Source organism: Malaclemys terrapin, chromosome 10, assembly GCF_027887155.1.
Source record: "Malaclemys terrapin pileata isolate rMalTer1 chromosome 10, rMalTer1.hap1, whole genome shotgun sequence".
NCBI lineage: Eukaryota > Metazoa > Chordata > Testudines > Emydidae > Malaclemys > Malaclemys terrapin.
Genome location: NC_071514.1, coordinates 25,253,124 through 25,397,302, shown reverse-complemented (window position 1 = coordinate 25,397,302; position 144,179 = coordinate 25,253,124). Strand labels below are relative to the sequence as shown.

At 41.8% G+C, this 144,179-nt stretch overlaps 1 protein-coding gene across 1 annotated transcript; it reads left to right on the top strand.

Moving 5' to 3' along the window:
- The first annotated feature begins 24,910 nt into the window (after window positions 1–24,910).
- PRTG (protogenin) lies at window positions 24,911–142,192 on the top strand. The gene is made up of 20 exons (XM_054043103.1): window positions 24,911–24,982; window positions 27,388–27,690; window positions 77,007–77,151; window positions 78,600–78,733; window positions 79,128–79,265; window positions 80,433–80,591; window positions 81,199–81,358; window positions 82,146–82,393; window positions 87,433–87,597; window positions 94,956–95,261; window positions 98,222–98,410; window positions 129,739–129,834; window positions 130,379–130,565; window positions 132,485–132,612; window positions 133,472–133,642; window positions 136,878–137,060; window positions 138,260–138,380; window positions 139,433–139,598; window positions 140,562–140,666; window positions 141,806–142,192. Exons 1-20 carry the CDS (start codon window positions 24,928–24,930, stop codon window positions 142,190–142,192), a joined length of 3,546 nt encoding a protein of 1,181 aa, XP_053899078.1. The 5' UTR covers window positions 24,911–24,927.
- Window positions 142,193–144,179: the final 1,987 nt, after the last annotated feature.

Genomic DNA, 144,179 nt, shown 5'->3' with positions numbered 1-144,179 from the left:
TAGTGCAGGGGGAGAAAGGCTGAAAATATCTGCAGAATAACCCCTTCCCCTCCCCAAAACACCCAAAATACACATTTCTTGTTTATAAAAAATCTGGTTTGGCTTTTGGAGTCTGGGTAAAGTCTGTACATGGACTTTGAGAGAGATACAGAAAAAAGGCAAAGTTATTAGTATTTTATTAGTTATTTGATATGGTTATATACAAATCTTCACTATTCACTTGGCTGGCACACTGGAAAACACCAGGGATCTGGGGGCAATAAGCGTATTTTATTTGTATTAATTTTATTTTGTCATTGTACTTTTTACATTTGGGTATTTTAGAAATTGCTCTCCTAATTGCTTTTTTGAGGAGCGTCTCTGAGCCAGAGCTAGCGGTGATCAGGAAAAGTGGCTTTAGTAGATTTCATAGCCTCAAAGGTACCGGCCTTTGTCATGTGACTTGCTTCTGCTTTCCAAGCCAACTTCAGTTCCTTAATGTTGAAAAGTTGCTAGGTCCCCTATGACAGTACCCATCTGGCTTCAAAGTGGATCACTGCAGTCTCTACACTAGGCAGGAGCAAAAGTAAAATTTCAATCAGTAAACTCCCATGAAGTGACAGTTGGGCCAGGTTTGTCCAAAGAGTCACTAAATATTGGGAACCTTGTGATGAGACTGTGGAGTCTCAAGCAAATTAGGACAATTTATAACTTGAATGGGTAAGGGTAGGGTGGGGCCCTATTGCCTTTACTCAGAGGGAGTTATATCTTACTCCACAAGTAGCCTAACTGACTTTGGGCATGGCTACACTTGCGAGTTAGAGAGCATTAAAGCAGCCTCGTGCGCTCTAACTCACGACGCGTCCACACTGGCAAGGCACGTACAGCACTCTGACTCTGCGGCTAGAGCGCTCCTGGTACTCCACCTTGGCGAGTAGAATAACGTTTGATGCGCCCCCGCTGGAGTGCCACAGCACCAGTGTGGATGCCCTTGTCTGTTAATGCACTCTGATCAGCCTCCAGAAGTGTCCCACAATGCCTGTTCTAGCCACTCTGGTCATCACTTTGAACTCTACTGCCCTGCCCTCAGGTGACCAACCATCAGACCCGCCCTTTAAATTCTCTGGGAATTTTGAAAATCCACTTCCTGTTTGCCCAGCCAGGCATGGAGTGCTCTCAGCGAATCTTTCCAGGTGATCATGCCTCCATGCGCCAGGCGATCCCCAGTATGGAGCAATGACTCATCAGTGTTTGGGGGGGAGGAAGCTGTCCAGTCCCAGCTGTGCTCCAGCCGTAGGAATTACGATACCTTCGGGCAGATATCAAGGGACATGATGGAAAGGGGCCATGACCGGGACGCACTGCAGTGCAAGGTTAAAGTGAAGGAGCTGCGGAATGCCTACTGTAAAGCCCATGAGGCAAACTGCTCCAGTGCTGCCCCCGCAACCTGCCGTTACAAAGAGCTGGATGCAATACTTGGGGGCGACCCCACCTCCCCTCCAAGGACCACCATGGACACTTCAGAGTCCAGTTCAACAAGGCAGGAGGAGGAGGAGAAAAGTGGGAGCGAGGGTGCCAAGGAGCAGGAAGACATGCCGGAATCCCTAGATGCATGCAGCCAGGAGCTGGTCTCAAGCCAGGAGGAAGGTAGCCAGTCGCAGCACCCGGTGCTTCGGGAAGGACAAACACCAGAGGAGGATCCCAGTAAATGGCTTTATTTTGGGAAGGAAGTTATTCTGTGTGGGCTCTTGGGACGAGGAGGGTTAGGGCTGCATGCATGCCTAGATGTGGAATAGGGCGTAGGTGTGCTCTCTCACATTGCAGTAATCAGCCTCAGTGATCTCTTCAAAGGTCTCATCCAGAACTTGGGCAATGCGCTTGTGCAGGTTTCTTGGGAGAGTCACTGTGGTCCTTGTCCCAGTCAGGCTAACATGTCCATGCCACTGTGCCGTGATGGGCGCGGAGACCATTGCTGCACACAGGCAAGCTGCATATGGGCCAGGGCAGAAGCCACATTGTGGTAGAAGACCCTCCCTTGCTTCCCAGGTCATCCTCAGCAGCGAGATATCTTCTAGGACAAACTCCTGTGGAAAACGTGGGGACAGAGTTCAGTATAGGGGCCCCCCTTCAGTTGTTGTCTCTCCCCAAGGCACAGAAACCCAGAGGATAGTACAGCCGTGAAACAATCAGTCCCCCTTGACCCTGTGCTTAATCACCATTTTGGGGCTCCCATTGGTTATGTGCACTTGCTTTGGGACGGGCAAATTATGCTATTGTGTAGACTGTGTTTGCCCCTAAGTATGGGGGAATCATTGCTCTGTCTGGTGTGAACAGTGCTGCCTCTGTTAAGTGTTGCATTTTGCCTTTACAGATGCAACCTTGAGATCTCAGCAGTCCATCTTATCACCAGCCGAAAGACTCCAAAGAATTAGGAAGAGGCCACATAGAAGCAAAGAAGACATGCTGCATGAAGTAATGCAGCAGTCCCTTAACGAGAATCTAAAAGCACAGGAGTGGAGAGAGTGAAAGGAGGAGCTGCCAGCAGAATGAGGAGCACAGGCACAAAAGCGCGGACTCCAGCAGCAAAGCACGGAGCGGCTGATAAGCATCATGGAGTGCCAAGTGGACTTGATCCAGGTGCTCGTAGCCATGCAGGTGGAGCACGACCGTGCCCGCCCCCCTCTGCAGCCCTTGTCCCAAAACTCTTTCCTTTGTGCCCCCATGTCACCGCCAACCCACTGCCCTCAACATCCGGGTTCTTATTGCCACCAGCTGCCTCCAACACCTGTAGCTTCAGCACCCAGCCTTGAAAACTACGAACCTTACCCACTGCACTCAACTCCCATCACCATGCATTATAGCCACCCTGAAGTGCAGCACTCATTGCACAACACTCCAGACAGGAAGGCTGAGTATGATAACAGGACATATGCAAATCTGTGATTTTACCATTCTTCACCCCACCCCCTTGCCCTTTCTGTTTCCCAAGCAGTTGTGTTTCTTTTCAATAAATGAATTTTCTTTTCAATAAATGGATTTTTTGGCTTTGAAAACATTCTTTATTATTGCATAAAGTAAAAGATACCTTAGCCCAGGAAAGCAACAGGCACTGCAAGTCAGCGTAGCAAACACAGATTCCTACTAACATTGGAACCACTGCACTTCACTCCCATGCAGGGCACCAGACGTTACTGATGGCTTTCAGCCTCAAATTGCTCCCTCAAGGCATCCCTAATCCTTGCAGCCCTGCGCTGGGCCCCTCTAATAGCCCTGCTCTCTGGCTGTTCAAATTCAGCCTCCAGGTGTTGAACCTCTGAGTTCCATGCCTCAGTGAATCTTTCACCCTTCCCTTCACAAATGTTATGGAGGGTACAGCACATGGATATAACTGCAGGGATGTTGACATTGCCCAGGTCCAACTTCCCATACAGAGAGCGCCAGCGGCCCTTTAAATGGCCAAAAGCACAATCCGCAGTCATTCTGCACCAGCTCAAACTGTTGTTGAACTGCTCCTTGCTGCTGTCAAGGCTCCCTGTGTAGAGTTTCATGAGCCAGGGCATTAAAGGGTAAGCGGGGTTTCTAAGGATCACAATGGGCATTTTGCCTTCCCCTATGGTGATCTTCTCGTCTTGGAAAAAAGTCCTGGCTTGCAGCTTCCTGAACAGGCCAGTGTTCCAAAAGATGCGTGCGTCATTCACTTTTCTGGGCCAGCCTCTGTTAATGTCAATGAAACCTGGAGAACCATAGAGAAATACCTGTTCCGATTAACGTACTCGGAGGCTAGGTGGGCTGGTGTCCCCTCCTCAGTTAGGGAAACCCTTTTGTGCATAGCCAGCCACAATGTCATGCACGTTACCCAGAGTTGGTTCTTCTGAGTAGAATGCGATTAATGGCCCTGCAAACTTGCATCAACACGATTCCAATGGTCGACTTTCTCCCTCCAAACTGTTTAGCGACCGATCGGTAGCTGTCTGGAGTTGCCAGCTTTCAGATTGCAATAGCCACCTGCTTCTCCACTGTCAGCGCAGCTCTCAATCTAGTGTCCTTGCGCTGCAGGAGGGGGGTGAGCTCCTCACACAGTCTCATGAAAGTGGCTTTTCTCATCCAAAAGTTCTGCAGCCACTGCTTGTCATTCCAGACTTGCAGGACGATGTGATCCCACCACTCAGTGCTTGTTTCCCGAGCCCAAAAGCAGCATTCCATGGTGGTGAGCATGTCCGTGAATGCCACAAGCAATCTCGTGTCGTATGTGTTACTTGAGTCAATATCATCATCGGAGTCCTCACTGTCAGTTTGGATCTTAAGGAGTAACTTGACTGCCAAACATGACGTGGTGGCGAGACTCGTCAACATATTCCTCAGCAGTTCAGGCTCTATTCCCGCAGACCGAAAGGGAAGACAGAGTGCACAGTACAAAAAATGTTGAAAGATGGCGCCAACAGAAGCACAGGGATTGCTGGGATTCGAACCGATGCATCACGGGGCATTGGGACAGGACCCAGAATGCCCCACACCTCCTCCCCCTTCCCACAAGCCACAGCGCCAGAATGGGAAGAGGTGCTTTGTGGGATAACTGCCCATAATGCACCGCTCCCAATGCCGCTGCAAGTGCCGCAAATGTGGCCACACCAGTGCGCTTGCAGCTGTCAACGTGGACAGACTGCAGCGCTTTTCCTACTGCGATCTACGAAGGCTGCTTTAAAGCGCTCTACATTTGCAAGTGTAACCAGGCCCTTAGGGTATGCAAGGCTATAAAATTGCAATATAGATGTTGGGGTTTGGGCTGGAGTCTGGGCTCTGGGACCCTCCCCCCTTAAAGGGGCCTGGACCCCAGGTGCCAGCCAGAGCCTGAATCTCTACACTGCAATTTTATAGCCCCACAAGCCTGAGCCACAGTAACCTGACACAGGCCGGCTGTGGGTGTTTTATTGCAGTGTAGACCTACCCCAAGGGGCATTAATGGCCATTTAATGTAGCCCCCAGCATGAGATGTACCAGCCACTTATGGGAGTGGTGCGGAGCAAGGGCGGACAGGAAGCCGCCTTAGTCCCACTGTGCTGCTGGTGCTGGCGGCAGCGGCCGGGGGCCCCCGGGCCCTTTTAAATCACCTGGGGGCGGCAGGCGGGGCCGGGGAGACACTCTGGGGGAGGCATGCAGGGATGGCAGGTGGAGCCGGGGGAGAGACCCAGCCCTGAATATTCCTGGAGCACGGGCACTACGGGCCCATATCACTCGCCGCCCTTGAGTGGGAAATAATGTGTAATATTGTGGAGAAAGCTAACAATGTATCTTCTAGACTAATATTCTCAACTTATTTGGGCTCAGGACCTACTTACAAATCTTGATGGCCTGTCATGACACAGGGACCCCAGACCTGATGTCCTTTCGACAGCTCTCTTCCATGGGGAGCAGCAAACAAACAAACCCAGGAGCCTCTAACTTCTGCTAACTCATCATACAAAAGCATGCCGTGCTGCCAGCTCTCGCAATTTTATTGGTTGAGCTCCTGTGGGCGGTTTATGTATCATAGTTGTGGGGCTTAAACGTACCATTAATTAACTTGACAATTTAACAGCTAAATCGATGTTTTGTATAGATATTATGGGTGGGATTTTCAAAAGTATTCAGTGTTGGTCTAACTCTGCTCCAATTGAAGTTCATGTGAGTTTTCCCATTGACTTAAATGGGAACAGAATTAGGACAAAACGGAGTGTTTTTGAAAATCACACCATGCATCATTCTAGAGCCACACTGTTATTTTGCTAATTAAAAAAAATATACGTGAACACTTCTGACTTGATTTATCCTGAATACACAAGTTCTGGGCTTGATGCTTCATTGCAATAGCTTGGGGGATGAAGAGGAGGAGTTCTGTAATGTACTATACTAGGGGTTCTCAAACTGGGGGTTGGGACCCCTCAGGGGGTTGCGAGATTATTACATGGGAGGTTGCGAGCTGTCAGCCTCCATCCCAAACCCCCTTTGCCTCCAGCATTTATAATGGTGTTAAATATATAAAAAAATGTTACTAATTTATTGGGGGGGGTCGCACTCAGAGGCTTGCTATGTGAAATGGGTCAGCAGTACAAAAGTTTGAGAGCCACTGGACTATACCAAGGGGTAATGTTTTGGGTGTTTGAAGATGGTTGCCACGGTGTGCTGGGGATGCCCTGAAGCATCATTCAAATAAAATGAGCTGGAAGAGTCAGACCTGGAAGCAAAGACACAGATAAACTCATTCAATAGATATGCTTAGGTTGAGGGTGCGGATATTTTCCTAAAACAATCTGCTCAGTGGAATTATTTATTTTAATACCAGCGACAAACCCCTACGCCCAGTGAATAGAAATTGAGCACAGAAATTAGGAATGAAAATAGCCCCCTCCTTAAATAGTTCTTGTGCCTAGTTATTTCAAAGGAACAGAGCAAAGTACGCAAGTCTTCGCAACAGTCACAGGAAACGTGAACTGTGAAATGCAGAATTAATAAGCACGTTCTACTTCCACTTACTCGCATTGTTCTGCCACAGTCTCAGGGCTTCCACAGCAGTTAATGATACTAAGCGCCAGGGCTAAGATTTTTCAAAAATAGGAGTCAAAATCTCAAAACCATTTTTGGGCACCTTAATCAGTGGCCTGATTTTCAAAAATGGTGAGCAGCCTCCAATTTCCCATGAAGTCAGTGAGTTCAGGTCTCTTATTTAAGAACCTATAGATGGATTTAGGTGCCCAATTTTAGGGCTTGTCTACTTTTGAAACACCACATCAGCCCAGTTGCAGCACTGCAGCTGTGCTGTTCTAGTACTTCAGTGTAGACAATACCAACTCCACCGGGATGGGTTCTTCAGTCAGCGGTAGCTAGTTCTATGGATGGGTTCTTCCGTCAACCTAGCGCTGTCTACATGGGGACTTAGATCGGCTTACCCATGTTGCTCAGGCCTGTAGATTTTTCACCCCCTTAAGCAACGTAGCTGGATTCTAGTGTTGACCAGCTCTTAGCCTCTCACTTTGAAAATCTTGGCCCACTTGTGTTTTAGGCTGAAGTGTGCGCATTAGGGCCCCGATCCTGAGAAATGCTGATGAGAAGTTGCAGGTCATCAACTCTGAAGATCAAACCCAAACTTTATATTCCACAGACTGTTGTCCATTTGTGCAATAATCTCTGGATTATTAAGAAACTGATTTTTGTTTTTCTATAAATATAGTTTAAAAAAAAGTCTTTCACCAAAAGTTTGAAATTCCCATTTTATTAAAAAAACACTGCAACAGGCATAATAATTTACAACTGGCTGCATAATTGTGATTTAGGCATAATATTCACCCAGTAGCATATAGTATTCTAGTATGCATATTATGTATATTTGATATGCATATTATTTACCCAGTGAGGGGGAACTTTTACTGTCCATCATATAAGAACAAATTCTGCTGTGTCACAAAATTGATTTCAGTGGAGTTACTCCAGATTTACACCAGCATAGCTGAGAGCAGAACTGACCCATATTCGTTAGCACTTATTGATTGTAGTGGGTTGTAAGGAGCCATCGAAGCTCATTAAGTAAATCTTTTTTAACCTGCTGTTCACAGATTATGATCCATTACTATTAACTTTGCTGCTGTGCATGTATATTAAGTCTGTGTGATAAAAATCGCACATGGCAGAAAGGCAAGAATCGATTTGCCCGATGATGAATATACATACCAGCTCCATTCCCATCTATGGGGGTTGTGTGTACACACTCATTAGCTGGAGTGTTAGCTGCTCAGCATGCATTGTGCTGAAATCGGTATCTATTAGGGTGAAATTCATGTAATGCACATAAAGCCTGCATAGGCAGGGAGGAGAGGGTTATGTGGGTAAAGTGCAATGGCAGGGGGTAATTGGAGAGATTAAATCAACCATCCCAAACCCAGGCTGGAGTCCGGTGCGAGCACAGTCCTCCTCCTTCCCACTGTATGCTTCTTCAGCCTTTGGTCTTAAGTATTGGCTGTTGGGACACTTGTACAACTGTAGCAAGGCCATAGAATCTGCATAAATAGCTGAGCTTTCCTGTGACCCCAGCCTCCCCCCAGGACAGTCCCCACACCAGCCTACGTATGTCCCCTACAGAAAATTCTGTTAACAGCAAGTAAGAGGTACAGTGGACCCACCCCTCCGCACATCCCTCTGCCAGCACCCCGTGCGTGCAGCCCTAAAGGGAAGCTTGAGTGTTGTGCTCCCCCTCCATCTCATTTGTGAATTTCATTCTAAACCATAAACTGTTAATCCGCAAAATGTTAGTTCTAAAGACAGACCTTTGGATATGGGGACACAATACAGCGTATTAATTTCCCCCTTCAGAAATGGTAAAACTTGTTTAATTTAATTAAGCAATGAAACATTCCTGCTCATCCTTTTCACTAATTTATGTAAAACCATCAAGCCACCCCTCTCCCCATCCCCACTAGCCCATCCCCCAAAAACCAAACAAACAAAAACCACACCCTGGAAGTGCAAACATAGAGCCACAGACAGAGCTTCTAAAACACCCCATGCACTCATGTACAGTAGGCCCAGCCCGGTGAGTGAAGGATGTGATGGATATATTATAATTCAAATACAGCAGCACTATGGAAGAACGCTCTGTATTTGGCTGTAGTTCGCCATGAGGCAGACAGCTCTATCTTGCAAGAGCAACAGCCTCTTAAAAAAATTTGAACCTTTTCCCTTCCCCCTCCACACATGAATCTAGCAGCCCAGCTGAGATAAGATTCCAACAACTGTTGCTAATGTAGGTGGCAATTCCACCACTGAAGGAAAACTGTTTGAGCCCTGCTGCTTTTGTCTCTCTCCATGTTTGGCCTCCCCTTTTTTTGACTGGTTGCACTTGGGTGTTGCCTTTAACAGCTAGGCCTGAATTATTGTTTGTGAGGCTCTTCTATGTGATGGGCATTTAACAGCATACAAGAGTCTTTCAAAAATCTCCATGTCCATCCTTAAAGTCTTGTTTTATCCAAGGGAGTTACCAGGATGAATCTGTGTATGTGTGTGAGGGGGAGGAGGTGCTGGGAACATGCCTTGAAGGCTTCAAATCTGTTTATCTTCACACTCCTGAGAGGTAATCACTCTCTCTGTGACAACAGAGTGTACTGTAGTGAGGTACATTCAGGGAGCAAGGAGGTGAGGTTAAGATAAACTTAAAGGGGACAGGCTTGTTGGGCCAAGTGGCCTTTCCTTGACCAGCAATTCTTTATGTCATGGGATAAGACCAGCAGGAAGCCTACTCCAATCCTTCTTTTTAATAGTTCTTCTGAAGAAATTGTAGATAAAGGAAAAGACTGCATTGTTAGAAAGCTGAGAGATCAGCAGGGACAGAAAAAACCTGCAATCTCTCACCATAGAAACAAATATCTATTTTCATTGCTATGGTCTGATAAGCAGCTTGTCCTGCACATTTCCAGTCTTTAAAACATTTGTGGGTAGCTGTTGTTTTGAATGTATTTTTATTTTCAGTACTTATGATCAGAAAATAATCAGCATATAAGAAACAAACGGAATAAATTAGTATATACCCATTGTAACAGTAGAACAGAGCTATGAATAACATTTATACAGAACTGATAAATATAACTAATATCCATTGCTAGACAGTGACTTAAAATTTAAAAAAAAAAATGTATATCAGAAGCAGGAAGCCTGCCAAACAATCACTGGGGTTGATGATCGAGGTGCCAAAAGAGTACTCAAGGAAGACAAGGCCATTGCAGAGAAGCTAAATGAGTTCTTTGCATTGGTCTTCACTTCAGAGGGTGTGAAGGGGAGATTCCCACACCTAAGCTATTCTTTTTAGATGATATATCTGAGGAACTGTCCTACACTGAGGTGTCAATAGACAATAGAAGGTTTTGGAACAAATTGATTAATTGAATAGTAATAAGTCATCAGCACCAGATGGTATTCACCCAAGATTTCTGAAGGAATTCAGATATGAAATTGCAGGACAATGAACTAGTATGTAATCTATTGCTTAACTTAGCCTCTGTACTAGATGACCAGTGTTAGCTAATAATGTATTATGCCAATTTTAAAAAAAGGTTTGAGTGATGATCCTGGTAATTACAGGCTGATAAGCCTAACTTTGGTATCAGGCAAATTGGTTGAAACTATAGTAAAGAACAGAATTAGCAGACACATAGAAAAACACGATGTGTTGGAGAAGAGTAAATACTGCTTTTGTAAAAGGAAATCATGCCTCACCAATCTATTAGAATTCTTTGAGGGAGGGTCAAACGTGTGAACCCTGGTGATCCAGTGGATATAGTGTAGTTGGACTTTCAGAAAGCCTTTGTCAAGGTCCCTTCCCAAAGACCCATATGCAAAGTAAGCAGTCATGGGATAAGAGGGAAGATCCTCTCATGGATCAGTAACTGGTTAAAAGATAGGAAACAAGGGGTAGGAATAAATGGTCAGATTTCACAGTGGAAAGTGGTAAATAGCAGAATCTGTATGGGGACCAGTGCTCTTCAACATATTCATAAATGATCTCGGAAAACGGGTAAACAGTGAGGTGGCAAAGTTTGCAGATAACACAAAATTACTCAAAATAGTTAAGTCCAAAGCTGATTGTGAAGGGTTACAAAGGAATCTCACAAAACTGGGCAACTGGCAATAAAATGGTAGATGAAATTCAGTGTTGATAAATGCAAAGTAATACACGTTGGAAAACATAAGCCCAACTAGACCTACAAAATGATGGGTTCTAAATTAGCAGTTACCCTTCAAAAAAGAGATCTTGGAGTGAATAGTTCTCTGAAAACATCCACTCAATGTGCAGTGACAGTCAAAAAAGCTAACAGAATGTTATGAACCATTAGGAAAGGCATAGATAATAAGACAGAAAATAACATAATGCCACTGTATAAATCCATGGTATGCCCACACCTTGAATACTGCATGCAATTCTGGACACCGCATCTCAAAAAATTTATGTTAGAATTGGAAAAGGTACAGAGAAGGGCAACAAAAATGATTAGGGGTATGAAACAGCTTCCAAATGAGGAGAGATTAAAAAGACCGGCACCGTTCATCTTAGAAAAGAGATTGATAGAGGTCTAGAAAATCATGAATGGTGTGGAGAAAGTGAATAGGGAAGCATTATTTATCCCTTCACATAACACATGAAGCAGGGGTCATCCAATGAAATTAATAGGCATCAGGTTTAAAACAAAGGTATTTCTTCACACAATGCACAGTCAACCTGTGGAACTCATTGCCAGATGATGCTATAAAGGCTAAAAGTATAACTAGGTTCAAACAAGAATTAGATAAGTTCATGGAAGATAGGTCCATCAATGGCTACTAGCCAACATGGTCAGGGATGCAAGCCCATGCTCTGGGTGTCACTATACCTCTGACTGCTAGAAGCTGGCACTGGATGACGGGGCATAGATCACTCAATAAATTGCCATTTTCTGTTCACTTCTTCTAAAGCATCTGGCACCAGCCTCTGTTGGAAGACAGGATACTGGGCTAGATGGACCAATGGTCTGACTCGGTATCGTCATTCTTATGTTCTTAAAATTGTAGCTACAGAGTGTTGTGTTAACTTGACAATATGACATAAAAGACATTAACAAAAATAGACATTTAGCTGGCTGATTTAATAGATTACTTAGAAGAATCAAATAAATTAATACATGGTGACCAGGTGGTAAATTATTGCATATTTTTATTTTGTTTCTAGTCAGTTTCTCTTGGGCTAGATTGTCTCATATTTTATTGACCCAATATCTTGACACCTTGATTTACAGACAATAATATGAAAGCATAGTGCTGCAGAATTTTTTTATTTGGGGGAAGGAAAAATGTTGAGCCAATAAAAATATCTCACCATGTAATCAAATGAAGCATCTCTTCAACTGTCATCAGTTACTGTTCACGTTGTGTAACTTGTGTGTATCCATCAACACTTAATGAAGTTATTCCATGCATTTCCTTGGCATCTAGGCATATCTACCCTTCAGCAATACATTTATACATTTTACAGCCACTTAGGTCCCAGTTCAGCAAAGCACTTAAGCTTGTGCTTAAGTCCATCCCTATTCAGCAAAGCACTTGGGACTTGATCCTGTGATGTGTTGAGCATCTCCATCTCCCATTGAAGTCAATGGGAGTTGAGAGTGCTCAATACAGTGCAGGATCAAGCTATTAGGATCACATTTGAAAAGATATGTAGGTGTCTAAAGGTGCAGGTAGGCAGCTAAATAACCCCAAAAATCTGGCCCTTGGTGTTTGAGCCAAAGCCAATTGAAGTCAACAGAGGACTCTCATTTACTGTGGATTTTGAATCATGCCTTTTAAGCATGTGCCTAAATCCCAGCATATGCTAAAGTGCTTTGCTGATCTCGACCATAGTGCCACTATATGTACCAGAAGGATCGGAGTGGGGGGAGATATTGTTTGGAATAATGTACATTTGCTGGGCTATTTGCAATTTCTTGCCGCAATAGCCATGTGATTAGACAGAAATATCAACAGGACCTGATGATTTGCAGCCAAGAATCCTAAAGGAAGTATCAGGAAACAGCAGAGCCAGTGGCTATACTTTTTTGTTTTTAAACACAAATCACTAAGAGCAGCAGCAAAGCAAGGGAGAAAAGCAACTATACTTGCAAGCCTCCAAAAAGCAAGTCCCAAGAACTAATCACCAATTAATTTCAACATGGGAAACTTTAAAGTTTTCGCAATCTGGGACCTCAACTTTCTCCCATTGAAATCAATGGCACAGCTCCTATTCATTTAGTGGGAGCAGGAGCCAGCCCATATTCTGTAATTTAGAGGATAGCTTGGTGAGCAACATGAGACTGAACATTACTAAATGCACAAATTAGAGACTTGAATTCATGGGAGAACATCATGCAGGATACCAAATGGGGGAATGCTTTTGTGACAAAGAATTGTAGCTATTCCCTGAGTTAAACATTTCTGTGGGTTTATAGCCATATGAAATCTGTGCTACTGTCCTTTTGTAAAGGAATTGTGGCTTTACTGTACAGGAAGACTCCCTGGGGAGAGAGTTAATTAGCATGCTAAAGGGCCTGGCTCTAACTTGTGTTTGCCCAAATACCCGTGGAAGGAGAGAAGATCCTTTGAAAAGGTAACAAAGATGGTAACTGTATGCAGGTTCAAAGGAGCTATTTGAAATGGAACAAATGTTCTTTGAAATGACCAAACATGCAGAAGGAAAGTAAAAGTCCTTTTATATGTATATGGGGTCATAATGGAGTTAGTCAAATATTCTGTAAATCTGGGAATACAATTGCAACTGTGCAATGAGTTTGCATGAAAAACAAGATAATGGCTAAATATGCTTATGATGCTTCAATATCTTAAATCACTCAAAATAAGAACTATAAAGAAGTCCCTGAGAAAAAGGGTCAGTGATACCCAACCAGGAGCAAGAGGAATGTAAGATAGCTTCCATGAGAAGCATGTGTAGATTTCAAGAACTCTAGGGACTGTGTTGGCAGAGCCTCAGCTGATGTAAATTGCCATAATTCCACTGAAGTTAAGAGTTAAGACAATTTATACTAGCTGAGAATCGGCCCCAAGAAAATAAGAGCCCGCTCTGTACACTTAAAGTCTGAAGCTTTTAGACTATAACATTGCATGGCACTTAATCGCTCAGGATTAGAGAGAGCAAGTTTAATGCTTTTTGTGTGTGTTTTCTTATCTATTAGCTTATAGTATTTTGCTGAAAGGCTACCTCAGCTGGATTTGACTGTTTTGGGGTATGAACACTGACCAAAGAAACCAGGAGACAAACAAGTCTGATTCTTCATGAAAGAAAAACAAAACAGGTGGGTTTAATTGACATAGAGCTATACAAAGAGGCTAAGGAAAGGCTGTAGTCTCTGTCATTAGATGTTCTATAGCTGGTAGATAGTGGTCTGTCCTGATATGGATGGAGGGAGATCTAGCCCTTGGGGTGCCAGAATGTGGTTAGGGGACAGTAGTGCCAAGGCTGACCTGGTAGTGGTAGTAGATTATTTAAACAGGATTGTTCAGTGTGATACTGTTGTAATAAAAATAAATGTCCTTCTGGGGAGCATACAGTAGGGCATTACTGGGACAAGGCTAGAGAGGTACTAGTTCTTTAAATATAACTTCTTCAACCTCATCTGTTAACTTCTGGGTATTTTGGTACAGAAGGACGCTCACAAACTAGAGGGCTCAAATCTGATAAAATGATTAGTAGGCACATCGGTTAAGGAGAGAGTACGGGAAGTGGAATTGTACTGTTCTGAAAACAGAACAGGAGTACTTGTGACACCTTAGTCTCTAAGTGCCACAAGTACTCCTATTCTTTTTGCAGATACAGACTAACACGGCTGCTACTCTGAAACCTGAGTTCTGAAAATAGGCATCAAGAAGATGTACCAGCTGTCTATTAACAGATGTTATAATAAATTATAGGCTTTTCAGAGTGTGTTCAGGATTTAACTGGCATGATGCCTGTTTATTGTAAATCGTCTTTTGTATTATTTTTTTTTTGTTCAGGTGTCCACAGGCTTTAGTCATGTTAATGAAAGGTTGCTGTTGGTATCTCTGCTGTATTTGCTCTAAAAGGGTGAGACCCTAATACAGACATATAGTGTGCTAAAGTTGTCTCACTCTTAGTTTCTAAACCATTCATAATTTACATTACATTTAACCTCCCTAGTGAAAACTTCACATTGACAATAACACAGTTTCCAGAACAATAACAAAGTATTTATTATCAGCTGGGCAAAACCTTGTTATGCGTTGAATTATAACCCCATTGAAACTGGAAGATGTGAACTCACCCTTCAATTTAACTTAACTGTAATCATAAGCCCCACTTAAGACAAAAAATGGTGTGTGTGAACCCAGCCAGGAGTTTTTCGGCTAACTATTTTTTGGGGTAGGGGTATGTGTGAGGGAAGGTAAATCTTACGGAAAGCAAGGTCCGACAAGAACAGACTGAGGACATGTCTACACTACAAAATTAAGCCGACTTAAGTTAGGTTGACCTACAGCCACCGCAGTCACTAAATTGGCTCTTTGTGTTCACACTATGCTTCTTCTGTTGGTGGTACACATCCTCACCAGGAGTGCTTGCACCGACTTAAGTGGGGCACTGGGGGGGAGGCTGACAGCCAGAGCCCTGGAGCTGACAGTCCCATGCAGGGTGGTGGGGCTCAGGCTGTCAAAGGCAGCAACAGGCGATGTAAGCAACACAGTGTCTATACAGACACTGCATTGGCCAGGAGCAGAGAGTTATATGGGCCAATGGTGCCCGTGCTCCTTCAAATTCAGGGCCCGGGGGCCTGGCTCCACCACTGTTTGGGGCCAGGTCTCTCCCCCGGCCCTGCTTGCCGCCCCATGTGCCTCCCCTGGAGTGTCCCTGCCTTCGCCCTGGGCGGCGGGCGGATGCCCTGCTGCTCCGCGCTACGGTCTCTTGCTGGCCACTGCCAGCTACAAAAGGGAGTGGTGCTGGTGGCAGACTGAGGTGGTGGCACAGCTTCTGCCTGCAGAGGGAGGAGGGGAGGAGGTGTACACGTGATGGCAGCCCTCCCCCTGGCACGCACCACAGGGGAGGCGAGGGGGCTTCCTGGGCCTGAGAGGGGCCCGGACCCAGGAGCACATGCAGTGATGGTGTCAGGTGAGTGTGCTGCTGGGGGGAAGGAAGGGGCCTCTCCCCTGAAGCTCGCTGCTGCTAGCACGGAGAGAGCCGGGAGGACTGTGGAGTCCTCTCTGGCCCCAGCCCTGGGGCAGACTGCCTGCACCCCAAACTCCTCATCCCCAGCCCTGCCCCACCCCAAAGCCTGCACCCCCAGCCAGAGCCCTCACCCCTCCCTGCATGCCAACCGTCTGCCCCAGCCCTGAGCCCCCTCCTGCACTGTGAACCCCTCATCCCTGGCTCCACCCCACAGCCCTCAACCCCACACCCCAACCCTCTGCCTAGCCCTGAGCCCCCTCCCACCTCCCAAACCCCTCATCCCAGCCCCACCCCAGAGCCCTCAGCCCCAGCCTGAGCCCGCATCCCCCCACCCCCACATTGTGCAATATAGGGAAACTGTTAAACACTTACTGTTTCCAGTCCGTTTTTACAGTATTTAAAAATATATCTATATCGGCTTACAAGGCGGGGGGGGGGGGGGCAGGAATTGGACCCGTTCTGGGTACCACCAAAAATTATACAAACCTGCCGCCCCTGGCATTGGCCTAACTACATCGAACTAAGTGCTATGGCTCTTGTGGAGGTGACATAGGTTGGCATAGCCGGTGAATTAAATCAGCGAGAGGAACATTGTAGTGTAGACGCTTACATAGTTAGATTGGCATAAGCTGCCTTATATCGACCTAACTCTGTAGTGTAGACAAGGTCTTTTCTGAGTGAGAGAGGCAGCCTGAAGGAGCAGGAAAAAGCATGTCACTGACCCTGGAATTAATCTGGGGAGAGGTTTTTGGGTCAGGGGAGCAGACTGAAAAGTCTGTTCTTGGTGCTGTGAGCAAAATAAGTTGTTTCCTGCTATTTTATTCCCTCAGTGTACAGAGACACAGGATTTTGTACATTTTTGTAAATAAACAAAACAGCATCAAATAAATACCTGATTATCATCAATTTAACACTCATTGGACACCAAACTTTGACCAGCTACTCAGGTCAAAAAGGGGCAATAGTACAGTAGTAAGAACAGATGACCCAGTTTATGAGAAACCAGCCCACTGGAAGAGCTCAAACACTCCTTTCTTATCTATCCTTTAGGAGATTCCCTCCTCCTCCCCCCCCCCCCCCCGATTGATTTTTATGCCTTAGCCCATTAGTGTGTAATTTCTGGTTTCAGGGATTTAATTAATTAGGCAATCAAGAGACATCCCTCACCAGATGGGTTTGATGGAAGGACACACTACAGGGGACACAGTTGCTCAACTGTCATTTGAAAGTGGATGGTTAGTATTCTGTGGCCTGACCCAATGCCCATATAAGACAATGGGAATCTTTCCATTGACTTCAGTGGGATCTGGATTGGGCCCCTAGTTAGTGAAACCCAGGACTGAACTTATTGTTGTTATTATTTGTTTATATTGCGTTATTGTGTAGGAGCCCTAGTCATGAAGGGTCTGTGCTACATAGTGTACACGGAATAAAAAAAACAGTCTTCATCCCAAAGAGTTTACAGTTGAACTGGGCAGGAAATTGGCTAAAATATAGTTCTACAATTTTTTTCCATTATCTAAAGCTTTTGATCAAAGAATGCTGTACAGAAAAGTCACTGAAGGTACTTGAGGTAGCTATCATTCAGCACATGCTACATTAATGATGGGACTGAGGGAAACAATCAATAAATAGTGAGAAAAATGTGTTGGTGACAGAAGAATTTGTGGTAGATCAAACTATAGTGCTAAGGTACTTGTGAAACTTGTAACATGTGGATTTCCTCTATATCAGTTACTAATGGAGTACTTACAAGCTTTTCTTTAAAAGGTCTGTGTGTGAATGCTGGTAAGATATATTCAAAATTGGAGTAACTGCTTGTTCATAGGTTTCCACAAATGTATTCTAAATGATAGCTTGTGAGGGGCTTCTCCAAGACCCTGAAATGAAAATGGTAACAGATGGAATCATCTCTTTGAAGGGGGCTTATCCCATAAATACAGAAATCTTCCAAACAAGAAAACTTTGGAAGACCTACTCTGAGTACACGAGAATATGGACACCCTCAGATTCATGTGAGAAATCTACAAAGGGTGGCCATGGCCAACCTTCCTCTACATTAAAAATTATAAAGTGAAACAACCTCTAAAGCAGGGGTTCTCAACCTTTTTCTTTCTGAGCTTCCCCTCCCCCCCCACACACTATGCTATAAAAACTCCATGGCCCACCTGTGTCACAGTAACAGATTTTCTGCATATAAAAGCCAGGGCTGGCGTTGGGGTCTAGCAAGCAGGGCAACTGCCTGCGGCCTCATGCCACAGGAGCCCCTGCAAAGCTACATTGCTCAGGCTTCGGCTGTAGCCTTTGGTGGCGAGACTCAGGGCCTGGGCTTCAATCCCATGTGGTAGAGCTTCAGCTTTCTGCCCTGGGCCCCAGTGAGTCTAATGCTGGCTCTGCATGGCGGCCCCCCTGAAACCTGCTTGTGGCCCCCCCAGGGGGCCTCGGACCCCTGGTTGAGAACCATTGCTCTAAATCTAAGGGATGTGGAAAGGCAATCACTGTAAGCAATCTGAACTCCTGGAAAGGGGTCAACCCTCCCCTTAAGGCAAGCTGAAGTCTTTGAAGAGTTAACATTCCCCCATCTTTGAGGTGACTGCACGCACAAGTTGACTGATTTCAGGTAGAAACAGTGAATAAGGTCTATAGGCCTAATCTAACGTGTTTAATAGCATGGAATAAAATAAAAGGGTGCCTATATGGAACCAAACCTTAGAAGCTCATCGCCCCCAACTCCTTCTGATTCCTGAAGAATAAACAGTGGGTGACTGTGTTTTTATTTTTTATTATGTTGCCATTAAAAAAAAAAAATCCAATAGAGCATCAGATTATAATAACTCAAGATTCTTTCTCATTATATGGTCATAATCAGAAACCCATGACAAAATACAGCCAGATAGATAATAATAGGAATAGTTTATTAGACAGTTACACTTCTTATCAGTCTTGTTCACTGGGCAAATACTAGGTGCTTCTAGCCTTGTAATTATTTAATAACTTCTAGTTGCAATAATGTAATTAGACTGTAGTGGACTTGGGTGGATCTAAATTTCTCTGCTTCCATCACTCTGCCATGCCAACATTTTACTTCTCAAAGAAGCAGCAGGAAGTGGTTACCAATGATCCAAAGATGAAGTGTCCCATAGGTTTAAAGAATGGACATATTTTTTATTCAAAAACCTGAGAGACATTTTCCTGATTTCTTTTTGTAATATTATTACTTTAACATATCATATAAAAATGACTAACAAAAAGAATTTAAATTGAGTTCTGTAAATGATTTCACAACTGAATACCTCAAGGCAGAACACAAATTTTGCATGTGCTTAATATGTATTTCTCTGAGGCTTTGCATGACCTAACATTTGCAAAAATATTAAATTATAAAAAATTGTTCACATTCTAACTATTTGGATGCGTTTGTTCTGCACAGTTGCTCTGCAAAACTTCTATCACTCTGCTTTCATCTTATCAGGTCCAAAGCATTCCTGCTGCACTGCCACATGCAAAAGAGGATGAAGAGGGGTCAATAACTACTAATGAGAAAGGAGGGGGGGAAAATTCAAATACAAATTATAACCCCCAAATATTTATATTTCAAGCATGTGTCCATACGTGTATACACACACTTTGAAACATTAGTTGTCGAAGGAAAATTAATCATTGGGGACAAAAAAGATTTAGGAATCTAAATCAGTAGCCTGATTTTTCAAAAGTACTAAGCACACAGCAGCCTCCACTGAAGTCACGCTCAGGGTTGAGAGTGGAGTAGAGTGACACATTCACGACACCTGTGTTGCTAAATAGACAAGCTGCTGCATTTTGTATGAGCTAGAATTTTCTTGTGTTTTTTTTTTTTTGTTCCTAGATGTGGTGAGTTCCAATAATAATGCTTGGAAATCACATACACATGGCTCACCCTGCCCAGATCAAAGTCTAATAGGATTGATGCAGTTTTCTGGGCAGGCCTTCTCTGGGTTTGCAGAGAGGCATAGCTATTTGAAATGTAGTAAACAATATTGTTGATGATGCAGCACAAGGAACATAGCCCAGCTCATGCTCTCTTGCCTGTGTCAGCTGTGCAGTGCTAGCAGGAACAAAAAGCAGTTAAAACTTGCTTGTCACTAAAGTCAGCAGCTATGACAGTGAATACAAACGCAGGGCAGATCTGCTGAGTAAGAAGATGCCTTTTTTACATAGTAACTTTTGAGAATAGAACTGTGCAAAACTCCCATTGAAAACAATAGGGGCCACATTTTTCAAAGTCTGTGTTCACTTCTAAGCATGCACAGATCCTGATTTGTGTGTTTTTGTACTTGTGTGTACAAAGCAGGGACTGGACATATGTGTCCCTTGGAATTTGCAGGCATACAAACTGGGAATGTTTTAAAGTATGTGCATCAGTGACACCAATTAGGAGGGGTTGGGGTGCACGTGCCAAACCTACCCACCAAGATTTTAGCACTTGCTCAAAGTTCCAAAGGCTCTGGAGTGGGGCGCATGTCCTGACCACTTTTAATCAGGGGTTCCATACTAAATCAGTATGGCTGCTGACGGAGTGTTGTTCTGGCTGTGTGGTGGCAATGGCACTGAAATTTGACAGATGGAGGAGCAACTGGGCCAAATATGAGTGAGAGGTGTTGCAGACTGGCACACGAGGTTGCAACATCACTCAAATTTGGCCTGGCTGCCCCTTTGTCCAGATAGAAGGGTGGCTGGCCTAAATGATGGTGTGACCTGATACATGGGTAGTCTATTCCTGTACTGCATAGCACAGGGGAGTCCCCTGAGAAAGCAACTGCTGGCAGCACCAGCTCATGCACTGTCTGGGTAAGAGATAGGGGAGACTTCCTGGTCAAGGGAGACCCTGTGTCCCTATGGGGGGTGGGTGGGGGAAGAGAGGGATCCAGAATTCTCTCTGACCATGGCAAAGAAATGTCTGAATTGGTGCCACCGGTGTGTATACTTTGATTTATCATGCACTCTTTTGCAAATTTTGTACTGAGGGTTTAGCCTGAGCAAAGACTTCAGATCACATGCATGGATAGAAATTACAAGTCAAGAGGAATTAAAAACCTCCAGTGATAAATACAGATAACTTTATAACATCTTTTATACAAACTGCCAGTCAAGTACAGCCATGGTAACAAGATTCCCAAATTATATGTTCAGATTGCACTTAAAGAAGTCAGAGTCCCACTCACATAGGGTTACCATATTTTGTGCCTCCAAATGGAGGACACTCCATGGGGTCCCGGCCCCGCCCCCAGCCCCGCCCCTTCCCCAAAGTCTCCGCCCCCTCCCCTGCTTCCCGTGAACATTTGATTCGCGGGAAGCCTGAAGCAGGTAAGGAGGGTGTGGGGGGAGGAGGCACGGCCCAGGCTGGCCCCCCGGCGGCTCCAGCCTGGGTCGGCTCGGGCCCTGGGGTGCCGGCCCCGGGCCCGAGCACCCCCGGCCCGCCCAGCACTGCCGGCCCCCGGGCTCCCGGCCAAGCACCCCCGGCCCGGCCCCCGGGCCCCCGGCCGAGCATCCCCGGCCCACCCAGCACCGCCGGCCCCCGGCGGCCCGGCGCACCCCCCCGGCGGCCCAGCGCACCGCCGGCCCCCGGTGCCCCCGGCCGCCCGGCACGGCCCCCGGCCGCCCGGCGCACCGCCCGGCACTGCCGGTCCCTGGCCGCCTGGCGCACCCCCCGGCCGCCCGGCACACCGCCCGGCACTGCCGGTCCCCGGCGGCCCAGCGCACCCCCCTGGCAGCCCGGCGCGCCGCCGGCCCCCAGCGGCCCAGCACCGCCGGCCCCCCGGCGGCCTGGCGCACCGCCCGGCACTGCCGGTCCCCGGCGGCCCGGCGCACCCCCTGGCCACCCGGCACCGCCGGCCCGGCGCACCCCCCGGCCGCCCAGCACCGCCGGCCCCGGGCTAGCCCCAGGCCCAGCGGCGCCGGATTTTCCCGGACATGTTCGGCTTTTTGGGATTTCCCCCCGGACGGGGATTTGAGTCCCAAAAAGCCGGACATGTCTGGGAAAATCCGGACATATGGTAACCCTACACTCACATATCAACCACAAGCTTACTTCTGCCCCAATGGAGACAACACATTGGAAAACTCATACCTGAAGGGGAAAAATCATTCTGTTACATTAAATGGTCATCAGACAGTGGTTTTGATACTACCCTTGGAATTAGGCTATCATAAACCTTCCTTCTAATTGCACTCTGTTGCAGACTCACTTTCCAGTACTCACTCAAAATACACTCTGTCCCCATGCACATGGGGAAAAACAATTTTCAAAATGAACACAACATTCATTTCTCTATCAAGAGATAGCAATTCACTAGGAGTACATCTATACTTACACAGCATATAGAGTACAGACATTGCATGCCCAGCTAGTACGGATATAAATAGCACTTTGGAGGGTGAGGCGCTGCTTACACAAGTACAGTAGAGTAGGGTTCCCTACACGTCTGAACCTTATGGTAAATACCCTATGCATCTATCTACACAGCCAAGCAGTGCCTCCCACACCTATATAGCTATTTTTAGCAGTGCAGTGTCCTGCTACTTGCTGCCAGAGCCTTTCCCCGCTGACTCCCCACTGATGGAGCCTGTCACTACAAGCACAGATGCAGCGTGCCTTTCACTGCAGCATGTAGTTTCACATACCCTATATATCACTGCAAGTGTAGACAAGGTGTAGAATACTCATCAGGGCTCCCAACTTCCTTGTGGCCACTGGCTGAGCACATCCTTGCACATTCATGAGTCTGAGTAGGCTCTTTGAGGCCTCTTGCATCTACCCCCATGCCCAGAAGGTTCATTATCCCTACTCCCAGCTCTGAGATTTAGGAGGGTCCTCCAACAGCCTTATTAGGCTCCTGAGCCCCTGAGTGATCAGAATAGTCTTAGCCGCTGAGGTACTAAAATAGGCTTCTCAGGCCCCCACTCTGATAATCCAAAATAGACTTGGATGGGGCAAACAAGCCCTGAAAGGCTTGTGGGGATGGGATGGTCCTCAATGAGCTACCTAAGGCACAGAAGCAATATTGGGTCACCAGTAAACCTCAAGTTTGTGTGTGTGTGGGGGGGAGGTCAAGGTGGCCCCTAATGAGCCTCCTAAAGCATGTATTTGTGTTGGTTCCTCAATGACCCTAAGGCTTGTAGGGCTTTATTGGTTGCCTCTGATGCACCTCCTAAAGTTCTGGGGGTTCCCAATGAAACTTCTAAGGTTGTAGGAAGGTATGGAGCTGGCCTCAAAGGAGTCTAATGCTCACGGAGTCTGTGTGTGACGGCAGGAGGGTGCAGCAGCAAAAGGCATCCTCAGGCTAGGGCATGAAGTGGGGGCAAGTCCACCTTCTATGGTGTGCTAGACATTTCTCCCTCCTGCTGGCTTTAGGAAAGGGGGGTCTGGGTGAGATGTGGGGACATTGTCCTCTTACTGGATCTCCTGAAGGTCCCAGCCTCCTGGAAGCCTTAGGGGGCTCAACAGGTTTGTCACACCCTCCCGTCCCCACAAACCTTCTGGTGGAAAAAAAATCTCCTTTTCCCATGGACAGGCCTTGTTGGCAATTGGTTCCATTTTGACATTTATCTATGAAAGAAAAAGGGTTTGGAGACTTACTGTTTTGTTTGTTTTTAATGAAGGGTTGATCTCCAGCAGCTATTTCATGCCCTGTACTAAGTTTGCCAGGCCCAATTATCCTCAGAGACATTCCAAATTCAGAAATTAATAACATGGAAAATTGCACTTTTATTAGCTCATCACCACTTTGCTAGGAGAGTCCGGTAAACTAGATGTTATCTCTTTCTTTTCTGTTCCCCACTCCCACCCCTCCTTAAGCTGTGGCAATAATAAAAACATCTTTGATTCTGATGAGTACCTAAATTTTTAGTGTGCCGTAATTCAGGAACCCCATATCTGATTGTCTTCAAGTTTTGCAGAAAAAATTGTACTTTAGACGTAGGCCTAACCTACTAGTTTTGAGGATATGATATGACATTTTTATGGATTTTAAAAGGGAGGGAATAACACTGGTCTTATAATAGTTATTATGTAGTGCTTTTCATCTGATCTCAAAGTGTTTTACAAAGGTGGGAAGCATCATTATGCCCATTTTACAAGTAACGCACCCAGTTGAAACCTAAACTGTGGAATGGCTACTGCCACCCAGAAAGCTAGATTCAATGTAAAGATAACATGGTTCAAACTAGTTTAAAAACTGTTGTTCATAGTGTTTCCTTTCCTTGCTTGATAATGATGAGAACCTCAAAGCTGGTTAATCGCATTATTAAGGAAAAATGGCATGAGGTAAAACTTGTTTCCTCATTTGTTTTTAAACAAGCCCTTCAAACAACTGTTTAGGACCAACCTGCTCTCTCTCCACGGGGGCAAACGGTGTTCAAATGAAGAAGGGAGAATTCAGATCAGGGTGAGTGAGGTGAGGTGAGGTTCGGCCCCCCTCCCCCTCCCCCTCCCTGGTTTTTGAAACGGACACATGGTAATAAAAGAAAAATCCATCATCACTAGAAGGGGAGAGAGACTTTAAAGGCTGCCTTCAAAACTAACCCGGAGATGAGGGAGAGCCATGGGGTCAGCTCTGGCTCGGACGCCCTGGAGATTTACAGCTTGAAACCCCTCTGTGAGCGGGGGACGGGCCGGAAAGAAAAACCCTGAGCTCGCGCCCCGCCTTCCCCACAAAAGCAGCCCGCAGGGGCCCTGGCATCACCCACCGCACCAGGGCTAAGGTGCCCCTGGCAGGAGAGGAGTCGGCGCAGGTTTCCTCGGCTGCCCACTGACTGCAGCAGCCCGCGAGCCACTAGCTCTGAGCGCAGCCGCCAGGGCAACTTGCAAGCCTGGCTCCAGGTGCATTGTCCAGCGCCAGAGAGCCCCAGGGTCCCTCCACCGCACGCCTTCCCTCAGGGTCCCTCTTTCCCCTCCTCCCCACGGCCCTGCCCCTCGCCCCTCTCCCAGGCCAATGGAGACTAGATGCAGAAAGTAGAGCCGGGACAGCCGCGCACTCAGGGAGGCTCTGTCCATCCCCTTTCTCCTCCCCTTGTCCATTGATCAGGGGCTCTCTCGCCTCTTGCACTGTGTCCGTGCGCCGGGGCTCGGCCACAGGGAAAGAGTCCCCGGGAGTGGGAATCCGCGGCCGAGGGACGGCTCCGGCTCAGAGCGAGGAGAGGCGAAGACGTTGGGGGCACGAGGGGGGAGCATGCCAGGGAGAGCCCACTAAATGGCGCCTGTTCCCCATCGGATGCTGCTCTGGGCGCTGATCCTCCCCATCCCAGGTGAGTCCAGGCGGGGGCGGGCTGCTTCGGCCACAAACTTTGCAGCGCTAGCCCGGCCTCCGGCTCGTGCATCTCCGCGGCGGGCGGGGAGCCAGCGCCGCCCTGGGGGACCTACCCGCCGGCCGCGGAGCCTGGGCAGCCCCCGGGCGCTGGTGCGGAGAGCAGGGACGGGACCCCGCTCCTCTTTCCCCACCCGGCAGCTGCTCTTAATGGCCGCGCCGCTGCTGTCCAGCCTCCCCCTCCCGTCCATTGTCCCCTGTGGCCGCCGGCAGGGAGCCGCCTGCACACCAGGGGTTCCTCGCTGGCCACGAGCCCGAGGGAGAGGAGGGGGCGGCTGCTGCACGGACCTTCCGCAGCCCGGGCATCCCGCGTGGGCAGCGCTCCCAGGGAGCGGGGGGTGGCTGCTCTCCCCGCTCCCCATCTCCATTGTCCCCTCTCCGGCCCCGTGCAGGGCGAGGGGGAGCGATGGAGATGGGGAGCGGGGGCTGCTACTGTCCAGTGCTCCCTGGGCCAGGGGGGTATCCCGCGTGGGGGAGGAGGATTTCTCCGGCTCGGCTCTCTGTGCAGCTAGGAGAGCGGGGGCTGGGGCTGCAGCCGCACGTGGTTTTATTTATATTGTTCCATCGTGGCTGTGCCGGAGTCCGGCTCTGCCCCGCTTCCAGCCGGCCGGCCGCCGGGAAAGTTACTGCGCCGGCCGGCGGGGGAGAGCCGGGGCAGCTGCCGTTTGCTCCCGTGCAGCCAGTTACCTGCAGCGTGAAGAGGGGCCCAGGCCCGAGAGGGGCAGGGGGTGGGGGATGACTTTCAGCAGCCAAACAGAGCGGTAGAGGTGTCTTTGGGGAAGGCTGGGAGTGAATTCGGGAAGATACAGTGCCGGGGAAGCCGCCAATTGAATCCTTGCACTGGCTGGCCAGGGGCATTTTCATTCACCGCATCTGGGTTAGAGACCGTCCTGCACCTTCTTTTTTAATTGCCAGTGTCTGGCTTTCACTTTCCCAGCTCAGATCTTTGTTAGCATGAGAAAGGGATCAAAGGCGGACCCTTGGATTCCCTTTGGAGTCACAACAGGAGAGGAGGGTGCAGGCGTAATCTGCATAGCCCGGGAGCTGCTATGAAAAGGAGCAGGCAGGAGCTCTCAGATGTGTGCGGACCCTGGGCAAATTGCATGATTGGAGGGTTCCTGGACGTTTATTGATCAGGACCCGAGAAATCAATTGCCAAGGAGTTTCTGTCCTAATCAAGAGCTGCCCATTCAGTGACCCTCCTCCCCAGTCTCTTAGCAGAGAGAACAGATTTTTTTTTATAAAGTCCCCACGCCTTTATCAGTGGAGGGGAAGCGGGATGGTGTACGGGGACTCTTCGCTACTTATCAACTTTATCTCGATTTAGGCGTGTGTTGGGGCGGGGTAAGGCTTGGAAAACCTGGTTTCCTTTGCGAAGCGGTTCTTCTAAAGAAATGTGTATTGGTTAATTAAACCACCCCCATTAGACAGTAAGCGATCAATTAGTCACGGGTTTCTGGAACAGTTGGCCATACACACAAGTTGAAATAAAGGTTTGCTAATTCCTGCCTTTCCTCCCCCGCTGGGTACCAGCGGCAAGAATTACCAACTCTGAAAAGTTGTATTGTTTGTATTCTAAATATCTCTGCTGAACTGCAGAAATGAAGCAAACTGGTCAGGTTCTCTGGCAGCAGAGTTGAAATTTTGTTGCCTCCTAACCACAAGACTCCAAAAAACCACCCCCATAAGTGTCTCCCACTGAAATAGGTGCAGAGGGTCCAGACACTTCTGGGGACATGGGCAGGAACCCTCTACCTTCCAAAGACAGGGTTTTGCTAATTATTTCTTGTAAAATTAGACTTTTATGACTTACCCTGTTCAAGATCTTTTTGACAAGCTTGTAAAATTAGCAAACAGCTTGTGCTCCCTGATTCCCCTGAAGATGATGCTAATACTTTACCAACAAAAGGTCCACATCTGTATCAGGATTATTTTATTACTGTTTGCAAAAACATCAGATGATGTCCTTAGTGCCTAGATTGGTGGGAATCAGGGAAAGGAGAGATTGATGGGAAAGATAAGTTTGTTTGAATATTCAGATTCCAATTTTTTATGCTGAATCTTGGTTATGATAACATAAATATTTAAAACTCTATTCCTGCTTTCTCATTAACATAATTGCATACATTTGAAAACAAGGAAGCAAATATTTGTGTAGTTAATTTGGGGCCTGATCCTTTTACTTCCTCTGAAGTAAAATCTCTGTGTTCTGGGGGAGTAGAACCTGGTACTCCTAGGACACAGATATAATTATCACACCAGTACAATTGTGATATGTTTTGCAAGACTGCTTTATGATGCTTGCATACCTGTACTTACAGACAAAAACGGTTTTCTTTCTCTCAGGAGTATGGTGCTTTAGTGAGCTGTTTTTTGTAAAAGAGCCACAGGATATAACCGTCACAAGGAAGGACCCAGTGATTTTAGATTGCGAGGCCCATGGCGAAGTTCCCATTACGATCACATGGCTGAAAAATGGAGCAAAAGTTTCTGAAAATGAACGGATCTACACATTATCCAATGGCTCTTTATATATCAGTGAGGTGGAAGGAAAAAGAGGAGAACCATCTGATGAAGGATTTTACCAGTGTTTAGCACTGAACAAATATGGGGCCATTCTCAGTCAAAAAGGTCACCTTACACTAGCAAGTAAGTTCTAGCACTTGAATCTCTTGTTTATCACGGATACATGTAGCTACCAATTTATTAATCTGTTTCCATATTTGTGGCTTCACTACCCTTAAGACAGCAAAACCCTATATTGTTCTACATACAAGAGAGGTTAAACAGATATTACCAAATATAAAACAAATGGATTTGTTAACATCTTTATTTTTTATAACATGTGTGAGATTATAGCCAGATCCTTCCCTGTAACTCCACTGAAGCCAGGAGTTAATTTGACCCTCTATTTGTGGCATTCACTTTGGTACTCTTGTTTTGGCTTGATCTTCTCTTGAGGAGGGTTGACATTCTGTAAAATACACTGGTGATATAAAGTTACCATGTTCTGTTTCAAACTGTTCTAAAGAATTGTTTTACAAACACTACAGTTGTAAGGTTAGAAGTGTTGCCTACAAGTAAGTGAAATGATAAAAAAAAAATTAAGACAGGCTTTCAGTTGTTGACCAGTTCTTAAGATATCACAAGCCAGAGGAGAACCATAATGTGTGTAAGGTGGGTTTCTAGGGTCTGAGGAGTCCTGAGGGTTGAACTATTGAGGTGAGGCCACACTCAGACACACTCTTATAGCCAGGGAGAACTGGACTGGGTTCCTTCTGGAATTGGTTGATGCTACTCTTTAACTGTCCCAGAGGTCACTGTTGAGTACCGCTAGGAACTACTACTAGGGTCTGAGGGCCAGATTATTGAATGTAGTTAGACTAGGCATCTATCTGCCTCTTTCGATTCCTAAATATCCTTAAAAATCTGCCCCTGAGTGTTCTGTCTTTGCAGTATTCCTAGCCTCTGCTGGTTTGGGGAACAAGAAACACAGACTAGGAACTGAACTCGGGTCTTCTGCATGACAATAAAGAGGTCTGCCACTAAGTTATCTGGTTGCTTCCACATTATATATATATATATAATGTGTGTGTGTGTGTATATATATACTATAACCATACAAGTTATATGTACTTTCAAACAGCATAGAAGAAAGTACATATAAACTTGTATGATTATAGTAAAACCTCCGTTTTTTTTCTGTGAAGATAGTCTTAATTTCTCCAGCAGGGTCTTTCTTTGCTCATTTCCACCATGACTTCTGTGTTACTGAAACATCTGTGGCAGCTTCAGATAAATACAGAACCACACAGTGCTACCTAATTTGAAACTAATTAATACAATCAGTGCAGTACTCCTAGATTAATATTATTAATTTTAATATTTTTTTTCAGAATATTAAGTATTCAGTTTATTTATACACCCACAAATTCACTGTGCTCTATAATTGTTTTTTAGAAGAGTCAGGAGAAGTGAAGGTTTGTATTAGTTTAATCAGGCCTTTAGGTATTGAAGTGATGATTTTTTTTGGGTGTGGGGGGTATTTTGACACTAGGGAAGGAATCCTCTTGAGAGGGATTGAACTCCTAGTTCTTTACCCTTGAAAGCAATATCTGTTGTTCCCCACTTCAAACTTCTATTTAAATAAAAAAATGGATAGATAAGACATTAGCTGGATATTTCTGATAAAATGGTCAGAAGTGAAATAGTGACAGAGTTGAAACTTAAATTTGGTTTTAGCATTTTTATGCATCATTGAGATGAATTGAGACAGTTTGCTTCTCTTAGAGTTATTGTTTCAGGCTGTATTGGCAGATACAGGAAGACCGTGTTGCATTGGTTCACATCTGGAAGTTTGTTTTGTTTTCTTAACAACCAGAGGGAGTAAGACCTAACTTTAATAAAGCTTAGATTAATCAGGCAGTGGTAGATCCTGTATCTAGAACTGTAGACTCACAGAAAATCCAGGGCGTTGTTTAATACAGGGCACTTCAAGAAGAGTAGTGTGGCATCATTCACCCTGAAAGATATTAGTATAAGATTTCTGGAGTTTCTTGTTGGAGTATGTATTAAGAGAGTATTGAACTTTTGTAAGAAATAGTGGTACTAAATCCCAATGAAACATTACTTCTTCAGAAAGGTAATTTTGTTTGTGATAAATCTTTATTCAAGACTTTAACAAGTGAAAAGTTGTGACTAACTGATTTGAGTTGTGGAATGGCATTCTTGTTTTATTGGTTGTGCTTTCCTCTTTTCTTTGTACTAAAAAAAAATTAAGATTCTTCCCTTGAAAAAAAGTGTTTTGACTAGTTTGTTTAAAGCTTTCCTATTCATTGACAAAACTGGAAGAGATACTGGATTTCATGATGAACGTTTTTTTTTTTAAAGGCAACTGGGTACAGTGATTGTAATAGGTGTTAGTTGCATATAGATGATTATTTTAAATAATAGTTAAACATGAGGTAATCTTGTGTTGAAATCTGTTCCCTTTGTAGTGCAGTCTTAACACTTGAAATGTCAGTCTGTTATTAGCCCATGAAATAAGGTGATAACTGATATAGTTATATTTTGAAACCCATATAATATGGATGCAAAACTGGTTTAAAGCCCCCTTTTCATAAGGATTCTATCTACTAACATGATCTGAATGAATTGCCAGCATTTTGAACTTATGAAAATAAAGTTTTGTGGGGTGTGTGTAGTTTTTCAAATTGTATTTCAGAGGAGTTGTCAGTTGATGTAAAAGCAAATGACTTTATCTTGTGATCAGGGTAAAAAAGGAACTATACATATTAAACAGGTGGAGAATAGGCATTAAATGTGCATTCTTTCTTTGGAGGAAAAAAAAGAAAATGCTGTCTTAGCTACTGGTAGCAGCAGGGTGCAAGGATGTTCTTTTACTTTGCATGGTCATAGCTTTCACCAGCAAGCTTATCTTTTGCTTCAGAAGTGTAATGCTTCGTGTTGCATTTGGAAACCTAAAACTTTAATCTGTCCAAGAGTTTAAGATCTGAACACACAAGGAGATCAGGTCTTGGTTTCTAAAGTTAGGAACTGGAAGCTGAAGGTTGCACTCTAGGCAAGAATTCCATTATTCATGTGCAAATTAAGAATTCACAGGGTTAAAAGGTTAGAAACTGGCCAGGATGAGGTTTACCCTTGTGATAAAGAGCAGATGACCCTCATTCATTGGCCAAAGCTTTCATGTAGCTCCTCTGCAAAGTTAGTGATTGCCATGAATTGTTCTTGAGGAATGCAGAAATTCAAATGTGAGCAGGCCTTTCCTTAAGTGTCACTATGGAGCCTTATCTCATGAGCACATCAGAGCAGGTCTGCAGGGACAAGGTTCCTCCCATAGAGGCCCCAAGGCTTTGCTTTCCTGTTGTTCATCCATGCACAAAAGAATTTGACTAATTTAGTTTTTTCCATAAGATCCCCCTACACACTCTCTCTCTCTCTCTCTCTCTCTCTTTTTTTAAGGATACTCTTGAGTTAAGGTATCAGTTAGGTAAAAATAAATATTATTTTTGGTTGATGTTTGTAGCTACTTCCAGTTTAAGGGTAATTGAAGTGTGGGGGAAGGGGAGGAGGAGGTTCCTTCTGCAGCACAATTCTTTGTGAGGCACCATGTGTGGATAAAATGCTAATACCTGAAGATTTGAATAGTTTATTCAAAGTTCAGCCCATCGGTGCTATTCCTAGCAGGATTCCCACTTGCCAAAATACCAAAGCAGTATTATATGGATAACTTCTCAAAACTATTTTTGGTACAGCGAGAACCAGTCAAAAGTAACACAGACCTAGACTGTGTATACTTGCAACGTTAAAATGGGAATAAAATTTCACAGTACAGAGTTGTATGATCTGTCTGAAAATACATCTGTGGCAACAAAGTTAGGCGTGAGATAACGTAGCATTAGGAAAAAGTGGAGGAGGAGGATTGTGTTCTGAAGTCAGTAAAGCTGGCTGTTAAGTAGTGATTGGACAGGATGCTAATTGTTTATTTCCTTTCCACAAAAGGTGGAAATTGAAGTCTTAAGATGGATGGCAGGGGCACATACAGCTGCCTGGAACATTCCGAGATAACCCCTTTTTCTCAGCTTGTAGTCTTCACTGAATTGATCTTAAATACCCGATTTTAAATTAAAGGGAAACAAACACAATTTTCCCACAGTTAATATGTTTGTTTCTATGTTACATGAAAATGAAAGGTTACACAAGCAATAGTTTGACTCAATATTAAACATGTCTTAACATTATGATTTAATTCCTGTGAGCACAACAGTGATCTCATGTTGACTTGGAGCTCATGGGATGCAGATTCTTTTGAACTTATCAGGCTAAACTTTGCGTCAGTGACATAAGTTTAAAAGTTTGATTGCCTACTACAAACAGTGAGGTGGCTGTAACCTCTTATTTACTTGTAGTCACATTACAGTGGGATTAGGTAATGCTGTTTGCCAGTGTTTTTAATGCAACCTTTAGCTTTCAGTTTTTAAATATTTTGACTACTTAAAAGAGCAGTGAGCTGAATTGGTGAATGTGTATCCACACTGAAAACATTTCCCCTGTTGTATAAATTTTGTTTTTATGTGGATTTAGAAAATACTTTTATAAAGGCATTTATGGCAATGTAATTTCATTTTGTGTATCACTTTACATTCAAACTACCTTCAAAATGTTTGCACAGTTTATTAATATCCTACAAATAGTAGTAACAAATCACAAGGAGAAACACATAATGAGGTAGAAGTATAGAAGAAAAGAGATGGTTTTCAACTGAGGTTGTTATAACTGCAGATGGCAGGAGCTCTAGGACAGAACGCTCCTGTTATAAGAGTAGTATGAAGGTACTAATCCTGAAACATATTTAGGATTACAGATGGTTTGGCTGAATGTTGTTTTCTTTTTAATTCCACTGTTGCAGACATATTGGTTAGTAGGTTTTCTCAGCATGCATTGCTAGGAGAATACACCTCACTAGAAACAAAAGTGGGTGGTCAGCCCTTAAGATGGTCTGATTTTGATATTTGTGGAGGGAGGAGGAAGTAGAGTTGTCCCAGTGTTTTGCCTCCTGCTAGTGAATTTGGCCATGTGACAATGGTAAATAATTACAAAGGAGTTTGTTCCTAATAAAAGTTCCTTGATCAGTGTTAGATGAATGAGAACAGTATTATTCCTAAAGCTATACTGTCTCTGACCCTCCCACCCGGCTTCACTGTAGAGTTTCATTTTGGAACCTTTCCCAGCCACCTTTCGGAAGCTTTTTTTCCCCGCTGCAACCATTTTAAAGAAATGGTACATCCATTCCTTCAAGTTGAGACATCAGACGAGCACTAATTAGCCTTGTGCACTAGGAAACTTCTTACCCTTTTTTCAGCAATGATTTAGCTGCACTGGTCTTACCAACCACATATGTTCTAGTGTGAACTGAATGCTGGCATTTTTATCAGTGTCCTTGCCAAAAACAGGCAAGGCAATGCCTATTGTAGATGCACTCTTACAGTGTCTTTTTCTTCTGCATCCCCATTGGAGAAGCATGGGTGGTATAGTTGTGTGCATAACTGTCTTCCAAGCAGTTGACCTGGGTTCATTTCCTGGCCAATGCAGTAGTATACCCCCATTGGAAAAATATGGTTTTGGTGAGTTTTCACAACAGTTGAATTTTAATTTTGTGTTAAAATGCTTCAGTTTGGCATTTCTGACTGTCCTTGCTCTCCTTTTCAGCTAGTAAATTCAAGGCTATGTTGTTATGTATTATACATTTAAGGTGATAAAAGTAGTAAATAGTTTTACAGGTTCCTTTTTTAAAGGAGCACTCACTTTTATTGGCAGCTTGCCTAGAAGCTAATAAAATCTTCATGTACCTGAGAAATGTAGCCCAGTACCACTCTTTCCTTGTGCAGTTGCTCAGAGCTATGACTAGAGGGATTCTGTCACTTGCATAAGTTCCATGTGTGACGATTGCTCTAAACTGGAAGACTTTTTATTGCAAAGCAATGCACTGAAGCAAGGGATGGTGCTCTACTTACAATTCCCCCCCTTTGCTTCTTGTAGGAATTGTTGAAAGGGCATTCAGCATGGCTCCCTTTTGTCAGCCAGTTCTGATTATTCTAAAGAAAAGGGTCTCTGAGCAGTTGTTTGCCTAGATACTTGTTGTCACGTCTTCACAATTTAACAGCTGGGCCTATTGATGGAGTGCAGAACAATTTAAAACAATGACAAAAGAGAATCTTCAGGAAAGAGTTTAATTTATTAAAACAACAAGGAGTCTGGTGGCACCTTAAAGACTAACAGATTTATTTGGGCATAAGCTTTCGTGAGTAAAAACCTCACTTCTTCGGATGCATCTTTAATTTATTAAGTATTTTAATACAGAAACATGGTGATTTCTCTTGTTGGGAATTTCCTTTTTTTAAAAGTATATGTGGAATGCCTTCATCTACTACATCTTATCTCTAGAATTTTGGAGATTAATCTTTTGTTTCAGTTTTGTATTGTTTTTGTTATTCCTTCAATAGGCCCAGCTGTTAAATTGGGATTGATTACTTCCAGTCTTTATAACTGGTAATTGCCACCTAAGTGAAAAAGTAATCAACAATGTCAACTCTTAGCATTTTGTTGAGCAAGTGTGGGTTGTCTGGTCAGCATTACTTACCAGAGTCAGCCTTTAGTAAGCTCTAAAGGAGCAGCATATCTCAATCATTAAATCTGATCGTCTCTACAACAAAGTTAGGGGAGGGGAAAAAACGGTATTATGTCTGACTGCTTAAAAACCAGCTGATATTTGGAGTCTCTGGGTAGACCTAATAACCTGAACTCAAACTGGAACAACTTCTTGTTTTGCATTACTCATTGCACTCATAATATTCTCACATAATTATACATAACACATGTTTTTTACAAAAGATAAACAGCTGATACATGGAGGAGATGGAGTTGAAACTGCAGCACAACAGGGGGACAATACTTGATTAAAATGATTAGTTTCATCATTCCAACCCTTGCTAATTTATTGTCATTGTGCTTTGTGTCATGTTCGAGAGAAGAAAGCAAACATTTCTAGTGAAGGCTCAGCACTCGTATGAAGTATTTCCGTTACTACTTAAATAGCTTTTATATGTATTGTCTCTTAGTTCTCAACAGTCTTTAAAGACCAAATTCTTAATATCTTATCTAGTGGGGGCAAATTTAAAATAAAAAGTTTTTTTTTTTTTTTCTTCTTTTCTTCTTCTGGAAGGTTTACCCATTACCCTCTGTGGTTTTTTACGACATGAACATTTGCAAAGGGAAGATAAATGAAGTGACATCTGGATAATACCATCATTGTGCAGGGTCCTATTTTAAAATGCTTATTCCTCAACTGCCTGACTTTGTTGGGCCTGCTGGGAAGGTATTTTTGACACATTGGTGCAATTGTAACATGGAAGAATCAAATGTGAAAAAAAAATTTTTTTGAATGCACATAAGATCTGCCTTGTACTTATTAAGATTATGTAGATTATTCTTGCTATAGCAATCTAAAAATGTTAGAATCTGAAATCTTAGTGTTAATGGGAAACAATTCCAAGGTGACTTTTAGTCTTTTTAGGTCAGTAGTGAAAAACATTCTTGTCCTGCACAACATTTAAAAACTCCTGCCTAGTAGTCCTCCTCCTATCTCCGGTACATTTATTCTCCAATCTTATTTGGTAGAACATAAATAATATGAAACAACATACCTTTTAGAATTAATTCATTCATTTTGGGAACAATTAACAATTGCAGAGTCACACTGATTTTGATCTTTTTTGGTGGGGTGAGTGGGAAAGATGTGGCACTGTAAGTTTAGAACGTTCTATAAAAAATGGAATAGGCAAAACCACTCTTTGAGAGTCCATCTATGCAGGTCAGATTGCAGGTTCGGGACCTAAACTGGTAGGAACATAGAGAATGTTTTGCTAGACCAGTGGCCTCCAATCTTTTTACGCACAAGATCACTTTTTGAATTTAAGTGCAACGCAGGAACTACCCTGCTCCTTCCCCGAGGTCCCGATGCTCACTCCATCCTCCATCCCTCTGTCACTCGCTATCCCCCACCCTCACTCACTCTCACGAGGCTGGGGCAGGGAGTTGGAGTACGGGAGGGGGTGCGGGCTCTGGGTTGGGGCCGAGGGGTTCAGAGAGTGGAAGGGGGCTGTGGACTGAGCGTAGGGCAGGAAGTTGAGCTGCTGGAGGGGGCTTGAGGCTGGGGCAGGGGCTTGAAGTGCAGGAAGGGATTCAGGGTGCAGGAAAGGGTATGGTGAGCTGGCTCTGGGAGAGAGCTCAGGGCTGAGATTTGGGTGTGGGCTCCCGCCGGTCGGTGGCACAGCGGGGCCGAGGCAGGCTCCCTGCCTGCCCCAGCCCCACACCGCTCCCGGAAGTGGCCAGCATGCCCCTGTGGTTCCTGGGTGGGAGCATGTGGCTCTGGACGCTGCTCCTGCCTGCAAGCACCACCTCCGCAACTCCGATTGGCCGTAGTTCCCCATTCCCGGCCAATGGAAGCTCCAGGGGCAGTGCTTGCAGGCAGGATCAGCGCATGGAGACCCCTGCACCCCCACCCCTGGGGCTGCGGGAGCGTGCTGGCTGCTTCCGGGAGTGGCATGGGTCTGGGACAGGGAGTCTGCCTTAGCCCTGCTGTGCCGCTGGATTTTTAACGGCTGGAGATCGTGATTGACTGGCAGAGGCTCCAGGATCGACCAGTCGATCACGATCTATGGGTTGGTGACCACTGTGCTAAGCATCTAAGGTCTGTTTTTTCAAATGTGCTGCTTCCTCCATGCTACCAACTTCAAATTTGACTGTATGCTCCAGGGTGCATGTGGAATAAAATTTAAATCTGTGATCTATTTATTACTTAAATAGATATTTTTGTGTGTTGAGTTTTCAAATATGCATTTTTTCCCCCTGTTCAATCCACAGTAGCACATTTTGTTTTGAACTGGCATGGTTCAGGACACTACAGATTCTTTGGAGTCTCTATATTCTAGTTATGTAGTAAGGAGGAAAGTTTCGAGTATTAAAAATACATCTTTCCCTATATTTCTAACACACATACAAATAGTAATCCACCTGTAACTTTGGTGGGTGCGTGGCAGCTGAGATGGAGAGGTTGAAGGATAATACAGGTCTGAGTCTATAAGACGGAGAATGTCTTTTTGTAGATAGTAGAACCATCAGGGAGTTAGCGGTTACATACATCCTTCCACCTTATGCTAATATTAGCAGTGGCACTAAAGGCCCTCTTGATTACTAGATGTCAAGATGGCAGAAGGGTGCATGGAGAGATGGGGCATCAAAAGTTAGTATATTCTAAAATGAATGGAAAAGAAGAGACTAGATCTTGTAATGAATGCTGAACATTACATTTAATCTGTTCTAAAATATTGACAGTAATAATCTGAAACCCACAAACATGCAATTTGACAATCCTTCGAAGGTTTGCTGCATGTGAATAACTTTCTTTATGATAAATTTCAGTGAGAAAAGATATAATTTTCTTATGCTGCCGTCTCTGCTGCTCACTTCAGCCAATAAGAATTAGGAAACCTTTTCTATAGATCTACTGACTAAAAATGTACCTTAGAAAAACCTTTCCTTCAAAAAACAAAACTGTAAAACAGGGGTAGGCAACGTTCAGCACGTGGCTCGCCAGGGTAAGCACCCTGGCGGGCTGGGCCAGTTTTATTTACCTGCTGACATGGCAGGTTCGGCCGATTGCGGCCCCCACTGGCCGCGGTTCACCGTCCCGGGCCAGCACATCGCTCGCCCGCGGCGCTTCTCGCCGCCCCCATTGGCCCGGGACGGCAAACCGCGGCGAGTGGGGGCAGCGATGGGCCGAACCTGCCACGTCAGCAGGTAAATAAAACTGGCCCGGCCCGCCAGGGTGCTTACCCTGGCGAGCCGCGTGCCGAACGTTGCTGACCCCTGCTGTAGAACTTTGCAGTTATGCTTTAATTGTTATGGTAATCAATTGCTAGGCACATTCCTTGTTCACAGTGGGATCAAGACCATGTTAGCTACAGCTATGTTTAAATATGATTGTCCCTAGTAGGGTTCTGGTATAATTTCTCTGAGCAATGTGGAGCAGGATTGTGTTGGTGGTGAAATCTGGTGAAAAGGATGCACTACACTAGCAGGGAAGGTGTCTTTGCTGTGACTTGGCTGCTTACCACAATTGTTGGGGGACGGGGGGGAAATCCCTGTTCATATTGGGCATTGAAACTAGGTTAGAACACTGAATTCAAGCCTGGTTGTAGCAAGGTTCTGATCTCAGTGTGGATATGACCATAGAAAGACCATTATCATTTCTCTGACTCTTTTTTAGGTCAAGAACCTCTGCACCAAGACTCTAATTCAGGAAAGCCCTGAAGCACATGCTTAAGTCTGTTCCTGTTGAGGACATGTCTTAAAAATAAATAAAAGAATAAACTTTTAAATCGTGTGCTTAACTGCTGTCCCAAATAGGGATGCTTTTCTGAATCTTAGCTTAAATCTGACACTGCTGTTCAGATATTTTATCTACATTTAAAAATCCTGAACAAAGTGTGCCCAGAATGGATAGAGGTGTTTAACTCTAATTACAATTTGTACTAATTGGCATAATGCTGCAAAAACAGAGAATGTTAACCAGTTTGATACAGTTTAAACCACATTTCTGAGTCCAATATACTCACTTCATTGCACTAAGTCAGTGGTCTCCACGCTGTGGGGTGCACCCCCCTAGGGGGGCATGGAGGACCTTGGTTGGGGGGAGCGGTAGCAGCCCCCATGGGGGTTGGGGAAGGAGCGCTGCTCAGCTTCGCTCTGCCCTGAGCCGTGGCCCCACTCCCGGCCCCAACTGCAGTTGCTGGAGGAAGGTGGGGGTGGGTGGGGCGTGGACAGATTCCATTACGGGTAAGGGTGGGCATGATGAAAAAAGTTTGGGGACCACTGTGGTAAGTACTAGAATTGTGATTTTGATATTAATGACAGTAAGACTTTGTGTTGAGAAGATGGTTGTTAATCTGAGGAACTGCAGTGTCATTTTCAAAGTGTGTGAGTGTTTTTCTCTCCCCCCCCCCCCCCCCCATGAAAGACAGTTTTGAAAGAAATAATCAGTCTGATTGGCCAGAGGGAAGGAATATACCAAAGTTATTACAAGCATTGAACATGTCATCTGGTGTCCTTTTAATATATAGCTAGAGGGCAGTTAAACTAATTCATAGGAGACTGTGATATGTATCTTTATACACTCTGATGGGGGAATGTGAAAGCTGAAAGGGATTACATGGATAGAAGCAGCTTTATAACTCCTGATTGATTTTCAGTGTCTTCAGATTAGATTCCTTTGCACATTGATTAATTACATTTGTTTTCATTTCGGGAAAAATAATTCTGTGTGTCAGAACTTTTCTCATGCAAGAATAACACATTTTTGTTAATTTCATTGGCAAATGGATAGAATTATCAGAGATAAATTAGTTGATTTTCTATTAATTCTTTTACTAAGAACCTGGCATCTAGTCTTTTCAGTTCAACAAACAGGGTGCTTCTTAGTAGACACATCACTGAAGAGAGAGCTGCAGCTCATTTACAGCCTTGTGTGACTTCACTATTCAGATCTGCCAAAGATTTTGCTCCTCAGGCAAAGAGAGTTTAGATTTTGATTCCAGGTTCACCTTTGACCATGTGGGACTGAGTAGTACCTGAAGAACTGGGAAGAGAAAAACAACTTGCCTTTATTTCTTAAATCTCCTTAAGCCTCGAGGCAGTATTGAGCAAGTATGAGGTGTGAGTGGTCAGCCCTGTGTTCTCCAGCATTGCCTATATGGGGACTCTCCACCAGTCTATCTGAGAGGGGGTACTATCTGCTCTTCTGTAAAATTGTGGCTTCTGTCACTCATTTCCTATGTGCATTAAAATAACTAAAAGCAGGGAGTCATGTGGTCTAAATTTCCTTCTGATCTGTGTTCCCACCTCAGTTGTTTAACATCCTTCCATCTCTGTTCTCTTTTCTTTTCCGCATCAGTTTTGTTTTTTAAAGTCTCCTCTCCCTCTTCTTTTGCTCTGCTCCTTTATTTCCCTGCCATTTCCTAATTGTCCTGTCTGGTGCACATCAATCCTGCTACAGGCAGTCAGGTTTTTTAAATACTCTACATAGTCTGTACTTCGTTTTTGATTTTTTTCAAACCTGCTTGTGTTTTGCCTCCCTTTCTCCCAATGTGTGTTTCAGCAATTTAAGAAACAGCATTTTCTAATGACTGGGAGGAGGTGCTCTTTTTCTGCAGGCTTATTTGCACAGCTGTGGTAGAGGGGAGGGTCAGGAGACACTTTGAGGTCAAATTTGCCCCCAAATTTAGACTTTGTAAAAACTAAGCATTAGCAAAACCTAAAACTAATAGAAAATTTCATGTTTTTTTAAATTAATGGAAGCATTTTATTTAAGAAATATTCTCTTGCCTAGTACTAGTGTGTGAGAACCTTGCAGTAAAATTAAGCAGTAACTAATTGTAAACTACAGTGAGATTGTTTACATTTTCTAAACTGAGAGATGTGCAGAAAGTGAAAAACAGTGAAAATTTACTTTAATTTTGTAAAAGCTAGTTTCAGCCTTAATAATCTACACTGATGTCATAACATAGGAAAGGACACTTGTTTTTTTAAAATGTATATGATTTTTCACCTGGCAATGCTACTTTCAAGGTTGATGAGCTAACAGTTAGAAACACTTTTACCCCTTGAATCTTTCCCAGCACTGGTCCCTTGCTTAGGTCCAATTCAAGGAAACACTTGAGCATATGCTTAAATCCATTCCTATTCAGGAAAACATGTGTTTTAAAGTTCCATTGACTTCAGTGGAATTTAAACTCAAGCTTAAAGTTTAAGCACATGCTTGAGTATTTCTCTGAATAGGGCTACTTTCCTGAATTGGGGCCTTAAGCTCTGTTCTAATGTTGGAACTTAGTAGGCTTCTGAAAAGACTGGATCCCATGTCTATGGAAGTGTTGCCATTGACTTCATTCTGTGTAATAGCCCCTAAATGAATAACTTTTTGTTACATTTATAAGGCCACTCTTCATATTCCATAGAAACAAGTTCTAGGATGAGGTTTAAATGTTCCCATCTATTGAATTAACCCTGGAAATGTTGGAGAAAACTGCCTATTTCGTTTTTAGACTGCTGTTACCTTCAGGGATTTTAAAGTTTTTGCTGAAGGTTTTGCTAGTAAGTGCCAGTACAACCCAGGGTCATTCAATGGCAGTTAGATCTGTGTTAAGGCTGAAATTCTGCTGTTTTGGTGAGATTTCTCAAAGATGAGTCAGAGGCCCAGATTTTTGTTTGTCATGTTAAGATGATCATTTTTACATCCGATCTTGACTACGATTAAAGAGAAGGCCACTTTGTTCTTTTTATGTATATCTTAAAGAATATCAGATATTACCAAGCGTTGTGTTTTGTGGGATTTCTCTCTTTTCTTTTTATATTTTAAAGTATTTATCATGTTATTTGAAAAGAGAGTAGTTTACACTTTTAATCAAATGTGAAGCTCCTTTTTAAACACGAAAAAGAGTTTTAAAGAACTTTTTGATTCACTTGTGCTTTTGTAGGCTTCAGTATATTGATAAGTGTTCAGGTAATTTATTGGCTGATTTAGTTACTTAACTAGTGTAAATGTTAAATTACCATTTTACTCTCTGCATTGTGGCCTCTGGTAAATCCTTAATAACTGTAACATATGCCTCAGGCAGAGCTGTGCATTATGTATGCTCTTTGTAAATAGAATTCATTGAGTTTATGAAGCCATTGACAGACATTCATCATTTTGTTCATTAAACTTGTCTGTGACATCCGGCAAATTGATGTTAACTGGAAATATTCTTTGAGAGTTCTGGCACAACTCAGTCATTTTGCCCGAGGAGAGAGAAATGTTGTACAAAGCATGTCCCAAATTACAAGGGTGAGACTTCTTTGTTTTAATAAATAAATAAATGAACATGTGACACGTTTTGGTTTTTTTAAATCATGTATGTAAGCAACTGAGTGGCTCAGCTGTCAAACAGATTTATCATTGATCTCCAATAGAAGCTGAAAATAGACACACTCATATTATTTCAACCTATCTGTGCTAGGAAAGCAACTCATCCATTTCACTTTACCGCACTGTTGTAAAAATTGGCATACCCCAAGTACACATACAATGGGTAACTCAACTAGGAAGTAGGAGTTTTTATTGTGAGGAAGTTACATTAAATTGTCTAGTATCCCCTGAAGGCAAACTTAATGTTTTTCTTTTTTAAGAGAAAAGCATATCCAGGCTTTTTGTTGGGAGGGTGCTTTTTTATACAACCAGTTAGTAGAATGAATCTTATTTTGTTTGCAGTTGATTTTAGATGTTGCTTTTATATATCTGAATGTCTGAAGTTATTGGAAGGAGTAGACATTGGTACAATGCTCAGGCAGTTAGCTGTGAGAGTCCTGTTAATGGGAGTTCCATGCCTAATTCCCAGCACATGGCACTGAATATTTACCTCCAACTGTCTATGATAATCTCCTTTATGCTACCTGACATTGCTTATTGCTGGCTGACATAAAAACGATACTGTGCATGACTGAGTGATTTGCTGACAGGCTTCATAGTGTTTGTTGTAGGTGGCCATGCAAATTGCCTCTTAAAATTACTTTAAGCTTGGAATGACAGTATCTCATTCATTTTGGTCCTGGGCTCCCAGTGTGAAAAGACCCTGCTTATAACACCTGCTTGACTGTTTGATTCTTGTGAGTAGCTATCTTGAATGGGCCTACCAGCTAGTGTTCCTCTTATCTTACCTGAATCAGGCTGTATCTGAGACTCAGGTCAAAATTAAAATGATTAATAATTAAAAATATAACTGAATAAAATACGTACTTACCAATTGATCAAAGATGATTGTTTATTTTATATCACCATTAAGAAAAGTGACTATCCAAAATGTCCATAGAAGCAATATGCTTTTTTTTTTTTTAAACTAATAGTAGAGCAGTTGGCCCTTTTAAAATATATTGTATCCCACTGCATAATAGTTCACTGGATTAAATGAATTTATTGATTTCTGCTTCTTTAGTGACACACATTTATGAGCAGTTTCTTTGGCACCATAGCCACATGTCAAAGGTCATAACTTTCCTTCACTGTGGAAGAATAAAAGCTTTCAGATGGCGAATCCCTGACATCCACACGGTGGCCTTTTGCTTTTTTGTTTTTGTGCACAGAATTACTAGGGCAACCTGATTAAAAAAAAAAAAATAAAAATAAAACAAAACTATTGAGCTATTATAAATTAACAGTGGAGAACTTTTTTCCTCTGCGTAACCAAAGGGAATCTAATTTAGTAACAGGTCCCATGATGAGACATATTTTGGTATACTAAATATTGGTCATTTTTATGCAGAAACTAAGCTGCTTTAAGAATAACAGTCCATCTTTTCCATGATTTCATGAGGAATTTCACTGCCAATCTTAGTCACAAATGACTGTTTCAAACACAAGATAGAAATTATTTTCTGGATTAGACATGCTATTTTTTTCTTTTAGCGGCTTGTCAAAGATAGTATATTGCATTTTGTGCACCAGAGGTGACTTTGGAGGTAGATCTCACTGTAAGTATGAAAAATGAACTCTGCAGATTTAGAAAAGCTCCTGTGTCCCTATATTCCAAGGCTGTGCCTTGAGTTTAGCTTAATTTTAAGTAATATTGACCATTGCTTTATTGTCCTTCTTTATCCCTTAGTGAGTGTCTCTTGGTTTTTGGGTCTGGACAAGAGATGAAGCTATATGGAGGGTATCACGATGAAGCTACTTAAAAAGAAACTGCAGTGTAATATAAAGAATTCTAATCACTACAAGTGATTGCAAATAAGAAGAAAACTCATTATTTATAAAAAAAAATTCTTAAAAATAATGGAACAGCTATCCATCTTGTGCTTTAAAATGTATAGAATAGGAAGTAGAAAATGCAAATCTCAATTTGAATACCTGAGAAATCAGAACTTTTGAAAATTATTGTAAGGTAAATTCCATCATTTTTTAACTTAAGAATTGTTTACAATTCATATTTCTAAATTTTAAAATACAACAAAACTAGCTCTACAACAACTCTGAAAATCTCTGATGCCGCAGACACTTCCTGTGTCTCAGCCTACATGCTGCTATCATAATCAAGCTTCATCAATATGTCAGCTCCCTCTGAAGTAAAAACATTTGCACCATTAGCAGGGCCATAATCAGCAGCAGATTTTTATGCTAAACTTCCATTAACTGCATCAGGAGTTGTGCATGCATGATGATGCCCAGAGATTCTGAAACAAACTACAGATTTTTCTAAAAAATGATTGGAGATCTCTGTTCTTATGTAGTAAGCATTTAACCTGCTTGTGTATTTTAACTAATCACTGGTTTAAAAATAATCTTGATGGTTGCCTTCATTTTTTCTTTATCATTATTCATTATTATTAAAGTGAAAGTAATTACTCCTATTATAGGTGGGGCTGGTAATACATCTATCACTAAGGTTGCCCATTTAGAAGCCCCTGTTTTCAGTTGCCTATAACTTTGCCAAACTACAACCATTTGGGCTGAAATTTTCCATGCCAGGAAATTTTCCATTCTCAGGCTGAATTTTGTTGTTGTTCAATCTATTTATCTTACCACAGCGAAGGTTAAGGGGTGACTTGATTACATAGTAAGTATCTATATGGGGAACAAATATTTAATAATGGGCTCATCCATCTAGTAGAGAAAGGTATAGCATGATCCAGTGGCTGGAAGTTGAAGCTAGACACATTCAGACTGGAAATAAGATGTAAATTTTTAACAGTGAGTGTAATTAACCATCGGAACAAGTTACAAAGGTTTGTGGTGGATTCTATATCCCCGGCCATTTTTAAGTCAAGATTGGATGTATTTCTATAAGATACACTCTAGGAATTGTTTTGGGGAAGTTCTATGGTCTGTGTTTTATAGGTCAGATTAGTTGATAACAATGATTCCTTCTGGCTTTGGAATCTATGAATCTTTGAAAATTTCAGCCAAAACGGGTCAGCCATTTCCTAGAACAAGGGTAGGGAAAAATAAGTTGTGTTGTCTATATTCAAAAATTCTGGTGACCTTTTCTTTGAAGCACTCTAGTGCCTCCATGGCTTGGAGCAGGAACTTTACATTTGACATGGGGGGGAACCCATCCTTTGTGTCAGGGATATGCCTTTTGCCACGAAAATCTGCCAGAATTTGGCCAAGTTATAAGCCTTTGAAAAGCAGGTCACGCAAGCACAGAATTTTGTGACTTTACTGGGGCTGAGCAGGACTTTCCTGCAATTGCATCTCTGGGTTCCTGTGTGCCAGGTCTGGGCACCTGAACTGAGAGCAGGGAGCCTCTCCTGGGCACTGAATCCCTGCTGGGGTCAGGCAGTGAGCAGGAGAAAGCTGCCTGATTCAAATAGACAGGACCAGAGACAGACCTGTGGGGAGGAAGGGAGTAGATTGGGACCTGGGGAGACAAAACTGGGACTGGAGGTGAGAGAGGAGGTCTGGAAGAAATACTGGGACTGGGAACTGTGGGCAGAGACTGGGACTGGCTCAGCAAGGGGACTGGGACTGAGGACCCATGGGGCAGGGGAAGGAGGTGACTGGGAACGGGGAGACGGAGTGCGGGGGAGAACTGGGCCTGGCTTGGCAAAGAGACTGAGAAAAAGAACTCAGAGGGGGATGACATTGAGACAGGACAAGAACCCAGGGAGGGAGATTGGGACAGGGTGTCAGATTCATTGGAGATAGGGAATGTGGGTTGGGGGTGGTGGTGATTGGAGACGAGGGTGGCGGAGAGAGACAGTTCCCCTCTCTTGCCTCCTTATCCTAAGACTGGTTGGGCAAGGAGACTTGGACAAGAATGAGAAGCCTGAGGAGTGGAGACTAGACTGGGTAGATGAGGAGCAAGGGGTGGGGAAGAGACAGGACTGTGACAGGAACAAATTGGAGGGGGGACAGAGCAGAAGGGGTCAAGCTCGTGGGGGGGGATGGAGGGGGGACAGAGCAGAAGGGGTCAAGCTCGTGGGAGGGATGGGACAGAAAAATCTGTGGCCACTGGAGCACACTCCCCTCCAGAGCTTGGAGTGGAGCCCAAGATTCCTGAGTCTCAACATTTCTCTGTTGTCACCAAATATCTGTGACATCCATTGGCAAAGTGTACCATCTCCCTCTAGTGCTGGCCCACACTGAGAATGACAATCTGCTACAGGTACTCTGTCAGTTCAAGTGGCAGAGGTCTGTTTGGTGGAAGTAAAGGTTCCAACCTGCTAATGACCTATGTCAGTGGTTCTGAAACTTTTGCATTGGTGACCCCTTTCACACAGCAAACCTCTGAGTGCGACCCCTCTTATAAATTAAAAACACTTTTTAAAATATATATTTAACACTTATAAATGCTGGAGGCGAAGTGTGGCTTGGGAGCAGAGGCTGACGGCTCACGACCCCCCCACATAATAACCCTTGTGACCCCCTGAGGGGACACGACCCCCAGTTTGAGAAACCCTGACCTATATGAATGTCAAAATGTTGCTACTTGATAGAATTCCTGTGTTTATTTTTTCCAGTTTACTTTTTTAAAAACCTAGGAAATTACACCCCTCCCCGTGTGCGCTCTCTCTCTCAACTGTGTTAAGAGAAAATTATTAAGGTTGCAAAGTCAAGCACTCTAAAGATAAGAAATGCCTTTATTAATACCTTAATTGTGTACATATGCATTATGATATAGTATTTAACTACATGATCAGATGATATTTTTTTGACAGGACCCCAGCCTCATTCAGTGCACAAGTTGGAGCTGGTCTGGGGATGAATCAAGGTTATGTAGTGAAGGAGACTGTTGTCTGTAGGATCTGTGGCTCATTTGTTGCGGAAGTTGGAAGCTGTAGTAGTCAATGAGTCAGAGGATTGCAGGAAGAAAAAGGTAGTTTCATGGCTAAGGCAGTTGAATGCCACCTTGGAGAACTGGATTCTATCCTTGCCTCTGCCACAGAATTCCTTTGTGATGTTATGCAGGTCATTTTAACCAAGATTTTCATAGTCGTGTGTTCCTCAATTTCTTGGTACCCAACTTGGTACCTAGGGTATAATTTGCAGAAGTGCTGAGCACACAGCTACAACTGATGTCAATGGGCGCTATGCTTTGAAAATATTAAGTGCTACATAATGCTAAGAACTCTGAAAAAATCAGGTCCTAGGCATTTCAATTTGGGCAGCCAAAAGTAGTGGATACTTTTGACCTTAATCTCTCTCTGTCTCAGTTTCCAGTTTGTAATATTGGGATAATAATATCCCCTCATGTCAGAAGGGAGTTTAAAATAAATTCATTAATATTTGTGAAGTACCCAGATACTAACTACAGTGTTGAATGCCATAGAAAAGCTCCTAGGGAAATTAATAATTTTGTCTCCAGAACAGGATTTGAATTGAGGTCAGTAAATAAGACCTGTGGCCACACATTGAACAATGAGGAGAAAACAAACTATCGAATAGATGTAAAAAGCAACAGAGGGTCCTGTGGCACCTTTAAGACTAACAGAAGTATTGGGAGCATAAGCTTTCGTGGGTAAGAACCTCACTTCTTCAGATGCATCTGAAGAAGTGAGGTTCTTACCCACGAAAGCTTATGCTCCCAATACTTCTGTTAGTCTTAAAGGTGCCACAGGACCCTCTGTTGCTTTTTACAGATTCAGACTAACATGGCTACCCCTCTGATACTATCGAATAGATGCTCATTCAGTGACCACCATCCATTCTGTTTACTGAATGAGGTAGGGATTCTGGTGGAAAAAATAGTATGTGATCATGTGATTGGACTTTATCATAATCCGTATGCACAAGGGGGCTGAATGAAAGTTGCATGGGCAACCTTAATTCTGGCATTTCCTAACTTTTGAGTGCTTGACTTTGTGTTCTTAATGTTTTTAACATAATTTGGTTGGTGTGTGTGTATGACAGACATAGTATAAAAACACACAGAAACTACATTACTGGCAAATTCTTAGGCTAGTCACATTCACCAGAAAATTACCTACTGTTGTATCAAATGTGCAAGAGTGAATTAATTAATTCAACGCATACTTGAACACTAGAGGGAATTCAGGCAAGGAGTCAGAGGAAGGGGGAGGAAATAACAAGATGATGGAGAGATGCTACAAATTGTGAATCAGGTTAAATAAAGGTTTCCGTTTAATCCTCCTGACTGCTTGATTCAAGATAGCATATTCTGAGGTTGACTGGTATTTAATCACGTTTGTACAATGCAATTCAAACAATAGCTAGAGTTGTGTGTTAACATGGTTCTGGCTAGCAAGGTGTAAAACAAAGTTTCTCAGACCAACATATATGGTGTAGAGCCTGTGGTGTATAGCAAGGTTTTATAAACTGGTTTATAGCTCAGTTCATCCCGGAGCTTAGGAAACCCTGTTAGCACCTTGCTCGCAAGAACCATGTTTAAGCACCCTTTTGGCTATGGTTTTAACTTGTGTGTAGTCAGGCCCTAAATGCAGAGCATGTTCTGCTTAAGATTGCAGCCATACATTTCTCTGATGTTTTCTGCTGCTTCATATAGCCATTGCTAGATTTGCAAAATAATCCATATGGGGAGTCAAATTTTACTGATCTAGAGGAAGAGAGCTTCTCTATATGTGTGGAACGGCTGGTTTTCCCTCACTGTACATATATCAAGGAGGACTTCATTACTCCAGTGCAATTGTAGAGTTGTCCAGAGTGTGTATAGGTTCCATGGTTTTGACCCACTCTTTCATGTGTTGGGCTGCGTTCTCCCCACTTCTCTCATATTTAGTTCCCTTCCAGAAATACTGCAGTTCTGTGCAGAGGAGGACACTTAATCTCTTCCAAAACACCCTCCTTCCCTGTTGTAAATGGCACACTTAGGATGGTACCAGTCCGATAACTGAGTGTTTTTGTAGATTATTTCTGACACGCGCTCCCCTATGTTGCAGCACATAGCTAGAGATCCACCCAGTTGTTGTGCCAGCCCAATCCTGCTTTTTTCTAGGACAGCTGATCTTTTGGCTAGAGCACAGAATTCAGGCCTGGGAGTTGGAGGTCTGGGATTTTTTTCTGATTTGCCACATTCCCTGTGTAACCTTGGACCAGTCACTTAACCTCTTGGGGCCCTGTTGCCCCATGTATAAAACGACGATGATGATTATTTGCTGAACTCACTGGAGTGTTGGGAGGCTGAATTCAGTTTGAAGTTCAAAGGATTATTTTATTTATTATGATTATTCCCTTTCTTGCTATTTGGTGACCAGTGAATTCTGCACTGTTTTGTATTTACCTAAATAAAAGTAGCTTGGCCTTTCATGAACTCACAACAGGAAAAGATGCTGACCACCTGAAACAATAATATCTGCAGTAGAATATCTTGAGAACTTGAAATAACCAAGGGGGACTGATTCCAGGGCAGCAAAACTGACCTTTGGGTCCCAGAAGCCAGCTATTCATAGAGGCGAGGCCTTTGTCCTGCTTTGACCAGTGGTCAGTGAACTCTGGCAGGCCTTTCGGTTCACCATCTTGGCCATACACTAGCAGCTGGTGATTGATTCATTTAGCTGTCCAGATTCACATTCTTCTGTCAAGGACTTGTCAGGGGAGAAAAAGATTCTGTGGAGGGCTATTCATTTTACTAAAAGGAAAGGGATGCATTATATGACTGAGTGGATTACTTTTGGGTCAGAAGAGTTCCTGCATTGCTCTGTTTTAATTTGGCCTTCAATCAGAGAGGGATTTAGGTTTTTATCAGCACGATGTGTTGCTCATGAAGAGGACAGATTGTTTCAAATCCAGCAATGCAATAGCTTGTTTTCCAGTGTGACTCTCGTTCCCTGAGCTCAAAGGCTTCTGCCTGTGAGTCTATAGATATTTTTGTTTGTATGTTTGTTTGTTTTTAAGGGCATGCATATTTTTTTCCCTCTGCTTTTTTGGTTAGGTGGTAGCAGAGAGGCTGACAGACATTTGTTAAAATGACATCACAACCAGTTTTTAAAATGCATGCTCTACAAACATTAATCCCCACAACACCTTTTAGATATGACGCTGATGTGTGCCAAAGAAAAACCTAAGGCAAGTAAAAGCAAATGTGTTCATCTCAATTTTAGAGATGGAGAAAACTGAAATGAGAGTAAACAGCTCAGTGTCCAACACAATGACACCTAACAAATAAGCTTCTTTACCTCACGCAATACTTGTAGTCAGTTGCAAAGTTGTGAGTAGAACTCAAAAGCTTCTGGTATCGAGGTCTGTGATGCAGTCGCTAAATCCTGTGTCTTGTGAGGCATTTTAAACCATTTGTGCATACCTAAGCACTTTCTAAAATGTGCATTTTTGTTGTGGACTGCAATCTGGTCCAAAGACTTTTGTCTGATGGTGCTGTCACCTTCTAGTCAAGTACTGTCTTCTTTTTAGACAAAAGGGGCCATACATTTCTATGTTTTACGGGACTTCATTATCATCATCCTTGGAAACTGATTTTAGGTATCAAAGGGGATACCTTTCCCCACCCCCACAGTACTGTTAGCTTCTTTGCTCAGTCTTCCCTTCAGCTGTGTCCTATTTCTTTGAGCAATAAGATTTTTTTTTTTTTTTTTTTGCTGAGGGTCATTATAAACGTCTGAGGAATGAAGCATGTTGCTTGGCTCCTTCCACTGGAAATAATAGGCATTAAAGAGCAGATCCCTCCAGTTAACCTTCTGTCTCTGTTTGAATGAACGTGACAGGCTGCAACAGATGAAATATGACCTACAAGTTTCTTTTACTTAACTCATATAAACTATGTATTGTTTTGATTTGGCTTATTGAATGTATTATGTGGGATTTCTGACTGGCTTTAGGCCAAGATGTTACTCTTAGAAATACAAGTTTATAATTTATAAGAAACTGTATAGTGGGTGTTATTTGGCCTGTTGTGCTTTTCTCTCTCTCTCTCTCTCTCTCTCTCTCTCTCTCCAGGGCAAAGGAGGGTTTTATACTTGAAATAAATGAGTGATATAGCTATCTTCTGAGTGTCAGGGAGGAAGGCACTCTAGGATAACCTCGCCTTGCTGAACTCTTCTCTGTTATGATTTTCTTTTATACGTGTGTCAGGAAATCTGGGCTAAGTATAACAGACTATGCTGCATAGAGCTCCTTTAGCACATTGACAGTCCCCTCATTGAAGCCTGGAAATCTTGTTTTGATCTTCTAATACAGACAATAACAACAATACATTTCCCAAGGCATCTATTCCTTTTGCCTGTACTTGATTCTTTTAGGCAGGAGAATAATGGCCTTCAAGAGCTGATCGTTGGCTCTTCTTGTAGCAGATAACATTACCTAGGAACCTACCCGGTAGCCTCACTTTATGGCCTTGCATTGGAGATACAGAATGAGCTCTTGAAAATCAGGGAGGAGGGGGGGAGAAAGGAGAATGAAAATTCTCCAGTAGGTGTAAATGGCCTGATTTGCTAGAGGTTTAATTGGTTTATGCACATTCCAATGTGTAAAAACATTGCATTTAGTGATTGTATTTATTTTGCATTAAGCATATAAATAATACAGTAATCTGACGTATTAGCTATATAAAACATAGGCCAGGCAAGACCGTGTACTTTGTGGTTGGGCACTCTGGTTTCTGCCATAGGCTCACTGGAAATGGCTATTGCCAGTCCTAACCATTAAAGAAAATTATGCGATGGGTTTAAAAATAATAAATTTGGGGGTCTTTTTATTTGCCTTTTGTTTTTTAAATCTTTCAGGTGCACTAAGGTAACATTCTCAAGCTTATCTCCATACCCATTGGGGCTAGACATATTCTTTTTCTAAAAAAACCCCAAAAGTTGAGATTGCCATGGAATTAAAAGATTCCAGGAATTGCAACTTTCCGAAGAAAATGAAATAATGTGAGACTCTCGATAAAAATCTCAAGAGTTGGCAACACTGGGAACAAATTTCAAATTGGAGGATTCTGTTGAATTAGCAATATGAAGATGTCTAAACCAGTCATTTCAGTATTCCTTATGCTATTGATTTTTGTTATTCCATTTGTGTTTTGTCATTGCTCCCACATATTCAGTCTTCTGCAGGTTTTGTATTAGTAGCACATGACTGAACTGTTGAAGTTGTCACAGAGAAAGCAGTTGGCTCTGGAAGATGGTTAGGGCTGTTGGCAGCCAGGAAGGAAATGGAGACAATTTAGGTTTTGGGTCTGAAGAGGGAATGCATCTCCTCTTTGCTGGTCCCACAACGGGGAGAGAAATGTTGACATTTGGGGTGAGGGCTTGAATTCCTAGTTCCTCCTCCCCAGCAATCTTTCACAGTGACCAACGTCCCCATCCCAAATATCTGCTGTTTTGCAGTGTATGATCTATGATCATAGAAAATTAAGGTTGGAAGAGACTTCAGGAGGCCATTTAGTCCAACCCTCTGCTCAAAGCAGGACCAACCCCAACTAAATCATCCCAGCCAGGGCTTTGTCAAGCTGGGCCTTAAAAACCTCTAAGGATGGAGATTCCACCACCTCCCTCGGTAACCCATTGCAGTGCTTCAATACCCTTCTAGGGAAATAGTTTTTCCTAATATCCAACCTAGATCTCCCCCACTGCAACTTGAGACCATTACTCCTTGTTCTGTCATCTGCCACCACTGAGAACAGCCTAGCTCCATCCTCTTTGGACCCCCCTTCAGGTAGTTGAAGGCTGCTATCAAATCCCCCCTCACTCTTCTCTTCTGCAGACTAAATAAGCCCAGTTCCCTCAGCCTCTCCTCATAAGTCATGTGCTCCAGCCCCCTAATAATTTTTGTTGCCCTCCGCTGGATTCTCTCCAATTTGTTCACATCCTTTCTGTAGTGGGGAGCCCAAAACTGGATGCAGTACTCCGGATGTGGCCTCACCAGTGCCGAATAGAGGGGAATAATCACTTCCCTCGATCTGCTGGCAATGCTCCTACTAATGCAGCCCAATATGCCCTTAGCCTTCTTGGCAACAAGGGCACACTGCTGACTCATCTCCAGCTTCTCGTCCACTGTAATCCCCAGGTCCTTTTCTGCAGAACTTCCACTTAGCCAGTCGGTCCCCAGCCTGTAGCAGTGCATGGGATTCTTCCTTCCTAAGTGCAGGACTCTGCACTTGTCCTTGTAGAACCTTATAAGATTTCTTTTGGCCCAGTCCTCCAATTTGTGTAGGCCACTCTGGACCCTATCCTACTCTCCAGCATATCTACCTCTTCCCCCCAGCTTAGTTTCATCCTGAGGGTGCAATCCATCCCATCATCCAGATTATTAATGAAGATGTTGAACAAAACCGGCCCCAGGACCGACCCCTGGGGCACTCCGCTTGACACCGGCTGCCAACTAGACATCGAGCCATTTGTTACTACCTGTTGAGCCCAACGATCTAGCCTGCTTTCTATCCATGATAGCAGTGAGTAGTGTTCATATCTCTCAGAGGTAATATTTCAGGCAGTTTGAAGGTTCAGGAAGACATCACCACATCAGTTTCATGTGTGAACCAAATATAAAGATTTGCTTTGCGGGTGTAAGGACTGGAAACATTTTTTCCCCCTCTGGGCATGTCTACACTTAAAACGCTACATTGGCGCAGCTGTACCTGTAGCGCTTTAATGAAGACTCTCTAAACCAACTGTTGGCTTATTTAATCTATCTCCCCAAAAGGTGGTAGCGGGAAGCTCTCTCACCGACACAGCACTTTCTATAAAGGGGGTTAGGTCGGTGTAACTACATTGCTCAAGGGTGTGGATTTTTCACACCCCTGAGCGATGTAGTTATAGATATAGATCTATAGTGTAGACCAGACCATAGTGTAGATGGAAACTCAGGATTCAGATGGAAGGGAAGGGTCCTATGGCAGGTTGCATGCCTGTGGAATGCTTAGGGCCCACCTTCTGTCGTACACTGTTCCTAGTATTGCTATGCATTGATTGATGAGCTAGGGTGCAGTGTGGTGTTGAGAGGGCAGTGCAATCTCTTTAACTTAGTTTCATTTTATTTGTGGTCAGCAGCGGCTTGCTTTTCATTTATTTTATTTTATTTATTTTTCAAAGACACACGAGACAGATCAGTAGAGGGCTGATCCTTCTATGATTGGCATCAATGGCAAACCTCTCATTTATTTCAGCGGGAGCAGCATAAGGCCTTTGAGTAATATATTAAGTTCATGCTGCATAGCATTAAAATTGCATCTTCTGCATTACACATACTGACTTTTGTTGTATGGTTTGCTTGCTCTATCCTTGTGAGTTACCCTTCTGAGTAAGGAGAGAATCTCAGTGGAAGAGTTGAAAACTGGCTGCAGTTCTTGTGTTGGGTGATCTGAAATTAGGATAGTAATGAAGTTATATGCATTTTGTTAGATAATTTTGCTTGTGGTCCCATCCTTCTGTTGATGCTCCAAAGTATAAGATTGCACAGAACATTCTTCACACAACAGTCCAGCTATTAAGCCAAATTAATTCTGTATGGAATGACAACAAGTCCAAAGAAAGGCATATTGTAGGATTAAGCATCAGTGCTAGAAGGCATAATCACTTGGCAAACTGCTGAAGGAAAAGCAGCCCTTGCAAAAAGGAAAGCAGTGCATTCTTTTTTTCTCCTGAATGCGTAGCAGCCACACAAGTTGAACGGCTTTGAAGCTGCTTACTGGGCACCTTTTCTATACTAGTTCCTGCATTTCTTGTCTGCAGAGGAGCTGAGGGGAACCTGATAAGTATATTAGCATTTATTGCACACTTCTATGACCATAAACTGTTGTCTGGATGATAGATAAGCTGAGAAGGGAAAAACCCAGCTGGGATGCCTTAAAAAGTGAGAAGATCAAATCTCACTTGTTGGCTTAATGATTCAGTGGAGTATGTTGTCAGCACTAGCAATAAACTGCTGAATGTATGGAGCCAAAAACTTCCACGCCTTCACCCATCCCTTTCTTTAAGGTGACGACATATGCCCAAGTGTATGCTTGATCAGTTGGAAAATGTGTTGGTGGTATACATCTTACTGCATAGTAATATTAAAAGCATGGCATCTCAGTGTGTAGTGATGTGCTAGACATAGTTACTTGAATAATTTACAGGCCAGTTAAAAATGGGGGAGATTATTAGTTAGCAGTAAATTGCTGTCAGTGTTGAGGTGGTATTGAACTCAGCTAGTTTTGATTAGGAAAAACACAGGGGCATTTGTGTGTATTATTTCTGTACTTTACCCATTCCACAGACTGGAATTATTAGTGATAAATCTTGCACCTAAGTATTTATTCAGGATCCTATTCTGAATCTGGACCTAAAAACAGCTGATGTGCAAAAGAGGAAAGAGTAAAAGAAATGTAAAGACTAAAAGAGTTCCTCAAATCTCATGTTATGGATCTTATTTTTTTTATTTCAGGAAATGTTACTAGGACTCTGTTTAAGGGTTCCTTTATTTCTTTATGTACAGTCATCTGGGCTAAGATCCCGTTTATGATGGCGATATGTTAAAATATCACACATTTCAAATAATCTTTATCTTATCCAGTGATTTGAAGAGGCCAACAAACTTTAGAAAATCCTTTGTAAGTATTACAAACTACCTGAAACTGGTAATGTTTGTCAATCTGCCTGTAATTATCTTTGAAGTTGTAATTCAAGTGCTGGTCCCTATGTCGATTCCAAACTGGGGTGCTCATATGCACCATGTGCCGGGGCCGGAACTGTTCATCGTCTGTTGACCCCTGCGCGCTTTGTATGTCAATCACATGATGCGTCCAAGGCTTTGAGAGGGTGTGAGGGTCAACGCCGCTCCAGTTCCCTTTTATCGTCACATGGCCAGAGTTGGAACCCTGTTCCTCCATGCTCTTAGTCATCTAAAAGTATTGCGTTCTACCCTTTTTTTCCACTGTACATAGTTTTCCTTGTTTTTAGTTAGTTAGTTGTCCATTCTTTGTCTGTAGTTAGGTTATTCGTTGGACTTTCCCCTTCAAAGGCTTCTCTCCCTTCCCTGGCCCGGGGATTATGCTCTGTCAAGGCAGTTTTAAAAATTGCGCCTCATGCCCTCACTCCAGTCAGTAACCTTCTCTTTTCTATTATTTCTATTATGATTTTTTTAAAATCAGCCGTAAACTTTAAATATGTAACCCCAGTAAGAAAAACCCTGCTACAAACACTTAAGTTAATTCTTAATTTACATCCAGTATTATACTTTATAAACATTTTCTGTTACTAAGCTGACTTTCTTAATGTCCTGCAAAAATGACACTGAATAGTCCTGCTTCCTGTTTGGGGAAAGGGAGGGAGCACACTCCTCTTGTGGTCAAATGATTGCCTTTGTCTTCTGAACCTGGAAAAAAATGGATCTGTACATTAACCTCCACCTCACAGACACTTATTCCAATTATTTAAGTCCACAGTTTTTTCTAAAAGGGAAAGTGTGTACTGGCAATATTTGTTGTCTTTATTTACATGCTCAGTGTTCGATATGCTGTTCAATCTCTCCGTAAAACACTGCTCAGAGAGGGAAAACTAATGGGACTTAACAACATAGTGGACATGCAGAGAGCAGCCCAGGATACATAAGGACAACAAAGCTTTGGTTTGCCGTCCCAGGCCAATGGGGGCGGCGGGAAGCGGCGCGGGCAAGGGATGTGCTGGCCCAGGACGGTGAACCGCGGCCAGTGGGGGCCGCGATTGGCCGAACCTGCCACGTCAGCAGGTAAATAAACTGGCCCGGCCCACTAGGGTGCTTATCCTGGCAAGCCGCGTGCCAAACGTTGCCAACCCCTGTACTAGTATGTGCAATGGGCATACTAGTTGAGCAGGTGGCAACCAATCCAGAGCCTGGAATTTTTATGCCTAGTCCCTCCCACTGCTACAAGTAGGCAGACTTTTCCCAGTTATTCTCCTGCGTCTCTCTGGAGCAGTTGGAGCTGGTACAGTCTCTATGAACCACCATCTGCATGTCCCTCAGATCCCAGAACCCCCCATGGAGCAAAAGAGAGCCAAAAATTCTTTTATGGAACTGGTGAGGATGAGCAGAAAAAGACCTTCCTGTCCTCCATTGTAGGCCTGTTCTGTTGGGAATGACCTACACCCTCACTAATTCAAGCAGTTCTGCTCCAGTTAAAATGGTGGGAGTGCGTCTAAAAATGGCACTCAACTGGGTGCTTACATCCTGGAGGAATAGATCATACAGGAGATCTGATGGACACAAATTTGGAGGGATGGTCTTAGGCAGGAACTGCTCTTTTTATCCATGGAAACTTGCCACCTGAGAGCCATGATGTGAATCAGCCAGCTGCTTGTGGCCTTCTGGCTTTCTGAATTATGGGATCCTTTCTCCTCCCCTACCAAGAAAGTCCTGGTTGTTGATAGCCTTACTGGCAATCCTGGTGTCCTGTCAGGGTCTGGTCCTCTGGGCTCAGTTCCATGCCTGGACCTTTCAGCATTTGCTTTCTTCTGTCTATTCCACAGAAGTGGAACTGTAGCCTCCTCCCCTGACTGCTATTCCCAGGAAATCCCCATGGTTGGTGATCTTTCTCTCCAGGACTCTCTTTGGATCCATCATCCTGGTCAAGTGAGCAGAAAACCTGGGAAGTGTGCAAGGCTCTCCATGTTTCTGATCAGCACAATCTCCAACCAGATTGCCTAAATCACACTTGCCTTCATTCAGGCACCTTGCTTTAGAAAACAGTCTTCCATGTAGTTTTCAGGATTTGGGCCAGGACCTTCCATCAGTTTGCCTGAACCAGCAATTGAAATGTTCACTAGTACTGCAGCAGATACTGTGACCCCAGGCCCTGGCCTCAGAATGCATTCCTTCTAATCTTCAAGCAGGATTGTAACTCCCTGATCCTCACTGCCTCAGGCTTGCCAAGGTGAATGGGGTTTGCAGACTTCCTTAGCCTCTCCAGAGGGGGAGCAGTTTTTCCCTTCCAGAAAGGATCTCCTGTCTTGAAGGCTCATTCTCCACCCTCATAGTGGGATTTATTAGTGAATCTGCTTGCCTAGACTAGGAATTTCACACACACACTCCTCCTTTCCTGAAAAACGGGGGCCTCTTATATCTCCTGCAGAATTTGTTTGGTCTTTTCCTCCTGGAGTAAAATCTACTGAACCTGGCCAGGAAAGCCAAGATCCTCTTCCATTCTAGAGCTACTCCAGGATGGAGTACTCAGCTAATTCCTTCAGGATCCAGGCTTGTGTCCTCAGTGGATGGGTGTGGAATATCAGTTGAATCTCACCTTCTAGGATCCAGGCTTGTGTCCTCAGTGGATGGGTGTGGAATATCAGTTGAATCTCACCTTCTAGTATCCAGATTATCCAAGATGGTTACTTATCCACCCTTCAAAGCTCTGATCCCTGCCTGGAGTCGAAACTGTCTTCTGAACTACCTCTGTATATACTCCTTTGAGCTTCTTCCTTTCCTTGCCCTTCTGTCCTGGAATGTGGCCATAACATTGGCCTGCACACCAAGTGCTATCTTTGCATGTGACTTTTGTAAGGAGAAAGTTTTCTCTGACTTGGCCTGGTTTCCTTTCCAAGGTGGTCTCTGCTTTCCCTCTTAAGCAGGAAATTTGCCTTCTCAATTTCTGCCCAGTCCCTGAGAAAAACAGGTTTAGGAGTTTTTAGGCCAAGCCATCTTGAAGTTTATGAGGAGCCTAAGTACTTACCAAAAACGTTCAAAACCATGAGTGCCTCTCCTTACTTTTTTCCCCCAAATGCCCAGTCCAGTTTACCTCAGACTTTTTCAGAAAGAGAAGATCATACCGATGAAACTTCAGGTGGATTAATTTAGTTTTGAGAAGCTAGTGGGGATGAGGGTGTGTGGTCAGATTTGGTTTTATTATGAGAAGCTAGCTCCAACCTTAACTATGGTTTAGCATCTCTTCATAATAACCAAAGTCTTCATGTGTCCTCCCCATATGGAGATTTCAGAGTGATCATTTGTCAGCTGCTGAATTAGGAGCCTTCAAGAATGGAACAGGGAGACCTGAAAGTGTTGGAGAAAACAAATGAGATGGCACTTGATATCTCTGGGGTAACCTTTGTTCTAGGGAGCTCAGGTTATTGACCTCTTCTCTTCTGTGTTGCATTTTCTTTGGATTGTAGCATTCTTCGATACCAGAAAAATAGCAGTTAGTTTGAAGAGTCTAGGCAGACCAAAACTTAGTTACTCTGCCTTGACCTCTTGGTTAAGTTATATATTAAGCTCTATGTAAAATCTTTGATTCCTAGAATAGGAAATTTTTAAAAACAGAAAATAATCTTTGGACATTATTTTGCAAATATATTTTTAATGTATAAAAGTTAAATGTTTTGCATTGCTTTCTCAAAGCCTGTTTTTTTCTGACAAGATGATGATTTCTTTTCTGAGCCTCACCTCAGTTTCTTCGAAATTGATGATGAGCTGTCTTCTATCTTCATAATTACCATGTGAATAAGTAATTTTGTGACCATCTCTTGGCAAGATTTCCAGCACAAGAGAGGAAATAGAATGTAGCAGACTTCTCTTTAGGTGCCCAGACTTCAGAAAATGAAAATGTGTGCACATGTAGATGTAAAGAAAAGTTTCCATAGAGCTTATGGGTAAGGTGCTCAAGTTTAGTGATCAATAAGATGTAGCTGCAACTGTCTTTTGACAGTTAGGGCTACTCTTAAAATGCTGCAGCTGCGCTGCTGGAGTGCTTCAGTGTAGACACTGCCTACACTGATGGGAAGGCTTCTCCTGTTGGTGTAGGTAATCCACTTCCTTGCGAGGCAGTAGTTAGGTCAATGGAAGAATCTTCTGTTGATCCAGCACTCGTCCACACCAGGAGTTAGGTCGGCATAGCTACGTCTCTTGAGTGCCTGGATTTTTTACACCCCTGAGAGACATAACTATACTAAAGTAAATTCCTAGTGTAGACCAGGCCTTAGTGAATGTTTGTATCTAAAGCTGACATTAATTAGAAAACAAATCAGTCCAGTTGCAGGAGTTTAGCTATTTCACTTTGCTACCTGTTGCTTTAGTGGCTTATTTGAGTTAACCTATTTTCCATAAGCTTTTTGTGTTTTACTGTGGCTGTAATATTGACCCAAGAGTAATCCTAGGAGAACCTTTAATAGATATCTTTCATTTATTACCTCCATATCTTTAAATCAACCATCTCTCTGTTACACAGGATTTGTCACAGAGCAGTTAATATTTTTGTTTTTTTGGTGCTGTACAAGAGAGACAGTCTCAAATTCAAATCTAAATTGCTTCAGTTTAAAAGACAGTGATCAGGTGAAGATGCATTGGGGCCTCTACAGAATGGAGTTTTTTGAGTCTCTCTCTCTTTCCTCACTTTTTTTAAGTGTATGATGACATTAACTGACTTGGGTTACAAGTTAAATTTCTGTTAGAGTGCCATGGAGTCTCAAACTCAGCAGAGCATGGGGTTTCCCAGATGTGGTTGGTTGACAGTTTATTGGAAGCCAGAACTGCAGTAAGTTCTGTGAAGCAGATCAGCCTTTAGTTTAGTGATCCAGGCCCTGGAGAAGGTTGGTCTAGGGCAAAGGTGATGAACTGAGGATAGCAGAAGGGGCAGATGGCCAGAATCCTTTCTCATTACTATATCTGGAATCCCCCCACTATTTATTGATGAAAGCTTTCTGTGATTACCTCTATAAGTAAGGCAGATTTATATCCCCCAAAATTTTTAAAAAAAACCATGTTGTTGAAAGCAAGGAACATCAGCACTAGGGTTTCCAAAGGAATTGGCTCTTGGGGTAGTCTACCTGCTATTAACTGCTGGATTTTCAAACATGTACTGTATAGCTTCTGAGCTCTGAAGATAATGAAATTATATATAACTTGGAGAAAAATCATGTCTGAGGAATGCACTGCACGTGTGATCAGGATGTTTGTAGTGACAGTGTAAAAGCTCATAATCAAATCTGGCTCATTATGTATATTTAAGCATCTTTCACATTATTGAAACAGGGTTTGTAATTCAGCTATTTATTTATCCAAGTGTTTGGACAACCTATTTTTCACCTTTCTAGCTTATAGGTTTGAATTTTAGGTTGAACTAAGCAATTGGCTAACTTTACATAAATTTTGTTTTGGTTTTTAAAATTTCTTTTTACTGGTATTTGTAAAACCAAATATACACCAGAGCACTCTGACCCCAACACACACGTCGTCTGCTGTAAAAACAGACCAGAGACCTAATATAATCTTAAAGGATCCAGCACCAGTTGACTTCAATGAGTTTTGGATCAGGCTCTAAGAAAGGAAAATGAAAAAAGTCCATTAACTGTTTTAAACTTCTTGGGCTCTACCCTTCCCTTGATCTATTTACACAACTCTCATTTATGCCAAATTTCCTATTGCACATACAGTCCCCAAGTCCACCCATCCCCACTTCAATAAAATCTACAGTCTGGCTTGGAAAAAATGTTGAGGAAGAAGAATGCAGAAATGTAGCTTTTAATATAACTAAATACACAGCTCAGGAAAATAAAACTAGTGCCAGAATTCCCTTCTATAGATACATTCCAAAACCATCAAAATAATAGAAATCAATTCAGACTTTCAATGGTGAGCCTATAATTCTGATTCATCTCCCTTTTAAATAATAAATTGACTGGCTGAGAGTTCAAAATGGGAAACAGGAAAAATCCTTAAAATAAACAGATTAAAAAATACCCCACATCAATTATTGATAATGTCAAATCAATGCAGCAATATCAGTCCTGATTCAGTCTCATTTAACCTCCCTATTAGTTAATTGTAATACTAAGGTAATTGCATGAGACTGGCATTTTTTCCAATACGATCTAGAATAACATCCTTTGAAAACGTGTCTCTTAGGTGTTCCAAATATTGAAGTCCAAACATCTCTTAACACTGGTAAAGTCAGAGAAAATTCATCCTTATCCATCACTCTCATTTTAGGAAGATACAGAATTGTTGTCAGCCTTTATCCTGGCAACTTGTTAAGTCTGAGCAATAGCTGGAAAAATGAGCTATTTCTTATTAACAAATAGCAAACATTCTCTAGTGGTATACTGAATGTTAACATACTCTTTGATATTTCCATTTAACATAGTCAGCTGCTGAGTTTGTTACTGATGCGTGCTCCTAAGTTCCCTCTGGGGGATTTAATAGGAAAGAAGGGGGGTAATTGGAATTCAGAATAAATGCTAAATAAAAGTAATTTTAAAAATGTTCCATCATTGTGACGGGGTAGTCTACCATTGAGGGCAGTAGTGCCCAATGCTCAGCCTACCTCGCCACCGGGCTTGGTTCTTTGAGGGTTTGGCAAAGTCCAGTAGGTGCATATATAGAGACCTACGGTCCTGGGAATGAATGGCGGTTGGGGAAGGAATCTGGAGACCATACCTTTAAGGGCTTGAAACTTTGAAGAGAAGGCAGGGCAAGGCTCCCCTCTCACCCAACCAATTGCTTTCCTGGGGTTGGAAGTGGATTTGGATTCAGTTTAGTCTGAAGAGCAAATGAATATTAAAATTGATTCGACTTGAAAACTAGACTGTCTTGTGTGTGTAAGTAAGGATGAATATACAATTTCCTGTTCTACTGAAATAAATGTGTCCTATTCCTATCCACCTCAAGCACATGAGATACAAAATATAGAGTTATGTTCAGGTGGTTGGAACAGGCTTATAAATTGTTACCCTCCTCCCGCAGGGACTTCAGGAACATTTCCAAGGATTCAAGTGAGCAGAATATCTACTGTAGTAGCTGTGAATAAGCTCAGTGTTTGCAGTGTCCCTATATTTTAACCTCTATGTCCATTTCTGCTGATAATAACAATCGATAAATGAATTGGGGGAAATTCAGGAAATGAATTAAGGGACAGCTATACTTCTCTTTGTTTTTGCTTTGCCATCAACTTCTTTTTGGAATAGCACTCTGAGAAATTAGATGAGTTAATCTACAGTGGCCTATTACATTGCTATGTTTGGAAAACGTTCACCTGCAATAAAATAATGTACATAAATGTTTTATAATCAGGTTTAACCTTCTGGCATCACAGATTAAGAATCTCATCCTACTAGGTGCTGAATGCCCATCAAAAGTGCTTAGGATCTCATAAGAGGTCTCACCCCCTTGTAGGATCTGGTGAGGGGCCTGGTCCACAGTAACCCCCCACTTCGAACTAAGATACGCAATTTCAGCTACGTGAATAACATAGCTGAAGTCGAAGTACCTTAGTTTGAACTTACTGCAGGTCCAGACGCGGCAGGCAGGCTCCCCCGTCGATGCCCCGTACTCCTCTCGTCGAGCAGGAGTACCAGCATTGACGGCGAGCACTTCTGGGATCGATCCCAGAAGATCGATTGCTTACCGCCGGACCCGGCGGTAAGTATAGACCTACCCTTAGTGTCTTCTCAGTACAATATCCACCTCCACCACTAGAGTCAGAAAGACCAAGAACAGTGGAAAAACTAGCAAAATATATATTTCACTGTTCAGCATGAATAGCAAGAACTTCGCCTGTGACTCTTCACACAGCTGAATAAAATGGGTGCCGGTTTTTTTCTGACTGTGTATTTTTATCAGTAATCTCTTTCCGAAGGATAGCCTTTTGTGTATATATAACTCTAACATAAATGGAAAATTAGCTTGTTTGTTTATTCAAGTTCCAGCAATCCCAATGTAACATATTTTATTCCTTTGCAAAAATACCTGATTTCAAAGATCTCAGTGAAAAAGCAAGGATATAGGAAAAGGAAATTTAATCTGTGAACAGAATTTCATTTTATTAAATTTATTATCAAGAAGTTTTGGTTGTAGTAATGTATGCATCTGATATAATTTAAAAGTAGCTGCTTCCAGAGAAAGCCATGCTTTTAATTAACTAAGACATTGCTAAATCTCTTCTAATCTAAGAAGAAAATTCCATAACAGGTAAGTTTCACTTTTTGTTTTTTGAGTTATCTTCTACTATTTGTTCTTCTAGGGCAGTGGTTCTCAACCTTTCTAGACTACTGTACCCCTTTCAGGAGTCTGATTTGTCTTGTGTATCCCCAAGTTTCACCTCATTTAAAAACTACTTGCTTACAAAATCCAATCTAAAAATACAGAAGTGTCACAGCACACGATTACTGAAACATTGCTTACTTTCTCATTTTTACCATAAAATTATAAAATAAATCAATTGTAATATAAATATTGTACTTACATTTCAGTGTATTGTATATAGAGCAGTATAAACAAGTCATTGTCTGTATGAAATTTTAGTTTGTAGTGACTTCGATAGTGCTTTTTATGTAGCCTGTTGTAAAACTAGGCAAATACCTAGCTGATTTGATGTACTTCCTGGAAGGCCTTTGGGTACCCCCAGGGATGTACATGTACCCCTGGTTGAGAACCACTGTTCTGGGGCAGCCTGGCACACTGACCTGCTTCCTCCCTACCATTAGATGGAGACAATCTAAAACAGGCTTTTTAGGGTGATGTCACTTCCTTTTATAGAAGGAGCTTAGCAGTTCACAACTGTTTGTCTCCAGTAGTTAGACAAGCTCTCTTAATGGCTATGCAGAAAAAGAATGAAGATCGGAAGGAAAGATGATGCCTGGGAGGGGCAAGAAGGGTCACTTCCCCCTCCCCAGATGCTTGGGGTGGGGCACATTCAGCAGGGAACCTCAGCAGCGAAGGGAGCAAAATGTGGGTCCACCGGGCGGCCCCGTGCCGGCAGCTCCTCCGATGCAGCTGTACCACTCTCAGCCCAGCCCCCAGCTCTTCCACACAGCTGTGTCTCTGGGGTTTGTACAGCCCCGCCGGAGAACAGGGCTGGGGGGGGGCGGGGTTGGGGGCTGTACTGGCACAGCCATGTGCTGGAGGAGCTGCCGGTGTGGGGTTGACTGGCAGCCCCACATTCTGCTCCTTTCACCACTGTGGTGGTGCTCTCCCTTCCCCCAGTAACATGGGATGGGGAGGGGATAGAGAGAGCGTGGGCCCCCCGGGTTGGGGGTGGGGTAGGGAGGTCACATGCCCCCCTTAAGCTGGTTGCCCCCCTTTGTGTCCCTCCCATGAGTCACCCAACCAGACTTCAGAAACTGCTTCAGAAGAATCTACAGTTTGGCCAAGAAGACCCAGTGAGCCAAATGTGTTGAGTCTAGATATAGATACCTGTGTCAGGTTGCATTTCGGAGAAGGCATCCTGTGCCAAGGTCCAAAGGATCATAAATATCCATTTCCCCTTAGACTTAAAGCATGTCCTTAGTGAAATGACAGAATGGAGAGAGAGTGGGTGCATCAGGTAATCTCCGCCATGATCGCCTCATAAAGCCTCCATGTCCTTGGCATGCTTCAGATTGTGTAGGACATGTTCAGCTTGGTGTAGAGAGTGCCAAGTAATTTTCTCCTGAAAGGCGCATGGTGTTATGGTAGCTTTTCCGTATATCAAGGCAACTCAGCGATGCCCCCATTTTAGTATGACACTGCCACTCTGACTATGGATGAGTGAAAATCACTAGAGAACAATGTGATGTGTTTCTCCTTGCATTCCTTTCACTGAAGCTAAAGTGCTGCCTCCACATTGCAGTGCATTATGGTAGAAATATACCATCTACCTCATTTCCAGGTTGGTTTCCAGATTATATATCATGTTGACTTTACCTGCAAAAGTGTTTTTTCTATTCTAGTGGCCTAATTAATTAATAATCAAAACAGGCCTGCTAGCTAATACATCCACAAACTTTGTTTCGGTTTACCTTTTTGTTTTGTTTTGTTCTTACTGCTTTAAAAGGGACAGGCAGAGTGGGCAGTGAGAGAGAGCTGGCAGGCACTTTGCGGATTTGCTCCACATAAGTGTTGGTGCATTTTAGTACTGTCCCCCAGCACTGTAGCAACTCTAGAAATTTGGTTCTGGGCTTCTGCTGAACAGACGCTGCCCAGTTGTGTTGAATCCCTTGGAGGTTCTGTGTTCCAGGCAAATGTCCACAAGGGACTATAGTAAAATCATCAAATGTATTTGATTTCTGAACAAAGCCAGTTGTGAACAGGACTCTAGAAGGAAAAGACAAGCCTAGTAACCCCCTTCACTAATAAATACAGCCACAAAGCAAAGGATGAGTGGACTACTACAGAAAATAAAAGATAATAAATGGGAAGAGGAAGGAATTATCCCACTCCCTAGTTTATGAATTTTAAATTGTTTCGAGATAAAGTTTCATGTTAAAACATAAAGCAAGTTCTGGATGCGAGAGTTTTTATTGGCCTCTAACATAATTTTACCCTCATTGTTTATTTTTTGTTGCAGGCCTGATGGTACTGAATCCCATCCACTTACCTTCAACTCCCATTGAAGTTAATGTAATATACTCTTACGGGATTATTCTATTAGTTTCAAATACAAAAGCAGAAGGGGTCTGTATGTCCTCTGCCTAGAACACAAATTCTGATTGAAGTCAGGCTGCTGCAGTGTTGTTCAGTAAGCTGAGAGGAATACATCTCCAGCCCTTTGGGTACCACACATTCTATTAGATCACACTCACTGTCCATGTGCTACTGAGTCAATTGATGTGTAAGGGAAGAGCCCTTAGCAGCTTACTGGAAACATGGAATTTTAAATGCCTCAAGAAGCTGTCATCTGCCAGCATCCTGGAACTCATTCTTGAAAAGTGTTTGCAGTCTCCTGGAGAGATTTTTGTTGTAGGGAAGGTCAGCTGGGGACTAGGATATTTATATGCTGGAGTTTTTTATAAACACCATGAACTATATACAGGAACATAATCCATTGCTTTGGTTATAAATTGTTTTATGATTAAAAGGAAACAACATTTAATTTGAAACCATCTTTTTTCTTTGTATCTTTTTTGTTCTTTCTACACAGTTATCAGCTTTCCGAAAAAGCACAGCTGCTTTTACTGCTGGTATATTGATTTAGTCAGATTTCTCTTCTCTGAAATGATTGAGAGGTTTAGGGTCATGCAGTTCAGACATCTGTAAAATAAATTTGGTATCTTGAATTCGGCTATGTTTTTAAATAAGTAGATAGATTAAAAATAGTATTAAATCTTTCCCGAAACCTTATCTATTGTTTTAAAATGCAACAAGGATATCATTCTTTCTGATATAATTGAACAGTTACCAAGACAGCAAAGGGGGAATCTGTGACTCTCTTTCCTACAAGGAATTGTGATTCTCCCCCTCCCCCCTCCCCCCCCCCCCCCGCGCCATTTTAGTTAAATGGGCTAAAGATTTCTATCATCTTGTCGCTTTTTATCTCAAGTAACAGATAAAGTATATTGACTTGCTGTGCTTTGAAAAGAATACAGATATAGCAGAACACCCATAAAACTACCCCTTTCTTCCTGAAGTAAACATATCTGCTTTACAGATGGGAAAAAGTATCTAAATGAGGATTCAAAGATATAGCTCCTGGTTATTTTGGCAGTGTTACGCTTCCTAACTTGTTTTACTGAACTCCTGCAGTCACTGATATTTACATATTCCACTTAGTGCTGCTTCTCTTACTCTTTGTTTCTTACTTAGATATCCTTTCATTTATGCGCTATCCACAGTATCTTATCTACATAGGTTTTAGGGTTTATTGATGCACAGCTTACTGCATTGATAAGACTTCAGACAGAGAAGAATAGCGTAAAAGAAAAGGGAGGGGTGAAGGAGGGAAGGCCAGCTATGCAAAGACTCATCATGCGATAACATAGCTATGGAAGCGTGTAACATAGCTATGGAAGCATACGTGCCCTGATATGTTTGAAAACCCTAGTAGACAGATTCTGAAGATTTCCTGGGGGATAGAATAATTTGCATTGGGAAGGGATCTCTAGTGTGTCATCTACTCCCTGAGATCTGGCAGGATCAATTTTATGATGCTTAAATACTCTCTGATAGATAGGTACCAAGTGTAGCTTGTTCCCTGGCCTAATGGTTCTTATGGCTATAAAGTTTCCCTGCAGTAGTTAACCTAAATTTCCCCTGCTGCTGCTAAAGCCCATTACTACTTGTTCAGTCATCACTGATTAATGAGAATAATTGGTCTCTGTCCTTTCTAATATCTCTTTGTATGTATTTGTAAGACAGTTATGTCTCCCTTCAGCCTCCTTTCCTCTAGACCAATCATTTCCAATTCTTTTAATCGTTTTCCTCATAGGTCTGATTTTTTTAAAACCTCCTATTTTTGTTGCACCACCTTTAAACTCCTCCTAATCGATCTGTCTTTTAAATTGTGACTTAGCCAGAGCTTAGTTAATCTTAAATATTTGCAAGAGAAGGTATAAGAAGCCATGTTGCTCATGGCTAGCAAACAAGTATCTCTCTTCAGGACAAGCACATCCTCATTGGTGTGTCCTGAACAACCCAATCACTCTACCATGCAGCACTGTGTGAAATTTACCTCTGACCAGCACACAGTTAAAAAGCACTAAGGGCCAGTATGGGAGGGGAGGATATATGTAGATATTAAACAAATATCTGCAGCCCTACAATGTCTGATGAAAACAGAGATTGACTGTTCTTTATTTAACTATTGCTATTATTCAGATATAAATTGGCCTCACCCCAAGCCCTGGAAGTGAGCACACCCAACTGCAAAGTTTGAGGAAGTTTGGATTCAAATCCAGACGTTGTGGATCATGCCCATCTCTAAATATAAACTTGCAGAGAATATCTCCTTTAAGTCGCCCTCTAGGAAAGGTGGGGATGGTGCCTTTTTTCTCATTTTCCCTGTAGGCCAATTTACAAAGAATATCATTGACTATGACCCTGTTTCCAGGGTTGCACTTCAGATTACCTTGATTTGATGCAAATTACTGTGAAGCAACTAGGAAACACTGCAATTTCCATTAAATACAGTAACTCCTCACTTGAAGTCGTCCCGGTTAACATTGTTTCATTATTAGGTTGCTGATCCATTAGAGAACATACTCGTTTAAAGTCGCACAGTGTTCTATTACAAGATTGTTTGGCTCGCCCCGCTCTGTCTACCCAGTGTTTCAGCCGGGGAGTGGGCAAGCCTCCAACCCCGCTCCCCAGCAGGAATGCTGGGCGGGCAGAATGGGGCAAGCCCCCACGTCCTGACCTCGCTCCCTGGCTGGAATGCCGGGCGGGCGGAGTGGGGCAAGCCCCCATACCCCAATCCTGCTTCCCCCCTGCCTCAACCAAGCTTCACAATCATCATTGGTGAGTACAGTATTAAATTGTTTGTTTAAAATTATTTAAAACTTATACTGTATATGTATATAACATCTTTTGTCTGGTGAAAATTTTTTCCCTGGAACCTAACCTCCCCTATTTACATTAATTCTTATGGGGAAGTTGGATTCGCTTAACATCATTTCGCTTAAAGTAGCATTTTTCAGGAACATAACTACAACATTAAGTGAGGAGTTACTATACCAGATCAGGGTTCACCTAGTGACATGAAGCTTACATCTGACAGGTTGAAGGGTCTCTAGAAAGCATAGCAGCTAGGTGTTTTGTTTTGGGTGCCAATCACCTAGGTGTTGCTATCTGTGCAGGATTGTTTGACTCTGTCCCCCATTCCCTGATGCTCTGATCAAAGGAGCACAGTTACGTCTTGGCTTTACTCTGTGGTGTATTACAGCCTTCTGTGCCCAGCCATATGTAGAGCTTGAAGACTGGAAGCCCTGGCTCTCAGTGAATGGGGCAGTAATAAAGTCTGACAGTTCTAGGAAGTAACAACTGTGTTTTGGATTGTTTTGATTTGTTAAACGACAAAGTGGATTAACATGTTGATTGAAGGGTTGGTGTCCTGGAGATGAAATCTATTATACAGTTTATTATTGAGCTGCAGGGGAAGAACTGAAATTTTTGGCAGTATTCCAGGCTGTCACCGGAGGGACACATCTACCATGACAGAGATTGGGCATGATTTTTGACTTGAAGGCCATTTGTTATTTAAACTTTACCCTTTTTACCCCCATGGTTTTGGCTACCACTTAGTTTGAACCTGTTCTACAAGTAATACAGTACAAAGATATTGTACAATACAAGCATGCATTATCTTTACTGACCAGTAAATGTTTAGCTTCTGACAAGTGGTGGATCAGTTAGTTAATAATATTTGTTAAGGATTTTGGCATATGTCAGACTCTGTTACTTTTTAATAACCCAGTCTTTTTTTTAATTAAAGGTAAATATTGACCAGATATTTTGTATTTCTCACTTTGACTAAGCAAAAGAGATTCAAACTCTGTATCTTGATGTTTGGGAGAAGGTGTCAGAATATAGAAATCATTTCATGATTTCATATATATAATGGGGACATTTTCAAAACACCTAAAAGATTATTCCTGAGGGAATTATGTGCCAAAAAATTAAAAATTCTGTCCCCCCCCCAATTCTGTGCAAAATATTTTAAAATTCTGCAAATTGTATTTGTCAATAAATAAATGTGGAGACTCCAGCATGGCAGTGGGGAGCGGAGGCCACTGGCTGCACAGAGGTGGGAGATCACCCTGTAGCACGCCACCCTCTTGGGACACGGACTTGGTGGTGAGGCTGTACCCGACCCTGACACAATGCAAGGGCCTGCCTGCCCCAGAAACACCCTGCGGCCCTGCCCCTCCATGCCAGGCACATCAGGTGTGGGCAGGTAGGCTCAGCCAGCCAGGATCCAAGTCTGAAGGGGTGGGGTGACAGGATTCTGTGTGGGACAATCTGGATGCGGGCAGCTCAGTGGGTGGTCCAGGTGTAGGGGGGATCTCGATGCACAGGGGCTTGTTGGGGGTTCTGGGTTTGGGGGAGTGGGACTCCATAGGGGGGTCCAGGTGAAGATGATTGGGAGTGGGGGTCTGGGTGTGGGAGCCTCAGCGGGGGAGTCCTTGTGCTGGAGGACTGGGGCTCATCAGGGTGGGGGTCCAGGTGCAGCTGATTGGGGCTTAGTGTGGTGGGGGTTCAAGTGCTGGGGGGGCTCGTTGGGGCAGTCCAGGTGCATGGGGGTGGGGTTTGTTGGGGTGGGGATTCAAGTGCTGGGGGGCTCAGCGTGGGTTGGTCTGGGTGCAGGGGTGGGGATCTGGATGCGGGAGGGGGTGGGGCTTGGTGGGGGGGGTCTGTGTGCAGGGGTGGGGATCTGGATGCGGGGTGGGCTTGATGGGGGGGTCTGGGTACAGGGGGGATCTGGATGCGGGGGGGGGGTAGGGCTTGGTGGGGGGTTTGGGTGGAGGGGGCTCCAAATGCAGGGGTGCGGCTCGCAGGTGGGGGCTCGGGTGTGGGACACTCAGTGACCCCTCCCCTCCCCTCATGGCTGAGGCGCCATGGTGTCAGGAAGCAGAGGGAGGTGTGGAGCTTCCTGCAGCTGGGGGAGGTTTCTGGGGGTGGGTCTGACCCAGCCCCAGTCCTGGCTCTGGCTGCTCCTTGCAAGGAAAGAGCAAGTCTGGTCCTCCCCAGACCAGCCAGAACTAGCAGCCGAGCCGTACTTCCTATCTTTCCTACGTGGTGGGATAGTTTGCTCTTGTGCCCTTAATAACGTTTCTTTGAAAAATTGCCAACTTTCTTTAAGTGTTTTTCCCTTTAAATTTGCTTCACGTGGGATCTCGCCTACCAACTTGCTGAGTTTGCTAAAATCCATTGTCTTTATTGTGCTGTTTTCCCTCCTACTATTCCTTAGAATCATGAATTCTATCATTTCATGATCACTTTCAAATTCTCAACCCAGTTCCTCCCTGTTCGTCAAAATCAAATCTAGAACACCTCTCCTGTAGTAGCTTTCTCCACCTTCTGAAATAAAAATTGCTCCAATACATTTCAAGAACTTGTTGGATAATCTGTGCCCTGCTGAGTTATTTTCCCACCAGATGTCTGGGTAGCTGAAGTCCCCCATCATCACCAAGTCCTGTGCTTTGTATGATTTTGTTAGTTGTTTAAAAAAAGCCTCATCTACCTCTTCTTCCTGGTTAGGTGGTCTGTAGTAGACCCTTATCATGACTTCATCCTTGTTTTTTACTGCTTTTATCCTTACCCAGAGACTTTCAACAAGTCTGTCTCCTCTATTTCCCTCTCAACTTCAGTCCAAGTATTCATTTTTAATATATAAAGCAACACCTCCTCCCTTTTTTTCCCTGACGGTCCTTCCTGAGCAAGATGTACCCTTCTATACCATTTGTTTATTTTATTATTTTCCTAAGTGAAGTACTTTGCATGTGTCTTTATTGAATTTCATCTTGTTGAATTCAGACCAATTCTTCAGTGTGTCGAGTACTTTTGGAATTCTAATCCTGTCGTCCGAAGTGCTTGCAACCCCTTCCAGCTTGGTGTCATCTGCAAATCTTATAAGAATACTTTCCACTCCGTAATCCAAGTCATTGACATTATTGAATAGTACCAGACCCAGGACTAACCCTCGCGGGACCTCACTAGATATGCCTTCCCAGTTTAATAGCAGACCATTGATAATTACTCTTTGAGTATGGTCTTTCAGACATTTGTACACATTTTATACGTGTACAAGAAACTTTGGCGATTACCACAAAAAATGTGGATCAAAGATTATATTAGAACATTGCCTCAGTGCATGACATAGTGTGCTCTTCTGTTTTTCTAGGGTCTGTTTTTTGAAAGATGCTAAGATTCCAGGTGATCAGCACCTTCTGGAATTGGGCTCTTCATCCTCTATGAATTGGTGACTTTTGTAATGTGCCTTTGTGGAAATATGTATGATATCACAAACATACGTATTTCAAAGAAGCACAAGCACAGGTTCCCAGCAAATTAACTATTGGAATTTGTAAAACTGAGTACAGTTAGTAACTAGTTCATTATTGCTATGTATGCTTGATACTGTATTTACAAGTTAATGGTGATAGCACCAACATCTTGGAGTAATGTTAGTTTTCTGTTGTCTGTAAATCTGGGAACAAAATAATTAGACTACAGAAGAGGAGGAAACCTCGAATAAAAAGGGATTTACATTTATTGCATTTTGCAGGGTTGTTTTCAGAAATATTGCACATGTCTTAAGACTTTGTTTCTTATCAATTTTATAGAGCTCAGGCTTCTTAACAGCACTGCTTTAAAATGACTTGTTCTTGGACTCAACGTTAGTATCAGCGCTTTCCATGAAAACAAGCATGTTACAAAAGGGTCAGGTTTCACGAGACCGCAATAGACTTGTAAAAACTGATTTTACTGGCACAAGGAAGTCAAGCATTAGGAAGAAATCAGAGATTTGCATAAAGAAGTAAGATGTAGAAGGAGTGGGTATTGAGCTATGCTGAAGAACAGTTTATGAACTGGGATTGATTGGAAGTAAAATAAAAAAAAAAAAAAAAAAAATGTTAAAGCCAACCTTGTAACATTAATAAATAGGAAGCTTTTTGTGAAAAATATTGTGCAACTTTTTGTATAATCATGATATCTAGAATCCCTAAGATCTCATTCACAGGGAGATAGCCTTGTTTTAAAAGACACTCAAAGGAAAAGAAATCTACTTAAAATGTTTGTCTTTGTAATTGACATATCCTCAGATTGTTTAAATAAAAATAATTGGTAAATCTGTTAGTAATCCATCAATTATGCAATTTTATTTTTTGCATGTCACTGCTCTTCCTTATTCTCAGTTTCACTTGTGTCCCTTGTGCGTGCCACTTTTAAGTTCTCTTGCACCAGATGCAACGTATGTGTTGCATGGAAATATATTATTGTCACTGGCATTTTAAAATGTTATGAAAATATTTCTCTTTAAAACTAGGAGCAAGTGGATTGTACAACTTCTAACAAAACCTAAATATTGATTGCCTGACAATGTCCTCTTAAATAACATCACAAACAACCATCAGGAAATTGTGGGCATAATCCTGCAGTTCCCATGCAGACCAAACATCCTTTGAAGTCAATGGGAGTTCTATCAGCAAAGAGACTGTGGGATTATACTGGTCTATTGTTTCAACACGTAATTCTCACCCCATCAGTTGCATGAATTAACTCTTAAATAAACATGGATTTAGCTTACATTTTTCTTGTGTTTTGTTGATTTGTGTCATAGCCATAATGTTGTTTAATCTATAACTTTGTTCTGTTGCTAGGGCGAATTCTTTGAAACCAAGCAAATTAGTGTAGTTGTTTGTTACAACATAGTGCCTTCAGTAAATAGACCAGTGATACTATGAATGCAAATTAAAATAAGACCTATCTTTTTCCATTTGAAAATCTTCAGTTAAGAGTGGATTTCCTAGAGAGAGGAGTTAATTGTGACTGTAGGCTTTGGTTATGAATCTTGGTAAATAATGAAGAGGATAGGTCACTGATTCAGAGCAATCTGGATTGCTTGTTAAACTGGGCATAAATGAACAATATGCATTTTAATATGGCTAAATGTAAACGAATACATCTAGTAGAGTGACCAGATGTTCTGATTTTATAGGGACAGTCCCGATATTTGGGGCTTTTTTTTTATATGAGCTCCTATTACCCCCCACCCCGTCACGATTTTTCACACTTGCTATCTGGTCACCCTAAGATCTAGGAACAATGAATGTAGTCCATGTTTACATGAGGGGCAGCTCTATCCTGGGAAGCAGTGACTCTGACAAAGATTTGGGGATTATGGTGGATAATCAGCAAAACATGATCTCCCAAGCATGTGGCCAAAAGGGCTAATACAATCCTGGCATGCAGAAACGGGAATCTTAAGTAGGAGTAGAGAGTTATTTTACCATTATGTTTAGCACTGGTGCGACCACTGATGGAATACTGTGTCCAGTTCTGGTGTCCACAATTCAAGGATGTTGATAAATAGGAGAGTGCTCATAGAAGAGCCACAAGAATGATAAAAGGATTAGAAAACATTCCTTATAGTGATAAATTCAAGGAGCTGAATCTATTTAGCTTACCAAAGAGAAGGTTAAGGGGTGATTTGATTACAGTTTATAAGTATCCACACATTCTAGTATGGTTTATTTTATCTACATTTAATAATAGGCTCCTCAATCTAGCAGAGAAAGGAATCCAATAGAAGTTGGAGCTAGACAAATTCTGACTGGAAATAAGGTGTAAAATTTTAATAATGAGGGTAATTAACCTCGGGAACAATTTAGCAAGGGCTGTGGTGAATTCTCCATCACTGGCCACCTTAAAATCAAGATTGGATGTTTTTCTAAAAGATCTGTTCTAGGAATTATTTTGGGGAAGTTTGATGGCCCGTGTTATACGAGAGGACAGACTAGATGATCACAGTGGTCCCGTCTGGCCTTTGAATCTATGACTCTTTCATTGTTACCATTGTTGTCAGTAGATGATACTAAGATGATGGTTTAGACATAGTCTTTGAGTGTTTTCATTTGCAGTTTTTCTTTCTCATTTTCTTTCTCTTTCTGATTTTAAAAGACTTGTGACTGAATATAACTTTTGTGAGCCATGCAGTGTATTACACAAAGAATGAGTGAAACAACTAAAAACAGCAGGGAATAATATACTTGTGGCAACCTAGTTACTGCTGCTCAGGGAGGTGGTGTACTTACAGCAATGGAAAAACCCTTTCAGTTGGTATAGGCTGCATCAACATTATGGGTTTATGCCAGCATAACTACAGTGCCATAGCTATGCCATTATAGTCCCATAGGTCTGGTGTACACTTAAAAGTTAAGTCAACGTAAGCTACAGCATTCAGGGACATGAAATTCACACCTTTGTGGCTTATGCTGACCAACCTCCCCAATGTAGACGCAGTAAGGTTGACGGAAGAATGCTGCCGCTGACTTGGCTACCCGACACTAGAGGAATGTAAACATGGCCCAATGCATGATTTTTAGCTTATATTTATGGCTGATTCTCTGTTATCCTGCTCCTTGTGTAGTCATTTACACCCATGGTAAGTGAATGTAAAATGCTCCCATTTTGATTTGTCTCACTTTGCACGGGTGTAAAAGACTACACAAGGAGCAGGATAACAGAGAATCAAGATCTTAGGGCTTGTTTAGATACAAAAGTTAAAATGCTTAACTATACAGAGTGCTACAACCCACCTAGTGTGGATGTAATTATATAGGTATAGCTTATTTCCATACAGGAAGAGGAATAAGCTATGCTGGTTATAAGGCATCTTTATACTGGCATAATTTCACCCACACGAGGGGTTGAAGCAGCATAACTATATCAGTAAAAATAAAATCTCACCCCTGACCAAAGTAGTTACACTTCCACAAAACTGTGACCATGTCTACACTATGGGGACTATAGCAGCTTAGTTACAGTGCCATAACTCTGCTGGTATAACCCCACAGTGTAGACGCAGCCTATAAAAATGGAAGAGGTTTTTCCATTGCTGTAACACCACCTCCCTAAGGTCCATGGAAGCATTTTTCCCTCAAGAGCTGCCTGTTATGTTAATTGTGCCATGAATATCAGTAAGTAGAACATACAGTATTGTTGTAGCCATGTTGGTTTCAGGATATTAGAGAGTCTAGGTGAGTGATGTAATATCTTTTATTGGACTAACCTCTTTTGGTGAGATAATAAATTTGTTAGTCTCTAAGGTGCCACAAGTACTCCTGGTCCTCTTTTGGTGAGAGAGACAAGCTTTTGAGCTTACATGGGGCTCTTCTTCAGGTCTAGAACAATTGATTAGAGGCTTTGTTCTCCTTCCCCTCCCCCCCACCTCCCGTCCTTTGTTTCCTGAGCAATGGAATCAAACAGTTAAATCAAAGGTGTTTACTGATCTGCTGTGTGAAGTGTTTCATTTTTGTTATAATTTCCTTAAACCATAAACAGATGAAACTTTGTACGGGGAGGTCCTGGGTGTCAGTGGCTACACCACAGATAATGTATCCCAGACAGTTGTTTTCCCATCAGAGACAAATTTTTACAATTCTACAGGAGTCTTTTCTGGAACTGAGGAAGGATAGTAATTACTGTTGTTATAAAGTCAGGACCAAAACTTAACTGGCAGGGGCCAAGTTTAGTTGTGCAAAGCTTCCATTGTAATGAATGGGAGTTTACCCCAAGTCGGGATAGTAGGATCAGGCTCCAGATTGGAGTTCTTTTGTACACATACAGTTGTACCACTTTAATGAGAGATCTGTTTTTTAGTTAAATAGGAGCCCATTTTTGTATAGATATACTTAATTTGGTTTAAGAGTGGTTTATTTTGATTTAGTTTAATACATTTTTTTTTTTAAACAGGGTTAGCTAAACCAAAATAAGCCACTCTTAGATCATATTATGTGGGTCCAGAGGCAAACTTGCACTGGTTGAACTAAGTTTGTCTAAAAGCACACCTTCAGTTAAAACAATACAAGTTTGGTGTAGACAAAACCTAAAAGATGCTTGCTTTTTTAAATGTAGGGAAGTGGACCATTCTGGGTAACTTTTATGCAAATGAATCTGCAAATACCTTTCTTGTGTAATCTGATGTTTAACCTCACTGAATTCTAGTATGGTTTATTTGTTTCTAACTTACTTTTTTTCAGCATTTTAATTCATTCTTTTTTTTTTTTTTTTTTTTTAGCCATTTCTGCATTTGAAGTCCAACCACTTTCAATTGAGGTCCAAGAAGGTGGAGTGGCTCGGTTTGCTTGTAAAATAATAGCAAACCCTCCTGCCGTAATCACATGGGAAGTGAATCGAACAACCTTACCTCTAGCCTTGGACAGGTATGTAGATTTTTTTACATTTTGTAATGATATTTACTCTGTGCTCATTTTGAGTCTGTCATTCTTAAAACCATAGTATGAATGGAGAATCTTAACCTTTCAATGCCGTTATTGATAACGAAGCACTAACTGCACTATACCGCAGATGTTAACATCTCAGAATCATTAACAACGAGAATAATATTATATGTCTGGCATCGAAATTGGGACTGCAGTCCAGAATAATTCACTTTCAGAATAATAAATAATCCTGGCACCACTTATTCATGTGAGTAACTTTTATATAAGAAAGTAGTCCCACTGAAGTCAATGAGACTACTTATTTCCATAAAGTTACTCACATGAATAAGTATCACAGAACTGAGGCCTTATTTAATAATTTTCTCACTCAGAAGACATCAACAAAGGAATAGAATCCCACCTATGTTTATTTTTAAGGATTTTTTTTTTTAAAGTTTCAAGATACTCACTGGACTGTTAATTAATCAAACAAAGTATTAGGAGATGACGAGAAGTGGAATCATCAGGAAATTGCTGCCTTGTGCTACTGGCTGTAGAATGAAAGAGTTGAGCAATCACTGGCCTAGAGCCATGACTAAAGTAAAAGGGCGATGTGTAGTCATGGGATGCTGTGCAGGGGGGTTTGGCTGCTGGAGCAATTTGAATTGGAGGAATTTTTCACTAGTGGTATGTATGAGGTTTGCTGTGAGAAAGCTAGCACTGGGCATACTTTTCCCTATAGGTGTGATAAAGGATTATGGTATCTGGATAAATTGGGTTGGAACACTTAATACTATGAAATTCCTTCTCAGTAGAGCTTTTCCTTTGACCTGATCATGACTTAACTCACAGCATGCCCCCTGATACATTTTTCTTTGTCCCCCTACTCCTTTCTTTGCAGCATGACCCCCCCCCCCTTGCAAACTTTCTACTTCACCACCTAACTCGTGTTGATTGTGTTCACTCTTCCCTGGTTGCAACAGAGGGAGAAAAAGGAGAAGAGTTGGAAGCATAGATACAATTACAGGCAACGTGGACTGTGTTTCTCTACATATCAGATACGCACTGGAACTGGAAATCACTGAAAACCAGTCAACGTTTTTGCAAATATTTAACTATGAATCCTCAGACCCACCAATCTGAGAGTAATAGGCTGAATAATGAGGGGTTTGGTATCTAAGGGTGCAGAACAATTGTTACAGGTAAATTCCTATGCTTTCATCAGTGGGGGGTGGGGCATGGAGCGGATTTCCCTGATAGATCCTTGAAGGTAAGGAATACAGAGAAGTGAGTCATGTGTTTAGAATGTTTTTGTGAGGTTCCTGTCAGCCGTTTTCAGATTGATGTGGTGATTGCTCTCAGATAATCAAGTCAGTAAATTGTGGTCTGTGTTCTTTTCCACAATAATAGAATATTCATAAATATAATGTATTTTGTTTTCCTGACAGGATAACTGCTCTACCAACAGGAGTTTTGCAGATCTATAGTGTTGAAAAGAGGGATGCTGGGAATTATCGATGTGTTGCTACAACTGTAGCCAATAGACGGAAAAGTGTTGAGGCAGCACTAAGTGTTATTCCAGGTACACAGAATATATCCCTTCATTTAACATCTTCCCCATATTTGATAGCCTTGTCCTTAATATAATCTACAAAATACAAACATGCATGCAGTATAGTGCTCTAATTGTTCTTGATGCATTTATTTTGAAAATGATGCATTAGCTGTGGAAGTAACAGCTCTTTCCCCCCACAAATTCTCCCCCTCACCTTCCTCTTGTCATTTCCTTAATACACGTTATTCGCAACATCACAATTAAACAATGTGTTTCTGTTGTAATTTTAACTTTAGGAGTGACCTTTAAGATGCCTCGTTTTTAACATATAGTTACCATGTTTTATTTCTTGATTGATTGGATTTTCGTATGATCCTTTGGAATTGAATTTAATCCTGTGCATTATTTTTGGTTTTAAAAGCCTTTGACTTGAAGCCATTCCAGAAACCAGCCATTATAGCTGGCCCTCAGAACATTACAGCATCTCTTCATCAGACTGTCATCTTGGAGTGTGTTGCTACAGGGAATCCAAAGCCGATCATCTCATGGAGTCGTTTAGGTAGGCGTTAAAATTTCAACAATTAGGTTATTATTTGGGTTTTGTGTATGCCATGGATTAGTGGAAAAGGTTGGGATGAGTGAAATAAGTGAAAAAGATTTTGCACAATCTTTCCACAATGTTGTAAATAAGCCTTCAGGTGTTTTTTGGCACTTAGGATTTACATGCCTCCTGCTGTCAATTCTGCACTGCCCCCGGTATGATATTGACAAGTTGGAGCATGGGATGACCTTTGTGGACTTTGTGACTAGAGTAGACTCAGTGGTGGAGTCGGATTTGAGTGGTTATGTACCACAAAACAAACGGTCCTGAAAGTTCTGCCCCTCACCTTCCTCCTAGAAATACACAAATGGGGTTTGGGATTCAAGTCACATTGAGCCTTAATCTGCCCCTAAGTAGAATGAGTGGGAAGAAGGGGATGTGGGGGGGGGGAGGGAGGGAGAATTTTGCTGTAACTAATATTGACAAGTAAGTTTCACTCTTCTACAAGAATACGTTTTATTTCTTCGCTCCACACATATGCCTAATGGCCTTTACCAGTAAATAGGAAATATAGGGCTGTGTTGATAGAAGACCTGGTTTACAAATTATCAAAAGTGGTGCGTTTGTATTTCACATCTTCTAAGGGTGAGACAGATAAATAGAGATGTGTCTGAATGAGCCTGGAGATATATAGAAAAACGAATATGGAAAAAGGAAACAACGGTTAATTTAATAGGATTTCTGCATAGTGTCTGCTGGGAGGTTTATAGAAAATATGTGATCACTCCCAATATAACCTACCAGTAGTTGAATTCTGTCTCTCTGTGAAAAGCAGTGTACATTACCTGGGATGAATTCGGTCCCAGCCCAAGGCAGGAAGTAAAAAATGCCAAAGGACAGGATGTAAAAATGTGCCCTGTAGGTTGCATGGGATACTGGCACTGAATTCAGCTAACAGGCAGAACTTCAAATATATACTAGAATGGATTATACATAATGTCCAGCTAATAGCAAAGTACATGCACAGGCAAACCAAATAACAAATGGAAACCTGTATAAGCTCATCTATCTATTCCCTCTTTTGAGCATTGGCTATTGCCCCAGGCTTTTGACCATATAGCCTGTAGATTAGATTAAATACTCACTGTGGAGCAACGTTATAAAATAACTTTCTCTCTCAAATAGACCACAAGTCCATTGATGTCTTCAATACCCGTGTCCTCGGAAATGGGAACCTCATGATCTCTGATGTGAAAGCGCAGCATGCTGGAGTTTATGTCTGTCGAGCAACTATTCCAGGCACACGGAACTTCACAGTTGCAATGGCGACGCTCACTGTGTTAGGTGAGCTTGCTTTGAATTCCACAGTCTGCCAGGACAACCTGCTGCTATGTGAAATTTTGTTCTGTACTTGATACTTTGGGCCAAATTCTACCCTCTGTTATACCTATATATCTATATTGATTGCAGTGAGGTCACACGGGTGAAAAGGAGTTACTAGATGTGTTGGTGCCAATACTGGTAACTTAAGAATTGTATGGCAGCTTGGCTTGCTCTTAAAGACAGTCAGATGTAATTGAGTTTTTCCACGTTTGCTATTGAAAGATTTAATTTTCTAACAGGAAAAAAAATCTGACTGTGTATAAATATATGTAACTCATGTGAATGCTTCATGATCAGCATTTTATACATTGGACTTAATATGATTCATTATATGCACTCATACATGAACTAATATGAAAGTCTTTACTTTCATGTTACATGTCACACATACAACTTTTTTTTTTTTTAAAAAGGCATGCTATATGTGTATATGAAACACATGTGTGCTTTTCACATGGAGATGTCCACAAGTACTTCACTTGGCCTGAGTAGCGCTTCTTATTCTCTTGGTTTTATTCACACCTTAGATCTGTTGTATTTTTTATTTTTGCATATTATTTACCTGTAGCACCACCTTCATTTGTGGAATGGCCAGAAAGTTTAACAAGGCCCAGAGCTGGTACTGCCCGTTTTGCATGTCAGGCAGAAGGAATTCCAGCACCCAAAATGTCATGGTTGAAAAATGGAAGAAGGATACACTCTAATGGTAGAATTAAAATGTACAACAGGTGAGATTACCATTATATTATAATTAATGTCATGAAATATACAGTAGTTATAAATTGTTGCTATATAGGAAAGAACAGAGTTTTCAAGTAAGTGAATTACAGCTTTCCCAGGTTCATTAAAGTATTTGGAAGTAAAACCAAACATTTAATCTGTCTTTTGATGACACTAGGCAACTACTTCTTGGTAAACAAATGAACACAAATTAGCTTACACATAAATACCACAGCTAAAACCTTCTGTGGATATAGGTCCAGATTCTGATCTCTGCTATGTCCGTGTAAAACTAGAATAATTTCATTGACTTAAGTGGAGTTACTCCAGATTTATATTGGTGCAGCAGAAATCGGAATCTGGCCCATAGTTTGAGCTCCTATTTCATTAACTTGGCAGAAACTCTTATTCAAAAAAACCCAAAACAATTAAAGGTAAAAATACTATCAGTTACAGAAGAGAAAGTACAAAGTTACTAAAGAGCAATTTTAGAACTTTTTTTTGTAAAGTGAGCTTGTGAACATTTTTTTTTTCTTTCTTTTTAATTTCCCTGACTTTGTAGGACACTAGCATTGCAAGTCTGAGTGCTGGCATGGAAGTTTTTGAAGAGCTCCAGAAGAGGCTAATTTTTATGACTAAATATTAATTTATGTTGAGAAAAAATGAACACAAAATGGAGTATGAGATATTTAGAGTAGATTTCCTGGAGCAGGGGCAAAAGCCAAGTTGTGGCTTGCATTACATTGAGCTAAGTTATTGTTAGACATAATTTTTTCTTTTTCTTTTTTAATTCAGTAAATTGGTGATTAACCAGATCATTCCTGAAGATGATGCCATTTATCAGTGCATGGCTGAAAATAGCCAGGGGTCTATCCTGTCCCGGGCCAGATTGACTGTAGTTATGTCAGAAGACAGACCCAGTGCTCCTTGTAATGTCCATGCTGAAACGATGTCAAGTTCAGCAATTCTGCTAGCTTGGGAGAGGCCGCTCTATAATTCAGACAAAGTGATTGCATATTCAGTGCACTACATGAAAGCAGAAGGTAAGCAGTGTCAGTCTGAAGTGGATTGTGTAATATTTGTTACAGTCTCATGCATCCAGGGTTTTCTTCAGTAGTTCATCATAGGAAGAGTATGCAAACCAAAGATCTCATAAGCTAATTTTGGGGATAAATCACACCCTCTCACATATAAAAGCCCACAGGACAGCAAGGTTAAGATAGTAAACTCTGCGTGCTTGACCCTATAAAGCTTCTGCCAGATCATTTCATTCAGAGGGTTGGGTACATGGCTTACCTCTCCACCTTCTGGATGAAGAATATGACCTTCATGACAGGCAGAAGCATTGGTACAGCGGCCCAGTGCCTCCATGTTACTCTTTTGGATTTTCATCTCCCATGGAAACAGGAGCCTCTGCCAATTTCCCCTCCCACATGTATGCTAGGCTAGGGAGTATACACCACAGAAGTAGGTTTCATGTAAGGGCATGTCTATATGAACACTGGGGTGTAAATCTGCCTCATGCTAGCTTGCTGCACACTAATGGCATGTCAGCACTGCAGCAGTGGAGCTGAACCAGTACAGCTGCGCTGCTGCAGGGCATGTGGTGAAGATGCTCTTGCTAATGGGGGAGAGCTCTCCTGTCAGCATAAAAACCCCACCCCTGTGAACAGCATAAGCTATGTCGGCGGAAGAAGCTCTCCTGCCGACATAGCACTATGCACACTAGCACTTACATCAGTGTAATTTATGTTGCTCGGGGGGTAGAATATTCACACCCCTGAGTGACATAAGTTTTGCTGACATAGGCAGTAGTGTAGACATAGCCTAAGTGTCTGTGTGGACCATGCTGCTGCACGGTAAAAGTTCCCTGGTGCACTTGATCAATTGGGAGTAGATCAAAGCACATTACAGAACTTTTAGTGGGTGGCAGCAGGGTTCACCCGAAGACTTACTGCTTGTAAGGCTAGTGCAAGGTACATTTACATCCCACCTTGCCACAAGCTAAGTGTTCATATAGACAAGCCCTAAGATCAGAGCCGGCTCCAGGCACCAGCCGACCATGCACGTGCTTGGGACGGCACCTTCTAAGGGGTGGCCAATCTTGGGGTGGTGGGGCAGCACTCTGTTTTTTTGTTGTTGTTTATCTAAGATAATGCTGGCCCCGTGGTTTACAGGGAGTAGCTTTTCCCCAGATTCATCTCTCCACTGCAGATCCCAAAACTCATGGAGTTTGTGCAAAGGGGCTTCTATAGGGGCTAGACTGAGAGTGGGACGGCTAATGACCAGTTTGCTCCCTTTCCTTTGATAGCATTTTACCCACAGGAGTACGTTTTCCTCTCCTTTCATCCCCTCCTTGACTAAAGTGGAGGTATGTCAGAATCATAGAAGATTAGGGTTGGAAGAGACCTCAGGAGGTGATCTAGTCCAACCCTCTGCTCAAAGCAGGACCAACACCAACTAAATTATTCCAGACCCACAGACCCAGTGCTCCTTTGTAACATTCATGCTGAAACTATGTCAAGTTCAGCAGTCCTGCTAGCCAGTATCAGAATTCAGATTTTAAAATTTGCTGAAATAACTCATTATTTAGAGGCTCTGCTGAAGCCTCTAGAATGTTACATACTTCTTAAAAAAAAAAAAAAAAAAAAAAGTTAAATAGGGCAGAAGGGTGTAACTAGACATTTTCACCTATTTTTATTCTCTATGATAGTGACTTGAAAATTAGTTAGGTGCATAGATTGAACTAGACTGCAGTAGATCTCCTAGGTGTGACTCAGTTTTCTAAGTGGAATGATTGCTTTTTCTGCTTCTACTCAGCAACTAGTTGCTTTCAAGGGCAGGATTGCAGATGCTTAGCTCTCCATGTGGAATATCGCCTTGCCATCTAGTAGGCAGAAGACCGGAAGGACAGCATAATTACTCTAATACTGATGCAGGAATAGCTGCCTTTGCTTTTGTAAATGGGATGTTTTCAGGACATGAGATGATTTTGTTTGAAGGGAGGAAAGAACCTTAAAAGATAAGAGGACAGAGAATTGATAAAGTGCAGGAAAAGTTACCCTAAATTTTCAAAATTGCTGAGGAATTAGCCCCACAACTCCCATTCAAATTAAATATGAATGTTAAAGTCATGCTATATAATCTATCTGGGTACTTACATGGCCTCCATCACTGCAGTATGTGAGGTAACTTCATGGGGAACTGGGAAGTAATATCTTACTGAATATTTGTACGGGAAGTGAACCAGCTGAGTAGCTCTTTGAAGAGGTGTGTATCCATTATCCAGCCCTTGGTTAACTGAAACTCTTACTTATCCAAAGGTCAAACATGTCCCAGAGTTTGAAGCTCACCTGCTGTGATGGTACACAGCTGGGTGGCCTTGGGAAAGCCAAGTGAGCCCTGAGCTCTACTTGCTCATCCCTCCAGACCTTCATGTAATAGCCTTACTGTATGGAAGGCTGCTGTTTAGCCTCCATATAGATAATCCCTAACACTTACTGGTGCATTTACACTGGGTAACTTTAGCTATGGAAACCAAAATGTAAGGAGAATATGTGCATTTTTACCATTGTCACAAGCCCTGCTCCAAGTGGGTAGCACCTGTGGACCTGCACCTGTGCAGAAAAATACATTCAGTTTTTTTTAGTGTAGAAAAAACATAAGGGTTCAGAAGCATCTAGGGGTTGTACTTGCTTCAGATATAATTGTTCTCCCAGATGAAAGTGTGTGAAACCATTTGAGAACAGGTTACTCCACATCACAGATGTTACTCAAAGCCTGAAAAACTGCCCTGAAAAGCTCTGCTTTCATGAGAGACTGGCATATCAGGCAGTTTGTATTGTTACGGAAGCAGCTGTATATGTGTGTGCACAGAGAGGGGTGTAAGCTAGCTGCTAGTAAGGAAAATCAGATGGCTTGATAAGCCATTCAGCCCATCATATAGCTAGGGAAGTGACCAGCATAGACTGGACTGCTGAGATCTCTTGTTTGTTTATATCTCAAAAACTTAAATTCTTTATGCTGTTCATTGGAGATAGGAACAAATGCCGATATAGACTATCACTGTTACCCGCATCCTACCTTTCTCCATTCTCCCTGTTTGTTATGCTTACTTATGGAATCTTAACTCGGCCCTGATACTGCAAAGGCTCACAAACGGGCTTGACTTTAATGGGATCAATCACGTGCTTGAAGTTGCTCATGTGCCTAAATTTTTGCAGCATCGGGGCACTAGTGTATAAACTCTTTGCAACTCTGAGCTCATTGGAGCCTCTCAGCTTTACTAATATAAAATAATTAGTAATCATGTGAAACCACTTTAATCTCCTTCTCCTGTTTTCTTTTGCTGTGTTTGCTCAAATTGTATGTTGTATGTACTGTCACAAAAATCCCATAGGAAAATATTTCATACTTACATGCAATATAATGCATACTATCTTTTTATCTTAATGTTTTTTTCTGTGTTTATATAGGTTTGGGTTTTTTAAGCTTTCCTTAATTAGGAGAAGGATGGAATTTCACATTAATGGTTAGTGTAAAAGTAAGCAAGTCATCCAGTCCTAAAATCTCCAAATGAAACAATGTTTTCAGATGGAGCTATCCTAAATTAGACAGATCATCAGGATCTTATAAACTCTAGTTTAAATAGAAAATAATATTTTATAATGCACTTAATCATATGCAGTTCCAAAGATTTCCCTCTTCATGTTCACAACATTGTAGGTGGTTAAAAACAAAAGATCCCTCCATTCTTCATTTAATTCCACAACAAGTCTAGCATTTATAAAATGCACTCTCAAAACTGCCTCAACCCCCTTTGCCCCCAAAGAGGCTAGTGTTTAATAAAGTTGGTTGAAGAAACTAACAGGTGTGTTTTTTGTATTTTTTAAAGCAGAATATTTTACATTCAAATCAGGGGTCATGGTAGCAAGAAGAATAAGAGTCTGATGAGAATGCATGTTGGAGTGTGTTAATTCCTTGTTAGTGATTTAGAAAAGGTACAAAGGGGATACTGATTGTGGTGGAAGGCAAGCCTTGTTCTCTATTATGGCTGTTTCATTAGGACCTCCACATGAGGCCTAGCAATCCATTCAATGAAAGAACAAGTCCTTTTAATTTGAGCTCAAGGATCTTGTTTAGCAGGTCAGAAATCGTGCCATGCAATTCCTAATTAACAAGCCATTAACTAGTCTGTTATGAGATGGTCGTAATCTTGTCTAATTAAAATGCTATCAAGTTAATTCAGAAATGTGGGAAAACTTAATGGTGGAATTTGCCTTTCGTTTTGTTTATAAATTCAATTGTGAAGAGGAGGGGCTGGCTCTTAGAGTTTTGATTAAGTTGACATGCATTTGGTGTGAATTGTTTGTTAAGCACAGCAGCTTTCACCAAACCTATTCCACTTTGCAGCTTTTCTGTATAGGAATAAAGCCCGACAAAGACAAGGCCTGCTCTATACATTGCTATGCATATTTTAATATGAATTGCTGAGAATTTTTTTACAGCTCATTAAGGAGCAAAACATTTTTGAAGTTCATTCTGTACCAATCCCGTTGTCTTCTTTCTGAATTAAAGAAAAACCCATGTCAATCAAATTTAATAGAATTCCCAGGCCTAAAATGAGATCCTTTGCAGAATGACTTCTTTCTGTTTGTTTTGTTTTTTTAAGTAGAATGGAGCTTCACATTCCTCAGTCTAATATATGAAGGCTCTGTAAATAGATTTTGAAAAAACACACTGGTTCTAAACTAGTAGAATTAAAGATTAGCTACAAATGATAAGGTTATTAGAGCTCGTCTGTTGTGTTACTGTACATTGGACACAGGTTGTTGTGACTAATTCATGAAAGGATTTCGGAATAGATTCATGCTATTCAGCATCTTTTATTCAGAAAAAAACCTGAACCGCTGGAATTTATAGCAAGACACAGTTACTTCCATTCACAAAAGAACTACAGTGTAGGATTTTTATTTTTAAACAACCTTTAACTTGCATGACCACCGTCCTGGCAGTAATGGATCATCTTGTGTTAAGAGACTGACAGCAATTTTTGTTTCTGTTAACTCTTGTTTTATTCCAGGTTTAAATAATGAAGAGTATCAAGTGGTTATTGGAAATGACACAACTCATTACATTATTGATGACTTGGAACCAGCCAGCAATTACACCTTTTATATTGTGGCCTACATGCCCATGGGAGCCAGTCAGATGTCGGATCACGTGACTCAGCACACCCTTGAAGATGGTAAGTCAAATAAATATTGTAGAGCAAAATATGCATATGTATTTATTTATTTAAAACAGATGTGCAATCCTATGCCACTGACATCATTGGGAGTTTGGGGTACATATAAAATTGAACTGGCCACTGAAATGAATGAGGATAAAAAACATGCTGTATTACAAAGGGTATATGTATTTTATGCTGAAAGAACATCCTTCTTCAAGTGCTGGTCCCTATCTGTATTCCACTGTGGGTTCACATGCGTTCGAGTCTGGAGAATGCTTGCAGGTAGTGTCTGTTGGTCTGCACTTGTGCTCCTGCTCTGCACTGAGGGTATAAGGAGTGGGGCAGGGTGGGGCGGACCAACTGCCTCTCCAGTTCCTTCTTTCTGCTGCATGACCTGAGTTGGAATTCTCATGTCTTTTCACTTTTTCCTGTAAATATATTCAAAGTTATAAATTATTCTTAGTGTTAGAATTCACAAAGGGGAAGTGCATTGGAAGACCAGGACGGGACTTAGATTATGCTGAGGATACTGGGCTTAAAAAACCTTCCCTCATCTCCTGCCCATGCTTTTTGGTCAGCAGTAACCTCACCGGTGCTGCCCCAAAGAAGCAGATATCTCCACTAAGTGCGGTATCTGCCACCCTTTTCCCAGCAGAACATGACAGGCACAAGAGCTTTGGCTTTGAAAGCACCTTATGGAGCCCTTAATGAGGCTCTAGTCAGACCCAGGTTGGGCAGACCACCCTGTACATTGGCCAGAGTCAGCAAGGAGGGCACCACTGGTACTATGTCCGACTCCAGAGTGCAGAGGGGGAAGAAACCTATGGCTGGGCCCCCTAATGAGAGTAGGGAGCACTCTCACAAAGAAAACCAGATCCCCCCAGGCCCTCTAAGAGAAGAAATCCTTCCCTGACCCTGTACAAGTTGGGTGAGCCTTCCATCCAAAGCCATTAGGAGTTAGGCCCTTCTTACCTGCATGAACATGTTCAAAAGACTCATAGGAGCAAGACTCCTTCAGCCCTAGCCTCTGCATCATCTTCAACACCGATTGCAGTACCACCTAAAAATAAACACTGGGTCCTGAAGGACTGGGAACTGCCGGTGCTGTCAAAACCTACAAGGTTGGAGACTCATTCAGCACTATGGCCCCTTAAGGAACCATTATCTACACCTACTGTGGTGGTATAGAGTGAAAAGATCAGGGGCAGCTATATGTTTTTTGTCGCCCCAAGCACGGCAATCAGGCGGCCTTCGGCGGTATGCCTGTGGGTGGTCCGCAGCTTTGGCGTACTTACCGCCGAATTGCCGCCAAAACCGCGGGACCGGTGAATACAAGCTGGTACCATTGGTTCTGATGAAGTGGTCGCTCTAGCCTCTCTGTCTCCTCCTGCTGATCATAGGCAGTTCCAGGAGCTCTTACCCAGGGTGGCGGAAGAGCTTAAAAAGTCCTTAGGGGGAGGTTCAGAACCCTCAACATAAGCTCCTAGATATCCTGCAACCTATGGACTCCAGGCAGGCTGCATTCCCAGTAAACGAAGCCATACTAGAACAGGCAAGGGGTGTATGGCACAAACTGGCTACCTATGTACCTACCCTGTCAAGGCTGATTTCCCCACTCTGGCACTTCGAGGGGGCCCGCAAGGATTCTAAAAATTAATACTGACCACTCCAGGCTTGCATTAAACTCCCAAGGTTGCAGCTTTTCTCTGACCTTGGATGGGTAGATGCTGCCACCACCCAAGTGCAAAAAAAACCCTTTGAGAACCCAGGAAGGCACACTTGGGAATTCCTTCCTGTGGGGTGCCCTCAAGCCCCCCCGCCCCCCCTTCTGGGGAAGAGCTGAAAAAGAAAACAAAGAAAATGATCTGTTGCTGCCAGCTAATTAAACATGTGCACAAACCTCTTCGGACACAAAAATCCAGTCTTGTTCTTAAAAAAAAAAAAAAAAAAAGGTAAAATTTATTAAAAATAAAAAGAAAGAAAATACATTTGGAAATTAGGCTTTTTGCTAGATTTTAAAAAAACAATTACAAGGATTAAGCATAAAGATAGCTCTCTTGTAGCCTTTAAACTGGACCTCAAGCAAAACAAAAGCACCTGGGGTTAGCACAGAGGAGTCCACAAGCCATAAAGAAATAAGAGATAAACCTAAACATGTCTTCCTAGACATTTCCTGATCTACTTACATATCTGGGGGTTCAAATGAGTAGTTTCTAGGTATGATCTGGTGATTTTTTTCAGAGCTTTTTACAGCATAGTTCCAGCCCTGTCTCTACTCTCCGGGAGAACAGCACAGACAGACAAAGGGGAAGTTTTTTCCCCATTTTAAAAAGTTCTAGCCTTCCCATTGGCTCTTTTGGTCAAGTGCCCACTCCCTCCCTTTTATCTATGGACTTTTTAACCCTTTACAGGTAAAGCAAGTAGAGAACAGCTACTAACAGGGATTTTATAGATAACTAGCTGGCTGGGTGCCCATAAAAGGGAGCTTCCCCACCCTTCGTTTATCACAAGGGCAGAGAAGTGGTACTTTGCCCTAGTTAAGGGAGTAGAGTTCTGGTTTACCCACCTTGCCCTGAACTCCTTGGTGGTCCAGGCAGCCACAGAAAAATCCAGGCAACAAAGCACTTAAGGGCCATCCTCTCAGATAAGGAAGCCAAGTGTGTCAACCTTATGGGGAGAATGGTGTTTACATCTGCCAGCCTCCAGTTTAGAACCTCAAAGTATCAGCAAGACAGGCTCAGTTTCAAGCCCTTATTGATGAGGGCAGGCTAGTGGCCAAAACCCCTATAGGAGCTGCAGTTGGTGTGGCTGAAATGGCATCAAGATCCAGGACAACCAGCATTTTGAAGTGTTGGAAATCATGGCTACGCTCTTTGGGGTTTCCTGGGGAAGTTCAAAATATTGTTGAGGACTCGCCTTATGATGAAACAAGTATTTTCAATGAGGAGATGGATGAATTTTTGCACTCATTGAAAGACTCTAGGGCAGCCCTCTACTTCCTGTGTGTGTGTGTATATATATGTGTGTATATATATATATATACCTGGCCCAAGGAGAAAATATAATAAACAGCCCTACAAACCAAGGTCTTTACCACAATCCGTCTATCACCAGCGTTCCTATGAGTCACCTCGCAAATAACAGAAAATGCTGAGGCCAAGATACCCTGCACCTATCATTTCAGCCACAGCTACCCATCCTCACCCTCCAACCAAGATATATTTTTGACATGATGCTATGGAGCTGTGAACCAATATTGATCCCATCTCCATATGATTCTGAGATCCATTTCAGGGAATACCTAACAAAATTTTCCCACAATTGGGTGTCAATGACAACAGGTGGGGGCTGGACATCATCCATTCTGGATGATCAAGTTTCTCTATGCACCTCCTCCAAAACCCGTTTCCCCATCCCTTTTCAAGGATCACTCTCACGAGGTGATCCTCCTTCAAGATGTACAGTCTCTTCTTCAGTGAGGAATAATACAGCAGATACTTCCTCAACATCAGCAGAAAAGGGTTCTTTTCAAAATATTTCCTAGCCTCAAGAGGAAAGGAGGCTCAAGACCTATTCTTGACCTGCGTCAATTCAACGTTTTTATTCACAAACTGAAATTCCACATGGTTACATTGGCATTAATAATACCATTCCTAGAAAAAGACACATGGTTCATGGCTCTCAGTATGAAAGATGCATACTTTTATGTGGCTATTCATCTCTCTCACAGATGATTGCTTGGATTTGTGATGGACTCCCACCACTATCAATACAGGGTACTCCAGTTTGGGCTATCTATAGCTCACAGAGTCTTCACAAAAGTGTTCTCAATAGCAGCAACTCAGCTTAGACAAGGCAGCTCCATCATCTTCCCACACCTGGATGACTGGCTTCTGACCGGCAGGTCTCTCCTGGAAGTCTTAACCTCAGTCTTGTCACTTCTCTATCTCCAGGTTTACACAGTTTCTCAGGGATGCTAGAAGTCAACCCTAACTCCGATGCATATCATGGTATCTATAGGAGTGGCACTGGATTCAATCATGGCAAGGGCGTACCTCCCCATGGACAAATTTTTGGGCCATGGGAACTCTAACAGCTCTAGTTACGTGCTGCCCTTGAATCTCAGTTTGGATATTCCTTACTGTTCTGTGCCATATAGCATCATGTACTTATGATGATGCCATTTGTCAGACTCCACCTCTGTTGCCGGCAAGGTTGGCTCTGAACACTATATACACCGAGCAAGCACAGCATGAGCACCATAGTGACAATTCCCTCTGAGGTGAGGGCCTCTCTGGCATGGTGGAAGGACCCTGGGCATGTTGTGTGGAAGTTCTTTTTCTGTCCTCCACACCTAACAAGATGATAATTACAGATGCCTCTCTAATAGGCTGGGGAGCCCATGTGGGCCATCACCCAGCACGAGGCACGTGGATGCCCCGAGAAGCCAGAATGCACTTAAATCTTCTGGATCTGAGAGCACTACAAGAGGCTTGTGAAGCATTCATACCATTCATAAATTCCCAGCACATCCTGATAATGTAAGACAACATAACCACTGTTTTCTAAATAAACAAGCAGGGAGGGCACACTCCATCCCCCTCTGAATAGAAGCAGTCAGCTTATGGAACTAGTGCTTACAGAACCACATGTCACCCTATTGGCAGTATACCTCTCAGGAACCCAGAATTCACCGGCAGCCAGCCTCTGCAGACATTTTGCCACTGATCACGAGTGCGCGTTAAATGATTCATTAGTAAATCGTATCTTCACTGAGTAGAGAACCCTGACTTGGGACCTGTTTGCATCTCAGGCAAACAGGAAGGGCAACATATAGTGCTACAGGGGAGATGAAGGTCAGTGCTCCATGGGCAGTGCTCTCCTTCTTCCTTAAATCATTTCAGTTATGCTTTCCCTCTCATCCTGCTACTATCTCAGGGTCTATAGAAGATTTGTCTAGACAGGCCACAAGTCATCCTTGTGGCCCCCAGCTAGCCCAGGTAATTCTGGTTTTCAAGCCTCCTACAAGTGTCATTCCATCCACCTATCAGTTTGGACCTTTCCAGATATCTTGACCCAGAACAACAACCGGTCAGGCAACTGAACCCCAATGATCTTCATCTCATGACTTGGTGTTCGTTTGGACATTGAGTCTGGAACGTTCCTGTCCTGAAGTCATGCAAATCATTCTTAACAGCGGAAAAGACTCCATCAGAAAATGTTAACCTAGCCAAATGGAAACATTTCTCTACTTGGCCCTAACAAAACCATATATGCAATCAGAGAATCATAGAAACGTAGGGCTGGAAGGGACCTTGAGGGGTCAAGTGCAGCCTCCTGCGTTGAGGCAGAACCAAGTAAACCTAGACCATCCCTGATAGCTAAGATCCCTGTAAGCCGTACAGCCATGCGGCATCCTATTTAGCACTGTGTAGGCACTCAGGGAACCTGCCCGGGATCTGCCGGGGAAGGGGAACCCCTTCCCTGGCTCCAACCTAGCCCGGCCCCCAACCTGCCACAGCCATGGCAGCCCCCCGGCTCCAACTATGCCATGGCCTGAACCTGCCGTGGTGCCCCTACCCCACCCCGGCCCCAGGCCCAGCCGCGGCAGCCCGGCCCAACCCTGAACCCGGGAGGCCTGGTCCACACCCGGCCCGACCTGAACCCAGCCCTGGCCCGGACCTGCAGGGGCCAGGAGAGGGGTGCCTATCCTGCGGCCCAGCCCTGGAGCTGCTGTGGCAGGGAGAGGTATCTCTCCCCCGCAGCCCAGCTGCTGCTGTGGGGAAAGAGAACTGGTAGGAGTCATCTCTCCCCACCGTAGCCCCAGGGCACCCTCCTGCACTCCAAACCTCTCATCCCTGGCCCCACCCCAGAACCCACACCCCGAGCTGGAGCCCCCCCCCCCCCCAACCCTCTGCCCCAGCCCTGAGTCCCTCATCCCTCGCTCCATCCCAGAGCCTTCACCCCCAGCTGGAGTCCTCCCACCCCTGTACCCCAACCCTCTGTCCTAGTCCTGAGCCCCCTCCCACGCTCTGAACCCCTTGGCCCCACCTCCACCACATGAATTTTGTTATGTGCACCGATATGAAGGTGATGTGTCACACATCACCTCCGTATTGGTGCACGTAATAAAATTCATTCCGCACATGGGTGGGAAAAATTTGAGGGAACACTGCCTGATAGGTGTTCTTAAAAACCTCCAGTGATCAAGATTCCACTGCCTTTCTTAGAAGTGTATTTCAGAGCTTAATTTCCCTTATAATAAGAAAATGTTGCTAATATCTAACCTAAATCTCCCTTGCTGCAGATTAATCCCATTACTTGTGTCCTACCTTCAAGGGACATGGAGAACAATTGATCTCCTTTCTCTTTATCACAACTCTTAACATATCTGAAGACTCTTATCAGGTCCCCCTTCAGTCTTCTTTTCTCAAGACTAAACATGCCCAGTTTTTTAAACCTTTCCTCATAGGTCAGGTTTTCTAAACCTTTTACCATTTTATATCTAAACCTTTTAATCATTATTGTTGCTCTCCTCTGGATATCTCCAGAAACAGTCCAAAATAGCAGGACTATCTACTGTCTTCTTACCCTCAAGTCAAAGTGCCTTTTCCCTAGCATTCTACAGGTTCACCTGGTGGCAAGTAGGCACCCCACCACAAACAGTTTTTGGATCTTTACCCATCAGGAAACAGCCAGTTACCTGAAATGCCTGATTGAACCTCTCTGCCAATAAAGAACCCCTCACTGGGACAGGTACCTCTCTTATTTTGTTAGTAGCGAGAGATTCATTGTTCACTCACACAGAATCTGTATTGTTCACAAACATCTGAAATGATCAGATATGTAACCTAAACGGTAAATTCATTGCATTTTCTTTAGCTTTGAATGGAAATCCATTCCTACCTAAAAGGATATTTAAAAAATGAGGGACTTTTATTCTTTGAGTGGAATGTGCTTCTTGTAAAGATTTCAAATGTTGAGAAAAGACACTCTCCCTATTTCCTATGAACTGTGATCTAGTTAACATGAACACCTTATTGCTGCAACAAAAATGTGCTCATTTTGGACCCAGATGCTGTTGCAGTCAACTCTTATTGAAATTAGTAGGAGATGAAGGTACTGAGTATCTTCTAGGATCAGGTTTATTATGGTCACTACTGTATACAGAAGGTAGAAATATAACCAATTTCAGGTTATTTAAAAAATAAATAAATTAGATTCACCAGACTTCCTTTGACAGTCCAATAATATTCCAGGGAAATTTTACTGAGGGGCACAGTAATAAGACAGTTGCTTAAGGGGTTTGTGTGTATTTGTTATGTTTTTTTACATACATCAAGCTTTGAAAACTTTATTTCCTTTATTTTTAGTTCCTTTGAGAGCTCCTGAAATCAGTTTGACAAGTCGAAGTCCCACAGATATTCTCATCTCCTGGCTGCCGATCCCAGCCAAATTCAGGCGAGGCCAAGTGGTCTCGTACCGTGTGTCTTTTCGCCTCAATGCAGAAAGCACTATCCAGGTTCTGGAGCTTCCAGGGACCACAAATGAGTATCTCCTGGGAGGCCTGAAGCCCGATAGTGTCTACTTGGTTCGTATCACTGCTGCGACGAGGATAGGCTGGGGAGAAGCCTCTCTGTGGACTTCCCACCGGACCCCCAAAGCCACAAGTGTGAAAGGTGATTTTCTTTTCCTCAAATCCCTTGGATAAAAGTTCAGTGTGGGCCTGGTCCAGATCTTACTAAAGAAAACGGAAAGACTCCAACTGACTTCAGTGTGGACCAGACCGCTGTTAGAAGTTCTGCGTTTTTATTTAGTGAATTTCACATGATGATTTCCTGCCAAGTTGTGCAGATTTGAAATACAATGTTTTTCTGGGTGGGGGAGAGGGTAAGTGGATTTTTTTTTTTTTTTTTTTTTTTTTTTTTTTTTTGAGTGCTGCAGCAGATATTGCTAAAACCCTCATTTTGTGTGTGGAATCTCTAGAGCTCAAGCTACTCAACCTACTGGTTTTTTCAATCAATTAATTAATATAGATCAGTCTTGCTTTTGAGGCACAATTTGAACTATACCTAACTGCTTTAATTAATCTGTACTATGTGGGGCCTTTTGCATGGTGTTAAAGGCAAAGAGCTGATCTGTCACTGTGTTGGTCTTAGTTCTTTTTCATATTTGATATTTACAAGTTTGACATTTCATTTTAGGGGCTTTAAGCCATATTTCTAAGCCAGAAGCAGCTCAAGCATGTTAGCATTTGGCCTCCTTAACAATGATGTTGAAGTCTCTTGCATAAATATAGTTTTAAAAATGGAGTGCAAAAAATTGTGGTTCCAAATCAGGGAATTTACACATACCAGCTATGCATGTGGCTACTTGAAGTGCATACATCAATATAGTCACATTTGTGCCTATATTTTTCTGCATATGCCAGTGAGCCTCATTTTTTGATCCACTAGTCCTCAATCTGATCCACGGTGTTTTACTGTAATGTAAGTCAAACAGTTTACTTATTACTCAGTAATAGCACTTATGAAAGCATTAAACTTCAGCAAGAATATGATCTTCAAAAACGTGTAGGTTTTTGTGTAAAGGTTTATTTCTTAAATGTTCTTAGTGAGGCAGTAGCCTAGACCATATTTGGCATTGGGTGATGTAATCATTTATTAAATTCTTATGCTTGGGGCAGAGGGGAAGTAGGAGGTTATTATGGAATCACAGAAATGTAGGGCTGGAAGGGACCGCAAGAGGTCTTGACAAATCCATGCTGGCTATTCCTTATAACTCTGTTATCCTCTAGGTGTTTACAAATTGATTGTTTAATAATTTGTTCTAGTATTTTTCCAGGTATTGAAGTTAGGCAGACTGTTCTAGAATTCCCTGGGTCCTCTTTGTTCACCTTTGTAAAGATAGTACTGTGTTTGCCCTTCTCCAGTCCTCCGGGACATCATCTGTCCTCCATGAGTTCTTGAATATAATTTCTAACAGTTCCAAGATTGCTTCAACTAGTTCCTTACGTACCCTAGGATGAATTTCATCAGGCCCTGCTGACTTGAATACATCTAACTTATCTAAATATTCTGTAACCTGTCCTTTCCCTATTTTGGTTTGCATTCCTTCCCCCTTGTTGTTAATATTACTTGTGTTCAGTATCTGATCACCATTAACCCTTTTAGTGAAGACTGAAGTAAAATAGTCATTAAACACCTCAACCTTCTTGATGTCGTCAGTTCTTAGCTCTCCTTCCCTGCTTATTACTCAGTAGAATAGATAACTTACACTTCCCAATGTCATTCTCTTCCTCCTAATGTATTTAATTCTTCTTATTGCCCTTTATGTCCCTTGCTAGGGACATAACTTATTTTGGGTCTTAACCTTTCTGGTTTTTGTTCCTACATGCTTGTGTTATTCTTTTGTACTTCTCTTTAGCAATTCATTCATATTTCCACTTTTTGTAGGTTTCTTTTTCGATTTTCAGGTCATTAAAGAGCTCCTCATGGACTCATATTCTTCCTGTATTACTATTCTTCCGATCTTTCCTTTACATCGAGATAGGTTGCAATTGTGCCATTAGTATTGTCTCCTTGAGAAACTGCCAGCTCTTCTGAACTCCTTTATTCTTTAGAATTTCTTCCCTGGGGACCGCCTACCAGTTTTCTGATTTTTTTTTTAAGTCTGCTTTTTTGAAATCCATTGTCCTTATTTTCTTCTCTCCTTGCTTTCCAATCATGAAATCTATCATTTTATTATCTCTTTCACCCAAACTGCCTTCCACCTTCAGATTTACAACCCATTCCTCCCTGTTGGTCAGAATCAAGTCTAAAAAGCCTATACCTCTGGTACTTCCTCCACTTTCTGAAAGAAAAAGTGTTCCTCAATACATTCCAAGAACTTATTGGAAGTTTTGTGTTTTGCCATATTACTTTTCTAATAGATATCTGGGTATTTTAAGTCCCCCATTATTACCATGTCTTGTGTTTTGGATTTTTCTGTTCTAGAAATGCCTCATCCACCTCCTCTTCCTGATTTGGTGGTCTATAGTAAATGCCACCATGATGTCACCCCTGTTTTCCCCCCTTTTATCGTTATCTGGAGACTTTCAACTGCTCTGCCTTCAACTCTCTGCCTTCTGCATCTCAGAACAAGTGTATATATTCTTGATGTATAATGCAACGCTTCCTTCTTTTTTCTCCCTGCTTAACCTTCTTGAACAAGCTATCAGTTATTTCAGCTCTGAATAATTTTAAAACATGAGTAGTGACAGTTTCATTTTTAAAGATAGACACTAAAGTTTAATCTGGACTTATCTGTGCTCGGTCAAATGCATTTTGTGGGGACTTTAGTTTAAAGCAAAACTAAAATAACCTAACTCAAAGTTTAATTCTCCATTATAAAAATGTTAAATTACAAAGTGACCCTTTCTGCAAGATAGCCCAGTTTGATATGCTTTTAGATAGGTGGTATAGATAAGGCTGGCCTACATTATATAGTATCAGTTACATAATTGTACAGCTGGGCTAGAACCAGAATCCCAGTTCTGAATAATCTTGAGCTTGGAGTTTGAAATGTTGAATCTTGAAGAAATGTGTTTGCAAGAATTGTTTGTTTCTAATATATAAAAAGATATAATTTCTTACCCTAGCACCAAAGTCTCCTGAGCTGAGTTTGGAACCACTGAACTGTACAATCATTACAGTGAGGTGGCATCAGGACTCTGAGGATACAGCAACTATTGAAGGGTACAAATTGTACTACAAGGAAGAAGGCCAGCAGGAGAATGGACCAATTCTACTGGATGCCAGTGACCTTGTGTATACTCTCAGTGGTTTGGGTGAGTACATGCATTAATTGTCTTTTCCATACTTTTGTCAGGCAAAAATGACATACCCCAGAATAGTTGTGGTAGAAAATCAAGTCAAATGACATCTAAATAGGAGCTGAAAGCTTTTTTAACTTTTAGGATCATACCATAACATTCTGTACAAGACAGCAAGATTAGGTTAGGTCACTTATTTCCCCAGTAATAGAAATCTTAAGTCTGAGCTACATTGCTGTCAAACTAATCCAGTGCTTGAATATATATTTACCAGCTTTAAACAAAATTTGATAAATTTGTCACCATGTTTAATTGGGAATATAAGTTTGCCAGGTCACTTATCAGAATCTCTGAGGCTGGCAGTGATTACAATAGTTTTGTCCAGCAATCTGTAAGGGATACAAGTCACTTTCTGAATGGTAATCTGCTTTTATATGTTCCTTGTAACTGGTCTGTTAGATTTGGAAAATTACTACAAAGGATCTAGGATTTATCTCTTTACTATTTCTAGCAATGTATTGACTACCAACAGTTGGCTCAGCATAGTACAGTTTTAGTGCCCAATCCTGCAAATACTTGCTAGTAGGCACGGTACTAACTATCATGCGTCATCCCATTAGTACCATAAACTGTATTGGTAAGCATTTGCAGGATTGGGTACAGAGAAGAAGACACAGGGCCTGATCCAAAGCCTGTTGAAGTCAACTAAAGTCTTCCCATTGATTGTTCTTAGTGGACTTTGGATTAGACCCACAGTTCCTTCCCTATAGCGCTTATAGTCCATGTCAGTCATAAACGTACAGTTCAAACAAGCAAAGTAGAGACATAGGTTGAAGGTGCCCCTGTTTATTGATGCAACAGAGGGATTCAAATTTTCTTTAAAGATGTGGTCTGTAGTAAAATCTGCAAAATCACTGCAAGGCTTGACACTTCATGTTCTTAACGTGTCAAGATGGTTTACTTCTACTTCAGACAGGATGGAGAGTTAATCTTGATTAAATTATCAAAATTGACCTGTAGTCTTAACTAGGTCAAATGGCCTCTGGACCACAGCCTGATTTTAGCCCAGACATGATGTTAGGGAGAGACTGAAGAAAGCATTCTGCTCTGTTAACTGGACAACTGACCATCTGCAACCACTTCTAGCCAGAGCATCTGGCAGCAGCTGACTGTTTAACAGAGCAGTGAGACAAAAAGAGAGTAGTTTAGGAGGACATGGTGTTTGTGTTTTAAGAGGTAAATTCTTTTTTCTTTTGTGTTCTCATTATACCGTTGACAAAACTATATTCCAAACACATGTAAACTTATTGACTGTGCAACCCTTTTCACATAGAATTTCTTAGTTCAACAATTTTCCTCTGATCACATGTGTTTCGTAGAATGGTGCAAACAAAATATTTTGCCCACACACATTTTTTCCATTAAAGTGTCATCTCTGATGGTTTCTTTTACTAATAAGCATATAGGGAGAAGTGGAAACTTCTTAGACAAATCAAATCTGCACATGTGAAATCTGTAGTTTGCCAGATTGTGGCCCAAATTTTTTAAATTATAGATGTGCAAAAATTCACATTCACAATTTGTGCATGCTGTCCCAGTAATTAACACACGTGGTTTTGAAAATATGGGCCTGCATCACCCTAACTTACTTTCAAGTATCTAAAACTGGTGACATTATGGCTCAGATTCAGGTTACATAGAATCATAGACTATCAGGGTTGGAAGGGACCTCAGGAGGTCATCTAGTCCAACCCCCTGCTCAAAACAGGACCAATCCCCAGACAGATTTTTGCCCCAGATCCCTAAATGGCCCCCTCAAGGATTGAATTCACCACCCTGGATTTAGCTGGCCAATGCTCAAATCATGAATCCTTCCTCTCCACCTCTCCTCCATCCCCGCCATACATCATCTATGCTACCATAGGATGGATGTATTGATTACATAGTATTCTTCAAGAAGAGTCAGAGTAAGTGCTAGTGTGCTGACTTTTAGCAAGTTGTGGCTAAAGATTTATTGAATGTGCCTTTCAAAGATAGACATTCTTCTTTTTTTCCCTTACCATCTAAGCAAAACATCCAAGTCACGAACTGCTGCATTTTCAAAGGGGTTTCCATTTGGCCTGTGAAATTTTACTTAGGCAAAAAGAACAGGAGTACTTGTAGCACCTTAGAGACTAACAAATTTGTTAGTGCCACAGGTACCCCTGTTCTTTTTGTGGATACAGACTAACATGGCTGCTACTCTGAAACCTTTACTTAGGCAGTTTTTCACACCTACGTTTTTTACACTTGCTGAAGCTCAGGATAGTTCTGCTCAAATTTCAGGTAGTTACTGTAGATGCCGAACCACTTGATTTGCATTCACACACAAGCTGCATGCTTCAAATTTTGTGAATGCTTAACTTTTATCCTGCCAACAGTACATGAGCAAATACTTTTGTTTACAGATGCATGTTTAGAGGATGATTCTAATATTATGCCCTGCAGTGTATGAAACCACAGAGAATTTAATCTCCAGGAGTAGATCTCCACCCAATAAAGGAAAGAATTGGATTCTTCATTTGTTGGATTTTATAAAAGTAATCACAATCATTCTTGACAATGTTATTTCATTTCTGTTGCTAATTAAAATATCACTTCAGATAATTAGATATGTGTTCATGTAGTAACAAACTTGTAGGGAATTTGCTTTGCTGGCAATATTGAGACAAATCACTCTTTAACCCATCTTCCCAGATTATCTGTTTACGGTAAACGGAATCTTAGTTGACCAGACAGTAGCTTAGAAAACTAATGTTCTCCCAACCATTTGTCTCTCCTAAGGACATGTTTTAAAGTTGCTCTCAATAAATATCAGAGGCTTAAGGAACCTTCAGTATCTTCAAAATGAGTTGTAGGCATTGATAGGACACTGAAGGTGTATGAGATCATAAGGGAAAGGGCATGTCGACTTAGCAGTCTCAGGCATGTTATATAATTTGGTCAATAAAAGGGTTATTCCCAAATTGGGTGAATACATGGAAGCTTGTACGTGTCATGATATTTGTCCTCTCCCACTATTATGTACTTACCAGCAGCAGAGAATACAAAAGGACAAGTAACGCCAGAACCTGGCAATGCTTCAGTAGCAAAAGGCAATGCATGAGGTTTTGGTGCTGGCTTTGAATCTCTTTCTCTCCCTCATCCCCTTTCTTGCTCTCTTTCTTCCCCCCCATCCTATTTTGGAGTGACCACCAGATATTATTTTACTTTCTCTTTTGCTTCTTATTCCCCCCCTTGCAAATAAGCACCTAATGATTTTTTTAGGAATCAGAAGCTGTGACATGATCTAATGGGGCAAAAAAAAAGGTGTAGCCCCGTATGGGACTTGTGCCTGTGGGTGAAATTGTGTGGCTTTGCACTATTCTGGGCATAGCTATTGATATGCACTAAAGCATTTGAAAACTGGAAAACCATGCAGATTATATTGTGCATCTCCACACACACGTATGAGCTATATTGGCGTATAAATGTCATTGTCTGCTGATAAAATTCTATTTTATATCCCACTCCTATGAAGTTAATTTACTTCAGACTTTGTCATTGCCCTCTTATTTTAGTCCATACTGATCTCCATCCCACACAAATGTTGTTGTTCTCACATTTGTTTGTTTGTAAATCACTTACTTCAGACAAGAAGATCATGATTTATAGGAAATGTTTCTTATGCTAGAAATTTAATCCCACATCCCTCTAAGCTTCCTGTGAATATTTTTCTGTATCCCAGGTCCTACTCATGGCAGAAGGTGAGGGATACCTTAATTCTCAAAACCTTAATACCTACTGTAATTTTCATTGTAACTTCTTTCATTCTAACTCAAACTGTTGACTTCTTCCTATTATGTACATTTAGAACACAAAAGTAAAGTGAACACTAGCCTATGATTCCTTAATAATAGGCTGTTGGATTGAAATAACAATGTTAACTATCCCTGTGTCTCTCTCCCTAGTTATTGGTATGTCTTGAAGGTTGTTTTTCAATCCTGAGTTAGAGCCCTTAAGTACCAACGTTGTGGAGAGCCTGTTTGTATAGACTGATTGTAGGAATTTGAAGGTATATTGTCCGATTTAACAGTGTTTTAGGAAAACTAATTCCGTACAGAAAGTGTTTCAGGATAGAAGGCTTCCTCTATACTTGAGAGAGACGATAAGCTGTAACTTTTGTGCTTCAAAGAAGTTTCTTGTATTGTTTTTTATTTCTGTTAAGTTAACCATTGATACACTATGTTCTTGGACATCATTAATGCAGATGCAAATAGGTAACTCCAAGACACCTTGAATTTGCTGACATTACATATGTATCTGGAGTGATTGGAAAAAAGATAAAAACTGAAACCTGCTAATTTGTGACACTGACGTAGGTGTTTTGGGTTTTTTTTTTTAGCCTAGCTGGAATGCAGATTTTCAGGAATGTGGATTATCTGTCACCAGATTACACTAAAGACCATTGGAATAGGCTGGTTTCTGATCGGCTTTTTGGCTCTAGGGTTTCATCTTCTTACTTTTCATAAATCTAACTCTAGGCTACTTTGCAGAGACTGTATTTATCTGCCTGGCACTTTCCTCTTCTGCCAGGTGTAGAGTTTGATTCCCAAGCTGGGTCTCTTTCACCTTAGCCCTGGTCTACGCTTAAAATTTTGGTAAAAAAAATTCACACCTGTGAGAGATGTAGCTATGCTGACCTAACCCCCAGTGTAGATGCAGCTAGGCTGACAGAAGAATGCTTCCATTAACCTAGCTACCATAGCTCAGAGAGGTGGGGTTCCTGCCCTGGCAGAAAAACCCCTTCAGTCTGTGTAGGGTGCAACTACACTATGGGGTATGCCAACATAGTTATGGCACTGTAGCTATGCTCGTATAGTTACTATAGTGCAGACACACCCTCATGCCAATGTGGTTTGGGTGTGTCACAGAACAGGAGTAAGCAGACTTTCATGACTGTGGAAGCAAACAAAGAATAGACAAGCTGTGTCCTCACCTATGTCTGTGATGCAAAGCCTATCTGCGCATGAAAAGCGATTCACTTGCCTGCTCGAGGGTCAATGTTACACACTGCAAAGTCAGAGGGGGACTCCTTTTAGCAGGAAGAATGTTGTCCGAGCTAATATGATTATTGAGTAATATTTTAAAGTCAGTTGTTTTCGAGTGGCACCAGTGTGCCAGGTGGATGGACAGAGGAACGCTTGGAATTGGGATGCCAACAAAAGAGATGTTAAATGTTAAACATGTTAAGATTAATGAATATTAAATGTCACTTTTAATTCTCTCTCTCTCTCTCTCTCTCTCTCTCTCTCTCTCTTTTTCTCACTCGCATATTGCTTCCTACCGTATGTTGCCAGACTGGATCTCCCACCCCAGTGTAGGTCTGCCCAGTCACCCCTAGTTATTTTTTAACTGGATTATTCGCCATGATAGTCACCATGTATATGGAATTAAACATTGTGACCGGATCCATGCCTGTCACTCTCAAAATAAATATCCCCAGCTTCATGTCAACATTTGTTTATGTTAAAGGTCTTAGCATTTATTTTTCAGCAGCAGACTGCTTCCTAGTTCCAGCGTAAAATTCCATTAACATTATTACTTGAATTTACCATAAGATCAGACCTTTGGGTGCATGCTATGGATTTTTGCCTCTGTCTTTAATTCTTCCTTTGCTCCCTCTTGCTCTAAGAAGTTCTGACTCCAACCAAAGAAACTCAGGTTGTGACACTTTGTAAACCTACTCCTCCAGCCTTTGTTTCCATAAGGTTTCAAAGTAAATGCAGTCAGGGGATCGGATTAGTTTTCCTGGTAGAGGCATTTGTTTGGGAAGCTTTCCACTGTGCAGCACAGGAGAGGGATTGGCGCGGTGTGAAAACCAATTAAAACAAAACTAAGGAAATGGATGTAAAACGACACAAGCTCATTTCCCCTTATTAAAGATCTTCAAATTACTCTTTCAAAATTATTTTCAAATCACTGCAGCTATAACATGCTTGGTGTTGTAAGCACAGGCAGATAGGCCCTGTTCATGCTGTATCTGTAACAGGCTGACAGTGTTTGACTGAAACAGTTCCCCTTGTTAGTGGAGAGAGGGCTAAGTGGGTTCTACTGACTCATTACCCTGCCTAGATATACTGGAAGCACGAATGGGTCTCTTGAGAGACAGAGATAGAAGTCTTACAATTGGCCAACTGCAGGTGAAAGGCTTGAAATCAACTTTGTCACCTTATTGTCAACTTCTTTCTTAACCAAACTAAAGGAAAGGGAACAGGAGTACTTGTGGCACCTTAGAGACTAACAAATTTATTAGAGCATAAGCTTCCGTATGCATAAGCTTCGGATGCATCCGAAGAAGTGGGCTGTAGTCCACGAAAGCTTATGCTCTAATAAATTTGTTAGTCTCTAAGGTGCCACAAGTACTCCTGTTCTTTTTGCGGATACAGACTAACACGGCTGCTACTCTGAAACCTGTCATTATAAAGGAAAGGGGTGAGTTTTGACTCTATATAATGTGTGGAATTTGTTTTAGAGCACGTTGAGATAGGCACCTGCTCCTGTTCTTACACTCTTCTCTCTCTCTCTGCTTGTGTTTTCAGTACACACACCCACTGTTCCAGTCCAATGCCCTCAGCACAAAACCATGCTAGTAATAGCCATGCTTAAATACACTGAAACAAATTAAGCATGGATGGCATGAGGAGATGCAAATTGTCCCTTCTTGTGCATCCAGGCTGCTGCATTTTGAGGAGATGAAGGGTTGTGGTTGTAGTTGTGGTTTTGGTTGTAGTTTTTTTGTTTTGTTTTTAAGTTGTAATTGTAGTTTAGTTGTAGTTGTTTAGTTTAGGTGGGTTTTTTTGTTTGGTTGGTTTTGGTTTTTTGGTAGTTGTAGTTCTGGTTGTAGTTGTGGTTTCATTGTTGCTGTGCAGTAACAATTACACCTTGTATAGGACAGTTCTAATTAGAATCCCAGAAAGTTCCAAATGGAAGCAGTGGTTAATACTGTACTTATTAGAAACTCAGAGGCAAATGGATGGTGGCCAAGATGTGCAGTCCTAGGCTTTCTCCTGTCTACTGCATTCAGGATAATGATATAGTAAATAACCATTTTCACCTCAGAAGCCTCAGGAGATGGAAAAACTGGTCTGATAACCTTGGTGAAAAGCAGAGACCAAACACCAACACCTTCCCCTTTCCAGAAGAACCTTTGGCATTTCCTGTCCTTCACTTAATCTGTGTTAACTTTGCTTAATTTGTTTTGCCAGATGGGCATATTTAAGGGCTTTAGATTTAAAACCAGACAGAATCTACTACATGATTTGAGGATCATGAAATGGAACTTATCCCATCCTCTGAGGGTTTGCTTGGTGCTTTTCTCTGAGGCTTGAGCTGGAAAGACATCTTGCAAAAGCTCCCTCTATATTGGGTGCATCTCGGCTGTCTTAGCAGTGGGTTCCTCAAAATCTCTATCTTTTCAAGATGTTCCAGCATCACTCTCTGGAAGCTAGCAGTCAGGAGAACTGCTGATTGAAAACTGTTGGTCAAAACTTCTTTAGGTGAAAAAGGACTTGACAGAATCCAAAATATTTGTGGAAAATTTTGGATTCTGACAAAAGAAATTGATTGTAAACCAAAAAAAAATTAAATTGATTTTTTTAAAGACTAGTTTTCAAAATAATTTAAAAAGGTTCATCTCAGTCAGAAAAAAAACCATTTTCTGTCATTTTATTTTTTCCCCGGTGGAAAAACTAAAGAAGTGATGGCAAGTGGAATTTTTTCAAATCAAAACAAAAAATTTTTTGAAAATAGCAGTTGACATGAAAATGAAGTCTTACAAAATTTAAATGATACAAACAAAATTTGTTTCTCCTGAAACTTTTTGTGATGTGTACCTTTTTTTTTTTTTTTTTTTTAAGCAACCAGCTCTAGCCAATTGTTTAATGGTTTGCCAGCTTTCCTCCTTGATGCCTGGGGTGCCCAAGTTGTGTTGGAGAAGGGTTTCCTTCAAAGAATCAACCATTCTACTGCACTATGCAGTCTATCAAAAGCTTGGCATTCTAATATTTAATTTTCACTTAAGATGCTTGTACATATTTATACTCTTAACCCTTGTAAAACAAAGGTACCACTTCTCATGGAGGTAAAGAGAATAAGAACATTCTGGAGTGAATAGATAAAGGAATAAGTGTAGACCAGAAAAAAAGTTAGGAATTTTTATAAAGTTCAACCGCCTGCAACTTTGCAACCAAATATCTTGTAAACACCTTTATTTATTTATCCCAAAGTTGCAAAAAAGAAAGCAAAACAAAATCAATGTGAAGGTAAGATGTGGCGTGTGGTCTGGCTTTTATCAAATTGTGTTTGAGAGAGTGAGAATTGTCTTTAAAATGGGAGGCTTCTCCAGACCTTAACTGTAAATTGATGACCTCTTTCTGCATAATAAAATCTCCAAATAAACCTCAGAGCAGAACCAAACTAACAAAGGTGAAAAAAGAAATGATAAATGTATATACAGACATTAATACTTGCAATGGCTATCATAGGTTTTTAAAGCATACTTATGACCATGGTATCTGCTCTGTTAGTGTATTCTGTTCCTGGTGTTTAGGGCCAGATTTTCAGCTGCAACCCCAAATTTTGTGGGAATCAAAATATATTCCCAAATGTTTACATCCAGAAAATTGTCCATTTGGTGCATGGAAACAGTTAGCTGGAAATCCAAGCAATTAACTTTCATGCCCAATTTTGAGGGAACAAGTGTATGTGTACGCTCTGGCAACACAAACTTGCAGATAATCTGAAAATCAGGTGCTGAAGGAAGTAGTTTTAAGAACCATGTTTTTGAAACCCAGGGGTTTTCCACTCTTAACCTTCCCAAAAATTTTGTGTCCGGTATATTTCCATGAAGTAAAAAGTTCTATTCTTACATTTCTTAGTGAATTTCCCTATTTATGACATCTCGGGGTTGGCAGTTATGCCACATGGCATTCTGTAAAATACAATACAGTAACTACTGATCTTGACTCCTTATGCTTGAGTGTTGCATGTTGAGTCAGATTTTCATAGCTAGTGAAAATGTTGACATGACCGAAGTTCACCTTTGTTTAACAAAAATGAAAATTAATCCATACTACACTTGTTCTCAGTAAAGATCAACAAAGAGAGCTTATTTATTTGGTTATGTGACTACAGGATAGTCTGGTACACTGTATATATTGTAGACATTGGAAAGACATATTTACATTGTTAATAGCTCAGTAGGTGACCAGGACAAATATTATCATTTATTACCACTGTTTACAGCTGGTCAGCCTGGTGTTTACTCACCCTGATTACATCCTTAAACTAAACCTCTTATCTATTAATTCTCCTGATTGTGTATAACAAGCTTGCTACTGTACTTACCAGCTAAAACATAAGGGATTTGCAGGGGGGCGGAGTCAGTCTTACTGCATAGTGATAAAACCAAGGCTCTAGAATTAGACTGGGAGCATTTAAAGGCACCCTTTGCCTCAGCTGGCTCGGATCTCTTGCTCTCCCCGGGACCATGGTAGTTTAATACATGTGTGTGTTTAACAAACATAAAACAAAACCCTCCAGCTAGTCCTGATAGGATACTACGCCTCAGTAAGCAAAGAGATATTATACTCTTCACTTTATAATTATAAATTGTAGACCTGTCATCACTTTAAGTATGAACCTGTCTTCTAACCTCAGACACTGCATATCTGTTTGTTTATTTATTTGCATAAATAAATTTCCTCCAGACTTAAAAAAAAAAAAAAAAAAGATTTTAGAGACTACACTAGACATATAAAGGACAGAGGTTTATTAAAACTAGATTTCCTTCACCTGTAAGACATTGAGGCAACATGTGCTTTGGAAAGCCTACTTCTCTCCCGTTCATGTTACTACTTTTTGGGGGCCTTAATTCTGAACATAACAGGTGGTGTGGGTTTTTTGTTTGTTTTTTATGGTAGGAATTTGCAAACTTGTACAGTATTTTGCCATTCAGTATAGGTAAAACTCCAATCAGGCTCCAACTGTCAGTGAGAAGTTGTGTCCTAGAGTTCCAGTGACATAACCAGGCCTTGCATGTACAAACATTAGCTTGGGTGGTGGGGAAAGGGAAGGAATCAAGAATCTCTCTTTCACAGCATGCTTGATTATGTAATTTTTAACACATGTGAGATTTGACGTGCACCAGGATAGTCAGGTGCTAAATATCAAAAGGCTTCACAATGAGAATAAACTGAGCTGATGTGCCCAGCCAGGCTAAATTAGTCATTTGCAAAATTACCCACTTCTTATGTTCCTTTTTTTAAATGCCAAAAATAACACCCCCTAAAACAAGGGTCGGCAACGTTCAGCACGTGGCTCACCAGGGTAAGCACCCTGGTGGGCCGGGCCAGTTTTATTTACCTGCAGACACGGCAGGTTTGGCCGATCGCGGCCCCCACTGGCTGTGGTTCACCGTCCCGGGCCACTGGGGGCGGCGAGAAGCGGCGCATGCGAGCAATGTACTGGCTGCGGCTTCTCGCTGCCTCCATTGGCCCGGGACGGCGAACCGCGGCGAGTGGGGGCAGCGATCGGCCGAACCTGCCATGTCAGCAGGTAAATAAAACTGGCCCGGCACCCTGGCGAGCCGCGTGCTGAACGTTGCCGACCCTGCCCTAAAACATTAAACTGCTTCACTCTGTTGGGATAAAAAATTGCATTATCCTGATTGTAAATCTAATTCTCACAGAGTCAAATTCAGACTTGTTGTAATTGGGTGCCACTTTGTTGGACTCTGTTGGAATGGCATTCACTAACATGAGTTCTGAATATGGCCCAGTTTGTTTAACCACCAGTATGTGACATGGAGAGCGAATCCTGGATAAATGGCAGCTTGTTCTGGCCATATTTGTCAAGAAACACCAGAAAACGATCAGCTGCCAATGTGGCATTTTTAGTATATAACTCAGTGCCAGACTTTTACTGATGTGGTCACTTTCCTTTCTGTGTGCTTGTATGACTGTACTTGGCTCATGCGCTGAGTACCTGTGCATATTTGTCTCAAAAGCAAATATATTGAGGCTTACCTATTCTTTTATGGTATCAACCAACATTGTTTAATTTGGATGATCACAAGACCCTCTTTCTGCCATATTTGCTGTTAATTCTAGTGTTCATAAAGAATGCTAAACCGTGGAATTTGTGAAAAATCTAGCACCACAAATACATCACTCTTCATTTTGCTTTTGAAAGTAAATTTTATTTTATCCAATTCATTTATAATGGAAAGCTTTAATTAAAGTTTAATGTATTTGTCAATTTTAAATTGCACATCAGGACTCTGTAATTTACTGGTTTATCCTGTAATCAAGTTTAATAGTTCTAAAATACTGAAAGCTATCACATCTGCATGAGCAACATATCTGTTTCAATATTGATTAGGGTATTACATCTGACAAACATGACAAACACTCATTTAAAAAAATGTGTAAACTCTAGGCTTCTTTGGATTAAATGTAAGGTCATTGCATGGCTTAAAAACTAGCTGAAAATGATTTATCTGCCAAATGATAACCAGTATTTTGGGGGCTGAAAGTTGCATTATTGCCTTCTCAACTGTGCGGTTAAGTTTCCTTTTGAAAACCAGCAGTTTGTGTGTTCGGGAGATCCTCTGATTTTAATTAAAATATTATTCTTTGTATGTAACTGCTCTAAAAGTGGTGTAGGGCGGGGTTCAGTCTGAAACAGTAAATTAGGTCTACTCTAGGGTTACCATATTTTGTGCCTCCTAATGGAGGACACTCCCGGGGGCCCCGCCCCCGCCCCCAACCCCGCCCACGCCCACGCCCCAACTCCGCCCCCTCCCAAAGTCTCCGCCCCCTCCCCTGCTTGAAGCCTGAAGCAGGTAAGGGGGAGTGTGGGGGGGAGGAGGCGCGGCCCAGGCTGGCCCCTGGTGGCTCCAGCCTGGGTCGGCTCGGGCCCTGGCCGACCACCCCCGGCTCCCAGCCCCCCGGGCCGGCTCCTGGCTCCCAGCCCCCCGACCCCGGCCCGGCTCCCAGCGCCGCGGGCCGGCTCCCAGCTCCCCGACCCCGGCCCGGCTCCCAGCCCCGCGGGCCGGCTCCCGGCTCTCGGCTCCCCGACCCCGGCCCGGCTCCCCGACCCCGGCCCGGCTCCCAGCCCCGCGGGCCGGCTCCCGGCTCCCGGCTCCCCGACCCCGGCCCGGCTCCCAGCCCCGCGGGCCGGCTCCCCAACCGCGGGCCGGCTCCCGGCTTCCAGCGCCGCGGGCCGGCTCCCGGCTCCCCGACCCCGGCCCGGCTCCCCGCCCCGCGGGCCGGCGGCTCCCGGCTCCCAGCCCCGCGGGCCTGGCCCGGCTCCCAGCCCCGCGGGCCGGCTCCCGGCTCCTGGCTCCCCGACCCCGGCCCGGCTCCCAGCTCCCCGGCCCGGCTCCCAGCCCTGCGGGCCGGCTCCCCGACCGCGGGCCGGCTCCCGGCTTCCAGCGCCGCGGGCCGGCTCCCGGCTCCCCGACCCCGGCCCGGCTCCCCGCCCCGCGGGCCGGCGGCTCCCGGCTCCCAGCCCCGCGGGCCCGGCTCCCCGACCCCGGCCCGGCTCCCAGCTCCCCGACCCCGGCCCGGCTCCCAGCCCCGCGGGCCGGCTCTCGGCTCCCCGACCCCGGCCCGGCTCCCAGCCCCGCGGGCCGGCTCCCGGCTCTCGGCTCCCCGACCCCGGCCCGGCTCCCGGCTCCCCGACCCCGGCCCGGCTCCCAGCCCCGCGGGCCGGCTCCCCAACCGCGGGCCGGCTCCCGGCTTCCAGCGCCGCGGGCCGGCTCCCGGCTCCCCGCCCCGCGGGCCGGCGGCTCCCGGCTCCCCGCCCCGCGGGCCGGCGGCTCCCGGCTCCCAGCCCCGCGGGCCTGGCCCGGCTCCCAGCCCCGCGGGCCGGCTCCCGGCTCCTGGCTCCCCGACCCCGGCCCGGCTCCCAGCTCCCCGGCCCGGCTCCCAGCCCTGCGGGCCGGCTCCCCGACCGCGGGCCGGCTCCCGGCTTCCAGCGCCGGGGGCCGGCTCCCAGCTCCCAGCCCCACGGGCCGGCTCCCGGCCCCGCGGGCCCGGCCCGGCACCATGCCCCCGGCCCCGCACAAAGAGGCCCCGGCCGAGCCTCCCGATTTTCCCGGACATGCCCGGCTTTTGGGGATTTCAGCCCCCAAAAGCCGGACATGTCCGGGAAAATCCGGACGTATGGTAACCCTAGTCTACTCTCATTACTTACAGCAAGCGCTGATTTTTGATGGTAACTCATTTTAACTTACAAGGCTTGTTTTTCTTTAAAGAGGGGAGAAAATAATTCTTTGGCATTAAAAATGTACAGACCACATATCATTTGAACCCCAGCACTGGATAGAGATTTTCTGTACTGGTGCAACTTCACTTCAAATAACTAAATAGGGTATTAAATCCAGCTAAGCCAGGCCCCCTGAGTAGACAGTGGGAGCTATCAGGAAGAAGGAAGTTCCATTATTTCAAGTGACAATGCTTTGCAAGAATCCATAAAATACGAATGAGAAAACACAGGCTTTGATATGCCAACAGCAGAAACTACCATGGAGACTAAAAGGGGGTGGAGGAGGCAGGAGACATGCCTACTCAAGTGGCATGAAGGGCAGTTACCTGCAATGAAGATCTGTGTTTTTTTCCTACACCCCCAGCTGCTATCCCAGCTGAAATATCAGATACAGTTGTTTCTTTAGGGACAACAGAGAGGCCGAATGTGTAGCAACTGTTTGAAGAACTGGATTAAAGGATTTCTCTTGAAGCTAAGAGAAGGGATGTTATTTGCATTGTGCCTGAAGATAAGCCACTGTTTTCTAATGCAGCAAACTGTATCCCCTTCAAGTATTTAAATGTAAAATTTTCCGCAGGTATGAGAGTGCATAAAATCTTGAAGAAAAGTCTTTCTTGGCATTCCTGGTCCTAAAGACTCCACTATTTAAAAATTAATATGTATGGGAATTCAGATAGGAATATTGTGCTCTATTGATTGGGTAACAGTTATGCTTTATGCAAATAGTATTCAGTCACTCACTTGCTGGGCAGAAAATTAGTTTATTTCATGCAAAAATACAGCGAGCATCATTTCAAACGAAACCACTGAGATTTCTTCATTATTTTTAAAAAGTTGTTAATTTTAAATATCTCAACTGAAGTTTTTTAAAAATAAATGTTCTTAAATTGCTGTATTTTGAAATGGACACTGCTCTAGTCTATTGCTAAATAATCATTCCTCTGATAGAGTGCTTAATCTTTAGCATGCTTCAACTCCCTGTTATTAAAAGAAGCCAATTGAAATAGAAGTAAATGATAGTTAATTTTTCATAATTTCTTACAAAGAAGCGACTGCTTACAGTACTGTTACAAAAGTTGCTTTCCTTGTTCTAGTAAAACTTTTAAATAGTTGGATTTGTTTTTCTAAAGCATATATATCTGGGCAATATTATTTAATTCACTATTTATTGGACTTAAGTATTTTACTAATGAAGGCCCAAATTGTAAAGCAACAGCTCCTTGGAGAAGGCTTAGAGAAAACTCCTGTTGTAGGAAATTAAATAAACATTGTCCATTAATCATACTGCATGTCAGCCACCAGACCTCTCTCTCGATTGTTCTTAGTGAATGTGAGGAACCATTAGATGTGTGAGGTCCTTAAAGGTCTGAGTAAGTCAAAGGGGAAGAGTTTAAAAAAATGCCACCATTAGCACATGAAAGAGACTTCAGAGTGGACAGAAGAAAACATTTGCTGTATAGGGCTAGTTATATTTCTTAATTTTTTTCTCCTCTCTTTTTTTCTTTTTTTAACTTCATTTGTTTAACTAAAGTCCAGATGTTGTGATCAAAATGTTAGGGTCAGTGATAAATTTCTGCTGGATTTTTGTTGTTGTCTAGGAACTGATACTTGAGCACTTGTGATAAAGTTGTATGGGAAAGTTAATACCTTGAGTTTGCAAAAAGCCCCGGGTTTGGTGATAAGCAAATACACTTCTAAGGATAAGCAAATATCCTTTCTGGGCATTCACATGCCTGGAATAATACCTTCCTTACATCATACCTACCATGTAGGTAATGCTACATGAAGCAATTTTCACCATTGGTGAAATATACATTTGTGGAAAAGCAAATTATTTTTCAGTTTTGCCTGGGTTTCTTTTGGGGGAGGGGAGGGAAGCAATTTTGGCAGATGGGAAAGGGTGTTTTTGCTGTGGAGTAGAAAAATTGCTGTGAAATTTCTCTGCAAAACCTTTGAGTTTGTGCCTGAAATAGCTTCATGGAAACTTAGTTTTTAACAAAAAGTGGAATGTTTGCATCCTGCATTCCCCACCGCTGCCCTCCTCCCCCCACAAATAAAAATTTCTGTGTTCAGTATTCGAATGGCAAAAATGTACTACCCTGAGTCAAACTGGTCAATGCTTGCAAAGCAAAGATGTTTAACATAGTTATAGAAATAGGACAAGGAGATTTTATTAGTTGACCCGTGCTTAGGAGAATACTAAGTACTCCCTGAGCCACATTTTCTGCCTGTAGTGTGCACCCATTTGCGTACACAATGGCCTTCTAAATGCACATATTATGGTAACTGTGTATGCAAAGGAGTGCAAAATGGCATGCACACACTTTTTTTTTAAATTTGGACCTGGGTGTAATGCACAATAATACAGTGAGATGATCTGAACAAATCTTCCTCAATAAGGAAAGCTGAATCATGCTTTGAATTCAGTGTAATAATAATACTTGATAGAAAACATGAAAACATTCAAGCTGCAGGACTGAAAGGTAAACTATTCGGCTTATTTAAAGTGCATGCACTATTTAGATGGTATTCAATCAGATTTCAACAGTCCTCCACTTTCTCCTTTTGCTTGGGCCTACCTCCTCTGCAGCTGCTTTAAGACCTGCCCTGGAACGTACAGTCTTTCCTCTCTCAAACCAGGGAAGGAAAGCCAAGGGGATGCAGGCAGTGGTAGACTCTGTCCCTAATAATATATTTCCTGACTATCAGTGATACTACGGTGTTTTGCATCAATTTCTCATATTTTTACTCTTGTATATTATTAATACTAATACCAATAATACTTCGCACTTGTGTTATTATCCATAGTTACCAAAGAGCTTCACAAGATGGGCAAGTGTTATAACCCCCATTTTACAAATTGGGTAACTGAAGCACAGAGAAGATAAGGGCGAGAATAGCTGAGCAGTCACAGCTATTATTGACTTCAGCATGAGTTTTTATTGCTCATCATTTCCAACAATCAGCCTTTAAATGACCTGCCCAAGGCCACATGGAATCAGTGGCATAGGTGGGAATTGAACCAGGTCTCCAGATTCACAATCCTGTGCTCAGCTGATAAGATCACAGCTTGTTCTTTAGAGGTGCTTCCCTCATTGGTGGAATTTATATTATGATTATTACATCCCTAGTGTTTTCTGGGCAAATAGCTTTTGACATCATGATCACACCAATCTCCTTCATGAATGGCAAGGGGTCAAAACAATCACTTGTCCACCTGTCTGGGGGAGAGATGGTTTCATATTATGACAGCCATTTATTCAAGTTGTCTTGTCCTGGATTGGGCACTGGAGTAATAACATGAGGCACACTGCACTTTCTGTGCAGTAGATGGTCAGATGTGTCTACAGTATTTCATTTTTGAAGTGGGAATATATGTACAGAGCACCAGTTGTCATATCATCTAAGTACCCAAGTATGTGTTTTCTCCTGCTGACAACAGTTCATCTTAATTAGCCTCTTAGAGTTGGTTGGGCAACTCCCACTTTTTCATGTTCTCTGTATGTGTATATATATCTCCTCACTATATGTTCCATTCTATGCATCCGATGAAGTGGGCTGTAGCCCACGAAAGCTTATGCTCAAATAAATTGGTTAGTCTCTAAGGTGCCACAAGTACTCCTGTTCTTTTTGCGGATACAGACTAACACGGCTGCTACTCTGAAACCTGTCATTATACACCTGTAGCTACTGCTGTGGTAGTTTATCAGAAACAGCTCTCCTATAATTGACCATGAATAACCCAACTCTAATTAATCCGACTTCAACTACAGGAACATTGAATTTGTTAGACCCCAATCTTACTAATAGGAGGCACTGATGACAGTGAATAGGCCAGGGCCAGTAGATTTAGATTCTACTCCTTGCTCTGCTACTGGCTCACTATGTGACCTTGGGTGAATCACTTAACTTCTCTAGGCCTAAGTGTCCCATCATAAAATGGAAACTCTTAGAGATCTACAAATGAAAATGGCTAAATATGAGCTAAGTGGTATTTTGTTTATTTTATTTAAGTAATTAATCAGCCTGTCTAGCAAAGTTTTTTTTTTTTTTTTTTTTGGTCATGGCTCAAGTTTCTAAATGTTGTATAAACCTTCACTTGAAGAGACATTGAAGCAGGAGTTGTTTGAACTTTGGTCTTTCTTTAAATCAAGATGCTAATATATCTTAGATCTAAATCCTGAATGCATTAAGAAAGATGAATAAAAATAACTTTTTACTGTGGTTAGCAACTTTCAGATTTTTAGTAGAATATTTGACACTTTGCTCTACTCCAACCCCATTCCAAAATGACCTCACTTGGAAGAAAATTGTGGGAGGAATTTGAATTACTGCTGATTTAAAAAAAAATTCCTGTGGAAACTCAATTTTTCAGCCAAAAACCTCAAAAAACAAAAGATTTCAGCTAAAAATCTTTTGGATTTTTGGCTGGAATATTTTGACAAAAATTATTTTTTTTTGTTGTGGAAAACAGACCCTTTCTGTAGAAGAATTTGTTTTTTCGTAAAACCAATATTCTGTCAAAAACAGTTGTGATGAAAAATTTTCAACCCTCTCTATTCCAGTTTATAAGACCAAGAAAAACATCCTTAGACGCATGAAAGCATATAAACGTATCTGGAAAAGGGACACACACAGTCAGTGAAACTATGTTCCAGTCTACTAAATTTGTGACTCCCCTCCCCCCCCAGGTCAAAAGTCAATTACTTTTTAATTTTCATGTGTCTACATTATATAGAACATATCCTTTAAAGAACAGGACTATCTGGGGCTCAAAACATTTTGATCCATTTCCAAATAGTGGGAAATAACTTGTTTGCCTTTACTCCTTGTGGGCTGCCCCCTCTCTGCATATTTTGTAAAGATATAGCAGAATCTGTACTGTCAGTCAGAGGAGCTAAGGATTTCCAAAAAGCTTCAGGTGGCTTAAAAACCTGTCAGACTGCCCCTTTTGCTGCTGCTGCTTTTAAGAGACAATAAACAACATTTGGGGAAGCATATCAGTGCTTAGAGCAAAGCTTAGAGAATTAAACTGCTGTTCAGTGAAGAGGAGGAAAAGATTTGAGTGCCTGAGAACATTAGGGCCAACTTCAATGCTGGAGGAAATGAGGTATGCCCATTTACACCCGCAGGAAGTTTAGCTCATAGTGTTTCATAGAAGACTCATAATTAAATACTTTTTAAAGCTGTGTTAACATTACATGTTTGACTAAAACTCATAAAAGCAACAATGTTAGCTTGACCTGCTGCTCCACTTAGAACATATTCTGTAACTCGTCTCGTGCATAATCCTAGGATAGAAGATCCTGGGCCTGCAAAGAGATTAAACTATTGTTGAAACAAGTTTTTAGATGGAATCGATTTATTCTGAAAGGTTAATATGGTTTTTGTAGACCAGGAGCAAAAAAACCTGGCCAAACAGAGGAGTATCCGTACCAAATTTTAGACTGCTTGAAAATGCCCAAGAAACAACAAAATTAAATTTATGCATCTCGGGCTTTATTTCCCACTGATGTACTTTCAGTTAATCCCCTGTGCAGATTCCTCCTGAAGCACTTTCTATGAACAACACATACTACTGAGTATAGCATTAGAACAGAGGCTGTACTAGTTTCTTGGATATTATTTCTGATCTAGTGGCAAATGGCTATTTTTTTCAAGGCATATTTTAGAAATGCTGTCACATGTTAGGGTATTGTTGATGGGAAATATCAAAATAATAATACACCTCTACCCCGATATAACGCTGTCCTTGGGAGCCAAAAAAATCTTACCACGTTATAGGTGAAACCGCGTTATATCGAACTTGCTTTGGTCCGCCGGAGTGCGCAGCCCCGCTCCCCTGGAGCACTGTTTTACCGCGTTATATCTGAATTCGTGTTATATCGGGTCGCATTATATCGGGGGTAGAGGTGTAATCTATTATGCCCAAGTCTGAGGGAGGCTAGACAACATATCAAAGAATCTCCTACAAAAAAAGAGGCAAGCAAAAGGTGGTGGGAAGAGGAAGGTAACGAAAATAGTCAGAAATGTATGTGTGTGAAGAGATGTACTGAGATGAATATCCCCGGGGAGATGGGATGAGTTCCACACCCTAGGGCCCACCACATACATGCATGATCACCTATCTGCTGACCTGAGACACAAGGGTGGAATCCCTAGAACGTGATAACTGATGGCTGGTTCAAGAATCCTTATTTGGATCCATTCCTTCCTGTTTTATTAACCCTTGTAATTGGAAATTGCTTTGCAAATTTAACATTATGCATTCTATGTGCCAAAGTTTCAGAGGGTGCACTGAAACAGTCTGTGTTGAAACAGACTTATAAAGGCAACTTGCTCACAGCCCTGTCTGTTAAGCCATTTTTAATACAGGTTCATTTGGCTTCAGCAAATTACATATTAAAAATGCTATAGAAAGCTGTATTAAAGGCAAAACTGGTCTATTATATATGCCTAGATAAATTTAGCTAGATCATTATTTAACTTTTCTGTAGCTGCTGTTCAGTTTGTCATCCTAAAGTTCAGTAGAGTTAAGGGCCACATTTTTCATTGTCCTTAACCAGCCTCTAAATTTGCATTGGCAATTTGAGCAGATAAGTGATTGTTCTCACAAAATTGATATACATACACACTGCATGTGCAGATTGGGTACCCAGGTACCAGTGAGTACCAGTTGGTGTGTGACATACTTATAGAGGCTTCAGCACAAACAATTTCAGCTGGCTTTAGGCACCCACAAAATTGGAACCTAGGACTGAAATGTTGGCCCTTTCTGCAGTTGGGCATGAGATGTGTAAATAATATTTGGCATAATAAAAATAAAATAAGGGTCATTTAATTATACATATTCTGTTTTCATCCATTGCTAGTTTTCCTGTTACTGCTGACTTGTTTTATACATGGAAATTTGAAAGTTAACCATTGCCATTCCTGTTTGCCATCTAATGGAGAAGAAATCATAGGTCTAGTTTGACTTCTGTATTTGGAGGGGGAGCTCCAGTCAGGCCAATGGGGCCATGTATGGAGAGGCAAATTCTGTGCCTGCCCAAGGTTTGCCCTTGGGAAGGGCAACACCCCCCTGCTCCTCCCAAACTACGCCCATGGGAGAAAGCTAAGCTGTTTGTGAGTAGCCTACCTGAAACTCTTGCATTTTGTAAGCATGCTTGCAACAGCAAAATTCCTAATTCTCAGGATTTGGGACGAGGGTCACCAAACACAGATGTTTTTGCAATGAAACTGTGCACCTCCTAGAAAGTCACTGTAGTACAAGAAATGATAGATGGTGTTTTCATTTTGCTGCACAAAAGGGTCAAAATGGCATGGGGAGCCCATGACAGCCCAACAGAGAAATGTTAGTTCTGAAAGGAAATTTATTTCATAGCTTCAGGGGAAGTTTGGGTGCCGTGAATAGATTCCCTCTGTCGGAGCGTAAAAATGTATTGTTTGTAAGATGATGCTATATGTCTGACAGTCAATATATGTGTGTTATCATGGCAGTTACTTAAACAGATGTTAAACCAAATTTGGTAGCACAGTTTTACCCTTTTGTTTAGATGCTTTTTTGAGAAAGCATTCTATGAATACAAAGATCAGGCAAATTATCAAAACTGTTTCTTCTTAGTGAGAATGGTTGAACTTCATTTTGGAAATCATTTGTTCTTGGTCTCTTCCTGCTAATCCAGAAGGGTAAATCCTTAACTCTGTCGTGTCCCTGTTGAAATGTGGTTATAGAAGCATTTAGCTAGTTATATCCTGTAGTGTAATGTTGCTCGATTCACTAAATATAGCATGGATACTTGTAGTATTGCACAACATTGCAAATTAGGCTCACCATATGAATTCCTAGCGGATGTATCCATGTTAGAAATATGGGTTAATTAAGGCTCTGTTGACTCTTCTGGATATTCTTTACCCCCTTTCTTCTTCCAAAGATGGCCTCTTTTCTACATAATTCCATTAAACTGATTGTACTCTGAGGGGGTGGATTTAGGGGCAGTGCTCTCATCTTACAGAGCAGGACCAATGAGCTACGTTCCTCCCACTGGGCAGCAACAAAAGAAAAGGTTTCCCAAAAGAAAAGACGAGCACAAAAGATCAAAATTAGGTGTTTGTCCAGGCCTCTAGTATCACTTTCAAGTCAGCTTTTAAGAATGTGAACCAAAATCTTCTTTAGTAAGGCTCAGATTGAAAACTGTAACCCAAACTAGTTAGCATTAGGATAGATCAAATGTTTTAAAGTGTATTATTAGTATAATACTGGAGATGGCTTTTCCCCTCCTGTTTTAGAAAAATGTTTAAATAGAATAATAAAAGCATAGGAACTGATCCAAAACAATGTGCACGTTACTAGTAGAAATACTGTGTTATGTTACTCTAAAGAAAAAAAAACAGCCAAACAACCAGGATTTCTGAAATCTGCCTAGACTTTTCATAAAGATTTTGAAACTCTTGAAATAGATCCCTTATTTCTTCAGCCACTCAGATACCTAAATGATAAGGTCAGGGAATTTCTTTCCGCAACTCCACACCCCCCCTTTGCTGATTGTGGGCAGTAGGAGAGGTGATGTTTTTACTGCAAGGGGGTGTGAGGTGGTGTTTGTCCTGAGGCCTTCAAGGGGATAGAACAAAGCTACAAAAGGGCTTTATGGAGCCTTTTCAGGTTTAGACAAATAAGCAAGAGCCATCCAAAGCCACAGAAAGCTAGACTGTTTAGTGGGATTGACTCACATCTGTCATATGGTCTAGTTTCTACCCAAATAAACTTTCACAATGTTGTAGAAAGAAAAATTGTATCATTTCCCTTTCAGTTACTTGGAAAACATGAGTACCACAGACAGTCTCTGTTCCATCTTCAATTATCTTTCAATTGAAGTGTAAACTATTTGGGATGTGAAATTCTGGTGATTCGTAAGCTTTCAGAGTGTCTCATTCTGTATTTTCAGAGCTGTGTTTTAATTCTAGTTACCTAAGGAAATTCCAAGTCCCTTTATAAAAAGAAAACCTCCCTAAACATTCACAAATTAGACTAGTAAAAATATTTATTAATTATAATTTATAAATTACTTGTGCATAGCCACACAATGCAGGTATAGAAGATTGTTTAAAGTATAATGTGATAGTGTTGTTATAATAACTTTTTGTTTGTGTATTTTACCCATATATTTTATCTAGTACACATGCCTAGAGCAGTGTATAGGCACATTTTTAAAAAAATGGAAATATATAAAAATCCAATGGTGAGAGGACTACTGAAGGGGGATTGCCTATTTTGGAAAGAAACTGCTCTCAATATATATTGTAACACCACTTCAAACTTTTTTATTCATTGTGTTGTTTGATACACTGGTCTCCCTCTCATTTGCCTTGTGTATCTGAAATGTATTTGCTTATTTTTCTAATAAGTTTCTGCTGTATTTACATTACTTTGCTTCAAAAGTGCATTTTTAAGGATAGTGTTTCTCACTGTTCTCCTTTTCCCACCCTTCCCCCTTAATAATTCCCCTGGACCTCTGTTGCTTGGAGCAGACTTTGGCTAGCCCCAGATTCTATGTCAAAGGCCATGACCCAGATGTCACAGCAGCCCATGCTGCTGGCCTCTTCTCTGAATAATTATCTGGAGTTTATTGTGTTGAAGGGATGGGCTTGGGGGCAGTGCAGTCACCCTGGAAAGCCAGACCAATGAACTATCCAGCCGGACTGCTACACAACAATGGACCTGTAGGTTATGCAAAAAAAAAAAAAAAAAAAGAAGGGGGCAGCACAAAAGATTAAATTAAAAATGGGCATTTGGCCAGATAAATTTATCCTTAGAACTTAAACCTAAGGATCTAACCCTATCAGTTCTTTCTGCCTTTAAAGGCCAATAGTGTTTTCAAAAACTTTTAAATTGAAAGAAAAAAAAAAACATGTTTTTAAATTGTTTTAGTATGTTAGAGCAACACTGACATGGTTCTCTTTTCCCCCTCCCCAGCTTTTTAAATCACTATATTGGGCTGAAAAGTATAAGTTGCTGGTATGCTCAGAATCTCAAGCACTAGAATGACAGTTTTCTTAAGCAATCCCATACAATTCTCATCCTGGAGGAAGGCGGGGCAGGAGAGAGAGAAAGCCTTTCCTTTTTATCTACTGAGAAATCATTTTCTTTCCAGTGTGTCAGAGAACTGAGACGTTCAGAGCAGTGAGGTATAGGAGAGTGTCCAGTATCTGGATTTAATATGAACCAGTAATAAGTGGTACTAAAATGCCCTATTTTCTTTAGGTTCCTTTATCTGTTTATATCCCCAAGAATGATTTATTTTTTAAATTTCAAATTCAGCTTTTGGTGTGCTCCCTCGCCTTTTAAACCTTTATGAGTATTGAATGAAAGGCTGCTGGAGGTGGACTTGCTGTTCTAGGGGGTGGGGGTGGGGGGAGTTCTTTCATGGTCCTGACCTCGGATTCTTTCTTAATTTTATCTAGCCCTGACCTGTTGGCTCTGCTCTGGCTCCTTTCAAGGCCTTTGGAGCTTCACAAACATGCAGCAGCTGAAAGAAACAATGACAGAGGTTTTAGGGGCTGCAATATTACACTGTCTTCTAACCTCGGCTAAATAGTTTGTAAACAGATGCTTTCTATGATGCATTTGCCAGAAAGCCAAAATGTTGGCTGTGTTAACATCAGCAAACACAGCTCTAAAATTCTTGATTTAGGACCATCAGTTTGTCCTGCAGGATGTTTGATGTGTAAAATGTGGTCTTGGGAGCACACAATAAATGTTCTTACACACACACACACACACACACACACACACACACACACACCCTACCTCTTCCATATTATTATTATTATTATATATATAAAATAATGGGGAAGGTCTATCTATATAATGGAAGATCTTTGAAGTTTTACGGAAAATACAGAACTGACAATTGCAGAAAATCATTCTTAGTGATTTTTCTGGGAGTTCTGTTTGTGCAATTTTGAGTGGAATGATTATATTTAATAATTTCAACAGTGGCAAAGATATCAGGAGCTGCTTTTTTTTTGTTATCCTCTGATTTCTGATCCAGACATTCCTTCCTCACTGCCCCCACTCTTTCTAGCAGTGTATTCACTGGAAGTGCATGATGACACCATCTGGCAGTAACAAGGTATAACTCCAGCAGATGGAACCAACCTGTGTGTGGGGAGACATTCCTTCCTCTCTCCATGTTGCTTTTACCACTTGGGGAAACATCTACAAAACAAAGAGAATCTTTTTCCTTTTGTAAAATGGCAATAACCGCTACTGTGATCTCCTCATATCCAGTGGTGAGCTGGAGCTGGTTCGCACAAACGTGTTGTTAAATTTAGAAGCCGGTTTAGAACCGTTTGTTAAAGGGGTGGGCAATTGGGAGAGGGAGGTTTTTCTTTCCTTACACCAGACCGCAAGCCACATCCGGCCCGCCTGAGCTCCTGGCTGGGGAGGCTCCCCCGGCGCCTCCCCCCCTCTCGCAGAGCCTCAGCGTGCTGCGCCACCAGCGCCAGCGCTCTGGACCACTCCTGGGTAGCTCTGCAGCTCCTGCGGCTTTGAGCGGCATGGTAAGGGGGTGGGGCTGCGATCTCCAGCAGGCTGCGCGGCATCCATACACGCTGCCCTGAGCAGCATGGTAAGGGAGCCGTGCCGGGGCTGGGAGGAGGGATTGGATAAGGGGCAGGAAACGGTTGGAGGGGGTGGAGGTTCTGGGGGCAATCAGGGGACGGGGAATGGGGAGGTTGGGTAGGGGGTGGGGTACTCGGGGGGCAGTTAGGGTGGGGAGGGTCTCGGGAGGGGGTGGTCAGGGGGCAAGGAGCAGGGAGGGGTGATGGGTTGCGGGTTCTGAGAGGGGGGCAGTCGGGGGCAGGACCTGGGTGGGGGTCGGATGGGGGACGGGACGGGGGCTTGAAGTCACCAGGCGGTTCCCTACTGGGTCTTCAGCAGCACTTCGGCAGTGGGTCCTTCACTTGCTCCGGGTCTTCGGAGGGCCCGCCACCGGCGGACCGCCGAAGACCCGGAGTGAGTCAAGGACCCGCCGCCGAAGAACCAGTAGGGAACTGGTCCTTAAGACTTTGGCAGCTCATCACTGCTCATATCCCAGCAGAAGCTAGGATTTCAACTTCCATTTCAGAGGCCACTGAGTGTCAGCAGAAGCTTATTGTGTTTTGGACAATGTAAGGTCATCTTGTATATTTTTCTTTATTTGCCACAATGATTTAGAAACTCTGGAACTAAATAAGAACATTGTGACGTTATTCATCCTAAAGAATTTTATGCTCTGCCACATACACTGTAAGTCAGTTCTAGCACATTGGTGGTTAAGTCCTTGTTTACAGTAATAGACTGGCTACTTCTTATACCAGTGTATAATAAAGTGCATTTCTGGTACCATTTAGAATAACTACATTTAGAAGTGGGTGCCTTAGTTAGAAAATTTGGCCCTGTATATTTAAATAGTATGTAGATGGTAATTTCATGTAGCTTTAAAAGTTTCCATTCAATCTAGTCTTTTAAAGAGTTATAAAAAAGACTTACTTAGGACACAAGTATTCCTAGCTGACTGTCGTTTTGTAAAGAGCACTCTTTGATTTTGATATTGATTGGCTTCACTAAAAGGGAAGTGAAAGATTTGCAAGAAGCAGAGTTGATGTCTGAAGATAGATATAGTTATTAAGTAAATTGTAAAATAGTTATGCTTAATAAAGCATGGCAGGCTCTAAAATACTTGAGTAGCAGTATTGCCAAGAAGTCAAGTCTCCTCAGCTTTTCACAATGCTCAGCAGTTCTCTGGATTCCTTGTGCATAGAAAAATTCTATAGTAATGTTGCCCTCATTTTCCTGGGGAATGAATTGACTTTCCATGAAAATAGGATTGTAACTTGAGAGCTCCTTTTTAATTGGATTCCATCACCATTCAGTGCGGAGACATCAGGACCATTCTGTTTTATATGAAATACTGAATAAATATGGATAACCTAATAGAAGAAAACACTTCCTAGAATCAGATTTTTCTTATAGCCCTTACTTGATTTTGATAACTCGGTGTATAGCAGTAATAACAATATGCTATAGCTATATTATGCTTAGTAACTGTGAATTGCATGGGTCTAACCACACCTTTGGAATCTCATGAGATAAAGTACAGGAGTGAAACTTTGTTACCAAGACCTCTTATGAGAAATTTTAACCACTTTCACAATTTTCTGTTACCTCAGATTATAATATATGCTTTTTAATTGAAAGTCCAAAATGCAATTTAAAATTTAAGTAAACATAATTTTAAAATATGTGTTAACCTTATTTAGCTGTGTAGTTTTACTGTGTGAAACCTGTCAGCTGCTGAAGAGAGAGAATACTCCCCCCTAGTGTCCTGTTGCTGTGAGAAACATCAGATGATAGTAGTGGCTCACTGAGGTATTTTGTAGGAGGGTGAATTGAAGGGATGTGGATTACAAAATATCATTTCACCAGAAGATACTAAAGTACCCACAGAAACTGCACACCTTTTCAGCCTATTGAGAAGATTCTGTAGGTCCTACATCAAAACTGGTTAAATATTAATACTTTTGAGCAAAGAAAATTAATCTGTATCAGGAACATTTAAGTAAATATGTTTTAAACTAATCCATGTATTTTAGACACATTGGCTCTTGCCAATGCTTATTTTATTGAAATCTCACTATCAAAGTACAATTTATGGTTGAAGTCATATACAGTATTTTTCTTTTAATGTTGACTTTATTGGTGGTACCAGATATATGGACCAGATCCTCAGCATAGGATCTTCACTGAGACCTCTGGAGCTATTCCAGATAATATCATCTAAGCATCTGGTCCATAATGTTTTCACAGTTTATGCACTAGTTTATGTACTGCAGAAGTACAATTACAGTAAAACTTGTGAAAACTTTCTAGAGTTAAATGAAACAGTTCATAATTATATCAAACTATTCAAATATATCACACACAGCCAATGTCTTTATTTATTTTCTATTCAATTAAGATACTGAATTTTGTGTGAAGTTGGTTAAGTGAATCCCTAAGCCCAGTTGTTGCTGAATAGCAACAATCTTTTGTGGCAGGGATGTGTTACTTCTGTGCATGAGTGATGGCCTCTGTGGGTTTTGCGTTGACTTCTGAGGTTCTAAAGCCACCCCATTGCTGTCTAATGTACATGGATGGCATATATTAAACTGCAGACTGTCAGACCCCAAGGTGGGCATGACATCACCAATCTTTTATCAGTGATTTATGTTGAAACTGTTCAGGATACCTATACTGGATAAAGATAAGGAAGCCCCTTAAGTTTGTTTTCTCTCCAAGGATATGCCTGGCTTTAGAGAAAGACTGTTTGATCCAGTTGATGAACTGTAAGATAAAAGTGTTTATGCCAAGTCTGTATTGGGATTGCCACCTAGGAATAAATCATATCTCAAGCCAGTAAATCAATCCAACAAATAATGCCCTTCATATTCTAAATACAAGCTATTTCAAAACAAAAATATCTTCTTTCCCCTTCATAAAATAGATTGTGAAAATTCCTTTTCCTGATTTATCTGAGCTCGAGACAGATCTGTAGGTATTGGTGACTTTGTTTTGCATATGGTAAAGTCTTGACCACTATATCTTTTGCAGATATCCTTTGAATTGGATATTGTACCAATATTATGAGAATAATCTGTGATTTTATATTGTTTTCTTTGGCTGTCCAGTACAGTTCCTCTTCCATCCTTTTTTTGTCCTTTTGTCCTTTTTGATCTCCACTATTTTTAGGTTGTTTCAGGCCAGTACATAGTGCAGCACCCTTTAGTAGTAACAGGCTATAACGCCAATATGTGCTTTCTCAGCCATGAAACCTAGAGTCTTGTGAAATGCAGCAAGGCATGGCAGCTTAGTAAACTCTCTACAAGGATTATGGATTCAATTTTTGATCTAGGCAACCTAGCTAGGAATTGAACCATGCTGTCTCAAGTGTAGCAGATTCGTTATTTAAAGAACTTGGCTTTTAAGCAGTAAAGACAATTCAGAGAGCTTCTTGTGTTAAAAAGGAGCAGATTGCTTGTGTTTATATATAAAGTTAATGTTCTTTATGTGATCGGTCTTTGAAGCTTTTCATGTTATGCCAGAGTAAGAGCAATTATATTAAATTTTGTACTTGACGCAGACTAATGCAGATGCTTTTATTTCAAAAAGTCTGATTAAAAATAGCGTGACGGGAAGATGTTTTTAAAAAATTTCTTTATTGACTTTTGGCAGTGAAATTCTCCCTCCCCTCCCCAAGTCTTATCAAGTGTTAATGAGGAATTCAGGTTAAGAAAAAAGCAGTGAGTATAAACAGACCTCACAGGCTCATTCTGCTCAGCGGGACATTAGGCTTTAGCTATTCTTCATTGCACAGTGAAGATGATCAGTTCTGGGTGACCACTTTCAAAGGCCACAAGGCGTTTTTGAAAGTGCTCTGCAGGATGATAGATTGTCATGTCTGTCATCCTGTGTCTTGCGGAAATGCAGCAGGGGTCTCCTCTGGAGGAACTTATAAAGAAAAGGATAGACTGTGAAACTTGGTCAGTTGAATACCACTTGGCTATATGGTGTCTCTTTAAAGGCCTGCTAAGTAGTATTTGAATTCCGGATTTTGCTAAGAAAGGATGGGAGAATTCAATTCAAATAATAAATGAAAAACAACTCCTCCAAACCTCACCGCAAAAATCATTCTCTGGGATGTTGAAAGAAGTTCTTATAACTAAATGTAAGTTAAAAAATAAAGTTTTCTTAGATCTCTCAGCTAGAAGCAGAGGAGCCCAAATACCATGTGATGGTGTTTCTGGCCAAGCAGGAAGCCCTGGAAGGAATAAGATCCCATTTTTATGAGATTCCCAACCTAATTTTTCAGTGCCAAGAAGTTTTAATAGTTAGGATTTGGTATATCTCAACTTTTGGGTACTTCGGATGTTCATCTCGCTCTCATTTTCGGTTTTTCAAATGCTCAGATGTTTTTCTCATTTCCTTTAGTTACTTGGGAGACAACCATGATATCTTGACATTCTGCTGAAATTTCCAGTTTTAAAACCCATCCAGACATATTTTCTTTTATTTTTTCCTTGAGATCAATCTAGGTATCTGAATCTGCCTTTCTAATTGTAGTCTGTGGACTAATAGCACTTGACTTAATAGATTTATAAAGATATATTTTCAGGTTAAAAAAATATAATCAGTATTCCTTATCTGTGCTACTACAACACTTTATTATTTAACACTGACAAAATGTTTAAAAATAATTTTCCTTTTATCATTTGTTGTTTACTTGTAGCATTATATTCTGCTTGGACAGTGAAAACATATTGTTCAATTTCACTTTTTGATTCTCATATGCACTTATTTGCTGCAAAGTTTGTTTAAAACACAGCAGGGGCGAATTTAAATCCAAACAAACTCTTTCACTGACAACTTAAAATCATTAAATCATTTGTATTAAATTTGGTAACAAAAAATAATTAAAACAAAGTCTTCACTTGCAGCATTACCTACCCAACAAAATCCCATTAAAAGTTGTTGTTTTTCTTTAATCCCTCCTAGATACTGTTGCCTATGTCAATATATTCATTTATTTCAAAACCATCATGAAAGCATTTCACAAAATACAGATTGTGACACTTCCATAATGATAACTTAATAATTTTCAAGTTAACAAGATTTTGTTAAGATGGTACTAGAAATGCAGAGGGAGCTAAGGATTTAACTTAAACAAAGGGTCATATGTGTTTTAAGAAATGTCACTGAATTAAGTCCACTCGAATTGTCTGAGATGGGCTGCATTAAATACTAGTTTAAACAGAAAAGAAGTTTAATTTCAGAAAGAATAAAATTATGATGCAGTTATTTTAGGATGAAGAAAATACCAGACAAGGCCAACACACTCTTGTAATTTCCGTTTTAACTTAAATCTTCTTGGAAGGAAATAAATCCTGTATCCACGAACAATAACACAGAAAAACAGCCTAACACATCTCCCAATGCTATAACACTATAAGAATTCCAGCAATAGCAATGGAGAGTTTATGTAGCAGTAGCAGAAAATTTACTCCTTACTTATCAACTTGAAAATCAATCTGAAAACTTTATGTACATTCTTGTTGCAAATATCAAACAAATTAAAAAAAACCTGAGAGATTAGAAGAAAAAATTTTTTAATTTGTTTACTTTGAAGATTTTCAAAGGCTAGAAAGAAAAGGCCTAAGCATGTTTGGTAGGATTACTTTTAGACCTACCCAAAAGATCCATCTAAAACCCACCAGGGAAACAGAAAACCCTTAGAACAAAATGTTTAAAGGATTTTTTTTTTTTTAAATTAGGACATAAAGGGAGCTGTATTAGAAAACAGAAGGGTTTTTTTTAAGATGATTAGTTTTTAAATCAAGTAGACAGTGATCCATTAAGCAAGCCAGAATCCGCTTTAAAGAAAACACCTAAAAGCTAGTGTTATAAGTCATAAGATGTATTAATTAGCATTATCGTATTCACTGTATAAACTCTGGAGGCCAATAGCCATATCATTTCTGCCTGTTTCTTGGTTGATTCCTGTCCCACCCACCCTCCTGTCTTTGTCCCATCTCACTCCATCCTGTATCTCCAGAAACAAATCTCAGTATCTGGAACTCATTCTACACTCTCTACTCCAATAGCCTACTTTATATTCTGAATGTTATTTCTATGCACTGAATAATGTTCAGTAAAATCCAGCATTACAGCCACAAAAGTAAGCCACTGCCGTGGAAGGAAATTGAGATTCATCCCACTCTACTGAAGTCTATGATATAATGCTGGTTTAGGCCAATGGGAGCAAGATTGGAGTTAATCTCTGATTCCAGTGAGCAAGTTTTGAACCAGAATTGTAATAGGATCAAACTGATCGCAGCAGCATCCTAGTGTTTCTGTAGAAATTTGAAAATCTGTATTCTTCATTTGTAATCTAATTATTCCTTTTCTATCTGTGCAGATCCCAGAAGAAAGTATCATGTAAGGCTATTGGCATATAATAGCATGGAAGAAGGTTACCAGGCGGACCAAACAGTCAGTACTCCAGGATGTGTCTGTAAGTGCTGAAGCTGCATTATCCATTCTAGTAACAGCCAAGAAGTTCAGGATCCTTAGCAGCCCTGCATGTCTGTGTTTATAATCTAATAAAATATCAATTTATAAAACCTTTTTAAAAATCACAGAATTTGTGACAACTACAGATCCCCCGAATTCTCCCCAAGCACCATTTAGCAACAGTCTTCTGTTGTACTTATAAAACATGAAATACAACTGGGAAAAGCAAGATAAATAGCAAGCAGCACTTCCTTCCTTTGTCGTTCTGGTTAGTCCCTGCACCCCGTCAATGATTTTTCAGAGAGATTTCCACTGTTCCTGCTGATGTTTTATCGCCATTTTTAATTAGACTAAAGGGACTGATCTCTTGATGTGGTGCTAGTTTTTGCTAGAAATCATGTAACAGTCTGAACCAAACCCCTGAGCACCGTCTACCCTTGGGAAATATCAGATCTGGATCCAAATGTATCTACTCAGATTTATCTAATCTGCCAACATTTTTAAAGAATTCATGAAACAAATCTTGCTTCTCTTTGTTTAAACAGCTGTCCGTGATCGTATGGTTCCTCCTCCACCACCACCCCACCACCTATATGCCAAAGCTAATACTTCATCTTCTATCTACCTCCACTGGGGAAGGCCTGCATTTACCTCTGCACAAGTTATTAACTACACCATTCGCTGTAATCCTGTGGGGCTACAGAATGCCTCTTTGGTGCTCTACCTTCAAACGTATGTACAGTTCTGCAAGTTATTCTTTGTTCCCCAGATCCTTCCTCTTTACTGTCTCATCTGTGATTACCGCTTACTGTAATATTTCTCTCCAGCTGCAAGGAAGGTACTTTTCCCAGGCTTCTGCCAGCTCTGATTCTTAGGAGGTGCTATTAGAACACCATAGTTCTTCACCTTTGTTGACAGACTGGGTCTCCTCCCTGCCACTTTCTCTTCACTGAGGCTGAGGTGTTCAATTCCAGCCCTGCTCCACAGTGTAGCTGGGTCATGGAATGAGGACACGAATGTTGAGTTGCTTGTCAATGATGTGATGGAAGTTTAATGTATCTCTGAGCTCTTCTTTGTCCGAAGAAAAGAGAGACTGGAAGAGTGTTAAAAATGATGTGCTATTTACAGATAAACTTGGCAAAGATAGGACATGGTCAAGTGATCTAATCCCAGGATTAAACTACATAACTTGATCTCAGCGTGCCACTGAGTGCACTGAGCCCTGAAGTGAGGAATGGTGCAGAATCCAAAGCCTGCCTGTGTGGCAGGGAACAAGTTCCCATGGAGAGGCAGCACAAGCATCAGAGGAACGCATGGCTCTGCAACTGTACAGGGAGGGGGAGTCTGTCTGGGATCACTTCTCCAGCTGGTTGAGATGGGCACACAGCATGGGCTGGCCAGCATTCCAACTTGCTGCTACTCCATTAAGGCTGCCTGTGTTTGGGGCCATGGGGCTCATCAAGAAATAGCCAAGTCCCTGCCTAGTCCATGTCTGTGCATATGGCCCCTGTAGTTGCAGCTGATAGGCATAGGGGAATTTGGTGAGAGAGAGACATCTCTATTCACCTGCTGCGACCTGGATTGCATGTGTGCAGCGGGTGTGGCACCACACTCCCTCTGCCTGCTTCTGCAGAGCCAGATGCTTATGGACTCTGTGAGAGATGTGTATGTGTAACACACTCCACTCTGAGCACAACTAGGGATCTGTACCAGCAGAATCAAGCTGTGCTCAGCACTTTTGTGGATCCCACGTGATAGAGCTGCCCTTTGCATCACTGGCAGGATCAAGTCCTACTTGTGGTTCTGACATACCCTCTATGACCTTGGTCCCAAATTTTTCTTCAGTTTTGGTGCCTGATTTGAGAGGTTGGCTGATTTTCAGTGGTGTTAAGTACCCACAACTCTGCTTAACTTCAGCTGGAGTTGTGGGTGCTCAGGATGCCTGGAAATCTAGCTCTGGATGTCTCAAGAAGGGCATCCAAAATTAGAGATCACTTATGGCATTTGAGCCATAACCTCTCTGCCTCAATTTTCCCATTTGTAAAATGGGTTTAATATTTACCTGCTTTCACAGGGGTGCTGTAGGGCTTTGTTAATGCTTGTAAAGGACTTAGACAATGAAAACTTCTGTCAATGCTAAGTATTTTGATTGTGTTAATTAATAATAAAGTATTCAACAGGTGTATAGGAAATAAAAAAAAAAAAATTCAAATAAGACTTGCACAGAAGATGCAAACAGTACACAGGAGAGTAAATAAATGGCCAGAGGCAGATTCTGTGCTCTGTAATGCCAGTGTAAATTCAGGATTACTCCCCTGATGTCAGTACTGCTAGTCAGGTACATTACAATTAAACCAGGTATCACTGAGAGCAGAATATGGCCCCAAAGAGTCAAAGCAGATCCAAATTTCTCATTAATTTTGTGACCAACTTCTAAAGATTAATAAACTGTGACTTATAAGCATCACCCTAAATACCCCGAGTGACAGTCACTGGTGGACAACTCAAAATAGGTTTAACTGGTCCACAAGCCTTGCACTAGTTCTCTGCACAGGGGTGAATTGCATATTAGTGCCCAAGGGATCTCTTCTGGATTTGAAACCATCTACTACCCTTAGTATTAAATATCTTTTATTAATTCTTTTGTATAGGTCGGAAACTCACATGTTGGTTCAAGGTCTAGAACCAAAAACCAAGTATGAGTTTGCAGTTCGACTGCATGTGGATCAGTTGTCTAGTCCCTGGAGTCCAGTAGTTTACCATACTACACTTCCAGAAGGTAAGAACAGTAGGGTATGGTTAGCCAATAACAATACTGTACTAAAAAGGAAGTTTTCTACGTCGGTGGGCCTGGAAACTCTCATCTAGTCTGTTTTGATTTTTGTTAAGTGAATTTTGTCTTTCATCTTTCTCCCAGTTGCTTTGCTATTGCTCCTGTTTGTTAGGTTTGTCCTTCTAACTGCATTTCTGCACACCCTCACTATTTTGCAGCTGAGAAAATGTATACGAATTCTGAGAGAAAATCCACAGTTAATGGAGTATAAAATGTAACTTGCTTCCTCCATAAATATCATTTGGATTAAAATAACATAAATAAGAGCTTTAAATTATCACATTAAAGGGAGACTGTCAACTTTTAAATCATATATTTTGGGAGGAAAAAATCTTTATCCGTGTTATCAAAACCTGAAACTATCAAAACTAAAGTAATGTTAAAAATCCAATTTCCTATTCACTATTTGAGATGTTTGTTTACACATTTGCATTTGTCAACTTGGACTATGAAAATCTGTAGTAAAGCCAGTTTCACTTTCACCTTCTCTGTGCTGCAGTATTTGAGTGGCACACACTAAGGGAAATGTTAATTTGTTTATAAACAACTGTCTCCATTTGAATGAAAAGGAAAATCATGATCATAAGATTTTTTTAAAAGCTTGATTTTACAAAATCTAAGCTGTAGACTAAATTTGAACTGAAAAGAAAATGTCTTTTGAGGACACTGGTGTGTGTTTGCCCAGTTGTCTACTTAGCTATAGCCATTGCTATGGTATTAGAATCTGCACATCTTTTTCCTTTGGAGTAATTTAAGTGCATATGAATGTGTTTACCCTAATAATATTGTGTTACTGTCCTCCCAGCGCCAGCTGGCCCTCCGCTAGGAGTGAAGGTGACTTTGATAGAAGATGATACTGCTTTGGTTTCCTGGAAGCCACCTGATGGTCCTGAAACAGTTGTTACTCGCTATACTATCCTCTATGCATCTAGGAAAGCTTGGATTGCTGGAGAGTGGCAAGTGCTACACAGAGAAGGTAAACTATAATCATAAATGCTAGAGCTGGAAAAGCTGTGGCAATCCACTGTAAGAGAACTGAAAATAGCATAATGTCTTGTGATCAACAACAACAAAAAAAGTGCTGCTAACATTCATGGCAATACCATGACAATTCTGGATGTGTTTAGTTTAGACTTATTCACTAGATTGTGGTGAAAAGTCATTTAAAGCTGGTAAATAGAACAAAATGAGTGGGGAGAGAAGCCTTCTGCAATGCATTGCAATTCAGCTTGTACAATGAACTGAAACTTTCCATAAATCCAATGATACTTAATCAGCTCCACATAGCTCCACTGTCATGATAATAGTGGAGGTTTCATTTTTTAAGTGCACACCTGCAGATCTCAAGTTCCTAAAGTGCTGCACTACTGTGAAAAGTGACTCTTTAAAAATGACACTGCAGGAGTCCATGTTTTTTGTATAATTCTGACTATTAGCTATGCAAACTCAATTTGGGTTCCAAACATCAAGCTTTCTGGCTTCTCATCCCCAATCGTCAAGATTTTGCAACTGGAATTTAACTAATTATATTGATGATACAAGAGCCAGAATATAATCCACCTCATTCTCTTGTATAGCTGTATTGGCTCTGCAGTACTAACATGAAGAAAAAGTAAAAATAAAGCTTATTTTTGTCACTAAAGTAATCTGAGATGATGCTGAATAAACGGAAAGCAGATCTGCTGAGTAAGAAGGTGCCATTTTTACAGAGTAGGATTTTTGCTCTTTGAAGAGCTGCATCTAAACAATAGGCTTCTATTATGCCCCGAAAAACTATTAAAATGGAGGTCAGAATACATATCAGGATAAATAATGTGCACCAGTGATGTAATTATCCTTAAAACAAGCATTGGAAACCCAGGGAGTTGTACGGCAGAGTAGTGCAATAGGTAACTTTTGAGGAAAAAAAATCTAGGCTTAATTATTTTTGTTTTCATAACTGAAAATTTATTTGTCAGGAGAGGCTGGACTCTGGAGTCTGAAGACCATCCCTCAGGGAAAGTCACAAAGAATTTGCCCTTTTTCAGAATGGCTTCAATATCCCATTACTTTCAATGAGGGTGAAGCCAAGTGCACTTCAGGAATGATGGATGCCCCCTATGCTTTCAGGAGATGGAGACATACAACCCCTTTGAGAACAATTGGAGAGAGCTGCTTTTGTACAAACAGCCACTCACTAAGAGCTGCTGTGTCCTCAGTCCCAGTGAGAATATTGGGCAATGGCAGACATTTTGAAAGGTAGTAGTTCTCCATGAAATTCTGTGTAGTAGAACATTATTCATCAACTTCTGCCCAAAGAGAACAATTCAGCTATGAAGAATAACGGTAAAAAGATGATTGATACTAAAGAGGTCTTAAAATGTAGCCAATACCTGAGATTTCAGTGAGTTTTGACTAGAAGTGGAAGTTTGAATATGTTATCCCATTATTAAGATCATTTGAGTCCAAAAATGCTCTGACACTCAGCACTAAATTTCATAAAGGACCCATTTTAACTCATAAGCTAATTAACAGATTTACAGATTTGATTGATAGGTTTAAAGCTTGAGGATTAGGGAATAATTCAGGTTTTTAACACTTTAAAACAAGCTGTTATGCTCTTTTAAGGTTAAATTTAAATAGTCTAGCGGGTTGAGGGGGGCATGAAAGGAAGTTTGGGCAAATGCAATGATAGTCCCATGTTCCTCTCTTTGCAGGAAAGCTGAGGTAGTAGCATTTTTAATGTTCATTTTGACAAGAACAGTTAGTCACATGTAACACCTGGTACTAATTTATTCCCAAACTAACCTTCTGCAGAAGATTCCAAAATGTCAAGAGATCTAAGAGTTCTTCCCAGCTCAGATTTCAAGGGTACATTTCAAATAACACTGAGGATTATTATCCATTCACCAACATTTTAAAAATCCTTAATTTGACCTAGCTCGTGCCAACAACAGCAGAGTCTGAAACGTTACTGTAGTTTGTTGCTTATTTGCAATGTGAAGAATCTTTCTTCCTTGGTTTGTTTTTCCCCCTACCCCTTTTTCCAAACTCACTTGAAGTGGATCAGAAGTTACAGTCTTTACACACTTGGTGTGCAGTAAATCAGCACAAATTGCTTAGTTGCTTTAGAAGTGCAGCTGATTCAAAAGGAGCTGGTATAAGGAGCCTCTAGTATTGAAAAATAACCTTTCACCCTTGATGGTTACAGCTCCTTTGGTTACAGATACCTTACATTTGACTTTAAATGCTTTTAGCTAATGGATGTTTTTTATGGAAAAGCTGGGGTAGCTAAGTGAGTGGAATCTATGGAGAAGCATAGAGATACATTAGGTCCTGGAGCTGCTACTATTTTGGAAAGAAAAATAACATATTTCTATAGCAGGAAGAAACACAGAAATGTATTTCTATGGCATTTTAAAAAGCAGTTGGAATTGTAAGCACCAGTCTGCAATCCCTGTGAAGGAAAAATTCTCATTGACTCTGATAGGAGTTTTGCCTGTGCAAGTGTTACGTGACTGAGTCCTGTTCTCTTATATAATCTGTGTTTCTGCCTGCCTTCATATGTGAGAGAGACATTTTTTCTAAGCTTTTTCTTTGTAGTCCTGCTTGAGTATATGATAATCAAATGAACCTGGCTGGAACTAAATAGGGTTGAATTGATTTTAAAATTACAGTACGATGCTGCCCAAACCTGTCTCGTTCATTTTGCCAAACCGACCTAAAATTCCGTGGATTTCAGTTCAGCTGCCTGCATCCCAATGCCGTGTCACATTTGCATTATGATGTCAGTGAAGAAGGAGCTGTAATCTGGGAGCTCATCGCAGAATATATGGGGGCAAGCTCCTGGAGCATGGATCACAATGCAAATATTGTCATACTGAAATGCAGTTAGGGTCAGGTTTAAGTTTGCTGACTCTGTGTGGACAGTACTAGAATCTTGGGTCTGCACTGTATCAGCACGTCTTTACTGTAACAGCAAAATGACCAGTGTGTGCTTTACCCATACGGTACAGAGAGAATACAACAGACAGAATGAGAAGGGATTATCACTGTTCACTTCAAATCCTGTATCTGATGGTTGAATATAAAGGTTGTATTCTCTTTTCTACACAAGATTCAAAGGTTTTGAGGAAGAAAGGGGCTGAATCTAGCCCCTGCTAGCTAACTTCCAGTAAATTCCCTGCATTGTTTGCCTAACTTAAACTTTTTTTAAAACAATCTTTGAATAGGAGCAATAACCATGGCTTTGCTGGAGAACCTGGTGGCTGGAAATGTCTACATTGTTCAAATAGCAGCATCCAACGAGGTGGGAGAAGGACCTTTTTCAAATGCAGTGGAGCTTGCAGTCCTGCCAAAGGAGACTTCGGAGTCCAATCAAAGGCCTAAACGATTAGATTCAGCAGATGCCACAAGTTAGTAAAAATGTGTTAGTTACTGTCATTGTTAAGTACCAGAAGAAAAAGATCTGTAACTGTTTTTATCCCATACTCATTTCCTGGATTATGCAGAAGCCACGTCCTTTTGTGTCCGTAATGACTACAGCACCTTTTTTCTAACTGAAACCATTTTGGAGTTTTTTGTCCCAGTCTGCATAGTTGCTGGTTTCAGTTTTTTTCCAGCTACAGAGAACGTACGATTGAAATGCACATTCTTGTCTTGAATGTGGTTTAGAATGTTCCATCAATTTCAACTTTGTAGCTGTCTGTATTTTTTTTCAATCTGTGATCACTCCCTTATGGCATTTAAAATGTAATGAAGACCCATGATATACTATGACTCATCCCATGACACTAATAAGAACTCCTGCAAGGTTGAAGCCAGGAGGGGCAAGATGGCTCCCTAAGTAGATATGTGAAAATTTCCTCTGTTTCCTGGGATTCCGGCAGCCCTGGAGCAGACTTTGTGAGTCATTACCTACCTGTAAACAGTCCTTACCAAAGAAGGCATCCCACTGACCGTACTCTTTGTGAACGTCTGCCTGTATCCATTATATACTTTGTGAAAATTAAGCTATATCTCTTAGTAATTTTTTCATATGTGAATGGAATTTTAAGTTACCCTCTGCTGTCATTAGGTGGAATTTATCTGTGTGTGGTCATCAAGATTTGGAAGGTTTTTCTAAAGCTGTAAGTGTGAGAGAGATAAGGACAGGGCAGTAGTTATTCAGAGAGGTGTACTTTTTGTCTTTTATTGTTTCTAGACTGAAATGTCACACATAATGGGCCAAAAACTGAATTTTTCCCTATTCAGGCAACTATTCATACTCGTGCGCGCTCGCTCTCTCTCTCTCTCTCTGTCTCATATTAGTTTAGTGAGTAAAAACAGAGCACAGGCTCCCAGGATTTGGTGCAATGTGATAAACAAAAAACCCCTCATGATATTGAGCCCTCCCAGGTGAAAATGTTCAGAAATCCACAAGCCATTTATATACAGTGCAAGTTATTTCAAAACCAATGTGAAAATATATGATAGCAAAGGCCTAGAAGTCATGTTGAAAGGAAGAATTTGTTGGTATTGTGGCCGTGACTCCATCGATTCCCAGATATAAAGACAGGAGATGACTATACTACTCAGTGAGTCTTTAAATGCCATGTGTTCTTTTGTGCTGCAGCTTATTCTGGTTATTACCACCTGGACCAGAAATCAATGACTGGCATTGTTGTAGGAGTTTGCATAGCCCTGACCTGCATCCTTATCTGCATCCTGATTTTGATCTACCGCAGCAAAGCCAGGTATGCTTTTATTACTGGAGAAATGAACTCTTTTGTATAAGCCATTCTCAGCTGCTCCTGTATGAATGTAAACTATCAGGGATGCTTCTTTACCAGAGTACTGTCCAAGTGCTTTGGATGAGGGAACTCTGAAGCTCTCAGCCTCACTTCATCATGTTCATACCACTGATAGGAATCTCCCTCAGATCCCGTGCTTTCATTGACCCTCCCTGCTTCACCCAAGCCCCTTCTGCTGTGGAAGCAGTAGAAGACATGAAGGGGAGTTAATGCTGCTTGAAATGTCATTAAGTCTCCGGCAGGTTCCCCTCCAGACTCAGAGGAATATTTGGTATTTATCAACTGCTCCCCTGCTTGGCCCCAGCCAGCCCACAGAGCCTCAACCCTACAGTATTCCTGTGTAAGAGCTTCTGTAAGCTTGGGGCAGGAGGAACCTCAAATTGGAGTCCAACTCTGCTGACTTTAGCTCCCTTGTACCAATGCAAGTGGAAGTCACCATCTGGCCCTATGTCATTAATTTCTGGAGGGAATACAAAAGACCACAAACTCATGGGTCTTGGCTGGTAAGAAAAGGAATAATACATTAGTAATTAGTAAGTCTTAACCCATGGTTTTGGGATTTGGGGATTTTTAATAGTTACTTTTATTTAAAATAAAAAGCTTTTCAGTTCAGCTTAAACATACATTTAAAAAAAATATCTGTCCAGCAGAGCATAAGTATGATGAGAGGGTCTCCTTAGCTTTCTTGGGGCTCCAGAACTGCTCTGATATTCTTGATTGTTTACTCCCCCTGGATAATGTTACTAATCAATCATGAGAAATGCTCTCCATATATACATTTACAGACTGTGCAGTGTGATTTCCTGGGGGAATATGATTTTCAGGCACATGATGGCATTTGAATTCTGTATAAGTTAGAAATAGCACACGAATAAAAGCTGAAGGTCAAGAACTTATAGTATTATTTGGCTAATAAAACTTCAGTGAAAAGCATTAGTCTTGATATTATATGTATCATCTATGGGCCAATTATATTCCTGCTTAATATTGCACAGGAAAACGTCTGCTCCTAAAACTATGCAGCAAGGCACTGACCAGCTGTCACATACCAGCATCTCAGTAGCCAGTGCGAACGAGGTGGGGAAGAGTACTGAAGGAATTGCAGAGAATGAAGAATCTTTATTGCCGATGATAGTAGGAAACAGCTTTGTTGATGCTAAGGTACTGTGAGCCTTATTCACTTCCAGTATATACATATTTCCATGGTATCTATTGCAATAGCACCTGAGTGCCTCCCATCATTAAAGATATATGCAATATAAATGCTTATCAATAATAATAATCCACATGAGGTAGGACAACCACAAGTTTTGCAGTCCGATGGGAACATTAATTTGCCAGTAAATTCATCATAAATTTCAGCTAAACGTCTGCCCATATACCTATGCCTTACGCTGTGCTCTGAAGATTGCCAAGCATCAGAAGACACATGTTCCACAGGCCAAGAGCCTACTATTGAGAGTATCCTTCTTCTGGCTCAGAGGGTTCTATTCAAGGCACCGGGAAACAGGGCTTGTCAAAAATCTGAGCCCTGAGTCCATTCAGGCTCATAAATGTTCTAAGCAGCACCATTAAATGAGTGTGATGCTGAGCAGGTACTAAAATGTGCATCAATATCTTTTTTGTATATTTTAATGGATAAAGCACATTGGGTTATATGTATCTTATAGACACAGGTTTACTAGAGTCAAGTTGTATAATAATGCATGTATTCGCATTTGAGTGCTGGCAGGATGCTCACCACTGTGCAGATGTATAATTAAACATGGTCCCTTCCCCGTGAAACTTCAGTTCTAAGGGGCCAATCTGACAAACATGAGTTATCCTTACTTTCATATGTTGTCATATTGACTCGATGTATGTTCAGCACACAGTACTCTGACTTTAATGGAGCTGCTCATCTGAAGAGTGTTTGCAGGAACCAGTCCTAATTCAGTCACAGACAACACACCCATCAATGATGCCAGCTCAAAGTGGTGGAGATGTCTAGAAGCAATGGTGGCTGAAATGTTTTGCTGTATTTGTGGTACTGTAATTATTGTTGTGCTGTGGTTTATTTTTAAACTCATGTCATTTTAATTTAATAAACAAGATTATCTCTCTCTTTCCCTCTCTCTATTTTAGGGGGGAACTGATCTGATTATTAACAGTTATGGTCCTATCTCAAAGACCAGCTGCAAGAAAAGATGGCTCTTCTTCCAAGATTCTAAGAAGGTGAAAACAGAGGAGGTAACCTACCCAAATTATTGTGAACACAAAAGGCCTGGTACAGTCCCATGATGTTGCAAGGAAGGATGGCTAGGCTTGTGGTTATTAAAATGCATTACTAAGGGCTTAGCTTCTAAGGGGATGGTTTCTGTGTCTTGGTGTTAAATGATGAAGGTTATACTGTCTCCTTGTAAATGCAAATAGAGATGTTATTCTTCATTTCCTGCCCCTTAACCTGTTGTGTAGTGTGGCTCTCTAATGTTAAACAGGTGCTATGTTTTACCTAAAACTGACAGCACTCCATCAGTGGATGAAGGGGTTCCTGCATATAACAGTTGTATGCACAGATATAGTTCTAAATTTGAAACTTACTTTATAAATGTCAATTAAATAATCCTCCCACTAACCTGAGTGCTAAGTAAGTAGGTAGTATTATCTCTGTGTTTAGAGAAGGAAAACAGAAAGTGAGACATTAAATGACTCATCCAAAGTACAAAGGGAACTCTGAGGTAAAGCTAGAACTGGAACTCCAGAGCCAGTGGCTCCTAATACTGTGCTCTGACCACACCCTCTTTGGATAAAAGGCAGCATATAACAGTAAAGTCTACAGGACAACCATGCCAGCTTACACTTGCTGGGGATCTTCGCTGACTGATATTTATGGAATCATTATGACTTGTACTGGTCTTTCATACAGTCAAGAAATAGGGACTGTCCATAGCTATGTTTAAAATGCATATTCCAATACACTTCCAGCCAAAAGCTTGCCCAGAAGCTGGTATGCAGCTGCATATTTCTGATGCTTCAGGTAAAATATTTGCAGCAATCATAAGCATGCTGCATGAAAGAAAATCCATGGAGGGGAAAATAGATACACAAATGTAACTTTAAAATACAAACAGGGTCCCCAGTGAAAATCAGCCTCCATTATCTGTGATTAGGTTGAATGAATTATTTCATCTAGTACTGCAGAAGAAAACATGAGAGAGAATTGGGGCTATACCTTTTTCTCCTCCTGTAGGATGGCACGGATTGTTGCTCCCAGCTAGTGCTGTTGTAGGCATTCCAGCCAAATGGGGTGGGGAATTAAACAAGCACTGCTCATGTATCTATTTGAGAGAGGCTAATTAACCTCTCTCACACACCTTGTTTTTATCCAGCCTCAGAGAAGATTTGTCCAAGCTGTGTGCTTGTATCAGCCAGGCACCACTGTACTGATCAGTGAAGATGACTCCCCCAATTCCCCAGGCCAGCAATCTAAGTTCCAGGTGCCATTCAGTATTGTAGCTGATACAGAGCATTCAGCAAACAGTGAAGGAAGCCATGAGACTGGAGACTCTGGAAGATTCTCTCATGAGTCCAACGACGAGATACACCTTTCTTCTGTTACAAGTGTCACCCCACGCACCTCCAGTTCCTTTGTAGGCAGTGACTCAGGTGTGAACGTGAACCCTGTCTTGAGTAACTGTGAAGAGCCTCCGGTACCACTGGCTACTGACCAGACTTCTACCTCATCTCTTCAGATACAGTGCACGGTACAAAATTGAATTACCTATCCTGACAGTCATGCCAGACATCCTCACAATGTATGTCTGTTCGAAGGACAATGAACAGGGAGCCAAAGTTTATTGTGGAAAGCCTGATAACCTATCAGGTGATTCCGTATTTCTTTTGAATGTTTTTTGTTGTTTTTCTTAAAAGTCACTCACTTTGAATGTTCAGTGGTAAACAATGTGAAAGGACAGTAAAGATTTCTGACTAGAGTTAAAAATATATCACTGGAGCAAAGGGAAGGCTGTTGGCCCCTTTGCTGAATATCTACCTCAGTTTGCCAAATGGCAAACTCTGAATGACAACTGCTTTACCTCATTTGTATTATAGTTGGTCTCAGCTACATAACTGATGATACTTCCTAGTAGGATTTTTTTGTTTTGTTTTGCTGGATGTTGTGTGTGTGTGTGTGTGTGTGTGTGCGCGCGCGAGAGAGAGAGAAATCAAAGGAGTTGTATAGGTAGATGAACAAGACAGTTTAGCTGAAGCTCTGACTTTAAAAAGAGGGGACCCCTGAGGGGATTAAATAAATGATTTAACATGCCTGACCTGAAGAACTTCAAATGAGAAAACTGTAGGACCATTACTTTTGAGAAAACTGTGCATTAGCATGGGAATAATGGAGTTAGTACTTCAAAATGTTCAGTAACAGCAACATTGAGTCTTTAAAAAGTAATTGGACTCTCCTTTTTACCCACTTGATTGCTATATCTTCCAGTGTCACAGCCTGCTTAGGACAGTGCCTTTTCCACACAGTTCTGTTGTGCCAGCAGTTGCTGACAAGATGTATGTTAAATCCACAGGGCTCTAGGGCATGCTGGATTCCCCACAAAGACATAAAACTGCTCCTTTATTGATGATTAATGCTAGAAAGCTTGGAGAAATTAATTAGTATTCAGCTTCCAGCCAGCTTGGAGTGGTGTGAAAACTCTGCCTGATAAAAACACATAGAATAGACAAGTAATGCTGAATGTTTCAGTATCCCAGTACTTCATAACAATGGTGCCTTCCATTATATATAATGAAATTACTGCTTTGCCTTATGCCTTCTTAGCATTCCTAAAGTTGCTTCGGAGTATAGAAAGATGCCTTAAATGCTTTTTAGATTTTATGGGTAAATTGTGAGATTAGTAAATTATATTTCAGGTTTACCCAGCTCTGCAGTATGTCTGAGCTGTTTTTAAAATGCAGTCCTCTTTCTTGCCTCAATTTAGGATGCTATTAGTGAGGAATTTTAGTTCAGGGAGTGACTTCAACCACATGCCAGTCTAAAACTCTAATTAAGCCTCAATGAAAAATAAAAAGACAGAGCTTTAGTTGAAAAGTCTGTTGAAAGGGTGAATGTTGATACTGCCTTGTACCCATACAATTCCTGTTTTATACTACCTCCTTTTAAAGTTATTCTAGTGTTATTTTTTTTTCCTGTACTCAGGGAACAGTTTGTTACTTTTGACCTGCCTCAGAGAAATTTGGGGCAAACTGACAGGGTATCATGTTTTTGTTTTTAATGGGCGGGGTGGGGATGGGGGTCGAATTCATCAATGTCATAAACTAGTTCATATACAGTTCCCCCCACAGTTCATTTTGAAAAAGAAAATTAGACATTTGTTTATATTTTTCAAAATGTCAAAAATGTAAGGTCATGGAAAAACAGCTAGGGTGAAATACTCAGAATCAAAACTCGCATCAGCTTAATTAACAGCAAGATTTCACCCTTTATGTGATCTGAATTACTTTTGGCTGCTTATTTACGAGTCAGAAGCTAGTCAAAAGCCATCAATAAGCCTAGTGTTCTGTTTTTATTTATTTTATTTTTATTTTTAGGTGAAGCGGCCTGTAGTTACTGTAGATCTTTAGCTTGTAACTGTTTGCTCGTTCTGTACCAGACAGTACATGTTCACCTTTTCATAGCGTTGTTAAAAGAAAGGCTTTAAAATAATAATCTTGTACCAAAGAATTTTCTGTAGGGGAAAAAAAAGAAAA

Bases quoted from the DNA above. Each gene is read 5' to 3' on its own strand.
- PRTG (XM_054043103.1), top strand. From the start codon at position 24,928: ATGGCGCCTGTTCCCCATCGGATGCTGCTCTGGGCGCTGATCCTCCCC. The intron at 27,691-77,006 runs GTAAGTTCTAGC...TTTTTTTTTTAG, and splicing joins AGGTCACCTTACACTAGCAA to CCATTTCTGCATTTGAAGTC. The intron at 130,566-132,484 runs GTATGTACAGTT...TCTTTTGTATAG, and splicing joins TTGGTGCTCTACCTTCAAAC to GTCGGAAACTCACATGTTGG.